This window comes from Somniosus microcephalus, chromosome 7 (assembly GCF_052327205.1).
Source record: "Somniosus microcephalus isolate GS21.2 chromosome 7, FLI_Smic_1.0, whole genome shotgun sequence".
NCBI lineage: Eukaryota > Metazoa > Chordata > Chondrichthyes > Squaliformes > Somniosidae > Somniosus > Somniosus microcephalus.
Window position 1 is genome coordinate 4,879,401 of NC_140993.1, and position 137,551 is coordinate 5,016,951.

Sequence of the window (137,551 nt, forward strand, 5' to 3'; positions counted from 1 at the left end):
GGGAGAGTGTGACAGGAAGAGTGTGACAGTGAGTATGACGGGGAGAGTGTGACAGGGAGAGTGTGACGGGGAGAGTGTGATGGGGAGTGTGTGACGGGGAGAGTGTGACGGGGAGAGTGTGACAGTGAGAGTGTGACAGTGAGTGTGACAGGGAGAGTGTGACAGTGAGAGTGACGGGGAGAGTGTGACAGGGAGAGTGTGACGGGGAGAGTGTGACGGGGAGAGTGTGACGGGGAGAGTGTGACAGGGAGAATGTGATGGGGAGAGTGTGACGGGGAGTGTGTGATGGGGAGAGTGTGATGGGGAGAGTGTGATGGGGAGTGGTGTGACAGTGAGAGTGACGGGGAGAGTGTGACAGGGAGAGTGTGGCAGGGAGAGTGTGACAGGGAGAGTGTGACGGGGAGAGTGTGATGGGGAGAGTGTGACGGGGAGAGTGTGACGGGGACAGTGTGACGGGGAGAGTGTGATGGGGGAGAGTGTGACGGGGAGAGTGTGATGGGGAGAGTGTGACGGGGAGAGTGTGACAGGGAGAGTGTGAAGGGGAGAGTGTGACGGGGAGAGTGTGACGGGGAGAGTGTGACGGTGAGAGTGTGACGGGGAGAGTGTGACGGGGAGAGTGTGAAGGGGAGAGTGTGACGGGGAGAGTGTGACGGGGAGAGTGTGACGGGGAGAGTGTGACGGGGAGAGTGTGACGGGGAGAGTGTGACGGGGAGATTGTGACATGGAGAGTGTGACGCGGAGAGTGTGACAGGGAGAGTGTGATGGGGAGAGTGTGACAGGGAGAGCGAGTGATGGGGAGAGTGTGACGGGGAGAGTGTGACAGGGAGAGTGTGACAGCGAGTGTGATGGGGAGAGTGTGACAGTGAGAGTGTGATAGTGAGCGTGACGGGGCAAGTATGACAGGGAGAGTGTGACAGTGAGTGTGATGGGGAGAGTGTGACGGAGAGAGTGTGACAGGGAGAGTGTGACGGGGAGAGTGTGACGGGGAGTGTGTGACAGTGAGAGTGACGGGGAGAGTGTGACAGGGAGAGTGTGACAGGGAGAGTGTGACAGGGAGAGTGTGACGGGGAGAGTGTGACGGGGAGAGTGTGACAGGGAGAGTGTGATGGGGAGAGTGTGACGGGGAGGGTGTGACGGGGAGAGTGTGACGGGGAGAGTGTGACAGGGAGAGTGTGACGGGGAGAGTGTGACGGTGAGATTGTGACATGGAGAGTGTGACGCAGAGAGTGTGACAGGGAGAGTGTGACAGCGAGTGTGATGGGGAGAGTGTGACAGTGAGAGTGTGACAGTGAATGTGACGGGAGAGAGTGTGACAGTGAGTGTGACGGGGAGAGTGTGACAGGGAGAGTGTGACAGTGAGTGCGCAGGGGAGAGTGTGACAGGGAGAGCGTGACAGGGAGAGCGTGACGGGGAGTGTGTGACGGGGAGAGTGTGACGGGGAGAGTGTGACGGGGAGAGTGTGACGGGGAGATAGTGACGGTGGTGAGTGTGATGGGGAGAGTGTGACGGGGAGTGTGTGACGGGGAGAGTGTGACGGGGAGAGTGTGACGGGGAGAGTGTGACGGGGGAGAGTGTGACGGGGAGTGTGTGACGGGGAGAGTGTGACGGGGAGAGTGTGACGGGGAGAGTGTGACGGGGAGAGTGTGACGGGGAGAGTGTGACGGGGGAGTGTGTGACGGGGAGAGTGTGACGGGGAGAGTGTGATGGGGAGAGTGTGACAGGGAGAGTGTGACAGGGAGAGTGTGATGGGAGAGTGTGACAGTGAGAGAGTGACGGGGAGAGTGTGACAGGGAGAGTGTGATGGGAGAGAGTGTGACGGGAAAGTGTGACGGGGAGGTGTGACAGGGAGAGCGTGACAGGGAGAGCATGACAGGGAGAGCGTGACAGGGAGAGCGTGATGGGGAGAGTGTGACAGTGAGAGTGTGACAGTGAGTGTGACGGGGAGAGTGTGACTGTGAGAGTGTGACAGTGAGTGTGACGGGGAGAGTGTGACTGTGAGAGTGTGACAGTGAGTGTGACGGGGAGAGTGTGAAAGGGAGAGAGTGTGACGGGGAGAGTGTGACAGGGAGAGCGTGATGGGGAGAGTGTGACAGGGAGAGCGTGACAGTGAGTGTGATGGGGAGAGTGTGACAGTGAGAGTGTGACAGTGAGTGTGACAGGGAGAGTGTGACAGTGAGAGTGACGGGGAGAGTGTGACAGGGAGAGTGTGACGGGGAGAGTGTGACGGGGAGAGTGTGACAGAGAGTGTGATGGGGAGAGTGTGATAGGGAGAGTGTGACGGGGAGAGTGTGACAGGGAGAGTGTGACGGGGAGAGTGTGACGGGGGAGTGTGACGGGCAGAGTGTGACAGTGAGTGTGACGGGGGAGAGTGTGACAGTGAGTGTGACGGGGAGAGTGTGACAGGGAGAGTGTGACGGGGAGAGTGTGACGGGGAGAGTGTGACAGGGAGAGTGTGACAGTGAGAGTGTGACAGTGAGTGTGACGGGGAAAGTGTGACAGGGAGAGTGTGACAGTGAGTGTGACGGGGAGAGTGTGATGGAGAGAGTGTGACAGGGAGAGTGTGACGGGGAGAGTGTGACGGGGAGTGTGTGACAGTGAGAGTGACGGGGAGAGTGTGACAGTGAGAGTGTGACAGGGAGAGTGTGACAGGGAGCGTGTGACGGGGAGAGTGTGACGGGGAGAGTGTGACAGGGAGAGTGTGACGGGGAGAGTGTGATAGGGAGAGTGTGACAGGAAGAGTGTGACAGGAAGAGTGTGACAGGGAGAGTGTGATGGGGAGAGTGTGACAGGGAGAGTGTGACGGGGAGAGTGTGACGGGGAGAGTGTGACGGGGAGAGTGTGACGGGGAGAGTGTGACGGGGAGAGTGTGACGGGGAGAGTGTGATGGGGAGAGTGTGACAGGGAGAGTGTGACGGGGAGAGTGTGATGGGGAGAGTGTGACGGGGAGAGTGTGACGGGGAGAGTGTGACCGGGAGAGTGTGACGGGGCGAGTGTGACGGGGAGAGTGTGACAGGGAGAGTGTGACAGTGAGAGTGTGACAGTGAGTGTGACGGGGAGAGTGTGACGGGGAGAGTGTGACGGGGAGAGTGTGACGGGGAGAGTGTGACAGGGAGAGTGTGACGGAGAGAGTGTGACGGGGAGAGTGTGACGGGGAGAGTGTGACGGGGAGAGTGTGATGGGGAAAGTGTGACAGGGAGAGTGTGACGGGGAGAGTGTGACAGGGAGAGTGTGACGGGGAGAGTGTGACGGGGAGATTGTGACATGGAGAGTGTGACGCGGAGAGTGTGACAGGGAGAGTGTGACGGGGAGAGTGTGACAGGGAGAGCGTGATGGGGAGAGTGTGACGGGGAGAGTGTGACAGGGAGAGTGTGACAGCGAGTGTGATGGGGAGAGTGTGACAGTGAGAGTGTGACAGTGAATGTGACGGGGAGAGTGTGACAGTGAGTGTGACGGGGAGCGTGTGACAGGGAGAGTGTGACAGTGAGTGTGCAGGGGAGAGTGTGACAGGGAGAGTGTGACGGGGAGAGTGTGACGGGGAGTGTGTGACGGGGAGAGTGTGATGGGGAGAGTGTGACAGTGAGAGTGTGACAGAGAGTGTGACGGGGAGTGTGTGACGGGGAGAGTGTGACGGGGAGAGTGTGACGGGGAGAGTGTGACAGGGAGAGTGTGACGGAGAGAGTGTGATGGGGAGAGTGTGACGGGGAGAGTGTGACGGGGAGAGTGTGATGGGGAAAGTGTGACAGGGAGAGTGTGACGGGGAGAGTGTGACAGGGAGAGCGTGATGGGGAGAGTGTGATGGGGAGATGTGACAGGGCGAGTGTGACAGTGAGTGTGATGGGGAGAGTGTGACAGTGAGAGTGTGACAGTGAGTGTGACGGGGAGAGTGTGACAGTGAGAGTGACGGGGAGAGTGTGACAGGGAGAGTGTGACGGGGAGAGTGTGACGGGGAGAGTGTGACAGTGAGTGTGACGGGGAGTGTGTGACAGGGAGAGTGTGACAGTGAGTGTGACAGGGAGAGTGTGACAGGGAGAGTGACGGGGAGAGTGTGACAGTGAGTGTGATGGGGAGAGTGTGACAGGGAGAGTGTGATGGGGAGAGTGTGACAGGGAGAGTGTGACAGGGAGAGTGTGATGGGGAAAGTGTGACAGTGAGTGTGACGGGGAGAGTGTGACAGGAAGAGTGTGACAGTGAGTATGACGGGGAGAGTGTGACAGGGAGAGCGTGACGGGGAGAGTGTGACGGGGAGTGTGTGACGGGGAGTGTGTGACGGGGAGAGTGTGACGGGGAGAGTGTGACAGTGAGCGTGACAGGGAGAGTGTGACAGTGAGAGTGACGGGGAGAGTGTGACAGGGAGAGTGTGACGGGGAGAGTGTGACGGGGAGAGTGTGATGGGGAGAGTGTGACAGGGAGAATGTGATGGGGAGAGTGTGACGGGGAGTGTGTGATGGGGAGAGTGTGATGGGGAGTGTGTGACAGTGAGAGTGACGGGGAGAGTGTGACAGGGAGAGTGTGGCAGGGAGAGTGTGACAGGGAGAGTGTGACGTGGAAAGTGTGATGGGGAGAGTGTGACGGGGAGAGTGTGACAGGGACAGTGTGACGGGGAGAGTGTGATGGGGAGAGTGTGACAGGGAGAGTGTGATGGGGAGAGTGTGACGGGGAGAGTGTGACAGGGAGAGTGTGAAGGGGAGAGTGTGACGGGGAGAGTGTGACGGGGAGAGTGTGACGGGGAGAGTGTGACGGGGAGAGTGTGAAGGGGAGAGTGTGACGGGGAGAGTGTGACGGGGAGAGTGTGACGGGGAGAGTGTGACGGGGAGATTGTGACATGGAGAGTGTGACGCGGAGAGTGTGACAGGGAGAGTGTGATGGGGAGAGTGTGACAGGGAGAGCGTGATGGGGAGAGTGTGACGGGGAGAGTGTGACAGGGAGAGTGTGACAGCGAGTGTGATGGGGAGAGTGTGACAGTGAGAGTGTGATAGTGAGCGTGACGGGGCAAGTATGACAGGGAGAGTGTGACAGTGAGTGTGATGGGGAGAGTGTGACGGAGAGAGTGTGACAGGGAGAGTGTGACGGGGAGAGTGTGACGGGGAGTGTGTGACAGTGAGAGTGACGGGGAGAGTGTGACAGGGAGAGTGTGACAGGGAGAGTGTGACGGGGAGAGTGTGACGGGGAGAGTGTGACGGGGAGAGTGTGATGGGGAGAGTGTGACGGGGAGGGTGTGACGGGGAGAGTGTGACGGGGAGAGTGTGACAGGGAGAGTGTGACGGGGAGAGTGTGACGGTGAGATTGTGACATGGAGAGTGTGACGCAGAGAGTGTGACAGGGAGAGTGTGACGGGGAGAGTGTGACAGGGAGAGCGTGATGGGGAGAGTGTGACGGGGAGAGTGTGACAGGGAGAGTGTGACAGCGAGTGTGATGGGGAGAGTGTGACAGTGAGAGTGTGACAGTGAATGTGACGGGGAGAGTGTGACAGTGAGTGTGACGGGGAGAGTGTGACAGGGAGAGTGTGACAGTGAGTGCGCAGGGGAGAGTGTGACAGGGAGAGCGTGACAGGGAGAGCGTGACGGGGAGTGTGTGACGGGGAGAGTGTGACGGGGAGAGTGTGACGGGGAGAGTGTGACGGGGAGATAGTGACGGGGTGAGTGTGACGGGGAGAGTGTGACGGGGAGTGTGTGACGGGGAGAGTGTGACGGGGAGAGTGTGACGGGGAGAGTGTGACGGGGAGAGTGTGACGGGGAGTGTGTGACGGGGAGAGTGTGACGGGGAGAGTGTGACGGGGAGAGTGTGACGGGGAGAGTGTGACGGGGTGAGTGTGACGGGGAGTGTGTGACGGGGAGAGTGTGACGGGGAGAGTGTGATGGGGAGAGTGTGACAGGGAGAGTGTGACAGGGAGAGTGTGATGGGGAGAGTGTGACAGAGAGAGTGACGGGGAGAGTGTGACGGGGAGAGTGTGACGGGGAGAGTGTGATGGGGAGAGTGTGACAGGGAGAGTGTGACAGGGAGAGTGTGATGGGGAGAGTGTGACAGTGAGAGTGACGGGGAGAGTGTGACAGGGAGAGTGTGATGGGGAGAGTGTGACGGGGAAAGTGTGACGGGGAGCGTGTGACAGGGAGAGCGTGACAGGGAGAGCATGACAGGGAGAGCGTGACAGGGAGAGCGTGATGGGGAGAGTGTGACAGTGAGAGTGTGACAGTGAGAGTGTGACAGTGAGTGTGACGGGGAGAGTGTGACTGTGAGAGTGTGACAGTGAGTGTGACAGGGAGAGTGTGACAGTGAGAGTGACGGGGAGAGTGTGACTGTGAGAGTGTTACAGTGAGTGTGACGGGGAGAGTGTGACTGTGAGAGTGTGACAGTGAGTGTGACGGGGAGAGTGTGAAAGGGAGAGTGTGACGGGGAGAGTGTGACAGGGAGAGTGTGACAGGGAGAGCGTGACAGGCAGAGCGTGATGGGGAGTGTGTGACAGGGAGAGCGTGACAGTGAGTGTGATGGGGAGAGTGTGACAGTGAGAGTGTGACAGTGAGTGTGACAGGGAGAGTGTGACAGTGAGAGTGACGGGGAGAGTGTGGCAGGGAGAGTGTGACGGGGAGAGTGTGACGGGGAGAGTGTGACAGAGAGTGTGACGGGGAGAGTGTGATAGGGAGAGTGTGACGGGGAGAGTGTGACAGGGAGAGTGTGACGGGGAGAGTGTGACAGTGAGTGTGACGGGGAGAGTGTGACAGTGAGTGTGACGGGGAGAGTGTGACAGTGAGTGTGATGGGGAGAGTGTGACGGGGAGAGTGTGACGGGGAGAGTGTGACAGGGAGAGTGTGACAGTGAGAGTGTGACAGTGAGTGTGACGGGGAAAGTGTGACAGGGAGAGTGTGACAGTGAGTGTGACGGGGAGAGTGTGACGGAGAGAGTGTGACAGGGAGAGTGTGACGGGGAGAGTGTGACGGGGAGTGTGTGACAGTGAGAGTGACGGGGAGAGTGTGACAGTGAGAGTGTGACAGGGAGAGTGTGACAGGGAGCGTGTGACGGGGAGAGTGTGACGGGGAGAGTGTGACAGGGAGAGTGTGACGGGGAGAGTGTGATAGGGAGAGTGTGACAGGAAGAGTGTGACAGGAAGAGTGTGACAGGGAGAGTGTGATGGGGAGAGTGTGACAGGGAGAGTGTGATGGGGAGAGTGTGACGGGGAGAGTGTGACGGGGAGAGTGTGACGGGGAGAGTGTGACGGGGAGAGTGTGACGGGGAGAGTGTGATGGGGAGAGTGTGACAGGGAGAGTGTGACGGGGAGAGTGTGATGGGGAGAGTGTGACGGGGAGAGTGTGACGGGGAGAGTGTGACCGGGAGAGTGTGACGGGGAGAGTGTGACGGGGAGAGTGTGACAGGGAGAGTGTGACAGTGAGAGTGTGACAGTGAGTGTGACGGGGAGAGTGTGACGGGGAGAGTGTGACGGGGAGAGTGTGACGGGGAGAGTGTGACAGGGAGAGTGTGACGGAGAGAGTGTGACGGGGAGAGTGTGACGGGGAGAGTGTGACGGGGAGAGTGTGATGGGGAAAGTGTGACAGGGAGAGTGTGACGGGGAGAGTGTGACAGGGAGAGCGTGATGGGGAGAGTGTGACGGGGAGATGTGACAGGGCGAGTGTGACAGTGAGTGTGATGGGGAGAGTGTGACAGTGAGAGTGTGACAGTGAGTGTGACGGGGAGAGTGTGACAGTGAGAGTGACGGGGAGAGTGTGACAGGGAGAGTGTGACGGGGAGAGTGTGACGGGGAGAGTGTGACAGTGAGTGTGACGGGGAGTGTGTGACAGGGAGAGTGTGACAGTGAGTGTGACAGGGAGAGTGTGACAGGGAGAGTGACGGGGAGAGTGTGACAGTGAGTGTGATGGGGAGAGTGTGACAGGGAGAGTGTGATGGGGAGAGTGTGACAGGGAGAGTGTGACAGGGAGAGTGTGATGGGGAAAGTGTGACAGTGAGTGTGACGGGGAGAGTGTGACAGGAAGAGTGTGACAGTGAGTATGACGGGGAGAGTGTGACAGGGAGAGTGTGACGGGGAGAGTGTGATGGGGAGTGTGTGACGGGGAGAGTGTGACGGGGAGAGTGTGACAGTGAGAGTGTGACAGTGAGTGTGACAGGGAGAGTGTGACAGTGAGAGTGACGGGGAGAGTGTGACAGGGAGAGTGTGACGGGGAGAGTGTGACGGGGAGAGTGTGACGGGGAGAGTGTGACAGGGAGAATGTGATGGGGAGAGTGTGACGGGGAGTGTGTGATGGGGAGAGTGTGATGGGGAGAGTGTGATGGGGAGTGTGTGACAGTGAGAGTGATGGGGAGAGTGTGACAGGGAGAGTGTGGCAGGGAGAGTGTGACAGGGAGAGTGTGACGGGGAGAGTGTGATGGGGAGAGTGTGACGGGGAGAGTGTGACAGGGACAGTGTGACGGGGAGAGTGTGATGGGGAGAGTGTGACAGGGAGAGTGTGACGGGGAGAGTGTGACGGGGAGAGTGTGACGGGGAGAGTGTGACGGGGAGAGTGTGACGGGGAGAGTGTGACGGGGAGAGTGTGACGGGGAGAGTGTGACAGGGAGAGTGTGACGGTGAGAGTGTGACGGGGAGAGTGTGAAGGGGAGAGTGTGACGGGGAGAGTGTGACGGGGAGAGTGTGACGGGGAGAGTGTGACGGGGAGAGTGTGATGGGGAGAGTGTGACGGGGAGAGTGTGACGGGGAGAGTGTGACAGTGAGTGTGACGGGGAGAGTGTGACAGGGAGATTCTGACAGTGAGTGTGACGGGGAGAGTGTGACAGGGAGAGTGTGACGGGGAGAGTGTGACGGGGAGCGTGTGACGGGGAGAGTGTGACAGGGAGAATGTGATGGGGAGAGTGTGACGGGGAGTGTGTGATGGGGAGAGTGTGACGGGGAGAGTGTGATGGGGAGTGTGTGACAGTGAGAGTGACGGGGAGAGTGTGACAGGGAGAGTGTGGCAGGGAGAGTGTGACAGGGAGAGTGTGACGGGGAGAGTGTGACGGGGAGAGTGTGACGGGGAGAGTGTGACAGGGAGAATGTGACAGGGAGAGTGTGATGGGGAGAGTGTGACAGTGAGAGTGATGGGGAGAGTATGACAGGGAGAGTGTGACGGGGAGAGTTTGACGGGGAGAGTGTGACGGGGAGAGTGTGACAGGGAGAGTGTGACAGGGAGAGTGTGACGGGGAGAGTGTGACAGGGAGAGTGTGACAGGGAGAGCATGACAGGGAGATTGTGACAGGGAGAGCGTGATGGGGAGAGTGTGACAGTGAGAGTGTGACAGTGAGTGTGACGGGGAGAGTGTGACTGTGAGAGTGTGACAGTGAGTGTGACGGGGAGAGTGTGACGGGGAGAGTGTGATAGGGAGAGTGTGACAGGAAGAGTGTGACAGGAAGAGTGTGACAGGGAGAGTGTGATGGGGAGAGTGTGACAGGGAGAGTGTGATGGGGAGAGGGTGACGGGGAGAGTGTGACGGGGAGAGTGTGATGGGGAGAGTGTGACGGGGAGAGTGTGACGGGGAGAGTGTGATGGGGAGAGTGTGACAGGGAGAGTGTGACGGGGAGAGTGTGACGGGGAGAGTGTGACGGGGAGAGTGTGACCGGGAGAGTGTGACGGGGAGAGTGTGACGGGGAGAGTGTGACGGGGAGAGTGTGACAGGGAGAGTGTGACAGTGAGAGTGTGACAGTGAGTGTGACGGGGAGAGTGTGACGGGGAGAGTGTGACGGGGAGAGTGTGACGGGGAGAGTGTGACAGGGAGAGTGTGACGGAGAGAGTGTGATGGGGAGAGTGTGACGGGGAGAGTGTGACGGGGAGAGTGTGATGGGGAAAGTGTGACAGGGAGAGTGTGACGGGGAGAGTGTGACAGGGAGATCGTGATGGGGAGAGTGTGACGGGGAGATGTGACAGGGCGAGTGTGACAGTGAGTGTGACGGGGAGAGTGTGACAGTGAGAGTGACGGGGAGAGTGTGACAGGGAGAGTGTGACGGGGAGAATGTGACGGGGAGAGTGTGACAGTGAGTGTGACGGGGAGTGTGTGACAGGGAGAGTGTGACAGCGAGTGTGACAGGGAGAGTGTGACAGGGAGAGTGACGGGGAGAGTGTGACAGTGAGTGTGATGGGGAGAGTGTGACAGGGAGAGTGTGATGGGGAGAGTGTGACAGGGAGAGTGTGACAGGGAGAGTGTGATGGGGAAAGTGTGACAGTGAGTGTGACGGGGAGAGTGTGACAGGAAGAGTGTGACAGTGAGTATGACGGGGAGAGTGTGACAGGGAGAGTGTGACGGGGAGAGTGTGATGGGGAGTGTGTGACGGGGAGAGTGTGACGGGGAGAGTGTGACAGTGAGAGTGTGACAGTGAGTGTGACAGGGAGAGTGTGACAGTGAGAGTGACGGGGAGAGTGTGACAGGGAGAGTGTGACGGGGAGAGTGTGACGGGGAGAGTGTGACGGGGAGAGTGTGACAGGGAGAATGTGATGGGGAGAGTGTGACGGGGAGTGTGTGATGGGGAGAGTGTGATGGGGAGAGTGTGATGGGGAGTGTGTGACAGTGAGAGTGACGGGGAGAGTGTGACAGGGAGAGTGTGGCAGGGAGAGTGTGACAGGGAGAGTGTGACGGGGAGAGTGTGATGGGGAGAGTGTGACGGGGAGAGTGTGACAGGGACAGTGTGACGGGGAGAGTGTGATGGGGAGAGTGTGACAGGGAGAGTGTGATGGGGAGAGTGTGACGGGGAGAGTGTGACAGGGAGAGTGTGACGGGGAGAGTGTGACAGGGAGAGTGTGACGGGGAGAGTGTGACAGGGAGAGTGTGACGGGGAGAGTGTGACGGGGAGATTGTGACATGGAGAGTGTGACGCGGAGAGTGTGACAGGGAGAGTGTGATGGGGAGAGTGTGACAGGGAGAGCGTGATGGGGAGAGTGTGACGGGGAGAGTGTGACAGGGAGAGTGTGACAGCGAGTGTGATGGGGAGAGTGTGACAGTGAGAGTGTGATAGTGAGCGTGACGGGGCAAGTATGACAGGGAGAGTGTGACAGTGAGTGTGATGGGGAGTGTGTGACGGAGAGAGTGTGACAGGGAGAGTGTGACGGGGAGAGTGTGACGGGGAGTGTGTGACAGTGAGAGTGACGGGGAGAGTGTGACAGGGAGAGTGTGACAGGGAGAGTGTGACGGGGAGAGTGTGACGGGGAGAGTGTGACGGGGAGAGTGTGACAGGGAGAGTGTGATGGGGAGAGTGTGACGGGGAGGGTGTGACGGGGAGAGTGTGACGGGGAGAGTGTGACAGGGAGAGTGTGACGGGGAGAGTGTGACGGTGAGATTGTGACATGGAGAGTGTGACGCAGAGAGTGTGACGGGGAGAGTGTGACAGGGAGAGTGTGACAGGGAGAGTGTGACGGGGAGAGTGTGACAGGGAGAGTGTGACAGGGAGAGCATGACAGGGAGATTGTGACAGGGAGAGCGTGATGGGGAGAGTGTGACAGTGAGAGTGTGACAGTGAGTGTGACGCGGAGAGTGTGACTGTGAGAGTGTGACAGTGAGTGTGACGGGGAGAGTGTGACGGGGAGAGTGTGATAGGGAGAGTGTGACAGGAAGAGTGTGACAGGAAGAGTGTGACAGGGAGAGTGTGATGGGGAGAGTGTGACAGGGAGAGTGTGATGGGGAGAGTGTGACGGGGAGAGTGTGACGGGGAGAGTGTGATGGGGAGAGTGTGACGGGGAGAGTGTGACGGGGAGAGTGTGATGGGGAGAGTGTGACAGGGAGAGTGTGACGGGGAGAGTGTGACGGGGAGAGTGTGACGGGGAGAGTGTGACCGGGAGAGTGTGACGGGGAGAGTGTGACGGGGAGAGTGTGACGGGGAGAGTGTGACAGGGAGAGTGTGACAGTGAGAGTGTGACAGTGAGTGTGACGGGGAGAGTGTGACGGGGAGAGTGTGACGGGGAGAGTGTGACGGGGAGAGTGTGACAGGGAGAGTGTGACGGAGAGAGTGTGATGGGGAGAGTGTGACGGGGAGAGTGTGACGGGGAGAGTGTGATGGGGAAAGTGTGACAGGGAGAGTGTGACGGGGAGAGTGTGACAGGGAGAGCGTGATGGGGAGTGTGTGACGGGGAGATGTGACAGGGCGAGTGTGACAATGAGTGTGATGGGGAGAGTGTGACAGTGAGAGTGTGACAGTGAGTGTGACGGGGAGAGTGTGACAGTGAGAGTGACGGGGAGAGTGTGACAGGGAGAGTGTGACGGGGAGAGTGTGACGGGGAGAGTGTGACAGTGAGTGTGACGGGGAGTGTGTGACAGGGAGTGTGACAGCGAGTGTGACAGGGAGAGTGTGACAGGGAGAGTGACGGGGAGAGTGTGACAGTGAGTGTGATGGGGAGAGTGTGACAGGGAGAGTGTGATGGGGAGAGTGTGACAGGGAGAGTGTGACAGGGAGAGTGTGATGGGGAAAGTGTGACAGTGAGTGTGACGGGGAGAGTGTGACAGGAAGAGTGTGACAGTGAGTATGACGGGGAGAGTGTGACAGGGAGAGTGTGACGGGGAGAGTGTGATGGGGAGTGTGTGACGGGGAGAGTGTGACGGGGAGAGTGTGACAGTGAGAGTGTGACAGTGAGTGTGACAGGGAGAGTGTGACAGTGAGAGTGACGGGGAGAGTGTGACAGGGAGAGTGTGACGGGGAGAGTGTGACGGGGAGAGTGTGACGGGGAGAGTGTGACAGGGAGAATGTGATGGGGAGAGTGTGACGGGGAGTGTGTGATGGGGAGAGTGTGATGGGGAGAGTGTGATGGGGAGTGTGTGACAGTGAGAGTGACGGGGAGAGTGTGACAGGGAGAGTGTGGCAGGGAGAGTGTGACAGGGAGAGTGTGACGGGGAGAGTGTGATGGGGAGAGTGTGACGGGGAGAGTGTGACAGGGACAGTGTGACGGGGAGATTGTGATGGGGAGAGTGTGACAGGGAGAGTGTGATGGGGAGAGTGTGACGGGGAGAGTGTGACAGGGAGAGTGTGAAGGGGAGAGTGTGACGGGGAGAGTGTGACAGGGAGAGTGTGACGGGGAGAGTGTGACGGGGAGAGTGTGACGGGGAGAGTGTGACGGGGAGAGTGTGAAGGGGAGAGTGTGACGGGGAGAGTGTGACGGGGAGAGTGTGACGGGGAGAGTGTGACGGGGAGAGTGTGACAGGGAGAGTGTGACGGGGAGAGTGTGACGGGGAGATTGTGACATGGAGAGTGTGACGCGGAGAGTGTGACAGGGAGAGTGTGATGGGGAGAGTGTGACAGGGAGAGCGTGATGGGGAGAGTGTGACGGGGAGAGTGTGACAGGGAGAGTGTGACAGCGAGTGTGATGGGGAGAGTGTGACAGTGAGAGTGTGATAGTGAGCGTGACGGGGCAAGTATGACAGGGAGAGTGTGACAGTGAGTGTGATGGGGAGAGTGTGACGGAGAGAGTGTGACAGGGAGAGTGTGACGGGGAGAGTGTGACGGGGAGTGTGTGACAGTGAGAGTGACGGGGAGAGTGTGACAGGGAGAGTGTGACAGGGAGAGTGTGACAGGGAGAGTGTGACGGGGAGAGTGTGACGGGGAGAGTGTGACAGGGAGAGTGTGATGGGGAGAGTGTGACGGGGAGGGTGTGACGGGGAGAGTGTGACGGGGAGAGTGTGACAGGGAGAGTGTGACGGGGAGAGTGTGACGGTGAGATTGTGACATGGAGAATGTGACGCAGAGAGTGTGACAGGGAGAGTGTGACGGGGAGAGTGTGACAGGGAGAGCGTGATGGGGAGAGTGTGACGGGGAGAGTGTGACAGGGAGAGTGTGACAGCGAGTGTGATGGGGAGAGTGTGACAGTGAGAGTGTGACAGTGAATGTGACGGGGAGAGTGTGACAGTGAGTGTGACGGGGAGAGTGTGACAGGGAGAGTGTGACAGTGAGTGCGCAGGGGAGAGTGTGACAGGGAGAGCGTGACAGGGAGAGCGTGACGGGGAGTGTGTGACGGGGAGAGTGTGACGGGGAGAGTGTGACGGGGAGAGTGTGACGGGGAGATAGTGACGGGGTGAGTGTGACGGGGAGAGTGTGACGGGGAGTGTGTGACGGGGAGAGTGTGACGGGGAGAGTGTGACGGGGAGAGTGTGACGGGGAGTGTGTGACGGGGAGAGTGTGACGGGGAGAGTGTGACGGGGAGAGTGTGACGGGGAGAGTGTGACGGGGAGTGTGTGACGGGGAGAGTGTGACGGGGAGAGTGTGATGGGGAGAGTGTGACAGGGAGAGTGTGACAGGGAGAGTGTGATGGGGAGAGTGTGACAGTGAGAGTGACGGGGAGAGTGTGACAGGGAGAGTGTGATGGGGAGAGTGTGACGGGGAAAGTGTGACGGGGAGCGTGTGACAGGGAGAGCGTGACAGGGAGAGCATGACAGGGAGAGCGTGACAGGGAGAGCGTGATGGGGAGAGTGTGACAGTGAGAGTGTGACAGTGAGTGTGACGGGGAGAGTGTGACTGTGAGAGTGTGACAGTGAGTGTGACGGGGAGAGCGTGACAGGGAGAGCGTGATGGGGAGAGTGTGACAGTGAGAGTGTGACAGTGAGTGTGACAGGGAGAGTGTGACAGTGCGAGTGACGGGGAGAGTGTGACAGGGAGAGTGTGACGGGGAGAGTGTGACGGGGAGAGTGTGACAGAGAGTGTGACGGGGAGAGTGTGAGAGGGAGAGTGTGACGGGGAGAGTGTGACAGGGAGAGTGTGACGGGGAGAGTGTGACGGGGGAGTGTGACGGGGAGAGTGTGACAGTGAGTGTGACGGGGAGAGTGTGACAGTGAGTGTGACGGGGAGAGTGTGACACGGAGAGTGTGACGGGGAGAGTGTGACGGGGAGAGTGTGACAGGGAGAGTGTGACAGTGAGAGTGTGACAGTGAGTGTGACGGGGAAAGTGTGACAGGGAGAGTGTGACAGTGAGTGTGACGGGGAGAGTGTGACGGAGAGAGTGTGACAGGGAGAGTGTGACGGGGAGAGTGTGACGGGGAGTGTGTGACAGTGAGAGTGACGGGGAGAGTGTGACAGTGAGAGTGTGACAGGGAGAGTGTGACAGGGAGCGTGTGATGGGGAGAGTGTGACGGGGAGAGTGTGACAGGGAGAGTGTGACGGGGAGAGTGTGATAGGGAGAGTGTGACAGGAAGAGTGTGACAGGAAGAGTGTGACAGGGAGAGTGTGATGGGGAGAGTGTGACAGGGAGAGTGTGATGGGGAGAGTGTGACGGGGAGAGTGTGACGGGGAGAGTGTGACGGGGAGAGTGTGACGGGGAGAGTGTGACGGGGAGAGTGTGATGGGGAGAGTGTGACAGGGAGTGTGTGACGGGGAGAGTGTGATGGGGAGAGTGTGACGGGGAGAGTGTGACGGGGAGAGTGTGACCGGGAGAGTGTGACGGGGAGAGTGTGACGGGGAGAGTGTGACAGGGAGAGTGTGACAGTGAGAGTGTGACAGTGAGTGTGACGGGGAGAGTGTGACGGGGAGAGTGTGACGGGGAGAGTGTGACGGGGAGAGTGTGACAGGGAGAGTGTGACGGAGAGAGTGTGACGGGGAGAGTGTGACGGGGAGAGTGTGACGGGGAGAGTGTGATGGGGAAAGTGTGACAGGGAGAGTGTGACGGGGAGAGTGTGACAGGGAGAGCGTGATGGGGAGAGTGTGACGGGGAGATGTGACAGGGCGAGTGTGACAGTGAGTGTGATGGGGAGAGTGTGACAGTGAGAGTGTGACAGTGAGTGTGACGGGGAGAGTGTGACAGTGAGAGTGACGGGGAGAGTGTGACAGGGAGAGTGTGACGGGGAGAGTGTGACGGGGAGAGTGTGACAGTGAGTGTGATGGGGAGTGTGTGACAGGGAGAGTGTGACAGTGAGTGTGACAGGGAGAGTGTGACAGGGAGAGTGACGGGGAGAGTGTGACAGTGAGTGTGATGGGGAGAGTGTGACAGGGAGAGTGTGATGGGGAGAGTGTGACAGGGAGAGTGTGACAGGGAGAGTGTGATGGGGAAAGTGTGACAGTGAGTGTGACGGGGAGAGTGTGACAGGAAGAGTGTGACAGTGAGTATGACGGGGAGAGTGTGACAGGGAGAGTGTGACGGGGAGAGTGTGATGGGGAGTGTGTGACGGGGAGAGTGTGACGGGGAGAGTGTGACAGTGAGAGTGTGACAGTGAGTGTGACAGGGAGAGTGTGACAGTGAGAGTGACGGGGAGAGTGTGACAGGGAGAGTGTGACGGGGAGAGTGTGACGGGGAGAGTGTGACGGGGAGAGTGTGACAGGGAGAATGTGATGGGGAGAGTGTGACGGGGAGTGTGTGATGGGGAGAGTGTGATGGGGAGATTGTGATGGGGAGTGTGTGACAGTGAGAGTGACGGGGAGAGTGTGACAGGGAGAGTGTGGCAGGGAGAGTGTGACAGGGAGAGTGTGACGGGGAGAGTGTGATGGGGAGAGTGTGACGGGGAGAGTGTGACAGGGACAGTGTGACGGGGAGAGTGTGATGGGGAGAGTGTGACGGGGAGAGTGTGACGGGGAGAGTGTGACGGGGAGAGTGTGACGGGGAGAGTGTGACGGGGAGAGTGTGACGGGGAGAGTGTGACGGGGAGAGTGTGACGGGGAGAGTGTGACGGGGAGAGTGTGACAGGGAGAGTGTGACGGGGAGAGTGTGACGGGGAGAGTGTGAAGGGGAGAGTGTGACGGGGAGAGTGTGACGGGGAGAGTGTGACGGGGAGAGTGTGACGGGGAGAGTGTGATGGGGAGAGTGTGACGGGGAGAGTGTGACGGGGAGAGTGTGACAGTGAGTGTGACGGGGAGAGTGTGACAGGGAGATTCTGACAGTGAGTGTGACGGGGAGAGTGTGACAGGGAGAGTGTGACGGGGAGAGTGTGACGGGGAGCGTGTGACGGGGAGAGTGTGACAGGGAGAATGTGATGGGGAGAGTGTGACGGGGAGTGTGTGATGGGGAGAGTGTGACGGGGAGAGTGTGATGGGGAGTGTGTGACAGTGAGAGTGACGGGGAGAGTGTGACAGGGAGAGTGTGGCAGGGAGAGTGTGACAGGGAGAGTGTGACGGGGAGAGTGTGACGGGGAGAGTGTGACGGGGAGAGTGTGACAGGGAGAATGTGACAGGGAGAGTGTGATGGGGAGAGTGTGACAGTGAGAGTGATGGGGAGAGTATGACAGGGAGAGTGTGACGGGGAGAGTTTGACGGGGAGAGTGTGACGGGGAGAGTGTGACGGGGAGAGTGTGACAGGGAGAGCGTGATGGGGAGAGCGTGACAGGGAGAGCGTGACAGTGAGAGTGTGACAGTGAGTGTGACGGGGAGAGTGTGACTGTGAGAGTGTGACAGTGAGTGTGACGGGGAGAGTGTGACAGGGAGAGTGTGACGGGGAGAGTGTGACGTGGAGAGTGTGACGGGGAGAGTGTGACAGGGAGAGTGTGACGGGGAGAGTGTGACGGGGAGAGTGCGACAGGGAGAGTGTGACAGGGAGAGCATGACAGGGAGAGCGTGACAGGGAGAGCGTGACAGTGAGAGTGTGACAGTGAGTGTGACGGGGAGAGTGTGACTGTGAGAGTGTGACAGTGAGTGTGACGGGGAGAGTGTGACAGGGAGAGTGTGACGGGGAGAGTGTGGCAGGGAGAGTGTGACAGGGAGAGCGTGACAGGGAGAGCGTGATGGGGAGAGTGTGACAGGGAGAGCGTGACAGTGAGTGTGATGGGGAGAGTGTGACAGTGAGAGTGTGACAGGGAGAGTGTGACGGGGAGAGTGTGGCAGGGAGAGTGTGACAGGGAGAGTGTGACGGGGAGAGTGTGGCAGGGAGAGTGTGACAGGGAGAGTGTGACAGGGAGAGTGTGACAGGGAGAGCGTGACAGGGAGAGTGTGACGGGGAGAGTGTGGCAGGGAGAGTGTGACAGGGAGAGCGTGATGGGGAGAGTGTGACAGTGAGAGTGTGACAGTGAGTGTGACGGGGAGAGTGTGGCAGGGAGAGTGTGACGGGGAGAGTGTGACAGGGAGAGTGTGACGGGGAGAGTGTGGCAGGGAGAGTGTGACGGGGAGAGTGTGACAGGGAGAGCGTGATGGGGAGAGTGTGACAGGGAGAGCATGACAGTGAGCATCCTACTGTCATCCTACTGAACTCCACAAATAAACTCTAAAGCCTGCACATCTGCCAATGCACTTTATTATGGTTATATTTATGTTGATGTATTACAAGCCAAAAGTATGTTAAATGTTTAAATGTCTTAATCTAAATGTACACTCTCGGGAGCCGCAAGCCTACATTTCGTTGTACTGCACTTGTGCACTAACAATGACAATAAAAGTTGATTTGATTTGATTTGATTTGATTTGATTTTGATGACAGGGAGAGTGTGACAGTGAGCGTGATGGGGAGCGTGTGACAGTGAGTGTGACGGAGAGAGTGTGATGGGGAGAGTGTGACGGGTTGGATCTGACGGATTGGATCTGACGGTGTAACTCTAACTGTGAGCTGTCACTAACACGGCTCCTGTGAAACAGCTGGACCCGAAACGTCTGAAGAAGGATTTGCCGAAGGTGTTGAAACAGATGAAGCCTGAGGACCGGGTGTTGCTGGTGGGGACTTCAAGCCACCCGTTCGATGCTGAGCCCAAACCATTCTTCAAGGTGTACGATCGGATCATCCTGATTCCCCGAGCTGACTATTCTTCGCGGTACTGTGAGTTATACCTCCTTTCTAACCGTAGCTCTGTATCCCAGCAATGTTACCCAATCAGCACAGGACACATGAACTCTCCCTGTAGCTGGACTCGAATCCCTCCCTTATAATCGGTGCACTCGGAGCGTTGGCTCAAAGATCTCATTCCTGGGGGGTGCGAGATGATCCCCTGTAACCTGTCCCACGCTGTCCTGAAATTGAATCAGAGACTTGGGAGAGGACATTAAGGATTTTTGCCCCCCTGAATCCATTGGCTGTTTATCAGCTCATTATTGTACAGATAATCTTCAGATTTACTCATAGAATCATAGAATGATACAGCACAGAAGTAGGCCATTCAGCCCATCGTATAAAGAGCCATTCAATTAGTCCCACTCCGCTACTCTTTCCCCACAGCCCTGCAAATTTTCCCCTTCATGTATTTATCCAATTCCCTTTTGAAAGTTACTATTGAATCTGCTTCCACCGCCCTTTCAGGCAGCGCGTTCCAGATCACAACAACTCACTGAGTAAAATAATTTTTCCTCATCTCCCCTCTGGTTCTTTTGCCAATCACCTTAAATCTGTGTCCTCTGGAGACTGGGGACAGGATCTGGGACAAGAGACGGTGTCTGGGACGGGAGATGGGGTCTGGGATGGCAGACGGGGTCTGGGACGGGAGATGGGGTCTGGGACAGGAGACAAGGTCTGGGACGGGGAGACGGGGTCTGGGACGGCGTCTGGGACGAGAGACGGGGTCTGGGACGGGGAAACAGGGTCTGGGACGGGGAGACAGGGTCTAGGACGGGAGACGGGGTCGGGCGTTTGATCGACATATTCTGATGTAAAAACAGAACATGCTGGAGAAACTCAGCAGGTCAGGCAGCATCTGTGAAGAGAGAAACAGAGTTAACGTTTCAGGTCGATGACCCTTCGTCAGAACTGGAAAAAAAGCAGGAAATGGAACAGATTTTTAAGCAAGTGTAGGGGCTGGGAAAGGGGGGAGGGGATGAAAGAACGAAAGGGAAGGTCTGTGATAGGATAGAAGGCAGGAGAGGTTAAGAGACATTGAGAGATATTCAAGGCGAGAGGAGATGGTAATGGGACAGGTTCAGAAACAAAGGCTGGCTTGAGATGAAGGGTGAATTGCACTGGCAGAATGAAAGACAGCTGCCCTGTGGGAGGGAAGAAATAAAGACACAGACAAAATGTGTGGATGAAAAATATATGTGATAGGGGCCGAGGTTATAGTCTGAAATTGTTGAACTCGATGTTGAGTCCGGAAGGCTGTAATCGGAAGATGAGGTGCTGTTCCTTGAGCTTACGTTGAGCTACACTGGAACAATGCAAGAGGCCGCGGACGGTGAGGTCAGGGTGGGAATGGAGCGGTGAATTAAAGTGACAGGCGACCGGAAGCTCGGGGTCTCCGTTACGGACTGAACAGAGGTGTTCCGCAAAGCGGTCACCCAATCTGTGTTTGGTCTCCCCAATGTAGAGGAGACCACATCGTGAGCAGCGAATACAGTATACTGTAGGAATTGATGAATTCCTAACCAATAACTGAGATCGACACGAGAGCCATTAAACAGGTTTTAATATCGGAATTAACTAATTCTAACAACCAAGGAGATCAACACAAGAGAGCCATGAAACAGGTCTTTACTCAACGGAGGTGCCACGAGGACTGCCTGGGCAGCCCCATGGATTGCGACGTGACATCATCACGTGACGTGACGTCATTGCGTTTGCCCGCGTTTTCCCGCGCTCTTAAAGGGGCCACGCCCTGTACATGCAAACCCTATATACAAAACCCAGTAATGCCTAACACAATAGTACAGGTTTAGGCTGGTGTTAGAACATTGTTAAAGGGAATTATATACAATTAGCCAGAGTCATTCAGTGGTTCCGCCAAATGCACCCCGCCAGAATTCGCTTTAACAGACAAATGAAATGGTGAGTGGGTCTGACGAGCCTGTCAGAACGACTCCTGTAGTCTCGAGGCGGAGGCTGCTGGCCGGTTGGTGGTCTGGCGGGCAGTCGCACCTGGTCTGCCGTAACGACGATGGGCGGCCGAAAGGCGGAGCAGGCTGGGCAGACGCGGACCATGGCTCCGTAGATGTTGGTAGGAAGTCCCCTGTCAAACGAAACATCTGCGGGTATGCCGAAACGGGCGATGCAGGAGGAAATAAACGTGGGTCTTGTCAGGTTGGGGAATTCGCCGAGCAGGCGAGCGAACTCGTCAGGAGTCGGGAACGTACAAACGTTGCGTGCCGTAGTGTTACTGCAGTAACACGGAAAAGAAGTAACAGTTGCTGCGTTGATCAGCCGCCGGTTCAAGGGTGAGGCCGTGATCAGTGATGAACAGCAATTTGCCTGCGTGGCCGATCGCCATCGCGGCCGCGGGAGTTCGTTAGACCCGTTCCTCGTTGGTCGCAGTGTTAGGTGTTGTTGGTTTCTTTTGGGGGAAAACTGCCGGGAGGGCGGCAACGCTTCGCCTTCGCGCTTTGGGGGAATACTGCCGGGAGGGCGGCAACGCTTCGCCTTCGCGCCGCACTGCGCATGGTAGAAAACACAACCCAGCAGGATGACGAGCTGGGGCGGCGTCTGCGGGGGATGAGTCCTCGTGGCATCTCCGCTGGGGCGTGCTCCGATCTTGTGAGCCCGAAAACCTGCAGACCCGCACTCTGAGGGTGTCATACTTGCGTTCCGTTGGGGGGTTCTTGAGGGGACTGACGATCCGAGAGGCAGTAGAGCTGTCGAGTGCGGAGACCACATACAGGTACTGGGTCTGCGCCGCATCGATGTTCCTCTGGGCGAACGGGGCCTCGACCTGAATAAACCACGAAGGCGCTTGCTGCTCCCAGAACTGCGGTAGCTTTAGCGAAACGGCGTTTGCTTCCATGGCGTGCTTCTTTTGTGAAAGCGTTCACAAAAATCGGGGTCAGCAATGTAGGAATTGACGAATTCCTAACCAATAACTGAGATCGACACGAGAGCCATTAAACAGGTTTTAATATCAGAATTAACGAATTCTAACAACCAAGGAGATCGACACAAGAGAGCCATGAAACGGGTCTTTACTCAACGGAGGTGCCACGAGGACTGCCTGGGCAGCCCCATGGATTGTGACGTGACGTCATCACGTGACGTGACGTCATCGCGTTTGCCCGCGTTTTTCCGCACTCTTAAAGGGGCCACGCCCCATACATGCAAACTCTATATACAAAACCCAGTAATGCCTAACACAATAGTACAGGTTTAGGTTGGTGTTAGAACATCGTTAAAGGGAATTATATACAATTAGCCAGAGTCATTCAGTGGTTCTGCCACAATACTAGATTGCGAGAAGTACAAGTAAATCGCTGTTTCACCTAGAAGGGGTGTTTGGGGCCCTGGATAGTGGGAAGGGGGGAGGTCAAAGGGCATGTGTTGTATCTGATGGTTTGATTCTTGTTGCCAGTGATCTGGAAGCATCTGATTGAGAAAAATGGCGGAATCATCACCAGCGCCCTGGACCTGACGTCCTTGGCGAAGATTTCGGACGGGTACACACCGGGTAACCTGGTCCAGGTGGTGAAAGCTGTGCTCACTGAGCATCGAGTCCGTCAGCAGGCAAAGACACCCCTCACCGCAAACAACTTCATCAGAGGACTCAGCAAAGTCGAACCCATTTACGAGCAGGAGGAGGCTGCCTTCACGGTATGGGGGAGGGGCACGGGGGGAGGGAGAGAGAGACAGAGATAGGGACAGAGAGAGAGAGAGAGACAGAGAGAGAGATGACCTGTCAAAATTAAGATTAGTCCTGGGAGAAGGAGACAGACCATACCTTGGTGCCAAATATGTAACAACATGTCACAACCTGAGGACTGTTTAAAATTAATACTGAATGTACCCACTGATGTACAAAGACTGTTTAAATTAATATTGTTTAAAGTAATATTGTATGTACCCAACGAAGGTCAGAATTGTTTGACACCTACAGAATGTTGGAAAACTGTACTTTTTGTTATGTAAGCTTTGGCAATATGGTTCCCTGTAAACTTTCATGCCAATAAAGCATTTGAATTGAATTGAGAATTGAGAGAGACAGAGAGAGAGACAGAGAAACAGAGAGAGAGAGAGAAATAGAGAGAGAGAGAGAGAGAGACAGAGAGAAACAGAGAGAGAGACAGAGAGAGACAGAGAGAGAGAGAGAAACAGAGAGAGAGACAGAGAGAGACAGAGAGAGAGAAACAGAGAGAGAGAGAAACAGAGAGAGACAGAGAGAGAGAGAGAGACAGAGAGAGGCAGAGAGAGACAGAGAGAGACAGACAGAGAGAGAGAGAGACAGAGAAACAGAGAGAGTGAGGTATGGGGACCGCTAACACAACAAGAATTTGGAAAATGGGACAAACACCCAATTGAGATCCTACATGCAGAATTCGGTAAAAGTATCCTCCGGACTCAAAGGAAAACAGTAAACAATGCATGCAGGGCGGAACTAGGCCAATATCCATTAATAATCACTATCCAAAAAAGAGCCACCAAATTTTGGAATCACCTACAAATGAGCAGCCCTGAAATGCCAAGAGCTGACCATAAAGAAGAATACCCTCAGTCAACTAGTCCTGGGACTCAGTGAAGTAACTACTAACAATACTAACAATAACCAGCCCCAGGACAGTGACGGGGTAACACAAAGAATTCGACCCAACACAATCGCCGCTAAGCAAAAGGAAAAATATCTGACATATTGGGCAGAAACAACAAAAACCCAAAGCAAACTCAATTGCTACTTGGCCCTAAACAGACAATACAACATAGCTGATTACCTGACCATGGTAAAGGATAACAAACTGAGAAGAACCTTGACAAGGTACAGACTTAGCGAACATAGCCTAGCGATCGAAAAAGGCAGACACAGGCAGACCAGGCTGCCAAGAGAAGACAGGATATGCTCTCACTGCAGTCAGGGAGTAGTGGAGACAGAGATGCACTTCCTCACAGCCTGTGGAAAATATCAGGGCATCAGGGAGAATTTCTACCAAAAATTCTCACAAATATGCCCTGAATTCAGAAATCTGAATGACAACCAAAAACTCCCATTCCTACTGGGGGAGGAGAGAAGCTGTGTAACACTGGTGGCACACTATGTTACAGCTTGCCATGAACAGAGGGACAACCAGTAAACTAAGAAAAGAGTATATATAAACAATGCGAATGTATATTTATACACTCAGGGATATACCTGTTTATACACTGTATGAATAGAACTGCGTTTATGTGTTCAACCATAAATGTATTTTGATGCTTTGGCAACATAAGATGTACCTTATCATGCCAATAAAGCGATTTGAATTTGAAAAAAAAAAAAAAATTTGAATTGAGAGAGACAGTGAGAGAGACAGAGAGAGAGAGAGACAGAGAGAGAGAAACAGAGAGAGAAACAGAGAGACAGAGAGAGAGAGACAGAGAGGGAGAGAGAGAGCGAGAAACAGAGAGAGAGACAGAGAGAGGCAGAGAGAGAGAGAGAGAGAGACAGAGAAACAGAGAGAGAGAGAAACAGAGAGAGAGAGACAGAGAGAGAGAGAGAAAAACAGAGAGAGACAGAGAGACAGAGAGAGAGAGAGAGAAACAGAGAAACAGAGAGAAAGAGAGAGAGAAACAGAGAGGCAGAGAGAGACAGAGAGGCAGAGAGAGACAGAGAGAGAGAGACAGAGAAACAGAGACAGAGAGAGAGAATTGTTTGACACCTACAGAATGTTGGAAAACTGTACTTTTTGTTATGTAAGCTTTGGCAATATGGTTCCCTGTAAACTTTCATGCCAATAAAGCATTTGAATTGAATTGAATTGATTGAGAAACAGAGAGAGACAGAGAGAGAAACAGAGAGAGAGACAGAGAGAGGCAGAGAGAGACAGAGAGAGAGACAGACAGAGAGAGAGACAGAGAAACAGAGAGAGAGAGAGACAGAGAGAGAGACAGAGAGAGAGAGACAGAGAGAGAGAGAGAAAAACAGAGAGAGACAGAGAGAGAGAGACAGAGACAGAGAGGAAGAGAGAGAGAGAGAGAGTGAGGCGGCGGGTGTGTTAGGGTGGCTGAAGGCACGGCCGCCAATGGTGGGACGATAGAAATCAGGGGTGTTAAATCTGTGAGTTATCTAGTTAATTAAGACACAGACTAATTAATAACAATCAAAAACAGGTCTTTACTGGTTGGAGGTAGGGACTATTCTGAATACAAGATTACTGCACAGTGCTTATATACCGGTGTGTTCACCCCCGGTATTACGTCTACAGCAGCCTGAGAAAGTAGTACATCTCTTAAGGTGGAACAGGCTTAAGCTCTCTTAAGGTGGAACAGGTTACATACACAACACTCCTCCCTTCTTAGCTTTATAGTCATCCCCCCCATTTAACATAACTTAATAGCATATATACATATATAACTTCATGTTTAACGTAACATATCACAGATTCAGTCTCTGCGGAAAACAGTTCACAGATTCAATCTCTGTGGTGTAGTCGGTTCACGTTACTCATTCAATAGTCCTTTCATGGATTTAACAGCTTGAACTTCCGAACTGATTTGGCTCCGTTCGGAGGGACCACGTGTGTGATCTGGTAGAGGTGATAATGGTTCAGATGGGTCATCTTCTGTTTTTCCTTTTCCTTTTCTGCTTCTTGGAGACTCTCTGGGCTCCATTGTCAGCTGCCACAGCTGCCAGCTGCATGCGCAGTTCCTCCTTCTCTTCCTCCTTTTTTTGTAGTAGAGCCACCTTCTCCCGATGTTCCGTAGACTTTCGGTGCTCCTCCATGATTTCTGTATGGTGGGAGTCGAAGTTACAAGTTGGGCAGGACAGGACATAGTAATATTCGGAGTCGTCCGACAGGTCAGCGAGAGGGTCGTCTATTTCCTCCATACCCAGCTGGACGTTAGCCAGCTCTTGTTCCAAATCCAGACATCTTTCCTGAAGAGACTTCTTCATGTGTACCTCTGCCTCCAGCTTTTTCTGGGCTTTCAGCAAGTCGTTTACTAGTGACCTCATTTGTGATTTTAATACTTCAACTTCCTTTGGAGATTGATTGATCGGACTATGCAATCCCTCTACCGGAGCAGCTGTTTCAGCGGTCTGTTGTTCTACATTGACGTGAGTCAGCGTACTTTTGGCATCCAATGGCTGCTCTGTTGCAGTCGTTTCAGTCTGTGTCGTCACATCAGCCATCTCAATGACTTTTGAGAGCTCCGAACCCTTTTCCTTTGAAGATCGCAGCTCGTGTTCAAGTTTTCCCCATTTCAGAGTCTTGTCCCTCAGCATATGAAGGAGTTGGCTGACCGTTAACTCTTCTGACACCAGATTATGGCACGCACCTTCAGAACCTGAATCAGCTTTGATTCGTTCGGCCTCCTCGCGCAGATGGTTGGTGTGCTCCTGCTCCATTTTCTCCATCAGTTGCTTCTGTTGCCTTTCCAGATTCTCCCACTCTGTAACAAAGAACTTTTTTATTTCATTCATCTCTTGCTCAAAACGGCGAATCATTTGTTCTAATTGCTGTTGTAGTTTGAAATGGAGTTGAGTTCGAGCCCAGTGTCCCTCAAAAATGTGCATATCAGTAGACTTGACAGACTCAGAATTCTCTGTTAAACTATGTTGTTGTTGCTCAGTGGAATTCTGTGCTGAAACTTTGTCTTTTGCACATGGGTTGGTCTTACCATCATCAGTTCTAGAGTCTGGGCTGATTATCTGCACCGAGTTCTCACTCTTTATGGCTTTTAGCGAATGCCAGTCCATATTTATGTTTCTAAACCACTCCCGGCCTAGTAGTGGTGGACCTCCCTCCGGTAGCACATATAAGTCCATTATTTGACTTCCTTCGCCCTTGTTGGCCACTGCAACCTTTATTGTCCCGATGGGGTACACTCTCTGCCCCGTGTAGGTTGTCAATATAATCTCCGTATCCTGTAGGGGAATATGTTGGAATAACCTTCTGTAATCTTTCTTATTCATGACCGACAATGCCGATCCAGTGTCCAATTCCATTTTTACTTGGACTCCTTCTATCTGAAGAGTAACCCAAATTGTCTGGAGGTCTGCGCCCTTACCAACGTTGAAATCACAGAAATCACAGAAACCCCACAGTGCAGATAGAGGCCATTTCGGCCCATCGAGCCTGCACCGACACATATCCCACCCGATCCCCGTAACCCCGACACCAACACATATCCCACCCTATCCCCGTAACCCCACGTATTTAATCCCCCTAACACTAAGGGTCAATTTATCATAGCCAATCAACCTAACCCGCACATCTTTGGACTGTGGGAGGAAACCGGAGCACCCGGAGGAAACCCACGCAAACACGGGGAGAATGTGCAAACTCCACACAGACAGTCACCCGAGGCCGGATTCGAACCCGGGTCCCTGGCGCTGTGAGGCAACAGTGCTAACCACTATGCCACCGTGCATTGAGTACCCTTGCATTGAGTACCCTTAAGCTAGCCAGTTCAATACTGCTTAAGCCAGCCAGTTCATTACTGCTAGCGTCTGAATTGGACTCCTGTTCGGCCACCTTGTGTACTTTTGCGTATTTTCCTTGCGGTGACTTCTTGTTGCTGGTCTTCTTCCCTGACCTGCATACTCTAGCTATATGTCCAAGCCTACCACAAGTTCTACATTCTTGGTTTTTAAACCAACACTGGTTCTGATCATGCGTTGTCTTTCCACAACGATAACATTTGCCAGAACTCACACCCAATTTGTGTGCACTGAGCTCCGGTGACCGTAGCTGCATTACTGCCGTGCCTCTCGCTGCGGCTTCGTGTGCTGCTGCCATAGTGACCGCCTTCTCAAGCGTCAGCTCATTCTCCTCGAGCAGTCGCTTTTGTGTATCCTGTTTAAATAAACCACACACAAATTTGTCTCGTAGTGCATCTGTCAGTCCCGTTCCAAACTGGCAATATTTCGCTAATTTACGCAATTCCAGCAAATATTCAGCATTGCTTTCATGCTGTAGCTGCCTTCTGTCATAAAATTTAAATCGTTCCGCTAGCATCAGCGGCGTGGGGTTTAGATGATCTTTCAGGACAGTAACAATCTCATCGAACGTCTTATCCGTCAGTCCATCTGGTGATAACAGGTGTTTCAATTGCCCGTATGTCTTCGCACCCATTAAATTTAATAATGTTAGTGCTTTATCAGCCTCACGAATTTTATTGGCCTTACAATAATTTTTAACTCGTTCAACATATATGGCCCAATCTTCGATGTCACTATCAAAGTTGCTAATATTCCCGTGTTTAGGCATTGTAGTACTTTATCAGATTTGCAATTTCTCAGATTTTTTTTTTTTTTACTGCTATCCAAGATGGCGGCTTCCCGCTCTTGCCGTCGTCCTCCGCCCACAAAATGGCGGTTTTCCCGTGCTTGGCGGTCTTCACCCGTCCCCCGACGCCGTCTCCCTTCAGCCCCCGAGTGCGGCCGTTATCTTCGCCGCGATCGCCCGAGTGCGGCCCTTATCCGGAGATGCGATCGCTCTCGCGGCTCTGGGCCCTTATCAGGAGATGCGATCGCTCTGTTGAAACGCCTCCCGCTCGAAGCGGCTCTCGCGCCCTATTCCTCCGGCTCCCCCAGCCCCGTTTGTGCGGCCAACGCGGTCGACTGCCTGTCGCGTCGCTGCCCGGCTCAGACAACGGCTTACCCACCACCAAGCTGGAGAAGAAGCTGACGGTCGCCGATGGAGGCTCCGAGGTCAGGATGTCTTCCAGTGGGGTGGAGAGGGTGGAAACCTCTCTGCAACGTCCTGGCTGTGGACGAAGCTGCCGTGGAGTGACTGCCGCAGGGTCCGAATCAGACTCGTCGCCAGTGTTAAATCTGTGAGTTATCTAGTTAATTAAGACACAGACTAATTAATAACAATCAAAAACAAGTCTTTACTGGTTGGAGGTAGGGACTATTCTGAATACAAGATTACTGCACAGTGCTTATATACCGGTGTGTTCACCCCCGGTATTACGTCTACAGCAGCCTGAGAAAGTAGTACATCTCTTAAGGTGGAACAGGCTTAAGCTCTCTTAAGGTGGAACAGGTTACATACACAACAAGGGGGATGCTCAAGAGGCCAGAATTAGAGGAGCGCAGAAATCTCGGGGGGTTGAGGGGCTGAAGGAGGTTACCGAGATAGGGAGGGGTGAGGCCATGGAGGGATTTAAAAACAAGGATGAGAATTTTATAATCGAGGTGTTGCTGGGTCGGGAGCCAATGTAGGTCAGCGAGCACCGGGGGTGATGGGTGAGCGGGACTTGGTGTGAGTTAGGACACGTGCGGCCGAGTTTTAAATGTTGGTGGTCGGAATCTCAGCACGGGGTCAAATACCAATCTGAGGTTGCGAACAGTCTGATTCAGCCTCAGACAGTTTCCAGGGAGAGGGATGGAGGCGGTTGTTAAATCTCAAGAGTGTATAACCTTGCTTGTATAACAATTGAAAGAGTACGCAGGAGACAGAGTTCAGTTCACAGCCAACACTTCCAGAGGAATCTCTTCACTTCATGCACTGTATTTCCCATAGTGCATTGCACATCACAACTACAGTAAGCTATATGGGACAATTCAAATACAACATTCAAAATACACAACATCTCCGCCCCTCTTACATTAGATGTCCCAATAGAACCACAACATTTTTAAAACACAATAACCTGGGAGTGAGGGTAGACTTCCTCCAACCATGGCTATACCCATGGGGATTATTCTGCCCCAGATAAAGGGTAAGCCTCTGAACTATAAGTTCAAACGTATAGGGGCCCGCCGCTCTCTGGTAGGATACCAGCGGTCAACCTGGCTCTCCAGTTCATTGTCTCTCACAGGTCATGTCACCACAGGTGTAGGCGGCTGAGGTGCCTGTATACAGGTCTCCCTTGCTGATGAGATAAGGGCTGAAGCGGCTGCTTCCTCAGAAGGTGAGCCTCTCGGTGTAGAAGGCGGATGACCCACAGCGTCACCCAATGGCAGATAATCTGCTGTTGGTGGTTCAGTGGGTGTTGCTGCACTTCGTAGCAGCTGATCGGTGTGTCTCTTCCAGACAATGCCCTCGGGTGTCTGCACAGTGTAGGATACTGGACCAGTCTGTGCAATGACAGTAGCAGGAACCCACTTAGGTCCACCACTGTAGTTCCGTGCCAACACATGTTCACCTGGACTGAAGACTCTGTCTTTGGAGCGTTGTTCACGTCGCTTGATCTGCTTGTCCTGCTGATACTGTACCACGTCTTTCACCTTTGGCGGTTTCAGCAGGTCGAGGTTGGTTTGTAGCTCTCTTTTGAGCAGTAGAGTGGCAGGTGATGCTTTTGTGGTCGCATGTGGTGTGTTCCTGTAACTCAACAGGAAACTATTCAGGCGCCGATGAAGCGTTCCCTGGCCTTGCGATGCCTTTAGAGAGTGTTTCATGGTCTGAACCTCTCAACTAGACCATTGGTCGCAGGGTGGTATGGTGTAGCCCTGATATGTTGTACGCCATTCACCTGCAGGAATGTAGCCATTTCTTGTGACACCCACTGTGGACCGTTGTCTGAGACAAGTTGCATCGGAGATCCAAATCAGCTGAACACCTCACCTAACTTCTCGATGGTCTTCTCAACAGTGGTGGACCTCATTATAACAACCTCTGGCCACTTACTGTGCGCGTCAACAGCCACCAGGAACATTCTCTCCTCGAATGGACCTGCAAAGTCTACATGAATGCGGTGCCATGCTTCCTCCGGAAAGTCCCAGGGGTGAAGAGGTGCAAGCTGTGGCACATTACGAACTCTCTGACATGAGGAACAGGTTTTAGCTTTGTCCTCGATCTGTCCATCCATACCCGGCCACCGGAAGTAGCTCCTCGCTATTTCTTTCATACAAACCATTCCGCAGTGTCCGGAGTGTAGTTGCTGTAACACTGATTTCCGTAGCGATGGTGGAATAACCACTCTCCTCCCCCACAGCAAACATCCAGACTGCACCGACAGTTCGTTTCTCCTTAAGAGATATGGGCCTAGAAATTCGGTATAGCCGCGTTTGGGCGCTAGTCCTGGCGATGTTTGACAAGACCTCATTGCAGACATTGGTGGATGGGGTTAGGGCCCACAGGGAGGTCCTCTTCCCTAGGTCAGGGAGGAAGAGGCCTCCCAAAGAGACCAGGGCCACTTGGATGGAGGTGGCTGCAGAGGTGAACTCTCAGGGAGTCACCCGAAGGACCTGGATCCAGTGCAGGAAGCACTTCCATGACCTTCACCGTACAGGAAAAGTAAGTATGAAGTTCCCATCACCCTCAACCTGATCCCCATTGCCTTTCCCCAACAACACTCAGCTTCAGCAATCTCTTCCTCCACATCCCACTTCACAGTCACATCCAGGCACCCTTATCCATTCCCTCTCTCGCTATGCTCACATTCACATAACTATTCCACCATGCAGCCCTCACACTGCCTCTCACTCTGATGCTTGGAACACAACTGACAACACACAGGGAGGGCCCTTGGTCTTTGTCTCCTTCTAAGTATCTATGCTATGCAATCTTTACACTCACTCCCGCACTCTCACTCAAACTCCACTTGTCTCCCTCATTGCAGGAAAAGAGAGCTCACAATAGACGAGAGTGTGCAAGGACTGGAGGAGGACCACCCTCAATCGCCCACCTGAGCCCCTGAGGAAGCTGTGATGGAGATTGCTGGGGCTGACGTGCCTGTGGAAGCTGGGGCAGGAGAGACAGGAGCAAGCCCGCGATCTGGTGACAGAATAGTTTCCCATCTCTCTCATTGACATAGCATGAGTTGCTGATATGATTCTGAAGCTACATCATTTGGACTTATGAGCATCTGCCAAATCCAATGTGCAAGTAGCCTTGGCATCAGATTGCTAACTCTTTCCTTTACTCCCCCACAGGACCATCTGGAGCCCCCGTCCCCACTGTGGAGGAGGAAGAGGCTGTGCAGCCAGACTCCTCAGAGGAAGCTCCAACCTCTGAGGGCGCAGCGTCAGCAGAAGTAAGCACACCCAGCACCAGTGCAGACACTCACACCTCGGGGGGACCTTCGGGACATAGAGTAGTGTTGTCACCTGGTGTTTCACAGCTCACAAGTGAGCATCAGCAGATTCTGGAGACAGGGACAGCAGTGGAGAGTCCTCGTCGGAGGGCGCAGGCCTCTGCCAGCTCAGCTCAGCTGCATGTCGACCCTATGCCTCTGGGTCCATCCGCAAGAGAGGAGGTGATGGATCTCCATGCACAGATGCAGGAGTCTCTGGCAGGTTTTGTCTCCAGGGTCGCTGCGAGTGTGGAGCGAATGGAGGAGTCCATGGCGAGCATGAGCACAGCCTTATTGCAGTCATTGGCACTTGAAAGCATCACCACGGAAAGGATGGCTACCTCCGTGGTAAGGCTGGCTACCGCCGAGGAGAGGAGGGCTGCGGCCGAGGAGAGGAGGGCTGCGTCCGAGGAGAGGAGGGCTGCAGCCGAGAAGAGGAGGGCTACGGCCATGGAGGAGCTTAGTTGCCAGGTTATCGATAACATGGTGAGTGCTCAGAATAGAATGACATCTCTTGAGGAGCGATGGGCATCTATTGAGCACCGAAACCAGACCTTCATGGAGATCCCTCTGAGCAGGACTTCTAGTGCAGATACGGGTCCCCATGGCCCCCCCTGATGTGCAGCAATGTGCTCTCCAGCCACTTGCAGGCACTGAGGGGGAGCTGACCCATGAGAGGGAGGTTGTTGGCACACCTCAAGGAAGTGGGGGCTCCTCTCCACGCGCTCTCACTTCCATGCCACTTCAGAGCCCTCGGTCAGAGCCCTGCCGGAGTCCACACCCAAGTGAGATAAGAGTCTCAACCCCTGCACAGCCGCAGGAGCAGCAGACTGCTGGCGAGCCCTCACAGGCTCGCCACCCCAGAGGACGCCCGCCAAAGGTGTCGAGACAGGAGCAGCAGCAAAGTGAGCAAGGGGCCTCCACATCTGCTGAAGCCACACGGGGACCACTACGTAGGAACACGCGTAAGAGAAAAATAAATCACAAGGGTAGTCACTTGGGTGAGAAGTCTTGTATATAGTTTTAATGCCATCACTTTGTTGTACATAAAAAATCTGGTGGCAACTGCTGGAGTTGTGGCGTCTGTCATTTGGCAAATGGGGATTTCACATTGAGGCCTTAGGAATACTTGCAGATGTCAGCAAGCTGGTCCAATAGGTTGAAATGCGCAGAGATGGGCCACTGTCCATGGTCAGTTAAGAAGCAGCGAGGCTACAGTGTTTGAGGTACCAGGCTACGCAAATCTGCCCAGGATGAGTGCGTTCCTTGCATTCCGCCCAGCAATGTTCTCGCGCACTGGTGCCGCTGATTGACGGCCCTCTGCAGGATGCTCGGTTCCGTCCTCCTCCTCTCCTCCTCATTCGAGGTGGCTCTGTGAGGAGCCTCTTGGTCCTGCGGAATCGGCAAGCCACGACGCTGTGCCATGTTGTGAAGCACACAGCATACCACAACAATTTTGGAGACCCTGGCTGATGAGTACTGTAAGGCTCCACCTGATCTATCGAGGCATCTGAAGCGCATCTTTAGCAATCCGATGGCTTGCTCGATAATGCATCTGGTGGAAATGTGGCTGGAGTTGTAGCGCTCCTCAGCTTCGCTGGCTGGTCTCCTCACCGGCGCCATTAGCCAAGTCCTCAGGGGATATCTCTTGTCTCCAAGTAGCCATCCCTGAAGTTCGTTTCGCGGGCTGAATAGCGGAGGCACAGTAGACTGGCGCAGTATGAGGGAGTCATGGCAGCTGCCAGGGTACTTGGCACAAACATGCAAAATCTCCTTCTTGTGGTCACACGCCAGCTGAACGTTAAGGGAGTGGAAGCCCTTGCGGTTGACAAAAACTCCTGGATTGCGATGGGGTGCCCTAAGGGCCACATGTGTGCAGTCAATGATGTCCTGCACCCTTGGAAAGTCTGCCAGCTGAGCTAATCCACGCGCTCGCGCCCTCACACTTGCGCGATCCCGGGTGAAATGGATGTGATTGTGTGCAAGGGCAAAGAGGCCATCGGTGACCTGTTTGATGCAAGTGTGTGCGGCCACCTGGGAGATTCCGCTGATGTCTGCTGCTGATTCCTGGAAGGAGCCTGAGGCATAAAAGTTGAGTGCGGTGGTGACTTTGATGGCCACTGGTAAGGAGTGTCAACCTAGTGCTCTGGGCTCCAGGTCTTGCTGTAGCATTGCGCAGATGTCAGTCACTACCTCTCGCAAAAGTCGGAGCCGCCTTTGGCACTGCTGCTCAGTCATGTTGCGGTAGCTCACCCTGTGTCTGTAGACCCTGTTTGGGGGGTATCTCCTGCGCCAACAGCCTTCCAAGCACTGGCCCCTTCTGACCTGTGCTGCCTCAGGTGGCTGAGCCGCAGCCTGTCGCTCCTGCTGGTGCTGCTGTTGCTGGTGCTGCTGCTGCTGGTGCTGCTGTTGCTGGTGCTGCTGGTGCTGCTGTTGCTGGTGCTGCTGCTGCTCGTGCTGCTGTTGCTGGTGCTGCTGCTGCTGGTGCTGCTGTTGCTGGTGCTGCTGCTGCTGGTGCTGCTGTTGCTGGTGCTGCTGCTGCTGGGGCTGCTGCTGCTGGGGCTGCTGCTGCTGGGGCTGCTGTTGTTGCTGGATCTGCTCCAGCCTCCTCTGCTGTTGGAGATCCTCTAATGCCAAGAAGGGAAGGAACAAAAGGCCTCCCATGCTTCTGGCAGATGCCTCCGTTGAGGAGGTGCTGAGTTAGGGTGGTGAGAGGGGCTTCCCAGGAGCTCACACTGGAGAAGTGTGTGAGGCTCCAACCTTCCACAGCTGTGCCTAAGCCTTCAACAAGCTGCCCCAAGCCATCAGCAACAAGGTCCTGCAGCCTACCAACACTGGCTGATTAAATCTCTTCATTCCTGATTGACCTGCAGCTGAAAGCAAGCAAGCCGACATTGTTCACGCCAGGTTTCATCAGCGGTGTTCCCACCAAGCGTGTTTTACGTGGGGAAAGGCTGAAAATTCCAAGGGCCCCTGAAAATAGGATTAAACATGCCAATTATTGGTCATTAGGCTCCCGCCGACCATTCCCGCCTGCGGCGGGCAGGACTGATTCGGGTCGTGCTGAAACACGGGGGCGAAAGTTGGGCGGGGCGGGGAATCGGGCGGGGGGGTCGCGACCCCCTATTTCTGCGATTTTCAGCCCCTGCCCGCCTGAAACCCCGCCCGACGGCTCCAGGAAAATCGGGGCCAATGGCTTCGGTCTTCCCAATATTTTGTTGGAGGAAATTGCTGTTCATCCAGAACCAGATTTCAGACAAGTTGGACTGGATGTCACAAATTCTCTCTGTCCCTCTCTCTACCTCTCTCACTCTCTGTCTCTTTCTCTCTGTCTCTCTGTCTCTGTCTCTCTGTCTCTCTCTCTCTCTGTCTCTCTCTCTCTCTGTCTGTCTCTCTCTCTCTGTCTCTCTCTCTCTCTGGCTCTCTCTACCTCTCTCACTCTCTGTCTCTCTCTCTCTCTGTCTCTCTGTCTCTGTCTCTCTGTCTCTCTGTCTCTCTCTCTCTCTGTCTCTCTCTCTCTGTCTGTCTCTCTCTCTCTGTCTCTCTCTCTCTCTGGCTCTCTCTACCTCTCTCACTCTCTGTCTCTCTCTCTCTGTCTCTCTGTCTCTGTCTCTCTCTCTCTCTCTCTCTCTGTCTCTCTCTCTCTGTCTCTCTCTCTCTCTGGCTCTCTCTACCTCTCTCACTCTCTGTCTCTCTCTCTCTGTCTCTCTGTCTCTCTCTCTCTGTCACTCTGTCTCAATTCAATTCAATTCAATTCAAATGCTTTATTGGCATGAAAGTTTACAGGGAACCATATTGCCAAAGCTTACATAACAAAAAGTACAGGTTTCCAACATTCTGTAGGTGTCAAACGTTTTTGACCCTCGTTGGGTACAGACAGTATTAATTTAAATAGTCGTTGACCGTCGTTGGGTGCATTCAGTATTAATTTAAAACAGTCGTTGGGTACATTCGGTATTGATTTAAACATTTTTAGCGTATATATGCTATGGGTGTGCTCGTTAGTCACTCAATGCTCCTCAGGTTGTGACATGTTGTTACATATTGGGCACCAAGATATGGTCTGTCTCCCTCCCCCAGGACTATTCTTAATTTTGACAGGTCATCCAATTCTTTGAAATCTGGGGTTGTAAGGCTGAGCTTGTCAAAATATATGTTTCTTGTCTCGTTGAATTTTTCGCATTTTAGGAGGAAGTGCACCTCTGTCTCAACCTCGCCGGCCAGACAGTGATCACATATTCTATTTTCTTTAGGTTGCCAGGATTTCTTGTATCTTCCTTTTTCAATTGCCAGTTGGTGGTCGCTTAGTCTGTATCTGGTGAGGGTCTGTCTCTGTTTTGTGTCTCTGATGGTCGAGAGATAGTCTGCCAGTTTATATCTCTCTCTCTCTCTCTGTCTCTCTCTGTCTCTCTCTCTCTCTCTCTGTCTCTCTCTCTCTGTCTCTCTCTCTCTCTCTCTCTGTCTCTCTCTCTCTCTCTCTCTGTCTCTCTCTCTCTCTGTCTCTCTCTCTCTCTCTCTGTCTCTCTCTCTGTCTCTCTCTCTCTCTGTCTCTCTCTCTCTCAAATTCAAATTCAAATTGCTTTATTGGCATGACAAGGTACATCTTATGTTGCCAAAGCACCGAAAAAACATTTATGGTTGAACACATAAACGCAGATCTATCCATGCAGTGTATAAACAGATATATCCCTGTGTGTATAAATATACACTCATAATTTGCATAGAATCTTTTCTTAGGTTTAGTGGTTGTCCTGTGGCGTACCGATCACAGAAAGGACACAATCCGCTTTTCGGTCCGTAGACTATAAATCAGGTGTCATGCCTTTAAGAAGGATCACACCTTTAAGAAACTCGATCTGCAACATAGTTAAGCCCAGAGCGGGGGAGGAGCAGTCGAAGCTGTGGACTGATGAAAGGCAGTCGGACTTGGTGTAGTCTCTGACGCCATTTTTGTGTTCAACATGTGGTCTCAACAATTAAACCTTTTCTGTTGAACCTCTCCGAGTTCAGTATATTTTGTTAGGAGTACGTAGACTCCTACATTGGTGACCCCGACGCTCAGGACGACTCCTAAGCGTAACCATGGCTGACACAAACGCAGTTTCTGTGAAGCTGCCGGAGTTCTGGGAGAGCCTAGCCACTGCCTGGTTCCTTCAAGCCGAATCGCAATTCCGACTCCGCGGCATCACCGCCGACGCAACGATGTACGACTACCTCCTCGCCTCCCTAGGCAGCTCCACAATCACGAAAGTCTGGACAACACTACAAAACCCTTCGGAGGAAGGCAAGTACGCACATCTCAAGGCCGCGCTCCTTAAAAAATTCACAGCCTCCCAATTCGTGCGCAACAGCCACCTCCTCGACCTCCCGGGCCTCGGTGACTCCATGCCGTCAGACTTGCTCTCACACATGCTTGCTCTGACCGACGAGAAACCGCCCGGCTCCCTCTTCCGCACGCTGTTTATCCGCCAACTACCTCCCAGCATCCGCCCGGCGATCGTGGCGTCCAGCCTCACGGACTTCGAGGACCTGGCCGACGAAGCCGATAAGCTCCTGTCCGCCGGCTCCAACCATGCCGTCACCCCCGACCTGGCCTCCGCAGCGTCAGCGCGTGCTCCACCCTCTATCGCGCGGCCACACAGCTCGGCCACGAGGCCCCCCAGGCCCCCACGTCCCCCAAGCCCTCCGACCCAGGGCTACTGCTACTTCCATACCCGGTTCGGCGCACGGGCACGCCGCTGCAGCCATCCCTGCACGTTTCCAACCACCCCCACACCGGCCTACACGATGGCCATGGGGCAAGCAGGTGCGCTGCTGTACGTTACGGACAGCGCCTCTGGACGCCGTTTCCTATGCGACACGGGCGCGCAGCGCAGCATCATCCCCACGTCCGCCCTCGAGATCCAGCGAGGCGGCCGCGGCCCTGCGCTGGCTGCTGCCAACGGCACTGACATCCGGACGTACGGCACCCATACCGTCACCATCGACCTCGCAGGCCACCGCTACCACTGAGAGTTTATCACCGCCAAGGTGCTCTCCCTGCTCCTCGGTGCGGATTTCCTGTGCGCCCACAGCCTGTTGGTCAACATGCCTCGGCGCCGCCTCGTGGACATGAACACCATGTCACCTATCCCGGGCGCCATTGCCCCCCCCAACCCGCCGAAATGGCGTGCGTTGTGTATGTAACCTGTTCCACCTTAAGAGAGCTTAAGCCTGTTCCACCTTAAGAGATGTACTACTTTCTCAGGCTGCTGTAGACGTAATACCGGGGGTGAACACACCGGTATATAAGCACTGTGCAGTAATCTTGTATTCAGTATAGTCCCTACCTCCAACCAGTAAAGACCTGTTTTTATTGTTACTCATTAGTCTGTGTCTTAATTAACTAAATAATTCACAGACTTAACACTGGCGACGAGTCAGGTTCTTACCCTGCGGCAGTTATTCCACGGCGGTTGAAGAGAGGTTTCAAACCTCACCACCCCACTGGAAGCAACAGGCATTAGGACCCTGAAGCCTCCATCAGCTTGTGAACCGGAGTAGAAGACAGGACTGGGGAAGAGAGAGGTACAGGGCGATAGCGATCGGCAGATAAGGGCCGGGCCGCTTTGAAGTGAGGGGCGCAGCCGGGCCATCGATCGCAAGCACTGATAAGGGCCGGGCCGCTTTCAAGTGCGAGGCGCAGCCGGGCCATCAATCGCATCCGCTGATAAGGGCCACACTCGGGCGATCGCGGCGAAGATAAGGGCCGCACTCGGGGGCTGAAGGGAGACGGCGTCGGGGGACGGGTGAAGACCGCTAAGCGCGGGAAAACCGCCATTTTGTGGGTGGAGGACAACGGCAAGAGCGGGAAGCCGCCATCTTTGATAACAAGTAAAGAAAATAAAATCTGAGAAATTGCAAATCTACAATGCCTAAACACAGGAATATTAGCACCTTTGATAGTGACCTCGAAGATTGGGCCATATATGTTGAAAGAGTAAAAAATTATTGTAAGGCCAATAAAATTCGTGACCAAGATAAAGCTCTAACATTATTAAATTTAATGGGTGCGAAGACATACGGGCAATTGAAACACCTGTTATCACCAGATGAACCGGCGGATAAGACGTTCGATGAGATTGTTACTGTCCTGAAAGATCATCTAAACCCCACGCCGCTGATGCTAGCGGAACGATTTAAATTTTATGACAGAAGGCAGCTACAGCATGAAAGCAATGCTGAATATTTGCTGGAATTGCGTAAATTAGCGAAATATTGCCAGTTTGGAACGGGACTGACAGATGCACTACGAGACAAATTTGTGTGTGGTTTATTTAAACAGGATACACAAAAGCGACTGCTCGAGGAGAATGAGCTGACGCTTGAGAAGGCGGTCACTATGGCAGCAGCACACGAAGCCGCAGCGAGAGGCACGGCAGTAATGCAGCTACGGTCACCGGAGCTCAGTGCACACAAATTGGGTGTGAGTTCTGTTAAATGTTATCATTGTGGAAAGACAACGCATGATCAGAACCAGTGTTGGTTTAAAAACCAAGAATGCAGAACATGTGGTAAGCTTGGACATATAGCTAGAGTATGCAGGTCAGGGAAGAAGACCAGCAACAAGAAGTCACCGCAAGGGAAATACGCAAAGGTACACAAGGTGACCGAACAGGAGTCCGATTCAGACGCTAGCAGTAATGAACTGGCTGGCTTAAGCAGTATTGAACTGGCTAGCTTAAGGGTACTCAACGTTGGTAAGGGTGCAGACCTCCAGACAATTTGGGTTACTCTTCAGATAGAAGGAGTCCAAGTAAAAATGGAATTGGACACTGGATCGGCATTGTCGGTCATGAATAAGAAAGATTACAGAAGGTTATTCCAACATATTCCCCTACAGGATACGGAGATTATATTGACAACCTACACGGGGCAGAGAGTGTACCCCATCGGGACAATAAAGGTTGCAGTGGCCAACAAGGGCGAAGGAAGTCAAATAATGGACTTATATGTGCTACCGGAGGGAGGTCCACCACTACTAGGCCGGGAGTGGTTTAGAAACATAAATATGGACTGGCATTCGCTAAAAGCCATAAAGAGTGAGAACTCGGTGCAGATAATCAGCCCAGACTCTAGAACTGATGATGGTAAGGCCAACCCATGTGCAAAAGACAAAGTTTCAGCACAGAATTCCACTGAGCAACAACAACATAGTTTAACAGAGAATTCTGAGTCTGTCAAGTCTACTGATATGCACATTTTTGAGGGACACTGGGCTCGAACTCAACTCCATTTCAAACTACAACAGCAATTAGAACAAATGATTCGCCGTTTTGAGCAAGAGATGAATGAAATAAAAAAGTTCTTTGTTACAGAGTGGGAGAATCTGGAAAGGCAACAGAAGCAACTGATGGAGAAAATGGAGCAGGAGCACACCAACCATCTGCGCGAGGAGGCCGAACGAATCAAAGCTGATTCAGGTTCTGAAGGTGCGTGCCATAATCTGGTGTCAGAAGAGTTAACGGTCAGCCAACTCCTTCATATGCTGAGGGACAAGACTCTGAAATGGGAAAAACTTGAACACGAGCTGCGATCTTCAAAGGAAAAGGGTTCGGAGCTCTCAAAAGTCATTGAGATGGCTGATGTGACGACACAGACTGAAACGACTGCAACAGAGCAGCCATTGGATGCCAAAAGTACGCTGACTCACGTCAATGTAGAACAACAGACCGCTGAAACAGCTGCTCCGGTAGAGGGATTGCATAGTCCGATCAATCAATCTCCAAAGGAAGTTGAAGTATTAAAATCACAAATGAGGTCACTAGTAAACGACTTGCTGAAAGCCCAGAAAAAGCTGGATGCAGAGGTACACATGAAGAAGTCTCTTCAGGAAAGATGTCTGGATTTGGAACAAGAGCTGGCTAACGTCCAGCTGGGTATGGAGGAAATAGACGACCCTCTCACTGGTCTAGCTCAGGACGACACCGAATATTACTATGACCTGGTGGACGACACCGAATATTATGATGTCCTGTCCTGCCCAGCTTGTAACTTCGACTCCCAAAGTGCAGAAATCATGGAGGAGCACCAAATGTCTACGGAACATCGGGAGAAGCTGGCTCTACGACGGAAACAGGAGGAAGAGAAGGAGGAACTGCGCATGCAGCTGGCAGCTGTGGCAGCTGACAATGGAGCCCAGAGAGTCTCCAAGAAGCAGAAAAGGAAAAGGAAAAACAGAAGATGACCCATCTGAACCATTATCACCTCTACCAGATCACACACGTGGTCCCTCCGAACGGAGCCAAATCAGTTCGGAAGTTCAAGCTGTTAAATCCATGAAAGGACTATTGAATGAGTAACGTGAACCGACTACACCACAGAGATTGAATCTGTGAACTGTTTTCCGCAGAGACTGAATCTGTGATATGTTACGTTAAACATGAAGTTATATATGTATATATGTTATTACGTTATGTTAAATGGGGGGATGACTATAAAGCTAAGAAGGGAGGAGTGTTGTGTATGTAACCTGTTCCACCTTAAGAGAGCTTAAGCCTGTTCCACCTTAAGAGATGTACTACTTTCTCAGGCTGCTGTAGACGTAATACCGGGGGTGAACACACCGGTATATAAGCACTGTGCAGTAATCTTGTATTCAGTATAGTCCCTACCTCCAACCAGTAAAGACCTGTTTTTATTGTTACTCATTAGTCTGTGTCTTAATTAACTAAATAATTCACAGACTTAACAGCGTGGCAGTGCCGCGCCCGCTCAACGGACGACTACTCAGCACTCCTGGCTGAGTTCCCAGCCCTCACCAACCCGACCTTCTCCACGAAAGTTGCTAAGCACGGGGTAGAACACTTCATCCCCACCACAGGCTCAACGGTGTATGCCCATGCCCGCAGGCTGGACCCGGCCAAGCTGGAGATCGCGCAGGCCGAGTTCACCACAATGGAACAGCTCGGCATCATCCGCCGCTCCAACAGCCCCTGGGCCTCCCCACTCCACATCGTCACCAAACCTGACGGGGGATGGCGCCCCTGCGGGGACTACCGGCGCCTAAACAACGCCACCACGCCGGATCGGTACCCCATACCGCACATTCAAGACTTCTCGGCTAGACTGGCCGGCCGCTCAGTCTTCTCCAAAGTCGACCTGGTGCGCGGTTACCATCAGGTGCCAGTCCACCCCACGGACGTTCCCAAGACGGCCATAATCACCCCTTTTGGACTATTCGAGTTCCTCCGAATGCCCTGCGGCCTCAAAAACACGGCCCAGGCCTTCCAGCGGCTCATGGACTCGGTCCTCCGGGACCTGAAGTTCCTCTTTGTTTACCTGGATGACATCCTGGTAGCTAGTTCCTCCAAGCAGGAACACATCGAGCACCTCCGCACCCTGTTCCAGCGGCTCAGTGAGCATGGGCTCATCATCAGCCCAGCCAAGTGCCAATTCGGCCTCAGCAGGATCGAATTCCTCGGCCACCACATCACGCAGGACGGAGCCATTCCCCTGCCCGCCAAGGTGCAAGCCGTCCAGCAGTTCCCCCGGCCTACCACCATCAAAGGCCTCCAGGAGTTCTTGGGGATGATCAACTTTTACAACCGCTTCATTCCCGGGGCGGCCTCCCTCATGCGGCCCCTATACGAAGCCCTCCAGGGTAAGAAAGACAGAATGGCGATCGAGTGGTCGGCGGACATGTTGATCGCTTTCGACTCGACCAAAAAGGCGCTCGCCGACGCCACCATGCTCGCTCACCCACAGCCCAACGCCAGGGTGGCCCTCACCACGGACGCCTCCGACCACGAGGTCGGCGCCGTGTACGAACAGTGGGTCGACGGGGCCTGGCAACCGCTGGCCTTTTTCAGCCGCCAACTGCGCCCCCCGGAGGCCAAATACAGCGCCTTTGACCGCGAGCTCCTCGCACTGTACCTGGCAGTCCGCCATTTTAGATTTCTTCTGGAGGGCCGCCCCTTCACCGCGTTTGTCGACCACAAACCCCTGACATTCGCGATGGCAAAATCTGCGGACCCGTGGTCAGCCAGGCAACAACGCCAGCTCGCCGCGGTGTCCGAATTCACCACGGACATCTGGCACGTCTCTGGTCGAGACAACGTGGTGGCCGACTGCCTATCCCGCCCCGCCGTCCACGGCGCCCACCTGGCAGTGGACTATGCTCAACTGGCAGCGGAGCAACGCACCGACCCCGATCTGCTCTCCGTGCCCACAACCCTCCCAGGGCTGCGACTGACCGACATCGCCTGCGGCCCGTCCGCCATCACAGTCAAATGCGACACCTCCTTGGCGCAACCCTGCCCCGTAGTCCCAGCGAAAACGGGTGTTCGACATCGTCCACGGCCTCTCACACCCCGGCACCCACGCGTCCATTAGACTGGTGGCCAACCGATTTGTCTGGCGCGGCCTGCGAAAAGATGTGCGCATCTGGTCCAGATCCTGCATAGCTTGCCAGCATGCCAAAATCCACCAGCACGTCAAAGCCCCACTCGAGGAGTTCACCGTGCCAGAAAGAAGGTTTGACCACGTCCACATCGACCTCGTCGGCCCCCTGCCGCCATCACAAGGTCACACGCACCTGCTGACAATCGTGGGCCGTACCACCCGCTGGCCCGAGGCCATTCCACTGACGTCCACCACCACCGCCGACATCGCGAGGGCGTTCATCGGGACCTGGGCCACTCGGTTCGGCGTCCCCTCCGACATGACGTCGGATAGAGGCCCGCAGTTCACCTCTGATCTGTGGGCCGCCATCGCCCGAAACCTCAGGGTGGCCGTTCACCGCACCACGGCTTACCACCCCCAAGCCAACAGACTGTGCGAGCGATTCCACAGGTCCATGAAGGTGTCCCTCCGCGCCAGCCTCGAGGACGAGGCTTGGATCGACCGCCTCCCGTGGGTGCTACTTGGCCTACGCTCCGCGGTCAAGGAAGACCTGCAAGCCTCGGCGGCGGAACTCGTGTGCGGCCAGCCGCTGCGCGTACCAGGAGAGTTTCTGCCCACCGCCACGACCCCCTGGTCGGCTGACCAGCAACGCCGTGCTTTCGCCAATCGAGCACAACAGTTCGCTCCGGTACCCACCGGCCGGCATGGCGAACCAGCAACCCGCGTACCACCTAGCCTGCACATGGCCAAATTTGTTTTCATGCGCCATGACGCCCACCGAGGACCTCTACGGCCCCCATACGACGGACCCTACAAGGTACTCCAGACGGGGAACAAGTTCTTCCTCCTCCAAGTGGGCGGCAGAACTGACAAGGTGTCGGTCGACCGGCTCAAGCTGGCGCACCTAGAGCCCGACGAACCCGTTCAAGTGGGCCAACCCCCACCGCGGGGCAGACCGCCTAAGAGCCCGACGCGTCCGACCGCCCCGCTCCCGACACCAACTGCCAAGAGCCGTTCCAGCCATGCCATCAAGCCGCCATGCCGGTTCGTACACTCCCTACTAGCGGATTCTGGGGGGAGTTGTGTGGCGTACCGATCACAGAAAGGACACAATCCGCTTTTCGGTCCGTAGACTATAAATCAGGCGTCATGCCTTTAAGAAGGATCACACCTTTAAGAAACTCGATCTGCAACATAGTTAAGCCCAGAGCGGGGGAGGAGCAGTCGAAGCTGTGGACTGATGAAAGGCAGTCGGACTTGGTGTAGTCTCTGACGCCATTTTTGTGTTCAACATGTGGTCTCAACAATTAAACCTTTTCTGTTGAACCTCTCCGAGCTCAGTATATTTTGTTAGGAGTGCGTAGACTCCTACAGTCCCTCTGTTTATGGCAAGCTGTAACATAGTTTGCTGCTAAGGTTACGCAATTTCTCTGTTCCCTTAATAGGTATGGGAGTTTTTGGTCTTCATTCAAATTTTTGAATTCAGGGCATATTTTTATGAATTTTGGGTAGAAATTCCCCCTTATGTCCTGATAGTTTCCACAAGCTGTGAGGAAGTGCATCTCTGTCTCCACCATTCCCTGACTGCAGTGAGAGCATATCCTGTCCTCTCTTGGCAGACAGGTCTGTCTGTGTCTGCCTTTTTCGATGGCGAGGCTATGCTCACTAAGTCTGTACATAGTCAAGGTTTTTCTTAATTTGCTATCTTTTACTGTGTTCAGTTATTCAGCCATGGTGTATTGTCTGTTTAGGGCCAAGTAGCAATCGAGTTTGTTTTGGGTTTTTGTTGTTTCTGTCCAATAGGTCAGATATTTTTCCTTTTGTTTAGTGACAATTGTATTGGGTCGAATTCTTTGTGCTACGATGTCACTGTCCTGGAGCTGGTTATTATTATTCGTGTTGGAAGTTACTTCACTGAATCCCAGGACTAGTTGACTGAGGGTATTCTTCTCTATGATCCTCTCTTGGCATTTCAGGGCTTCGTAATGATAGCAGTGGGGGTTGCTCATTTTTAGGTGTTTCCAAAATTTGATGGCTCTTTTTTGGATATTAATTAGTAGTGGATATTGGCCGAGTTCTGCCCTGCATGCATTGTTTGCGGTTTTCCTCTGAGTCCGGAGGATACTTTTACAGAATTCTGCATGTAGGATCTCAATTGGGTGTTTGTCCCATTTTGCAAATTCTTGTTGTGTTAGTGGACCCCACACCTCACTGCCATAGAGTGCAATTGGTTCAATTACTGATTTAAAAATTTTGAGCCTAATGCCAATTGGGATTTCTATTTGGATTGACTTTTTAATGGCATAGAAAGCCCTTCTTGCTTTCTCTTTCAGTTCATTCACAGCCAGATGAAAATTTCCCGTAGAACTGATTTTTAAGCCTAAGCATGTGTAGTTAGTGGTTTGTTCAATTTTAGTTGTTCCTAGTGTGAAATTTGTTCTGTGTCCCTGATGTCTGGATCTTTGCTGGAACACCAGAACTTTGGTTTTTTTGGGGTTTATTGTCAGGGCCCAGGTCTGACAGAACGACTCTAGCAGATCCAGGTTCCGCTGTAGACCCTCCTCAGTTGGTGAGAGCAGAACCAGGTCATCTGCATAGAGGAGGAATTTAACCTTGGAGTCATATAGGGCGAGGCCAGGTGCTGTAGACTGTTCCAGTAGTTTTGCCAATTCATTTCTCTCTCTCTGTCTCTGTCTCTCTCTCTCTCTGTCTCTCTCTCTCTCTCTCTCTCTCTGTCACTAACTCTCTGTCTGTGTTACTCCTTCAGAACTGGGCTGCTAAGACCCCACTGGCAAGGAAAGCTACAAAGGCCAGGAAGGAAAAGGAGGCTTTGGAAAATGCTGAGAAAGAGGCTGCGAATAAGAATAAGAATAAGAAGAAGTAACAGACTCGGGAATTCGGACTGAATTCTTGGAACCTTCTGTAACAATTCAACTGGAGGAATGACAGATTCAGAAATAAAGAGTTTGCAGGATATTTGTGATTGAACTCAAACTCCCTCCCATCCACATCTCAGCCCAAGTCCCCAGTCCCCAGACTCCAGTCCCCGGCTCCCAGACTCCAGACTCCAGTCCCCAGCTCCCAGACTCCAGACTCCAGTCCCCGGCTCCCAGTCCCCAGACTCCAGTCCCCAGCTCCCAGACCCCAGATTCCAGTCCCCGGCTCCCAGACTCCAGACTCCAGTCCCCGGCTCCCAGACTCCAGACTCCAGTCTCCGGCTCCCAGACTCCAGATTCCAGTCCCCGGCTCCCAGACTCCAGACTCCAGTCCCCGGCTCCTAGACCCCAGACTCCCGTCCCCGGCTCCCAGACTCCAGACTCCAGACTCCAGTCCCCGGCTCCCAGACTCCAGACTCCAGTCCCCGGCTCCCAGACTCCAGACTCCAGTCCCCGGCTCCCAGACTCCAGACTCCAGTCCCCGGCTCCCAGTCTCCAGACTCCAGTCCCCGGCTCCCAGACTCCAGACTCCAGTCCCCGGCTCCCAGACTCCAGACTCCAGTCCCCAGCTCCCAGACTCCAGTCCCCGGCTCCCAGTCTCCAGACTCCAGTCCCCAGCTCCCAGACTCCAGACTCCAGTCCCCGGCTCCCAGACTCCAGACTCCAGTCCCCAGCTCCCAGACTCCAGACTCCAGTCCCCAGCTCCCAGTCTCCAGACTCCAGTCCCCGGCTCCCAGACTCCAGACTCCAATCCCCAGCTCCCAGACTCCAGTCCCCGGCTCCCAGACTCCAGACTCCAGACTCCAGTCCCCAGACTCCAGTCCCCAGCTCCCAGACTCCAGACTCCAGTCCCCGGCTCCCAGACTCCAGACTCCAGTCCCCGGCTCCCAGACTCCAGACTCCAGTCCCCGGCTCCCAGACTCCAGACTCCAGACTCCAGACTCCAGTCCCCAGACTCCAGACTCCAGTCCCCAGACTCCAGTCCCCTTCTCCCAGACTCCAGACTCCATTCTCCGGCTCCCAGACTCCAGGCTCCAGACTCCAGTCCCCAGACTCCAGTCCCCAGACTCCAGTCCCCGGCTCCCAGACTCCAGACTCCAGACTCCAGTCCCCAGTCCCCAGACTCCAGTCCCCGGCTCCCAGACTCCAGACTCCAGTCCCCAGACTCCAGTCCCCAGACTCCAGTCCCCGGCTCCCAGACTCCAGGCTCCAGACTCCAGTCCCCAGTCCCCAGACTCCAGTCCCCGGCTCCCAGACTCCGGACTCCAGACTCCAGACTCCAGTCCCCAGACTCCAGTCCCCGGCTCCCAGACTCCAGTCCCCAGTCCCCAGACTCCAGTCCCCGGCTCCCAGACTCCAGACTCCAGTCTCCAGTCCCCAGACTCCATACTCCAGTCCCTGGCTCCCAGACTCCAGTCTCCAGTCATAAGAACATAAGAAATAGGAGCAGGAGTCGGCCATTCAGCCCCTCGAGCCTGCTCCGCCATTCAGTGAGATCATGGCTGACCTTCGACCTCATCTCCACTTTCAATGCAAATGTAACCTCACTATTTAAGAAAGGAGGGAGAGAAAAAACGGAACTACAGACCAGTTAGCCTGACCTCAGTCGTCGGGAAAACGCTAGAATCTATTATTAGGGATGTGGTAACAAGGCACTTAGAAAATAACAATAGAATTAGGCTGAGACAACACGGGTTTATGAACGGGAAATCATGTTTGACAAACTGTTACAGATTTTTGAGGTTGTAACGAGCAGGGTAGATAAGGGGAAACCAGTGGATGTGGTGTATTTGCATTCGATAAGGTGCCACACAAGAGGTTATTAAACAAAATTAGGGCTCATGGGATTAGGCGTAATATACTAGCATGGATTGAGGATTGGTTAACAGACAGAAAACAGAGAGCAGGAATAAACGGGCCATTTTCCGGTAGGCAGGCTGTAACTAGTGGAGTACCGCAAGGATCAGTGCTTGGGCCTCAGTGGAGAGTATTCCATCAGACTCCTGACTTGTGCCTTGTAGATGGTGGAAAGGCTTTGGGGAGTCAGGAGGTGAGACACTCGCCACAGAATACCCAGCCTCTGACCTGCTCTTGTTGCCACAGTATTTATGTGGCTGGTCCAGTTAAGTTTCTGGTCAATGGTGACCCCAGGATGTTGATGATGGGGGTTTCGGTGATGGTAATGCCGTTGAATGTCAAGGGGCGGTGGTTAGACTCTCACTTGTTGGAAATAGTCATTGCCTGGCACTTGTGTGGCATGAATGTTACCTGCCACTTATCAGCCCAAGCCTGAGTGTCGTCCAGGTCTTGTTGCATGCGGGCATGGACTGCTTCATTATCTGAGGAGTTGTGAATGGCACTGAACACTGTGCAGTCATCAGCGAACATCCCCATTTCTGACCTTATGTTGGAGGGAAGGTCATTGATGAAGCAGCTGAAGATGGTTGGGCCTAGGACACTGCGCTGCGGAACTCCTGCAGCGATGTCCTGGGGCTGTGATGATTGACCTTCAACCACCACAAGCATCTTCCTTTGTGCTAGGTATGACTCCAGCCAGTGGAGCGTTTTCCCCCTGATTCCCATTGACTTCAGTTTTACTAGGACTCCTTGATGCCACACTCGGTTAAATGCTGCCTTGATGTCAAGGGCAGTCACTCTCACCTCACCTCTGAAATTCAGCTCCTTTGTTCATGTTTGGACTGAGGCTGTAATGACGTCGGGAGCCGAGTGGTCTTGGCGGAACTCAAACTGGGCATCAGTGAGCAGGTTATTGGTGAGTAAGTGCCGCTTGATAGCACTGTCGATGACACCTTCCATCACTTTGCTGATGATTGAGTGTAGACTGATGGAGCGGTAATTGGCCGGGTTGGATTTGTCCTGCTTTTTGTGACAGGACATACCTGGGCAGTTTTCCACATTGTCGGATAGATGCCAGTGTTGTAGCTGTACTGGAACAGCTTGGCTAGAGGCGCGGCTAGTTCTGGAGCACAAGTCTTCAGCACGACAGCCGGGATGTTGTCGGGGCCCACAGCCTTTGCTTATCCAGTGCACTCAGCCATTTCTTGATATCACGTGGAGTGAATCGGATTGCCTGAAGACTGGTTTCTGTGATGGTGGGGACCTCAGGAGTAGGCTGATATGGATCATCCACTTGGCACTTCTGGCTGAAGTTGATTGCAAACGCTTCAGCCTTGTCTTTTGCACTCACGTGTTGGACTCCACCATCATTGAGGATGGGGGTATTCTTGGAGCCTCCTCCTCCCATTAGTTGTTAAATGGTCCACCACCATTCACGACTGGATATGGCAAGACTGCAAAGCTTTGACCTGATCCGTTGATTGTGGGATCACTTAGTCCTGTCTATAGCATGCCGCTTCTGGCACCTCATTTTTAGGTATGCCTGGTGCTGCTCCTGGCATACTCTTCTACACTCCTCATTGAACCAGGGTTGGTCCCCTGGCTTGGTGGTAATGGTGGAGTGAGGGGTATGCTGGGCCATGAGGTTACAGATTGTGGTGGAATACATTTCTGCTGCTGCTGATGGCCCACAGTGCCTCATGGATGCCCAGCTGCTAGATCTGTTCTGAATCTATCTCATTTAGCACAGTGGTAGTGCCACACAACACAATGGAGGGTGTTCTTAGTGTGAAGATGGGACTTCATCTCCACAATGACTGTGTGGTGGTCACTACTACCAATGCTGTCATAGATTGGTGAGGATGAGGTCAAGTAGATTTTTCCCTCGTGTTGGTTCCCTCACCACTTGTCGCTGGCCCAGACTGGCAGTTATGTCTTTCAGGACTCGGCCAGCTCGGTCAGTAGTGGTGCTACCGAACCACTCTTGGTGATGGACATTCAAGGTTCTAAATTGGGGGAAGGCCGATTTTATTATGATAAGGCAGGTTCTGGCCAAAGTGGACTGGGATCAGCTACTTGTAGGAAAATCCACATCAGAGCAGTGGGAGTCATTCAGAAAGGAAATAGAGTACAGCGCCAACATGTTCCCGTAAAGGTCAAGGGTGGGACTAACAAGTCCAGGGAACCCTGGATGTCAAGGGATATACAAGAATGGATTAGGAAATAAAGGGAAACTTTTGGCAGATACAGAGGACTAAAAACAGTGGAAGCCCTAGAGGAGTATAGAAAGTGCAGGGGGGTACTTAAAAAATGAAATTAAGAGAGCGAAGAGGGGGCATGAAAAAACACTGATGGGCAAAATAAACGAAAATCCCAAGGTGTTTTATAAGTATAATAAGGGCAAGAGGATAACCAGGGAAAGAGTAGGGCCCATTAGGGACCAAAGTGGCAATCTGTGTGTAGAGCAGGAAGATGTAGGTAAGGTTTTAAATGAATATTTTGCATCTGTGTTCACTATGGAGAAGGACAACGTTGGCATAGAAATCAGGCAGGGGGATTGTGATATACTTGAACAAATTAGCATTGAGAGGGAGGAGGTACTCGTGGCTTTAGCGGGCTTAAAAGTGGATAAATACTTTGTCAGGGGGAGATCATGTCTAACCAATTTGATTGAATTTTTCGAGGGGGTGACTAGGTGTGTGGATGAGGGTAGTGCAGTTGACATAGCCTACATGGACTTCAGTAAGGCTTTTGACAAAGTCCCGCATGGGAGCCTGGACAAGAAGGTAAGAGCCCATGGGATCCAGGGCAATTTGGCACATTGGATCCAAAATTGGCTTAGTGACAGGATGCAGAGGGTGATGGTCGAAGGTTGTTTTTGTGACTGGAAGCCTGTGTCCAGTGGTGTACCGCAGGGATCGATGCTGGGTTCTTTGCTGTTTGTAGTGTACATTACTAATTTAGATATGAATGTAGGAGGTATGATCAGTAAGTTCGCAGATGACATGAAAATTGGTGGAGTGGTAAATAGCGAGGAGGGAAGCCTCAGGCTACAGGATGATATAGACGGGTTGTTCAGATGGGCAGAACAGTGACAAATGGAATTTAACCCTGAAAAGTGAGGTGATGCATTTTGGGAGGACTAACAAGGCAAGGGAATTCACAATGAATGGTAGGACCCTAGGAAGGACAGAGGATCAGAGGGACCTTGGTGTGCATGTACATAGATCCCTGAAGGCAGCAGGACAGGTAGATAAGGTGGTAAAAAAAGGCATATGGGATACTTGCCTTCATTAGCCGAGGCATAGAATGTAAGAGCAGGGAGGTTATGATGGAGCTGTACAAAACACTAGTTAGGCCACAGCTGGAATACTGTGTGCAGTTCTGGTCGCCACACCATAGGAAGGATGTGATTGCATTGGAGAGGGTGCAGAGGAGATTCACCAGGATGTTACCTGGGCTGGAGCGCTTCAGCTATGAAGAGAGACTGGACAGGCTGGGGTTGTTTTCCTTAGAGCAGAGAAGGCTGAGGGGGGACCTGATTGAAGTGTACAAAATTATGAGGGGCATAGATAGGGTAGATAGAAAGGAACATTTCCCCTTAGTAGAGGAGTCAATAACCAGGGGCATAGTTTCAAGGTAAGGGGCAGGAGGTTTAAAGGGGATTTGAGGAAAAACTTTTTCTCCCAGAAGGTGGTTGGAATCTGAAACTCACTGCCTGAAAGGGTGGTAGAGGCAGGAACCCTCACAACATTCAAGAAGCATTTAGATGAGCACTTGAAATGCCATAGCATACAAGGCTACGGACCAAGTGCTGGAAAATGGGATTAGAATAGATAGGGCTTGATGGCCAGCGCAGACATGATGGGCCAAAGGGCCTCTTTCTGTGCTGTATAACTCTATGACTCTATGACTCTATAAGTCCCCCACCCAGAGTACATTCTGTGCCCTTGTATTCTCAGTGCTTCCTCCAAGTGGTGTTCAACATGGAGGAATACTGATTCATCAGCTGAGGGAGGGCGGTAGGTGGTAATCAGCAGGAGGTTTCCTTGCCCATGCTTGACCTGAAGCCATGAGACTTCATGGGGTCCAGAGTCAATGTTGAGGACTCCCAGGGCCACTCCTTCCCGACTGTATATATAGTAATCTGGGATGTAATGCTTAAGTTATCCACCAGATGGAGCCAAATATTAAGGGTTCCCATTCACCAGTTTTTAAGGTAATGGGTCATGTACTCAATGTCCTGGTACACCAGTTTATACGGTAATGTGGCATTGCATTATGGGTATGACTCAGAGGTGAATCCTCCATCTTGCCATCGTGCAGTAAGAATTGTGTGTCTTGCCTGCAGCCTGTGAGAGATGTTTCTCTCCTACACTGGGTAAATAAACAGTTGGGTTTTGTTCCTAATATCTCGCTTCTCTCAGCTTCTGACCTTACCACTCGGATATCACATATTGGCGACGAGGATAAACAGATCACATCTTGAAGAAGAAGAAACAAAAAAAGAGCACTGAATAGAGGATCATGGCTGCTATGGTAGGAAAGATCTCTGCTTTTGATGTTCAGACGCAGACCTGGGATGAATACTGTGAGTTGCTGATGCATTTCTTTGAAGCAAATGATATAAATGATGTCGGAAAAAGGAGAGCTATTTTGCTCACTTCCGTGGGAAGTCAGACATATAGTTTAATGAGAAACTTATGCAGTCCTGAAAAGCCTGGAGACAGATCATTTGCTAATTTAGTGGCCTTGCTGAAGGACCATTTCAATCCCAGACCGAGTGAGATTGTACAGCGTTTCAAATTTAATTCACGGAACAGAAAACCGGGAGAGACTGTATTGGATTATGTAGCGGTGTTGCGAAAATTGGCACACGATTGCAATTACGGGAACAACCTGAAAGACATGCTGAGAGATAGGCTAGTTTGTGGGATAATGGATGATCGAATGCAGCGGAGATTATTGTCCGAGACTGGGCTTACGTATGAAAAAGCATTGGAACTTGCTCAAGCCATAGAGACAGCGAACCGAGATGTGAAAGAAATACAAGGTTCAGACTGGGCTACTACAAAGCAAGTTGCAGGTCAGGTTATTATGCACAAGTTAAACCTGTGTCAGATACCACGACGTGAGCATGTAAAGGCATGTTATAGATGCCATGGTGATCACCTGCCGAGGGAATGCAGGTTTCTGGAGGAAAAGTGCCACAAGTGTGGGAAAAAAGGACACATAAAACGTGCATGCAGGGCAAAAGCAATCGTGGGGGAATATAAACCAAAAGGAGGAGGAAAGCAAAACCTAGGAAGAGAAGTGAAAAAACAGGGAGCACATCACATCAGTGGAGAAGCTGAGAAAGAAGACGACAGGTTCATAATGCATAGTATGCTAGAGAACATTCCAAAAGTGGATCCTATCACTTTGCAACTGCCAGTAAATGACTCTAAGGTCAACTTTGAAGTGGATACAGGATGCGGCATAACCATAATGAACAGGGAGGAGTACTCAAAATTGTGGAACCGTGCAAAAGTTCCAGAGTTAAAGTCTTGCTCTATGCAGCTTAAAACATATACCGGTGAACGAGTGGCGACATTGGGTACAGCTACTGTAACTGTGCAACACAGGGACACCGTGGAACAGCTACCTGTAGTTGTAGTATCGGGTTCCGGACCAAACCTGTTAGGTCGGGGCTGGATACAAGAACTTAAATTAGATTGGGGAGCAATAAATCAAATAGAGGGAGGCAAACAATTGTCTTTGCAAGAAGTGTTGATTGAACATGAGAACGTGTTCAAGGAAGAACTTGGCACATTTAATGGCCCCCCAGCTAAGATTTATGTCGACAAGGAGGCACTGCCAAGGTTTTTTAAACAACGACCTGTGCCGTATGCCATGAAGCCAAAGGTAGAGGCTGAGCTTGACCGTCTTTTGAGAGAGAACATTCTGGAACCCGTGAAATGTTCAAAATGGGCAGCTCCCATTGTACCTGTTTTAAAACCGGACAATTCGGCAAGACTCTGTGGAGATTATAAATTGACAGTAAATAGGGTGTCTAAACTAGAACAGTATCCGATTCCCAAAACACATGATCTCTTTGCGAACCTGGCTGGAGGGAAGAAATTCACAAAGCTGGATATGAGTCATGCATACTTGCAGATTACACTAGATGAGGAATCCAAGAAGTATGTAACCATAAATACACACAAGGGTTTGTTTACCTATAACCGCTTACCATTCGGTGTCTCATCTAGTCCAGCTATTTTCCAGAGGACTATCGAGGGTGTACTGCAAGGGATCCCACATGTTTCAATCTATCTAGATGACATTCTGGTGACGGGAAGAACCAACCAGGAGCATCTGAGCACTCTGAGAGAGGTACTACAAAGATTGGATAAGGCTGGGTTACGGCTCAAGAGGAGTAAGTGCACCTTCCTGGGGAATGAGGCCGTGTTCCTGGGACACAGAGTGGACGCCACCGGGCTCCATCCAATCAAGGAGAAGGTACAAGCACTGCAGGATGCCCCTGCTCCTACCAATGTGACGGAGTTAAAAGCTTACCTGGGACTGCTAAACTATTATAACAGGTTTTTACCAAACTTGTCAACAGTGTTAGCACCTCTTCACAAACTTCTGTGCAAGAAGACACAGTGGCAGTGGGAAGAGGAACAGAGGGTTTCATTTGAACAGTCCAAGAAACTGATGCTGTCCTCGGATGTGCTGGTTTACTACAATGCGGAGAAAGACATCATTCTCTCTTGTGATGCTTCACCTTATGGGGTGGGGGCGGTTCTTTCACACAGCTTGGAAGATGGAACAGAAAGACCAATAGGGTTTATGTCTCGAACTCTGACACCAGCGGAAAAAACTATTCCCAGTTAGATAAAGAGGTGTTAGCGGTAATGTTTGGGTTACAGAGGTTTCACAAGTACATATATGGCAGGAAATTCACCATATGCACCGATCATAAACCTCTTCTATCTCTTTTTAATGAAATGAAAGCAGTACCACAGATGGTGTCACCCCGGATCCAGAGGTGGGCAGTGACGTTGAGGGCATATGAGTATGTCATCGTTTACAAGGCGGGCAAGTACCATGGGAACGCAGATGCCTTGAGCCGTCTTCCACTGCCAGGCACACCTATCCATGCAGCTCCAGAGGACAGAGTTTTGATGTTGGAGGACACGGACACGGCAATTGTGACCGCTGAACAAGTAAGGACTTGGACCGGTAAAGATCCAGTACTGTTTAGAGTCCGAGAATATGTGATGAGGGGTTGGCCACAGCATCCGGAAGGGACTGATTTCACACCTTACAGTGTCAGGAAGACAGAGCTGAGTGTGCAGGATGGTTGTGTGTTGTGGGGAGCACGAGTGATTATTCCACAGCCAGCACGACAGTCTATCCTAGGGCAACTACATCAGTGTCATCCTAGAGTTTCGCGTATGAAAGCCTTGGCACGGAGTTACTTGTGGTGGCCAAAGCTGGATGAGGAGATAGAAAATCTAGTCAAGACATGCAGCACTTGTCAAGTACACAGGAAGGCACCAGCAGCGGCTCCTCGCCACCCCTGGGAGTGGCCGGATAAACCATGGAGAAGATTACATGTAGATTATGCGGGTCCATTCATGGGAAAGATGTTCCTCATAATCATGGATGCCCATTCCAAATGGATGGATGTTTATCCTGTAAATTCTGCTTCATCTACTGTTACTATAGACTGCCTGTGTAGGAGTTTTAGTAATCAAGGGCTACCGGAGATCGTAGTAAGTGACAATGCCACGTGTTTTGTGAGTACAGAAACAAAAGAGTTCATGAGAAACAATGGCATAGTGCACGTGACCTCAGCTCCATATCATCCGTCTTCAAATGGACTTGCGGAGCGAGCCGTACAAACATTTAAGGAGATGATGAAAAAAGTGCGGGAGTTTGGCAACCAAGGTGTCACGAGTTCTGTTTAGCTACAGAATAACACCTCAACCTACCACAGGACTCTCTCCTGCTGAGCTGTTGTTAGGACGTCGACTACGCTCCACTCTTGACCTGGTTCACCCAGACCTAAAAAGGAAGGTGGAAAACTGACAAATCAAACAAAAGGAGAACCATGTCAGAAGGACAAAGAGCCGCAGTTTTGGAGAAGGAGATGCGGTCCTTACCAGGAATTTCTGGTAGAGCTGTCCAATTAGTCCCACTCACCCCAGCTCTTTCCCCACAGCCCTGCAAACCTCTCCTTTACACATTGATTCACATGCAAACAGAAGTTATACTGATGGTACCGAGTCTCTCTCATCATACTCGGTATTGTGGGTGTTTTGCCTACTGCAGAATAAAGCAGTTTAGGAACTGAACCACACGTCACCTTGGCTCATGTTAACTTGGTGAGGTCAGGGTTAATTTATAGCACAGTCTGTTACTGTTGTAAACAAGATTCCTGGGCTGGTTCCTGAGTTACAGAAATAGCTGCTGATATCTAGGGTGAGGCCAGTTGCTGGGATCAGCAGACAGTCACTGAGCTCACCCCGTGCTGGGACCCATCAGGCCCTGAAATCTGTAACATTGTTCCGAGGTCAGTGTGTTGAGGGGACAGGAGCGGAGCCCGGCATTAGGGTCTTGCTGTGCCTGGATTGCGATGTCTGGCCACACCTTTGTATTCAGCTCCATGGCACTGCGTTCACTGGAGTTGGAGCGAGAGGCAGTGGAGAGAGAGAAACTGCACAAGAAGTGGCAGAGCCACTGTGTGAACCTGGGGCGAAGGGGTGAGGAGCCAGAGATGCAGAGAAAGAGGAGGGGACTCCATCGTCCCTTGCTGTGTGAGGACCGGCTGATTCACAACGCCTTGTACACGGGAGACACCGAGAGGGTACGGCGGTTTTTCACCAGGGACACGGCTGTAGACTTGGTGATCGAGGCAACGGGCGACGAGCTGCAATGGACATCCCAGAAGCTCGGTGAGTGGCCAAGGCTGCGGTTGGGGGGGTTCACGGGAAAGGTCAAACAAAAGCTTGAGGGCGCCCGTCGACGGGTGCCTGAGGGAGTCACTGCGACCATCTCCTCACCCCCACCCTCACATTCGGGGATAAAGAAAGAAAAACTCACATTTCTCCAGCATCTTTCACAACCTCAGGATGTTCCAAAGCGCTTTACAGCCATTGAAGCACTTTTGAAGTGTAGTCACTGTTGTAATGTAGGAAACGCGGCAGCCAATTAGCACACAGCAAGATCCCACAAACAGCAATGTGATAATGACCAGATCATCTGTTTTTAGTGATGTTATTTGAGGGATAAATATTGGCCAAGGACACTAGCGAGAAATCCCCTTCTCTTCTGTGAATAGTGCCATGGGATCTTTTATATCCACCTGAGAGAGCAGACGGGGTTTTGGTTTAACGTCTCATCCGACAGTGCGATGCTCCCTCAGTACCGCCCCTCCGACAGTGCGACACTCACTCAGTACTGCCCCTCCGACAGTGCAGCACTCCCTCAGTACTGCCCCTCCGAATGCAGCACTCCCTCAGTACTGCCCCTCTGACAGTGCGGCGCTCCCTCAGTACTGCCCCTCCGACAGTGCAGCACTCCCTCAGTACTGCCCCTCCGACAGTGCAGCGCTCCCTCAGTACTGCTCCTCCGACAGTGCAGCACTCCCTCAGTACTGCCCCTCCAACACTGCAGTGCTCCCTCAGTACTGCCCCTCTGACAGTGCGACACTCACTCAGTACTGCCCCTCCGACAGTACAGCAATCCCTCAGTACTGCCCCTCCGACAGTGCAGCACTCCCTCAGTACTGCCCCTCCGACAGTGCAGCACTCCCTCAGTACTGCCCCTCCGACAGTGCGACACTCACTCAGTACTGCCCCTCCGACAGTGCAGCACTCCCTCAGTACTGCCCCTCCGACAGTGCAGCACTCCCTCAGTACTGCCCCTCTGACGGTGCGGCGCTCCCTCAGTGCTGGCCCTCTGACAGTGCGGCGCTCCCTCAGTACTGCCCCTCCGACAGTGCAGCACTCCCTCAGTACTGCCCCTCCAACAGTGCAGCACTCCCTCCGTACTGTCCCTCCGACACTGCGCTCCCTCAGTACTGCTCCTCCGACAGTGCAGTGCTCCCTCAGTACTGCCCCTCCGACAGTGCGGCACTCCCTCAGTACTGCCCCTCCGACAGTGCAGTGCTCCCTCAGTACTGGCCCTCCGACAGTGCGGCGCTCCCTCAGTACTGCCCCTCCGACAGTGCAGCGTGCCATCAGTGCTGCCCCTCCGACAGTGCAGCACTCCCTCAGTACTGGCCCTCCGACAGTGCGGCGCTCCCTCAGTACTGCCCCTCCGACAGTGCAGTGCTCCCTCAGTACTGGCCCTCCGACAGTGCGGCGCTCCCTCATTACTGCCCCTCCGACAGTGCAGCGTGCCATCAGTGCTGCCCCTCCGACAGTGCAGCACTCCCTCAGTACTGCCCCTCCGACAGTGCAGCACTCCCTCAGTGCTGGCCCTCCGACAGTGCGGCGCTCCGGATGGACAGTACTGAGGGAGCGGATTGAAGGGTCAGCGGCTACTTGGCTGCAGAATTGACTAAGGGACAGAAAGCAGAGAGTAGTGGTGAACGGTTGTTTTTCAGACTGGAGGGAAGTGTACAGCGGTGTCCCCAGGGGTTGGTATTAGGACCACTTTTCTTTTTGATTTATATTAATGACCTGGACATGTGTATACAGGGCATCATTTCAGAGTTTGTAGGTGAAATGGAACTCGGAAATGTAGTAAACAATGAGGTGGATAGTAACAGACTTCAGGAGGACACAGACTGACTGGTGAAATGGGCAGACACATGGCAGATGAAATTTAATGCAGAGAAGTGTGAAGTGATGCATCTTGGTAAGCCTGAGCTGGAGTATTGTGTACAATTCTGGGCACCACACTTTAGGAAGGATGTCAAGACCTGGGAGAGGGTGCAGAGGAGATTGACCAGAATGGTACCAGGGATGAGGGTCTTCAGTGATGTGGAGAGACTGGAGAAGCTGGGGTTGTTCTCCTTAGAGCAGAGAAGGTTAAGGGGAGATTTAATAGAGGTGCTCAAAATCATGAAGGGTTTTGATGGAGTAATTAAGGAGAAACTGTTCCCAGTGACCGGAGGGTCGGTAACCAGAGGACACAGATTGGCTAAAGAACCAAATGGGAGATGAGGAGAATTTTTTTACGCAGCGAGTTGTTGTGATCTGGAATGCACTGCCTGAAAGGGCGGTGGAAGCAGATTCAATAATAACTTTCAAAGGGGAATTGGATAAATACTTGAAGGGGAAATGGGGAAAGAGCGGGGGTGTGGGACTAATTGGAGAGCTCTTTCAAAGAGCTGGCACAGGCACGATGGGCCGAATGGCTTCCTTCAGTGCTGTATCATTCTATGATTCTCTGATTCTGTGCTTTGAGTGAGTCAGAGTGACATTGATGAATTTTGTTAAAACAAATCTTCTAGAAGCATCTAATCGCCCCCAGTGCTCTGAGCGGAGGTGAATCTCCCAGACAGCGGACTGGAAACTAAAACTCCAGCTTGTCTATGGGCCAGCGGGAGTCACGAGTGAGGCAGGAGCAGAAAATAGAGTCAGATGGGACTGGGCGAGGGGCTGATCACACTGAGCTCCGACTCACAGCCCGAGCAGACACACTGACCACACTGAGCTCCGACTCACGGCCCGAGGGGCTCGGAGTCATGCCGGGAACAGCCAGAGCAACGAACCTCTCCTGTGAAAGCTCCAGCCCCGTTTAAGCAGCGACATTACCGGATGTGTGAATAATGTCAAATGTTATTGTGACCTCGAAAGCGGAGGGGCCCGCCTGGGAATTTTGGCAGGCTCTGTTGCTAGGAGACGAGGAGGCGATGGTCCTTCTGCTCACTGACCCTGAACAAGGTCACCTCCACCCCAATATTATCTTTGAGACCAGCGATGTGGAGCAGTGGAAGAACTATAGATACAACATCCGGGCACTGAGTACGTGAGTTGTGCAGGGGGCTGTGGGGGTTGGGGGCTGGGGGGGGACGGGGAGCAGGGGCTGGGGGGGCTTGGACGACATGGGCTGGGGGGAGGGGGGGCAGGGGCTCGGGGGGAGGCTGTGGGGGACGGGGACGGGGGCTCAGGGGGGCGGGGGGACAGTGGGGACTGGGGGTCTGAGGGGGACGGGGTGCGGGGGGGTGGGGGCTCGGGGGGATGGGGGCTCAGGGTGCGGGGGGAACGGGGAATTGGGGGCAAGGGGCTCGAGAGATGGGATTGAGAATGAGAATTTCCTGCCTGAAATACAGGCTGGAAGTAGGGCTCGGGCCTGGACGACAGGCCTCAGCCAACGAGAAAGGTTTCTGCCTACCAGCAATGCCCCAGTTTGGGGGGCCGGGGGCTGGGGGGCCGGGCGATCGCCTCTCTCTGTGAGAGAGATTGTGCATTGAAGGTAAAACTGCAAGGCATTAGAAATTGGAAGAGCACAACAGCTGGTAAATATAAACTGCAAAGCACGTGTCTGCTGTGATCTAAATGTGAGTTCAATGGTCACACATGGGAGAAGGGTGGGTTAAACCATTAGTCATGTGAAAGGGGGGGTTTGTTTCCACAGCAATAATCAGATGTAGTAAAGATTGAACTGGACTCGGGCCAAGCAGAGACACAGGCCTGAGGGGCTTGTACCGCCTACTGCTGGGCAGTCAGTGGTTCCAAGGGACACTGACCAGTGGAGTTACATTTATATAGCGCCATTCACAACACCTTGAGTAAATAAATTTGTCTTTTTTCAATCTAAGGTAGGGTAGTGGGTTCAACTAAGAAGTTTAGTGAGTCGTCTATTAAATAAAGACATGGCAGGGCAGCTCAGTCCCGTGGAATGCAGCTCCTGTGCCATGTGGGAACTCCAGGACGCTTCCCGTGTCCTGGACAACCACATGTGCAGGAAGTGTCGTCAGCTGGAGGAGCTCGTGCTCCGGGTTTTGGAGTTTGAGCAGCAGCTGGCGTCACTGCGGTGCATCCGTGAGGCTGAGAGCTTCGTGGATAACACGTTTCAGGAAGTGGGCACCCCGCAGATAGAGTGTGCAGGCAGAAAGGGAATGGGTGACCACTAGACAGACCAGGAGGACAAGGCAGGTAGTGCAGGAGTCTCCCGAGTGCATCTCGCTCTCTAACCAGTAGATGAGGGCGATGGTTCCTCTGGGGAGTACGGCCAGAGCCAAGTCCACGGCACCACGGGTGGCTCAGCTGTACGGAGGGGGGGGGGAGGAGGAGGAAGATCACAAGAACATAAGACGTAGGAGCAGGAGTCGGCCATTCGGCCCCTCGAGCCTGCTCCGCCATTCAATGAGATCATGGCTGATCTGATCTTGGCCTCAACTCCACTTCCCTGCCCATTCCCCGTTACCCTCGACTCCCTTATCGTTCAAAAATCTGTCTATCTCCACCTTAAATATACTCAATGACCCAGCCTCCACGGCTCTCTGGGGCAGAGAATTCCACAGATTCACGACCCTCTGAGAGAAGAAATTCCTCCTCATTTCCGATTTAAAAGGGTGCCCCCTTATTCTGAAATTATGCCCCCTAGTTCTAGATTCCCTGACGAGGGGAAACATCCTCTCTGCATCTACCCTGCCAAGCCCCTTCAGAATCTTATATGTTTCATTGAATATATTCAAGGCGGAGATAGACAGATATTTGAGCAACAGGGGAGTCGAGGGTTATGGGGAGTGAGCTGAAAGTGGAGTTGAGGCCAAAATCAGATCAGCCATGATCTCATTAAATGGTGGAGCAGGCTCGAGGGGCCGAATGGCCTGCTCTTGCTCCTATTTCTTATGTTCTTATATATAGAGGGTACAGAATTCTTAAAATGCGTTATAGAATCATAGAATGGTTACAGCAAATAAGGAGGCCATTCGGCCCGTCGAGCCCGTGCCGGCTCTCTGCAAGAGCACTTCAGCTAGTCCCACTGCCCCGCCCTTTCCCCGGAGCCCTGCAATTTTTTTTCCTTCAGGTACTTATCCAATTCCCTTTTGAAAGCCGTGATTGAATCTGCCTCCACCACCCTTTCAGGCAGTGAATTCCAGATCCGAACCACTCGCTGCGTAAAAAAGTTTTTCCTCATGTCGCCTTTGGTTCTTTTGCGAATCACCTTAAATCTGTGTCCTCTGGTTCCCAAGGGGAACAGTTTCTCTCTATCTACACTGTCCAGACCCCTCATGAATCTTACTACCCGTTAACTATTTATATGCCTATAGAAGACTTTTGGATTCCTCTTTATGTTCGCTGCCAATCTATTCTCATACTCTCTCTTTGCCCCTCTTATTTCCTTTTTTACTTCCACTCTGGACTTTCTCTATTCAGCCTGGTTCTCACTTGTATTCTCAACCTGACATCTGTCATACGCCCCCTTTTTCTGCTTTATCTTGCTCTCTATCATCCAGGGAGCCCTGGCTTTGGTTGCCCTACCTTTCCCCCTTGTGGGAATGTACCTCGACTGTACCCGAACCATCTCCTCTTTAAAGGCAGCCCATTGTTCGATTACAGTTTTGCCTGCCAATCTTTGATTCCAATTTACCCGGGCCAGGTCCGCTCTCAACCCACTGAAATTGGCCTTCCTTCAATTAAGTATTTTTACTCTAGATTGCTCCTTGTCCTTTTCCATAGCTAATCTAAAACTTATGATACTATGATCACTGTTCCCTAAATGTTCCCCTACTGACACTTGCTCCACTTGACCCACCTCATTCCCCAGACCCAGATCCAGCAATGCCTCCTTCCTCGTTGGGCTGGAAACATACTGATCAAGAAAGTTCTCCTGAACACACTTCAGGAATTCTTCCCCTCTCAGCCCTTTACACTATTACTATCCCAGTCTATATTAGGGTAGTTGAAGTCCCCCATTATCACTATTCTATAGTTCTTGCACCTCTCGGTAATTTCCCTGCAAATTCACTCCTCGATATCCTTCCCACTAGTTGGTGGTCTATAGAATACACCTAGTAGTGTAATGGCACCTCTATTATTTCTTAACTCTAGCCATATAGATTCTGTCCTTGACCCCGCCAGGACATCCTCGCTCTTCAGCACTGTAATATTCTCCTTAACCAATACTGCCACCCCACCTCCTTTCTTTTAGAACATAAGAACATAAGAAATAGGAGCAGGAGTAGGCCAATCGGCCCCTCGAGCCTGCGCCGCCATTCAATAAGATCATGGCTGATCTGATCCTAACCGCCAATCCACTATCACAGAACCATCTCCTGAATCTAACAGAATTAGACACACGAAATAGGAGCAGGATCAGGCTACACGGCCCCTGGGCCCACTCCGCCACCCACAGGGCCATGTCCGATCCGAACCTAGACTCATGTCCAAATTCCTGCCCGCTCCCCGTAACCCTTAATTCCCTTTACTTCTAGGAAACTGTCTATTTCTGTTTTAAATTTATGTAATGATGTAGCTTCTACAGCTTTTTGGGGCAGCATATTCCATGGACCTACCACCCTCTGAGTGAAGTAATTCCTCCTCATCTCAGTTTTGAAAGGGCAGCCCTTATTCTAAGACTATGCCCCCTAGTTCTAGTTTCACCCATCATCGGGAACATCCTCCCCGCATCCACCCGATCCATCCACCCGATCTTCCCTATCTTTCCTGAACACCTTATAACCAGGAATATTTAAAACCCAATCCTGCCCTTTTTTGAGCCAGGTCTCCGTTATCGCCACAACATCATATTCCCACGTGGCTATTTGCGCCTGCAGCTCATCAAACTTATTTACCACACTTCGTGCATTCACACACAAGCACTGTAAACCTCTCTTAGAGCTTCTTGTGTTCTCTCTTAGTCTGACCCCACCTAATACTGCACTATTTCTTACTCTAGTGCTATCTGTCTCTCCCAGTCCTTTGTGCACCTTGTTTCTCCCTTCTAATGCTACATCCTGGTGCCCATCCCCAGCCAAATTAATTTAAACTCTCCCCAACAGCACTAGCAAACCTCCCCTCGCAAGGATATTGGTCCCGGCTCTGTTGAGGTGCAACCTGTCTGGCCTGTAAAGGTCCCACCTCCCCCAGAACCAGTCCCAATGCCCCAGGAATCTAAAGCCCTCCCTCCTGCACCACCTCTCCAGCCACGCATTCATCTACTCTATCCTCCTATTTCTATACTCACTAGCTCATGGCACCGGGAGTAATCCGGAGACTACTACCTTTGACGTCCTGTTTATTAATCTCTCTCCTAGCTCCCTAAACACTGCCTGCAGGACCTCATCCTTCTTTCTGCCTATGTCATTGGTACCGATATGGACAACGACCTCTGGCTGTTCACCCTCCCCCCTCAGAAAGCCTGTCAGTTCTCCTAACTATCGAATCCCCGACCGCTATTGCTTTCCTGATATTCCTCCTCCTCCTCCCCCCCCCCCCGTACAGCTGAGCCACCTGTGGTGCCGTGGACTTGGCTCTGGCTGTACTCCCCAGAGGAACCATCGCCCTCACCAGTATTCAATAGTTAGAGAGCGAGATGCACTCGGGGGACTCCTCCACTACCTGCCTGGTCCTCCTGGTCTGTCTGATGGTCACCCATTCCCTCTCTGCCTGCACACTCTTACACTGCGGGGTGACCATCTCCTGAAACCTGCTATCCACGTAGCTCAGCCTCACAGATGCACCGCAGTGACGCCAGCTCTGATACCTGGAGCGCGAGCTCCTGCAGCTGACAACAGTTCCTGCACATGTGGTTGTCCAGGACACGGGAAGCATCCTGGAGTTCCCACATGGCACAAGATGTGCATTCCACGGGACTGAGGTGCCCTGCCATGCCTCTACTTAATAGACTATTGACTAACTCAACAGAAATAAACACAAGACTTAAAAAAGAACAATTTGTTATTTTCTCTTCAGCTGTTCCCCTTGTGCTGACGTCACTTACCTCACTTCCTGACGCTCACACTCCCTCTGGTCTTTCGGTCCTACCTTTATCCCCAGTCGCTCCTCTCGTTCTCTCCTCCTTCCTCCTCTGCTCTGAATTTTCACCCTCTCCAAATTCCCAATTTAGCACTCTGTCTAGACACACTCTGTCTAGACACACTCTGTCTAGACACATGCTGCAGCCCACTTCATGGGAACTTTTTTAGCCAGCACATAGCAAGCCCAACAAGAGAGGGGGCAGTTCTGGACTTAGTTTTAGGGAATGAAGCTGGCCAGGTAGAAGGGGTATCAGTGGGGGAGCATTTTGGTGGAAGTGATCATAATTCAGTTAAATTTAGCGTAGTTATGGAAAAGGACAAAGAAAGACCAGGAGTAAAAGTTCTCGATTGCAAAAGGCCAATTTTACTAAGCTGAGATTTGATTTAGCAAAAGTGGACTGGAAACAGCTATTTGAAGGTAAATCAGTGTCAGAGCAGTGGCACCTTTCTGCCCACCAGACCAGTCCATTGATATTTTCCTGCAATCTGCAGCTTTCTTCTTCATTATCAACCACACGGCCAATGTTTGTATCATCTGAAAACTTCTTAATCATACTTCCTACAATCAAGTCCAAATCATTGATATATACCACAAAAAGCAAAGGACCAAGTACTGAGCCCTTCAGAACCCCACTGGAAACAGCCTTCCAGTCACAAAACATCCGTCGACCATTACCATAGAAACATAGAAGATAGGAGCAGGAGTAGGCCATTCGGCCCTTCGAGCCTGCTCCGCCATTCAATGAGATCATGGCTGATCATCCAAATTCAGTACCCGGTCCCTGCCTTCTCCCCATATCCCTTGATCCCTTTAGCCTTAAGAAATATATCCAACTCTTTCTTGAATATACTTAATGAACTGGCCTCCACCGCCCTCTGTGGCAGAGAATTCCACAGGTTCACCACTCTCTGGGTGAAGAAATTCCTCCTCATTTCAGTCCTAAATGGCTTACCCCTTATCCTTAGACTATGACCCCTGGTTCTGGACTCCCCGGCCATCAGAAACATCCTTCCTGCATCTAGTCTGTCCAGGCCTGACAGAATTTTATAGGTTTCAATGAGATCCCCTCTCAATCTTCTAAACTCCAGTGAGTATAAGCCCAATCGACACAATCTCTCCTCATACATCATTCCTGCCATCCCAGGTATCAGCCTGGTGAATCTTCGCTGCACTCCCTCCATGGCAAGAACATCCTTCCTCAGGTTTCCTGCCTCTGAGCCAATCTTGGATCTAACTTGCCACTTTGCCTTGGATCCCATGGGCTTTTACTTTCATGACCAGTCTGCCAGGCGAGACCTTGCTAAAATCCATATAGACTACATCAAACGCACTACCCTCATTGACCCTCCTTGTTACCTCCTCAAAAATTCAATCAAGTTAGTCAGACACGACCTTCCCATAACAAATCCATGCTGACTGTCCCTGATTAATCCGTGTCTTTCTAAATGAAGATTTATCCTGTTCCTTGGAATTTTTTCCAATAATTTTCCCACCACCGAGGTTAGGCTGACTGGCCTGTAATTATTCGGTCTATCACTTTCTCCCTTTTTAAACAAGGGTACCACATTAGCAGTCCTCCAGTCCTCCGGCACCACACCTGTAGCCAGAGAGGATTGGAAAATGATGGTCAGAGCCTCTGCTATTTCCTCTTTTGCTTCGCTTAACTGCCTGGGATACATTTCATCCGGGCCTGGGGATTTATCCATTTTCAAAGATGCTAAACCCCTTAATACTTCCTCTCTCACTATGTTTATTTCATCTAATATTTCACACACCTCCCAGATTGCAATTTCTGCATCGTCCCTCTCTTTTGTGAAAACAGACGCAAAGTATTCATTAAGAACCCTACCCATGTCTTCCACTTCCACACATAGATTACCATTATGGTCCCTAATAGGCCCGACTCTTACTTTAGTTATCCTCTTGCTCTTAATGTATTTATAAAACATCTTTGGGTTTTCCTTGATTTTACTTGCCAATATTTTTTCATGCCCTCTCTTTGCTTTCCTAATTTCCTTTTTGTTGTGTATTTTGAATGTGTATTAGAATTGTCCCACATGGGATACCGTAGCGGTGATTTGCAATGCACTATGGGAAATGTAGTGCATTGTGTGAAGAAGCACATTGTAAATAAAATGGCCGTTAACTAAACTCTCCACCCTGGAGTCCTTCTTAATTGTTATATAGATAAGGGTATAAAACCCCTTGAGACACAGCAAAACTGGCGACGAGGACGACGGACTTGCGCATCACTTTGCACTGGAATCGGCGATGTTTAAAGTAAAAAGTTCCTGACTTTTCTTAATGGCGCGCCCGCAGTTTAGTGCTGATGCAATCGCCTCGTAAAGGTGGCAGTTCGTGTGTTACACAAATAAGAAGGGGGAGAGTAACGATACAGTGAAACGAAGTGGCGGAAAAGGACTGTAAAAATTTTAAAATTTTTTAAATGGCTATGCTAACCGGAGCGTTTGGACCATTTGATGAACCGGCGGAGCAATGGGGTGCTTATACAGAGCGTTTCGGATTTTTCGTGACTGCAAATGGCATTAAAGATGACGTGAAAGTGGCGACGTTCCTGAGTGTGATCGGAGCAAAAACATTTGGCTTGTTACGGAGTTTGATGCACCCGGATAAGCCCGGTGCTAAGACATATGATCAGATTGTGAAAGTTTTGGAAACACATTTCGCACCCAAGCCGCTGCTGATTGCCGAGAGGTTCAGGTTTCACAAATGAAACCAAGGGGGGGGGGGGTGAGTCCATAGCCGATTATGTTGCAGTGCTAAAGAAGCTAACTGAGCATTGTGAGTTTGGTGAAACTCTAAATGACACTGTCCGTGATAGGTTTGTGTGTGGATTAAGATGTGAAGCAACACAGAAGCGCTTGCTCACGACTGACAAACTGACGCTTAAATCAGCAGTGGAGCTCGCTGTGTCTATGGAGTTAGCAGCTAAAGATGCACAGCTGTTGGGGGCTGCAACAAGAGTGCACAGGGTAGCAGCTACACCGGATAAGCATGCAAGGGGCGCCAGAGTGTGTTACAGATGTGGAAGGTCAGGTCATCAGCCATCTGACTGCTGGTGTAAAGACCTGACCTGTCGGAAATGTGAAAAGAAAGGACACATTGAACGTGTGTGTAAAGGGCAAAGCAAACAATCCTACACAGAGACACACAAAAACAAACAAGGAAACACATCCAACTGGTGTTCTAAAAAGAAAAACCTACACATGGTGAAACAAGAACAGGAAGACAGTGACACAGACTCTGATGGGGAGCTGAATCTCCATGTGTTAACGGTGAATGGAGGCTCATCAGGCTATGGAGTCACTCCACTACTAGAGGGAATACCGGTCAAAATGGAGCTGGATACGGGGGCCGCTGTCTCCTTGATTTCAGTGAAGCTATTCAAAGAAAAACTGAACCACCTATCACTGACGCCGACCAAGCTCATCTTAAAGACCAACACTGGGGAAACAGTCCCAATGCTGGGTAAGACGGAGGTCAAGGTGGAGCTTAATGGACAAACCGTGATGCTGCCAGTTTACGTGGTCAAGGGTGACTATCCATCCCTGATGGGCAGGCCATGGATGGAGAAAATTCATCTGGATTGGAAAAAAGTGAATGCAGTGTCAGTCGAAGAGGCGGGGCTAGTGGCAGTGTTGACAAAGCATACGGCTGTCTTTGACAGAGAATTGGGGAGTATGAAGGGGATTACGGTCAAACTCAAGGTGAAGCCTGACAGCCAGCCACGATTCCTGAAGGCCAGGAACGTTCCCTATGCCCTCAGACCAAAGGTGGAGGCTGACCTGGAGTGTCTGGTCAAGATAGGGGTCCTGGTGCCGGTTTCGCACAGTGAGTGGGCCACGCTCGTGGTATCAGTGATGAAGCGTGATGGCGCGGTTCGCTTATGTGGAGATTTCAAAGTAACAGTGAATCCTGTGCTCTCAGCTGAATAGTAACCCCTCCCCATCATTGAAGATCTTTTCACGGGTCTAGCAGGTGGTCAGAAGTTTAGCAAGATTGATCTATGCCAAGCCTACTTGCAGATGCACGCAGAAGAGGACTCACAGAAGTACCTCACCATCACCACCCACAAGGGCCTCTACAGGTACTGCCACCGACCCTTTGGTATAACGTCAGCACCAGCATTGTTTCAGCGGGCTATGGACCAGATCTTAAGCGGCATCCCAGGGGTACAATGTTATCTCGACGATATCCTTGTCACAGGAAAGGACGACAACGAGCATCTGCAGAACCTGACGAAGACACTGGGAAGACTTGAAGAATATGGCTTACGCGTTCGCAAGGACAAATGCGAATTTTTCAAGCCATCAGTGGAGTACCTAGGCCATGTCATCGACGCGGACGGCCTACACACAGCACCGTCGAAAGTGAAAGCCATTGCCGACGCTCCTGCACCTACAAATATCGGCCAGCTGCGGTCATTCTTAGGTCTCCTGAACTATTACGGAAAGTTTATTCCACAGCTGGCATCACTGTTGAAGCCATTACATGAGTTGCTGTGTCAGGGCAAGGCCTGGGCGTGGACGAAGGAGTACGAAGCTGCATTCAAGAAAGCCAAAGCAGCTTTGACTGACCCCAGAGTGTTGACGCACTTTGACCCGTCGTTGCAGATTCAGCTGGCCTGTGATGCGTCGCCTTATGGCGTCGGCGCGGTCGTGTCCCACATCTTTCCCTCAGGCAAAGAGAAGCCGATTGCATTCGCGTCAAGGTCCCTGAGCAAGGCGGAGGTGAAATACCCGCAGATCGAAAAAGAGGCTTTGGGCATCATCTTTGGAATCAAAAAGTTCCATCACTACTTGTTCGGAAGGAAATTCACCTTGCTGACGGATCATCGTCCTCTGACATCGATCTTTGGTCCACACACAGGAATACCCTCCCTGGCAGCGTGCAGGATGCAGCGCTGGGCGCTGATGTTAAGCGCTCACAATTACAACATCAAATACCGGAGGTCAGCAGCACATGGCAATGCGGACGGATTGTCAAAACTTCCGCTGCCTGTGCCCTCTGAAGGCTGTGAGCAGAAGATTTTCTACTTTGACATGGTGAGCAATGCCCCTGTCACAGCCCGGCACGTCAAGAAAGAGACCAGAGTGGACCCTACGCTATCCAAGGTGCTGGATCGGGTGATGCGAGGAGACGGATCACGGGTGTCAGACGCACCACCTGAGCTCCTACCTTACCTGTCAAGAGGGAAGGAGTTGTCTGTCACGTCAGGATGCCTCCTTTGGGGCATGCGAGTGATCATACCACCAAAGCTGCGGAAACATGTCCTCAACGAGCTGCACTCAGGACATTGTGGTATTGTCCGGATGAAGGAGCTGGCACGAAGCTACTTCTGGTGGCCCGGTCTGGATCATGAAATTGAAGTTGAAGCGAAATCATGCCCATCATGCGAGACAACCAGGGATACGCCAAGAGCAGCGCCACTGCATCCATGGGAATGGCCGGCGACACCATGGCAACGGATCCATCTGGACTTCGCGGGACCAGTGGAAGGAGCGATGTTCCTGGTCGCGGTGGACTCCCATTCCAAATGGCCGGAGGTTGCAGTAATGTCCACTACTACTACGGAGAAAACCATCGAGACTCTGGGAGAGATGTTCAGGCGATTTGGTCTGCCGGAGCAGATCGTAACTGACAATGGAACACAGTTTACATCCCAGGAGATGGAGGAGTTCCTCAAGAGCAATGGAATCCAGCACACGTTCTCCGCGCCTTATCATCCATCCACGAATGGATTAGCGGAGAGATTTGTCAGAATGCTGAAATGAGTGTTGAAAGCTGCAAGAAGTGATGCTCCTCTAAAGCAGCACCTGAATGCTTTCTTGCTGAAATACCGAAACACGCCTCATGCTACAACTGGAGCATCTCCTGCTTACCTACTCATGGGAAGGCAGCTACGGACACGCCTTGGCCTGCTGAGGCCAATGTCCACAGAAGCAGTGGTGCACACCAATCAGCAGGATCAAGTCAGCAGACGAGCTCAGAGGTCCAAAGAACGACACTTTGTGGTGGGGGGCAAAGTCCTCGTGCGTAACTACACCACCCCGGAGCGGTGGGTCCCGGCTACGGTCATTCAAAAGACGGGCCCCGTTTCATACCGAATCCGCACCAGAGACGACCGAACATGGAGACAGCATGTAGACCAGTTACTGCCAAGACAGTCGCCACAGGTAACCCAAGAAACAGAGGATCAAGGACCTGCTGGGGGCTCCAGCAGGGACTGGTCGTCCGACCCTGAGACGGTGGCACCATCCACTCTTGTGCCATCGAGGGAGGAAGCCACGCCTGCAGGGTCACGGGAGAGCCAGCCAGAGCCTGCTCCTGAGACTAGGCGTTACCCCCAAAGAGAAAGGCAGCCTCCAGAGCGCCTTAGTTACAGTTAGTGCTAACCTGTGTGCATGGGGCAGAATAATCCCCAGGGTTAGCGGAATGTAGAGGCAGTCTACCCTCTCTTCCAAAGTTATAGTCATTTTCAGTTATTCTGTTTTGTGGACATTCTATTTTAAGGGGGAGGAATATGTTGTGTATTTTGAATGTGTATTAGAATTGTCCCACATGGGATACCATAGTGGTGATTTGCAATGCACTATGGGAAATGTGGTGCATTGTGTGAAGAAGCACATTGTGAATAAAATGGCCGTTAACTAAACTCTCCATCCCGGAGTCCTTCTTAATTGTTATATAGATAAGGGTATAAAACCCCTTGAGACACAACACTTTTTAATTTCACCCCTGCACTTTCTATACTCCTCTAGGGTTTCTGTAGTATTGAGCCCTTGGTACCTGTCATAAGCTTCCCTTTTTCTCTTTATCCTACCCTGTGTGCCCTTTGACATCCAGGGAGCTCTAGATTTCTTAGTCTCACCCTTTTTCTTTAAGGGAACATACTTGCTCTGAACCCTCACTATCTCCTCCTTGAATGCCTCCCACTGCTCTGACACTGATTTACCTTCAAGTTTCTGTCTCCAGTCCACTTTGGCTAAATCACCTCTCAGTTTAGTAAAATTAGCTTTTCCCCAATTGAGAACTTTTATTCCTGGTCTGTCCTTGTTCTTTTCCATAACTACCCTAAATCTAACTGAATTATGATCACTACCACCGATATGCTCTCTCACCGATACCCCTTCCACCTGCCCAGCTTCATTCCCTGAAACTAGGTCCAGAACCGCTCCCTCTCTTGTTGGGCTAGCTACGTACTGGCTAAAAAAGTTCTCCTGAATGCATTTTAAGAATTCTGCTCCCTCTATACCTTTCACACTAATTTTATCCCAGTTAATATTAGGGAAGTTGAAATCCCCGACTATTACTGCCCTGTTTTTGTACGTCTCAGAAATTTGCCTACATATTTGCTCTTCTCTCTCCCTCTGACTGTTTGGGGTCTGTAGTTCACTCCCAGCAGTGTGATCGCCCCTTTTTTGTTTTTCAGTTCAACCCATATGGTCTCATTTGATGATTCTTCTAAGATAGAAACATAGAAGATAGGAGCATGAGTCGGCCATTCGGCCCCTCGAGCCTGCTCCACCATTCAATGAGATCATGGCTGATCATCCAAATTCAGTACCCGGTCCCTGCTTTCTCCCCATACCCCTTGATCCCGTTAGCCTTAAGAAATATATCCAACTCCTTCTTGAATATATTTAATGTATTGGCCTCTACTGCCTTCTGTGGTAGAGAATTCCACAGGTTCACCACTCTCTGGGTGAAGAAATTCCTCCTCATTTCTGTCCTAAATGGCTTACCCCTTAGCATTAGACTGTGACCCCTGATTCTGTACTCCCCGACCATCGGAAACATCCTTCCTGCATCTAGTCTGTCCAGTCCTGTCAGAATTTTATAAGTTTCAATGAGATCCCCTCTCATTCTTCTAAACTCCAGCGAGTACAAGCCCAATCGACCCAATCTCTCCTCATACGTCATTCCTGCCATCCCAGGTATCAGCCTGGTGAATCTTCGCTGAACTCCTTCCATGGCAAGAACATCCTTCCTCAGATAAGGTGACCAAAACTGCACACAATGCTCAAGGTGTGGTCTCACCAAGGCCCTGTATAACTGCAGCAAGACATCCTTGTTCTTGTACTCGAACCCTCTCGCTACGAAGGCCAACATACCATTTGCCTTCTTAACTGCCTGCTGCACCTGCATGCTTTCCTTCAGCGACTGGTGCACAAGGACACCCAGGTCTCGTTGCACTTCCCCTTCTCCCAATCTATTGCCATTCAGATAATAATCTGCCTTCCTGTTTTTGCCACCAAAGTGGATAACCTCACATTTATCCACATTATATTGCATCTGCCATGCTTTTGCCCAATCACCCAACCTGTCCAAATCATCCTGGAGTTTCTCGGCATCCTCCTCACAGCACACACGCCCACCCAGCTTTGTGTCATCTGCAAATTTGGAGATATTACATCTAGTTCCCTTGTCTAGATCATTAATATATATGGGCCCAGAAATTCAGGTCTCCACGGGTGAGTACGCACGGGGTACTCACCCGTAGGCCCGATGGAAATGCCGGTTTCCTGCATGCATTGCGCATGCGCGGGAAACCGGCACTTCCGTTCCTCTGAACGAAGGGGTTCAGAGGTCGAACGTGTGCGTGGGGGAGGCTGCGCGTGCGCATCAAACTTTTTTTTTTACAGGTTTCTCCGGGAACGTAAGCCTGCAGAATTTAGAAATGTAAAAAGCAGGCGTAAGGCTTGCTTTTTACAAGGTAAGTCATAGAGTCATAGAGTCATAGAGTAATACAGCACGGATAGAGGCCCTTCGGCCCATCGTGTCCGCGCCGGCCATCAAGCCCTGTCTAATCTAATCCCATATTCCAGCATTTGGCCCGTAGCCTTGTATGCTATGGCATTTCAAGTGCACATCCAAATGCTTCTTAAATGTTGTGAGGGTTTCTGCCTCCACAACCCTTTCAGGCAGTGAGTTCCAGACTCCAACCACCCTCTGGGTGAAAAAGTTCTTTCTCAAATCCCCTCTAAACCTCCCGCCCTTTACCTTGAATCTATGCCCCCTGGTTATTGACCCCTCTACTAAGGGAAAAAGCTCCTCAGCATCCATCCTATCTATGCCCCTCATAATTTTGTACACCTCAATCATGTCCCCCCTCAGCCTCCTCAGCTCCAAGGAAAACAAACCCAACCTGCCCAGTCTCTCTTCATAGCTGAAGCGCTCCAGCCCTGGTAACATCCTGGTGAACCTCCTCTGCACCCTCTCTAACGCGATCACATCCTTCCTGTAGTGTGGCGACCAGAACTGCACACAATATTCCAGCTGTGGCCTAACCAGTGTTTTATACAGCTCCATCATAACCTCCTTGCTCTTATATTCAATGCCTCGGCTAATGAAGGCAAGTATCCCATATGCCTTTTTTACCTCCTTATCCACCTGTTCCGCCGCCTTCAGGGATCTGTGTACTTGCACACCCAGATCCCTCTGACCCTCCGTCTTGCCTAGGGTCTTTCCATTCATTGTGTATTCCTTTGCCTTGTTAGTCCCCCCAAAGTGCATCACCTCGCACTTTTCCGGGTTAAATTCCATTTGCCACTGTTCCGCCCATCTGACCAACCCATCTATATCGTCCTGCAGACTGAGGCTACCCTCCTCGCTATTCACCACCCTACCAATTTTTGTATCATCCGCGAACTTACTGATCATACCCTTTACATTCATATCCAAGTCATTAATGTAGACCACAAACAGCAAGGGACCCAGCACCGATCCCTGTGGTACCCCACTGGCCACAGGCTTCCAGTCACAAAAACAACCTTCGACCATCACCCTCTGCCTTCTGCCACTAAGCCAGTTTTGTATCCAATGTGCCAAGGCACCCTGGATTCCATGGGCTCTTACCTTCTTGACCAGTCTCCTGTGCGGGACTTTATCGAAGGCCTTACTGAAATCCATGTATACCACATCCACTGCGTTACCCTCATCCACACACCTAGTCACCCCCTCAAAAAATTCAATCAAATTAGTCAGACATGATCTTCCCTTGACAAAGCCATGTTGACTATCCCTGATTAATCCTTGCCTCTCCAAGTGGAGACAAATTTTGTCCCTCAGGATTTTTTCCAATAATTTTCCTACCACTGATGTTAGGCTCACTGGCCTGTAGTTCCCCGGTTTTTCCCTACTACCCTTCTTGAATAATGGTACTACATTAGCGGTTCTCCAGTCCTCTGGCACATCCCCTGTGGCCAGAGAGGTCCTGAATATATGTGTTAGAGCCCCCGCAATCTCCTCCTTTGCCTCACACAGCAGCCTGGGATACATTTCATCCGGGCCTGGGGATTTATCCATTTTTAGGCCAGCTAAAACCGCCAATACCTCCTCCCGCTCGATGTTAATATGTTCGAGCATATCACAGTCCCCCCGCCCTATTTCTATGTCTACATCGTCCTTCTCCATAGTGAAAACAGATGCAAAAAATTCATTTAGAACCCCTCCTACATCTTCCGGCTCCACACACAGATTGCCACTTTTGTCCCTAATGGGCCCTATTTTTTCCCTAGTTATCCTCTTACCCTTAATATACTTGTGGTAAACCACTGTTATAGTTATCACTGTATATTGTTCTCACTGTTCTCACTGTCACATCACTACACGAGGTCGCCTCTTGTCGCACTGTTATACCTGGGCTGACCACCTCCGACTCCGCCCATTACCTGCCCAGGTATAAAGGTAGCTGACTGGCTAGTATTCCTCCCTGTTGGATCGGATCACCCACGAGGGTGGGCTCTGTTATTTAGCCAATAAAAACCTTCAGTTACGTTCTTAACTCGTCGCCTTTTATTGGACTAATTGATAGGCATATCAATTTTATTGGCTAAATTTTAAAGATGTCTGATAATGAACAGCAACAGCAAGGAGCTCACCCAGCAGCACAGCAACAGCAGCCTCCAGACAACGGGCCACACCAGCCGGCTTGGCTGCAAGCCTTGAAACCACCATACCTGGATCTAAACCCACAGGCACCAAACTCAGCCAACGACTTCAAACACTGGCTGGACTGCTTCGAATCGTACCTGGAGGAAGCCGTCGTCCCTCAGAGATCCAAACTAAGAGTCCTGAAAGCCCAAGCGAGCCCGAGAGTATATACACTCATCCAGGACATGACTACGTACGACGACGCCATCAACCTACTGAAACAGCAGTACCGGAGCCCGGTAAACTACATGTACACTAGGCATCTCTTAAGATCTCGCCAGCAACAGCCAGGAGAATCGATAGCTGAATTTTCACGAGCGCTGAGACAACTCGGCAGGAACTGTGACTTTAAAGCGGTGACGGCTACTGCGAACATGGAAGACAATGTCCGCGACGCCTTGGTGAGAGGCCTACGTTCCGACTACACACGGCAAAGACTGCTTGAAGCTAAGGACATAGACCTGGACAAGGCCGAAGCCCTCGCCCTCACCCTAGAGGCCACCCAGCAAGACCAGGAAGCGTTTGCCAGGTACTATTCGTGACCCTGGGACTCGGGCCCGACCCCCACCCCACCACCCTTCACAGCGCTGCCCCCGGGACCTACCTCAGCATCTGCATCACGGATCCGACCGGGCCCGCTAGCCCCGGTACCGGCCCCGACATCAGGCAACCCCGATCGGGCCGCTGGCTGCTTCTTTTGCGGCCAGCAGAAGCATCCGAGGTCGCGCTGCCCAGCCAAAAACTCGACCTGCAAAACCTGCCTCAAGAAAGGCCACTTCTCCAAGGCCTGCAGAAGCAAATCCTCAGAAGCCAGCAGTGCCTCATGCGAACCCTGGGGGCGGCCATCTTTGTGCGGGGCAGCCGAAGCCTGCAGAGCCTCATGGGAAAACCAGGGGCGGCCATCTTTGTGCGGGGCAGCCGAAGCCTGCAGAGCCTCATGGGAACAGCAGGGGCGGCCATCTTTGTGCGGGGCAAACGATTTAAACAGAGCCTCATGTGAACTACGGGGGCCGCCATCTTCGCCGCCATCTTGTCATGACAACGACGCGCTCATCTACACCCTAGCTTCCGTGACCCTGGATCAAGCCCGCCCGCACCACCTGGCCAGCTCAATGATGGACATCAAAGTCAACGGCCACGCCACGACCTGCCTGTTCGACAGCGGAAGCACGGAGAGCTTCATCCACCCAGACACGGTGAGCCACTACTCCCTCCCCGTCCTGCCAACGCGCAGCCGCATCTCGATGGCATCGAGGTCGCACGCCACAGACATCAGCGGCTACTGTGTCGTGACATTGTCGGTTAAAGGGACAGAGTATAAAAATTTTAAACTCCTCGTACTCCCCCAGCTGTGCGCTGCCGTCATACTAGGGCTGGACTTCCAATCCCACCTCCAAAGTGTAACCCTAGCATACGGTGGACCCCTCCCCCCACTCACAGTCGACAACCAGCGAAAGTTAAACCGCCCACCGCGTAACACCTGCAGCCTATCCACCCTCAAGGTACCGCCACCTTCCCTGTTCGCTAACCTCACCCCCGACTGCAAACCTGTCGCTACTAAGAGCAGGCGGTACAGCGCTGGGGACAGAGCCTTCATTAGCTCTGAGGTGCAGCGACTCCTGAAAGAGGGCATTATTGAGGGGAGCAGCAGCCCCTGGCGTGCCCAGGTGGTGGTAGTCAAGACCGGCGACAAAAATCGCCTGGTTATCGACTACAGCCAGACCATAAACAGATACACCCAGCTGGACGCATACCCCCTCCCCCGCATATCGGACATGGTCAATGAGATTGCACAATACCGCGTATTCTCGACCATCGACCTCAAGTCGGCCTACCACCAACTCCCCATCAGCCCGGAGGACAGCCAGTACACCGCCTTCGAGGCGAATGGCCGCCTCTACCAATTCCTTAGGGTCCCCTTTGGTGTCACCAACGGGGTCTCGGTTTTCCAACGGGAGATGGACCGGATGGTTGACCAGAACGGACTACAGGCCACTTTCCCCTATCTCGATAACGTCACCATCTGCGGCCGCAACCGGCAGGACCATGACGTGAATCTGGAGAAATTCCTCCGTACGGCCCAACGGCTGAACCTCACCTACAATAAGGAGAAATGCGTGTTTAACACAGCGCGCCTTGCCATCCTTGGCTGTGTAGTAGAGAACGGAGTCATCGGCCCCGACCCCGAAAGAATTCGCCCCCTCATGGAGCTACCCCTCCCCCACTGTCCAAAAGCACTTAGGAGAACCCTGGGGCTTTTCGCCTACTATGCCCAATGGGTACCCAATTATGCGGACAAAGCCAGACCCCTCCTGAAAACCACATCCTTCCCCCTCACGGAAGAGGCGTGCGCGGCCTTCTCCCTCATTAAGGGAGACATAGCCAAGGCCACAATGCACGCAGTGGATGAGTCAATCCCCTTCCAAGTGGAGAGCGATGCATCCGACTTCGCCCTAGCCGCTACCCTTAACCAGGAGGGTAGGCCGGTAGCCTTCTTCTCAAGGACCCTACAGGGCCCCGAGACCCGACACTCGTCGGTCGAGAAGGAAGCCCAGGCAATTGTGGAGGCAGTACGGCGCTGGAGGCACTACTTGGCAGGCAAACGATTTACCCTCCTCACCGACCAACGCTCGGTTGCCTTCATGTTTAATAACAAGCTGAGGGGCAAGATCAAGAACGACAAAATCTTGAGGTGGAGAATCGAGCTTTCCACCTATGATTATGAGATCTTGTACCGGCCCGGTAAACTGAACGACCCCCCTGATGCTCTTTCACGCATTACATGCGCCAGCGCGCAAAGTGATAGACTTCAGGCCCTCCACAATGACCTCTGCCACCCCGGAGTCACCAGACTCTACCATTTCATTAAGGCCCGCAACCTGCCATACTCCATCGAGGAGGTCAGGACCATGACCAGGAACTGCCAGATCTGTGCTGAGTGCAAACCGCACTTCTATAAGCCGGACAGAGCAAGCCTGATCAAGGCCACCCGCCCCTTCGAGCGTCTGAGCATCGACTTCAAGGGGCCCCTACCGTCATCCGACCGTAATGTGTACTTCCTCAACATCGTTGATGAGTACTCCCGTTTCCCCTTTGCCTTCCCCTGCCCAGACATGACCAGTAACACGGTCATTAAATGCCTGAACAAACTCTTCGCCTTGTTCGGGTTCCCGAACTATATACATAGTGACCGGGGCGCCTCCTTCATGAGCGAGGAACTCCGTCAGTTCCTATTGGAGAGGGGTATTGCAGCAAGCAGGACCACCAGCTACAACCCCCGAGGGAACGGCCAGGTGGAAAGAGAGAACGCGACGGTATGGAAGGCCACCCTCTTAGCCTTAAAGTCTAAGGGCCTCCCAACCTCCCGCTGGCAAGAGGTCCTCCCGATTGCGCTGCACTCCATCCGGTCACTACTTTGCACTGCCATTAACACCACCCCCCATGCTCGAATGTTTGTCTTCCCCAGGAAGTCGACTACGGGAACCACCCTACCAACCTGGCTGACCTCTCCGGGACCCGTCTTGCTGCGAAAGCACGTGAGGGCCCATAAAACGGACCCCCTGGTCGAGAAGGTGAACCTCCTGCACGCCAACCCCCAGTACGCCTATGTGGCTTACCCAGACGGACGGGAGGACACTGTCTCCTTACGAGACCTCGCACCCTCACCCCCCCCTCCCAACCCCCCGAGTCCAGCCGAGGTAGACGGCATGCCGGAACCCCACGAGCCTTTGCCGACTACGCAGACACCAGCTTTAACACCGGATAATGTAACACCGCCGCTGCGACGATCGGAGAGGCTAACGAAGCCTCCGGACAGACTGACATACCAGAGCTGGTAATACACTTCACCCCGCCGGACTCTAATCTAAACAAGGGGTGAATGTGGTAAACCACTGTTATAGTTATCACTGTATATTGTTCTCACTGTTCTCACTGTCACATCACTACACGAGGTCGCCTCTTGTCGCACTGTTATACCTGGGCTGACCACCTCCGACTCCGCCCATTACCTGCCCAGGTATAAAGGTAGCTGACTGGCTAGTATTCCTCCCTGTTGGATCGGATCACCCACGAGGGTGGGCTCTGTTATTTAGCCAATAAAAACCTTCAGTTACGTTCTTAACTCGTCGCCTTTTATTGGACTAATTGATAGGCATATCAATACTTATAAAACATCTTCGGATTTTCCTTTATTTTGCTTGCCAGTGTTATTTCATGGCCCCTCCTTGATCTCCTAATTTCTTTTTTAAGTATCCCCCTGCACTTTTTGTACTCCTCTAGGGCTTCCTCCGTCTTTAGCCTTTTGTATCTACCAAAAGCCCTCCTTTTTTTCCTAATCCATTCTCGTATATCCCCTGACATCCAAGGTTCCCTGTGGTTTTTGGAACCACCCTTGACCTTTACGGGAACATGTTGCCATTGTATGATCTCAATCTCCCTTCTGAAAGCCTCCCATTGCTCCGATGCGGATTTTCCTACAAGTAGCTGATCCCAGTCCATTTTGGCCAGATCCTGCCTTATCCTATTAAAATCGGCCTTCCCCCAATTTAGAACCTTTATTTCCGGCCCATCCCTGTCCTTTTCCATGGCCACCTTAAATCTTACCATATTATGGTCACTATCACCAAAGTGCTCACCTACTAGCACTTTTTCCACTTGGCCGGCCACATTCCCTAGAATTAGGTCCAGTACCGCCCCCTCTCTTGTAGGACTTTCTACATGCTGGCTCAAAAAGCTCTCCTGGATGCACTTTAAGAATTCTACACCCTCTGAGCCTTTCACACTCTGACTATCCCAGTTAATATTGGGGAAGTTGAAATCCCCCATTATTATTACCCTATTATTTGCACATTTCTCTGAGATTTGCCTACATATCTGTTCCTCTATCTCCCCCTGACTGTTTGGAGGCCTATAGTACACTCCCAGCAAAGTGCTTGCCCCCTTTTTGTTTTTAAGCTCCACCCATATGGCCTCATTAGAGGACCCTGCTAATATATCATCCCTCCTTACTGCAGTAATTGACTCCTTAATTAATATTGCGACACCCCCTCCTCTTATACCTCCCCCTCTGTCTCGCCTGAAGATTCTGTACCCCGGAATATTGAGCTGCCAGTCTTGCCCTTCCCTCAACCATGTCTCCGTGATAGCAACAATATCATACTCCCATGTGTTTATCAACACCTTCAGTTCATCCACCTTATTCGCAAGACTCCTTGCATTAAAATAGATGCCATCCAGCCTTGCCCTTATATATTTGCCCTGTCTACCAAGCTGACTTGTTTTTTTCTCTATAATTGGCAGCACATCCCCCCCTATTTCAGCTCCCCTCTGTATCCCATCCCCCTGCCAAGTTAGTTTAAACCCCCCCCAACAGTGCTAGCAAACCTCCCCGCAAGGATATTTGTCCCGCTCTGGTTCAGGTGCAACCCGTCCGACTTGTACAAGTCCCACCTTTCCCAGAAGCAGGCCCAGTGATCCAGGAAAGTAAAACCCTCCCCCCTACACCAACTCTTTAGCCACGCATTCATCTGCTCTATCCTCCCATTCCTATACTTACTAGCACGTGGCACTGGGAGTAATCCAGAGATTACAACCTTTGAGGTCCTGCTCTTTAATCTGTTACCTAGCTCCCTAAATTCTTGATGCAGGACCTCATCCCTCTTTTTACCTATGTCGTTGGTACCAATGTGGACCACGACCATTGGCTGTTCACCCTCCCCCTCCAGAATGCCCTGCAGCCGCTCAGTGACATCCTTGACCCTGGCACCAGGGAGGCAACAAACCATCCTGGATTCACGTCTACGGCCACAGAAACGCCTATCTGTTCCCCTTACTATAGAATCCCCTACCACTATTGCTCTCCCACTCTTTTTCCCCCCTTCCTGGGCAGCAGGAGCACCCCCAGTGCCAGGAAGTTGGCTGCTGCTGCCTTCCCCTGGTGAGTCATCCCCCTCAACAGTATCCAAAGCGGTATACTTGTTTGAAAGGGGGATGCCCGCAGGGGTTCCCTGCACTACCTGCCTGCCTCTGTTGCTCCGCCTGATGGTCACCCCCTGTGCTGCCCTGCCCTGAGGCGTGAACAACTCGCTAAACGTGCTATCCACGAGCCTCTCAGCATCGCGCATGCTCCAAAATTCATCCACCTGCAGCTCGAGCGCCGCAATGCGGTCTGCAAGTAGCTGCAGCTGGATGCATTTCCCGCACACATGGTCGTCAGGGACACTGGCAGCTTCCCTGATTTCCCACATGGAGCAAGAGGAGCAGAACACGGGTCTGAGCTCTCCTCCCATGAATTACTCCTTTAATTAATTAAAAAATTTATTCAATACCCCAGTTACAGGTATACTCTAGGGCGCTTTATTTACCAACTGTCCCCACTACACCACAGAAATGTAACACCACAGAATTCAAGCTTGTATTGAAAAGAGAGAAATACTCACCAACCAATCACTTACCTGCTCCCTGGTGACGTCACACTTGGATTACTTTTTACCTCTCTCCTCTGCTGTTGATTTGGTGTGCCTCTGCCTTGGCGCCGGTTTTTATACTGGGCTCACCTCCGCTGCTGCTGCTCTCCCCCGAACTGGTCGGGCCTCTGCCTTGGCGCCGGTTTTTATACTGGGCTCACCTCCGCTGCTGCTGCTCTCCCCCGAACTGGTCGGGCCTCTGCCTTGGCGCCGGTTTTTATACTGGGCTCACCTCCGCTGCTGCTGCTCTCCCCCGAACTGGTCGGGCCTCTGCCTTGGCGCCGGTTTTTATACTGGGCTCACCTCCGCTGCTGCTGCTCTCCCCCGAACTGGTCGGGCCTCTGCCTTGGCGCCGGTTTTTATACTGGGCTCACCTCCGCTGCTGCTGCTCTCCCCCGAACTGGTCGGGCCTCTGCCTTGGCGCCGGTTTTTATACCGGGCTCACCTCCGCTGCTGCTGCTCTCCCCCGAACTGGTCGGGCCTCTGCCTTGGCGCCGGTTTTTATACCGGGCTCACCTCCGCTGCTGCTGCTCTCCCCCGAACTGGTCGGGCCTCTGCCTTGGCGCCGGTTTTTATACCGGGCTCACCTCCGCTGCTGCTGCTCTCCCCCGAACTGGTCGGGCCTCTGCCTTGGCGCCGGTTTTTATACCGGGCTCACCTCCGCTGCTGCTGCTCTCCCCCGAACTGGTCGGGCCTCTGCCTTGGCGCCGGTTTTTATACCGGGCTCACCTCCGCTGCTGCTGCTCTCCCCCGAACTGGTCGGGCCTCTGCCTTGGCGCCGGTTTTTATACCGGGCTCACCTCCGCTGCTGCTGCTCTCCCCCGAACTGGTCGGGCCTCTGCCTTGGCGCCGGTTTTTATACCGGGCTCACCTCCGCTGCTGCTGCTCTCCCCCGAACTGGTCGGGCCTCTGCCTTGGCGCCGGTTTTTATACCGGGCTCACCTCCGCTGCTGCTGCTCTCCCCCGAACTGGTCGGGCCTCTGCCTTGGCGCCGGTTTTTATACCGGGCTCACCTCCGCTGCTGCTGCTCTCCCCCGAACTGGTCGGGCCTCTGCCTTGGCGCCGGTTTTTATACCGGGCTCACCTCCGCTGCTGCTGCTCTCCCCCGAACTGCTAAGTGGTGAATTAATTAAAATTAAAACATTTTTTCCACAGCTTTATTATTTTTAAATACGTTAAAGCAAGGTAAGTTTATTTTTAGCCACGTTAGAATATAAAATTATTTTTTTCAAAAATTTAAATTATTGTTTAAAATAGTTATTTAATGTAATTGATAGTTTATTTAAAAAATGTGATTTTTTAAAAAATTTATTTGAAGGTTTAGTGCTATTTTGGGGCCGTAGTATTTATAAGTCTTGACAGCACTTCCTGTCAGGCTTCTGAATGGTACATTCCCTGCTCCGATTGGCTGCCCGTGGCCCACGTGATCCCAGGGGACGCAGATGCAATATAATGTTGGAAAGTGTGAGGTTATGCACTTTGACAGAAAAAATCAAAGAGCAAGTTATTATCTAAATGGAGAGAAATTGCAAAGTGCTACAGTACAAAGGGATCTGGGGGTCCTGGTGCATGAAACACAAAAAGTTAGTATGCAGGTGCAGCAGGTGATCAGGAAGGCCAATGGAATCTTGGCTTTTATTGCAAGGGGGATGGAGTATAAAAACAGGGAAGTCTTGCTGCAGTTATACAGGGTACTGGTGAGGCCACACCTGGAATACTGCGTGCAGTTTTGGTTTCCATATTTAAGAAAGGATATACTTGCTCTCGAGGCGGTTCAGAGAAGGTTCACTCGGTTGATTCCAGAGATGAGGGGGTTGACATATGAGGAAAGGTTGAGTAGGTTGGGACTCTACTCAATGGAGTTCAGAAGAATGAGAGGCGATCTTATCGAAACATATAAGATTGTGAGGGGGCTTGATCGGGTGGATGCGGTGAGGATGTTTCCACTGATGGGTGAGACTAGAACTAGGGGGCATAATCTAAGAATAAGGGGCTGCCCTTTCAAAACTGAGATGAGGAGAAACTTCTTCACTCAGAGGGTAGTAAATCTATGGAATTTGCTACCCCAGAGAGCTGTGGAAGCTGCAACATTAAATAAATTTAAAATGGAGATAGACATTTTCCTAGCAGATAAGGGAATTAGGGGTTACGGGAAGAGGGCAGGGAAGTGGACGTGAGTCTAGGTTCGGATCAGCCGTGATCTTATTGAATGGCGGAGCAGGCCCGAGGGGCCGTATGGCCTACTCCTGCTCCTATTTCTTATGTTCTTATGTTCTTATGAACTAACTACACCCCTGGGATAGGCAAGCACTGCGCGCCGGCAGCTGGACCAGGCCCCGGATCGGAATTCCACGGGCCCTACAGCTCAACGGCCGGCGAGCAAGGTAAGTGCAGATCGGGGGCTTGCACCCGCAGGAAGCCCTCGACCCGAATTTCTGGGCCATTGTGAATAGCTGGGGTCCTAGGACCGATCCCTGCGGTACCCCACTAGTCACTGCCTGCCACTCGGAAAAAGACCTGTTTATTCCAACTCTTTGCTTTCTGTCTGCCAACCAGTTCTCTATCCAAGTCAATACCTTGCCCCCAATCCCATGTGCCTTAATTTTGCACGCTAATCTCTTATGCGGGACCTTATCGAAAGCCTTCTGAAAGTTCAAATACACCACATCCACTGGTTCTCCCTTATCTATTTTACCAGTTACATCCTCAAAAAATTCCAGTAGATTAGTCGAGCACGATTTACCTTTTGTAAACCCATGTTGACTTTGTCCTCCCTCCTCACAACTGTAATTGTTTCTTTAATCAATACTCCGACCCCCCCTCCATTTTTATCCCCCCTCTATCTCGTCTGAAAACCCTGTAACCAGGAACGTTGAGCTGCCAGTCCTGCCCTCCTTTCAGTCATGTCTCAGTAATAGCTTTAATATCATACTCCCACGTGCCTATCTGTGCCCTCAGCTTTATTCCCTAGACTCCTTGCGTTGAAGTATATACCATTTAGCACTGCCAAACTCCCTTGTTGTCTATTTTATAGCCTTTGCGTCTAAAAGGAGGTAAGAGAGGTAGAGAGGCAGAGAGGTTTAGGCAGGGAATTCCAGAGCTTAGGGCCCAGGCAGCTGAAGGCACGGCCGCCAATGGTTGAGTGATTATAATCAGGGATGCTCAAGAGGGCAGAATTAGAGGAGCGCAGATATCTCAGAGGGTTGTAGGGCTGGAGGAGATTACAGAGATAGGGAGGGGCGAGGCCATGGAGGGATTTGAAAACAAGGATGAAAATTTTGAAAAGACGCAAAGGCTATAAAATAGACAACAAGGGAGTTTGGCAGTGCTAAATGGTATATACTTCAATGTAAGGAGTCTAGGGAATAAAGCTGAGGGCACAGATAAGCACGTGGGAGTATGATATTAAAGCTATTACTGAGACATGACTGAAAGAAGGGCAGGACTGGCAGCTCAACGTTCCTGGTTACAGGGTTTTCAGACGAGATAGAGGGGGGATAAAAATGGAGGGGGGGTCGGAGTATTGATTAAAGAAACAATTACAGTTGTGAGGAGGGAGGACAAAGTCAACATGGATTTACAAAAGGTAAATCGTGCTCGACTAATCTACTGGAATTTTTAACCGGGAGCCAATGTAGGTCAGCGAGCACAGGGGTGTGTATATGTCCTACGTACAGTTTGGGGTACACAGTCTGTGGTGTGTATATGTCCTACGTACAGTTTGGGGTACACAGTCTGTGGTGTGTATATGTCCTACGTACAGTTTGGGGTACACAGTCTGTGGTGTGTATATGTCCTACGTACAGTTTGGGGTACACAGTCTGTGGTGTGTATATGTCCTACATACAGTTTGGGGTACACAGTCTGTGGTGTGTATATGTCCTACGTACAGTTTGGGGTACACAGTCTGTGGTGTGTATATGTCCTACGTACAGTTTGGGGTACACAGTCTGTGGTGTGTATATGTCCTACGTACAGTTTGGGGTACACAGTCTGTGGTGTGTATATGTCCTACATACAGTTTGGGGTACACAGTCTGTGGTGTGTATATGTCCTACGTACAGTTTGGGGTACACAGTCTGTGGTGTGTATGTGTCCTACGTACAGTTTGGGGTACACAGTCTGTGGTGTGTATATGTCCTACGTACAGTTTGGGGTACACAGTCTGTGGGAAGGAATTGATTGAGAAAGAGATCATTTTGGTAAAGTGTTGACCGGGATACAAGTTCCTGCACTAGCAATTAGATGTTCAGCACGAGGCCAGACATGGCACTGAGTGAGACTGACACCGCAATGCAGCAGCCCTTACCCACTACAAATAAACAGCCTGTTGCTTCTTCTTCCTGCAGGGATCTGGTCCCTCTGTTACAAACAGGAGTTCACCACCCCACTGCAGATCACATCCAGCCGGGGCTATGTCAACTGTCTCAAGCACCTGCTGACTTGCGGAGCGGAGGTAGACTTCGCACCAGGGGGGAAGACTGCGATGCATGAGGCGTGTGAAAATGCGCAGGCGGAATGTGTGCGGCTGCTCCTGTCCTATGGGGCAAATCCAAACGCCTTCTCCGAGGATGGTTACACCCCACTCCACCTCTGCTCATCTCCAGAATCCTTGCAGTAAGCTTTCTCTGCGAGAGGTGATAAACTCCAGTACAGGGAAGGCGAGTTGGGAAGATTATCCTTTGGGAGTCTTTCAAGAGCAGAAGAAAGTTTGGAACAAGAAAAGCTTTCCTTTGGGCCAATCAAACCCTTTCCATTGGGCCAATCAAACCCTTTCCATTGAGCCAATCAAACCCTTTCCTTTGGGCCAATCAAACCCTTTCCATTGGGCCAATCAAACCCTTTCCATTGAGCCAATCAAACCCTTTCCTTTGGACCAATCAAACCCTTTCCTTTGGGCCAATCAAACCCTTTCCATTGGGCCAATCAAACCCTTTCCATTGAGCCAATCAAACCCTTTCCTTTGGACCAATCAAACCCTTTCCATTGGGCCAATCAAACCCTTTCCATTGAGCCAATCAAACCCTTTCCTTTGGACCAATCAAACCCTTTCCATTGGGCCAATCAATCCCTTTCCATTGGGCCAATCAAACCCTTTCCATTGGGCCAATCAAACCCTTTCCATTGGGCCAATCAAACCCTTTCCATTGGGCCAATCAAACCCTTTCCATTGGGCCAATCAAACCCTTTCCATTGGGCCAATCAAACCCTTTCCATTGGGCCAATCAAACCACTTCCTTTGGACCAATCAAACCGACTCCTTCAGCAGTTCATGCTGGACTTCTTCAGCCATGGGCCCCTCTCCTGCCAGGAAACATCTAACCTCTCCTAACTCCAATGATGCGTTGATCGCCTGTTCTCCGCAGGTATTGGTTCAGAGTGTTTTGTAGTATCTTCATTCCACTGCTCTTTGTGTCAGAGGCAAACTTTCATCTCCTAGACCCTTTCAGACTTCCTTCCCCATCAAGTCCTCACGGCGCCCAAAGACCATCTTAAAATGAAGGTGCCATGGCTGCTGCCTAATAATGGGTCTTCATTGACATGATCCTATTTGGATGGTCAAGAACACAGAGAAGGTAAGGCAGGAGGACTCCTCCCACAGCCAGGAGTTGAGCAAGGCAAAGACATGGAGGCAGAGGAGATTCCTGTAGAACCAGCTCGTAGGCAGTTAAGAGCCGAACGGCTGATGCTCGCTGTTAACACCTTCAGCGAAGTGCCCCGTCCACCCAATCCTCACCACACACCCACCACACATGGACCAAATGAATCCTCACCAACACTGGCCTCTGCACCAACTCACCACCCATGGATCGCATTTCTCTCCTGCCACCACCTGATTTTACAGGGAGGCGCTGTGGCTCGTGAAGGGCGTGGGAATTAATGCTGGGTCCGTCGAGTCATCGGGACGCCTGCTATCTGAAACAGGTTCCACAACCCTGGCATTCTGCGGCCAGCTGGCCAGGGGGAAAGTGATGAGGTTGTTTCCCCTGTGAACAGGGCAGCAATCGCCTGCTTGATACGTCTGCTCACTGCAGATTGATTGAAGCTGCTGATGTCCCCTGTGCATCTTGGGATGAGCCAATCACACAATAGCCCAGCGACAGACACCAGCCGTGCCGACCCTGTGCTGGAGCTCAGACTCCAGCTAACGGCACGATTCTGCCATTGCCTCCCCGGTGAAGTGCAGCCGGCAAAAGCAGTTTCCTGCCAATGTCTTTCTCTTTGATACGGCTGCATGGTAGGACCAGGCTATGACCTGCCTCTGGTGCTGTCTGACCTCTCGGCCTCCTTTCGTCCTCTTTATCCTGCAAGTAACATAAAAATAGAAGAATCACCAATGAAATGCCCAGTTCCAAAATGCTTAATTGTACAAACTGCAAGTCTGGCAGAAAAATACCTTTTTTTAAAAACTGTTGTGTTTGGTGAGCTGTGATTAGCTGTTGTGTTTGGTGAGCTGTGATTGGCTGTTGTGTTTGGTGAGCTGTGATTAGCTGTTGTGTTTGGTGAGCTGTGATTGGCTGTTGTGTTTGCTGAGCTGTGATTGGCTGTTGTGTTTGCTGAGCTGTGATTGGCTGTTGTGTTTGCTGAGCTTTGATTTGCTGTTGTGTTTGGTGAGCTGTGATTGGCTGTTGTGTTTGATGAGCTGTGATTAGCTGTTGTGTTTGCTGAGCTGTGATTGGCTGTTGTGTTTGGTGAGCTGTGATTGACTGTTGTGTTTGCTGAGCTGTGATTGGCTGTTGTGTTTGCTGAGCTGTGATTGGCTGTTGTGTTTGATGAGCTGTGATTGGCTGTTGTGTTTGATGAGCTGTGATTGGCTGTTGTGTTTGCTGAGCTGTGATTGGCTGTTGTGTTTGATGAGCTGTGATTGGCTGTTGTGTTTGGTGAGCTGTGATTGGCTGTTGTGTTTGCTGAGCTGTGATTGGCTGTTGTGTTTGCTGAGCTTTGATTTGCTGTTGTGTTTGGTGAGCTGTGATTGGCTGTTGTGTTTGATGAGCTGTGATTGGCTGTTGTGTTTGGTGAGCTGTGATTGGCTGTTGTGTTTGGTGAGCTGTGATTGGCTGTGGTAGGATGAGTTTGATGAGCTGTGATTGGCTGCGGTTGTGTAACTGCAGCTGTTGTTGACAGATGTGCGAAGCATTTATTGGAGTTTGGTGGCCACGTTAACAGTCGGACAGAGGACAAGGATGACACAGCCCTTCACATCGCAGCCAGGTTCGGCCTGGAGGAGCACGTGGACTTGTACCTTGGCTATGGAGCTTCCATCAACAGGATGAATGACTGTGGTCAGTCCCCACTGCACTGTGTGTGTGCACAGTCCCACAGCAAGGAGGATGTGGAGAGATATTACCGGGTATGCAAGCAGCTGATAGAGAAGGGAGCCAGTGTGATGGCGCTGGATGAGGAGAAGCAGTCTGCGCTGCACCTGGCCTGTCGCACAGCCAACTACAGGGTGGTGGATCTGCTCCTCCACAAGGGCATCGACGTTAACCGCATGGACTACGGTGGGAATGCACCCATGCACAAGGCATTGCAGGCCGTAGCTTACAAACTAGAGCATGAACCCGAACGCACTGTCCGATCCCTCTTAAACTACGGATCAATCCGCATCTGGCCAGGTGCTATTCCGAAGGTGAGATAAACACCCCATTTGAATAAAAACTTTAACTAATTGAATTAGTTCAGGCTATTAATAAGTAAATAAATGAAGAAGACTCGAGATGGCAGGGCAGGCTGTGTGTCGGGGCTGTAGTATGTGGGAGTCTGTGGACAGCGAGACTGTCCCGGATTCCCACATCTGCAGGGAATGTCTCTGGCTCACAGTCATTGAGCTGGAGTGTGAGTTAGAGACACTCCGAAACATAAGGCAGGGGGGTGGATTTCTGGACAGTTTTATCCAGAATACAGTCACACCCCAGAGGAAAGCGCAGGCTCAGGAAGGGGAGGGTGTGACTGTAGGGAGACGTCTAGCGGAGAGGTTGAGAAGGAGGTCCCGTAGACACTGGTCCCGTCCAACAGGTACGATGTGCTCGCTACCTGTGAGGACAAGGAGAAAGACTGCGGGGAGGACAGACACAATGCAGACCAAGGCTGTCCGGGGGTGTGGTGTGGTGGGGGGGGGGGGGGAAGCAGAATAGAAGTGTGGTAGTAATAGGGGACTCTATAATTAGGGGGATAGATAACGCCCTCTGTAGCCATGAACGAGAATCCCGAAGGGTGTGTTGCCTACCTGGTGCCAGGGTAAGGGATATCTCGAGGCGGCTGGAGAGGAATTTGGAAAGGGAGGGGGTAAATCCAGTTGTCATGGTCCATGTCAGAACAAACGACATAGGTAGGAGCAGGGAGGAGATCCTGCTCAGGGAGTATCAGGAGCTGGGAGTGAAATGAAAAAGCATGACCTCGAGGGTAATAATCTCTGGATTATTTCCCAAACCACGGACAAATTGGCAAAGAAGCAGTCAGATCAGGAGAATTAACATGTGGCTAAAGTGCTGGTCTAGGAAAGAGGGGTTCCTTTTCATGGGACAGGGAGGAGCTGTACCGATGGGGCGGGACAGGATGGGACCAGTGTCCTAGCGGAAAGGGTAAATAGAGAGGTGGCAAAGGCTTTAAACTAGTAAGAACAGGGAGGGATGTAAAGAAATGAAACAAGCCTAAATATAAACAAAACATGAAAGGAGAGCATAGGAAAGAGTAAAGTAAGGGGGGGACATTGATAGCCAGGGAATAAATAGAGTTATAGAACAGCAGTTTAAAAAGATGGTTAACAATAAACTGAGAGGAACTGCTAGTAAAAATGAGTTAAACTGTCTGTACAGCAATGCACACAGTGTCTGTAATAAAACGGAAACTGGAAGCAATCGTGCGTTGGAAGGAACCAGACATAATAGGGATTACTGAGACATGGCTACAGAAAAATCAGGACTGGGAATTAAACATTGCCAGGTATAACAGATTTAGAAAAGATCGGGAGGGAAAAAGGGGAGTTGGAGTAGCTGTACTTATTAGGGATAATATAATGGCAGTAGAAAAAAGTGACGCAGCTATCAGCAAGACAAAAATAGAATCCATATGGATAGAGATAAAAGATAATAAAGGATCAATCACACTAATAGGCGTAGTCTGCAGACCACCTAATAGTGGAGGTGGAGGAAGAGATATGCAAACAAATTAGGGAAATGAGTAAAAAACATAGAATGATAACCATGGGAGATTCCAACTACCCTGATATTAATTGGTCAGAAGAGGTAGGTAAAGGGGATGAGGAAATGGAGTTCCTACAATGTGTACAGGACTCCTCTCTAACCCAATATGTAAAAAGCCCAGCAAGGGAGGATTTGCTATTGGACCTAGTAATGGGGAATGAACCAGAGCAGATAAGAGAAGTAAAAGTAGGGGACCATCTAGGCAATAGTGACCATAATATAATACACTTTAAGATGATAATTGAGAAGGACATAAGTGATGAAAACCAGGATAATACATTGGAGAAAGCTGATTTTGAGGGGCTGAAAATAGAACTTGCGAAAATAAAATGGACAACAATATTAGCAAACAACAATGTAGAACAGCAATGGGAAACATTTAAAACGGTGTTCAACAGAGTCCAGGAAAAATTTATTCCGCTGAAAGGAAAGAACAAACTAAACAATAATGAGACTCCATGGAGGAATAAAGACATAAAGGAATAATTGAGGGTAAGGAAAGAAGCATACATTAAGTACATAGACAGCAGGGGAGTCATAGAGTCATAGAGACATAATGGCACAGAAGGAGGCCATTCGGCCCATCAAGTCCGTGCTGGCTCTCTGTAGTGTAATCCAGTCAGTCCCATTCCCCCGCTCTATCCCCGTAGCCCTACAAGTTTATTTCCCTCAAGTGCCTATCCAGTCTCCCCTTGAAAACATTGAGTGTCTCCGCTTCCACCACTTCCGTCGGCAGCGAGTTCCGGGTCCTCACCACTCGCTGCGTAAGAAAGTTTTTCCTCACATCCCCCCTGTATCTCTTGCCCAGAACCTTAAATCTGTGACCCCTAGTCCTTGTACCATCAACTAGTGGGAACAGCCTTTCCCCATCTAGCCTATCCAAACCCGTCTAATTAGAACATAAGAAATAGGAGCAGGAGTAGGCCAATCGGCCCCTCGAGCCTGCTCCGCCATTCAATAAGATCATGGCTGATCTGATCATGGCTAACCGCCAATCCACTATCACAGAACCATCTCCTGGATCTAACAGAATTAGACACACGAAATAGGAGCAGGATCAGGCTACACGGCCCCTGGGCCCGCTCCGCTACCCACAGGGCCATGACCGATCCGAACCTAGACTCATGTCCAAATTCCTGCCCGCTCCCCGTAACCCTTAATTCCCTTTACTTCTAGGAAACTGTCTATTTCTGTTTTAAATTTATGTAATGATGTAGCTTCTACAGCTTTTTGGGGCAGCATATTCCATGGACCTACCACCCTCTGAGTGAAGTAGTTCCTCTTCATCTCAGTTTTGAAAATTCTTGTACACCTCTATCAAATCACCCCGCAACCTCCTTCGCTCTAATGAAAACAAATCCAGCTTCTCCAACCTGTCCTTGTAGCTAAGATCCCCCATCCCCGGAACAATTCTGATAAATCTCCTCTGCACCCTCTCAAGGGTCTTCACATCCTTCCTAAAGTGTGGTGACCAGAACTGGACGCAATACTCCGGTTGTGGCCTAACCAGTACTTTATAAAGGTTCAGCATAACTTCTCTACTTTTGTACTCAATACCTCTATTTATGAAGCCCAAGATCCCATATGCTTTGTTAACCACTCTCTCAATATGTCCTGCCACCTCAGGGACCTGTGCACATCAACTCCCAGGTCCCTCTGTCCCTGCACACTCTTTAAAACTGTGCCATTAAGTGTATATTGCCTCTCCCTGTTCCTTCTGCCAAAATGCATCACCTCACACTTCTCTATATTAAATTTCATCTGCCACTTGTCTGCCCATTCTGCTAGCCTTTCTATGTCCTGTTGCAGTCGATTGATATCATCCGGACTGTTTGCCACACCCCCAAGTTTGGTGTCATCGGTAAATTTTGAAATTCTACTCTGTATTCCAATATCCAGGTCATTTATATATATCAAAAAAAGCAGTGGCCCCAGCACTGACCCTTGGGGAACACCACTGTCTACCATCCTCCAGTCTGAAAAACAGCCATTTGCCACAACTCGCTGTTTTCTATTTTTAAGCCAATTCCTTATCCAAGCTGCCACTGACCCACCTATTCCATGAGCCTCAATTTTGTTAACCAGCCTTCTATGTGGTATGTCAAACGCCTTCTTAAAATCCATGTAGACAACATCCATTGCATTCCCTTCATCGATCCTCCCTGTTACTTCATCAAAAAATTCAATTAGATTAGTCAAACACGATCTGCCTTTTACAAATCCATGTTGGCTCTCCTTAATTAGCTTAAACCTCTCCAAGTGCCCATTAATTTTTTCTTTGATTATTGTTTCTAAAACTTTACCCACCACTGATGTTAAACTGACCGGCCTGTAGTTACTAGGATTGTCCTTAAACCCTTTCTTGAATAATGGTGTCACATTTACCACTTTCCAATCCTCAGGCACCTCCTCCGCATCTAGGGAAGATTGGAAAATTATGGCAAGCCCTTCCGCTATCTCCTCCCCCAATTCCCTTAGCAATCTGGAATGCAAGCCATCTGCACCAGGCAACTTATCCACTCTAAGCATCCCCATGTCTAGGGAATTATAGGCCAGTCGGCTTAACATCGGTGGTAGGAAAAATATTGGAATCCATACTAAAGGAGAAAATAAAAGAACATCTAGAAACCAAAAATATAATAATGAATAGTCAGCATGGATGCCAAAAGGGAAAGTCTTGCTTGACCAACCTCATTGAATTTTTTGAAGAGGTAACAGAGAGAGTAGACAAGGGTAATGCAGTAGATGTAATTTATCTACATTTTCAAAAGAACTTTGATAATAGACTAATGAATAACGTCAAAGAATGTGGAGTCAGGGGACAAGTAGCAGAATGGATTGCTGGCTTCAAGACAGAATACAGAGAACAGGGGTAAAGGGTAACTATTCACAGTGGCAGAAGGTGGGAAGTGGTGTTCCACAAGACTGTTGTTCACAATTTATATTAAGGATTTAGGCTTTGGAATCAAAAACACAATTTCTAAATTTGCGGATGCACCAAATTGGGGGGGATAGTCAATACTGAGAAGGACTGCAACAAATTACAGAAGGACATTAATTAACTTGAAGAATGGGCATATAATTAGCAAATGAAGTTCAACACAGATAAATGGAATGTCACCCATTACTTGGAAAAGACGAATCTAAGTGGGGTAGAAGAACAAAGGGATCTCGAGATCATTGAAGGTGGCAGGACAGGTTGAGAAAGCGGTTAAAAAAGCATACAGGATCCTGGGCTTCATAAATAGAGGCACAGAGTACAAAAGCAAGGAAGTTATGATGAACCTTTATAAAACACTGGTTCGGCCTCAACTGGAGTATTGTGTCCAATTCTGGGCACCGCACTTTAGGAAGGCCTTAGAGAGGGTGCAGAAAAGATTTACGAGAATGATTCCAGGGATGAGGGACTTCAGTTACATGGATAGACTGAAGAAGCTGGGGTTGTTCTCCTTGGAGCAGAGAAGGTTGAGAGGAGGTTTGATAGAGGTGTTCAAAATCATGAGGGGTCTAGACAGAGTAGATAAAGAGAAACTGTTCCCATTGGTGGAAGGGTCGAGAACCAGAGGACACAGATTTAAGGTGATTGACAAAAGAACCAAAGGCGACATGAGGAAAAACTTTTTTACGCAGCGAGTGGTTAGGATCTGGAATTCACTGCCTGAAAGGGTGGTGGAGGCAGATTCAATCATGGCTTTCAAAAGGGAGTTGGATAAGTACCTGAAGGAAAAAAAATTGCAGGCAATGGGGAAAGGGCGGGGGAGTGGGACTAGCTGAAGTGCTCTCGCAGAGAGCCGGCACGGGCTTGACGGGCCGAATGGCCTCCTTCTGTGCTGTAACCATTCTATGATTCAAGAAAATACACAAATCACTGAAAGTAGCGACACAGGTTAACAAGCCCATAAAAAAGCAAACCAGGTTTATTTCTAGAGAGATTGAATTGAAAAGTAGGGAAGTTATGCTAAACTTGTATCGAACCTTGGTTAGACCACACTTAGAGTATTGCATACAGTTGTGGTCGCCATATTGGCCCAGTAATTCCGTTCCAAACACGTGAGTACAGTCGGGGTACTCACGCGTCTGGCCGGAGGAAATGCCCGTGTTCAGCATGCACCGCACATGTGGGGAAAACCGGCATTTCCTGTCCTCTGAACGAAGGGGTTCAGAGGCACAGCGCGTGCGACTGCACAGGCAGCGCGTGCGCAGTGAACGTCGTCGATTTCATTCATGGATTCAGTGAGGTTAAGTCCTTACAACTTACACATGAAAAAAGCATGTGTAAAGTTGCTCCAGAGGCTGCGGAGGAAGATATATTTTATCGTGGAGCTTCTGAAAGGCAATATTTTTGTTTGGGAAAGGGAGGAAAGTTATTTTAAGAAATGATGAGGTAAGTTTTAAAGTTTAATTTTTTTTTTTTTAAACGGGTTTTCAATACTGTAGGTAGAAGGAGCAATTGTGGCTGTGTGAATTGAATTTGCTGTGTTTATTAAATGTGAAAATGACTGTTCTAAAATGAGTAATGTAACATTTCCAACATTTTTAAGAAAGAAACTTTTCATCAGTAATATATGCTTTTAAGTAATTATGTATGTATGTCCGTATATATTCCTTTACGTATATGTATATATTCCTTTACTTGTGTATGAATGTATGTATTTAATTATGATTTTCCAATAAGTTACTTTCTCTGAAAGTCATAATTAAATACATACATTCATACACATAAGTAAAGGAATATATACATACATATACGCAAAGGAATGTATACAGACATACATACATAATTACTTAAGAATATATTACTGATGAAAAGTTTCTTTCTTAAAAATGTTGGAGTCATTTTCACATTTAATAAACACAGCAAATTCAATTCACACAGCCACAATTGCTCCTTCTACCTACAGTACTGAAAACCCATATTAAAAAACAAAAATAAACTTTAAAACTTACCTCAGCATTTCTTAAAATAACTTTCCTCCCTTTCCCAAACAAAAATATTGCCTTTCAGAAGCTCCACGATAAAATATATCTTCCTCCGCAGCCTCTGGAGCAACTGTACTCATGCTTTTTTCATGTGTAAGTTGTAAGGACTTAACCTCACTGAAAGCATGAATGAAAGCGGCGAATTTTACTGCGCACGCGCTGCCTGTGCAGTCGCACGCGTTCTGCCTCTGAACCCCTTCGTTCAGAGGACAGGAAATGCCGGTTTTCCCCGCATGCGCTGTGCATGCTGAAAACCGGCATTTCCTCCGGCCAGACGCGTGAGTACCCCGACCGTACTCACGCGTTTGGAACGGAATTACTGGGCCAACATTTTACATGTCAATAAAATGAAAAATTTAACAATTGCACGATTTGCCCCCTCGCATCTGCGACTGAGGGTCCAAGGAGGTGCATTGCGCAAGAGGTCATCGTCGTACGTATCCTCACACTGTTCCCTTTCGGGAACTGTATGAAGTGGTGGAAGGATTTCTGGCCACGTTAACGCTCCTTCCGTGACCATAACCATCTTCATACCAGCCATTAGGGTGGTTAGTCCTATGGCGTGAGGGTTTTACGGGCTCCCACAACCCATCTGAGGGGGGGGGGCCACCCACACCCGCGGACGCAAGTATCCCGCTGGATGTCCACCCAGAATTTATAGTTGGAGCTCCAACTCCACTTGCCGGGACTGTCTGGAGCGGTGTTCGAAACCCTACTCCTTCTGGCCCAGCGGCGGGGATGCTTACCGCTACGCAAAAGGCCCACTCCGCGCAAAAGGTGACACCCATACGTTTCCTGCGCCTTTTCCCTCCCCGTGACTGGAGCCCTATGCTGCCACTTGAAAGACCAAGCTATCATCTGTCCTTTTTGCAGTGCCTTTGACTTCTCATTACCAATGATGAGCAGGCGCTGCGCCTCCACCTCATTGAGGAGATTGCTGAGGTCATCATCAGTTCAATTGTGAGTTCTTTTAATGCCGTGAATTGTGCTCATTCCAGCCATTTCACGTTGCTAATCGGATTGGGCCTTTGGCGTAGCGGTAGGATCCCCGCCGCTGGGCCAGACGGGGTAGGGTTTCGAACCCCGCTCCAGACAGTCCCGGCAAGTGGAGTCGGAGCTCCGGCTCTAAATTCTGGGTTGACATCCAGTGGGATATTTGCGTCCGTGGGTGTGGGTGGCCCCCCCTCCTTGTATAGCTTGTGGGAGCCCGTAAAACCCTCCCGCCATAGGACTAAGCACCCTAATGGCTGGTTCAAAGATGGTTACGGTCACGGAATGAGCGTTAATCACGGCCATAAATCCTTCCACCACTTCATACAGTTCCCCAAAGGGAACAGTGTGAAGACACGTATGACGACGACGTTGCTAAATAAATAAATGGAATGAAAAAATTTCTTTCAGGGCTTTTAAAAGTCTTTAAATTGCTTTAATTCTGTTTAAAACTACTTCAGATTCTTCAAAATAATGTAAACATTTTTAAAAGTTTATAAAAGTTACCAAAAGCTTCATAAAAATACCAAAAACCTATTTGAAATGCTGCTCTGCATGTAAAAATGCTTTTCAGCTTGTGAGAAACATTGGGGGCGTGTCCTATTAAAGTGAGACCTCAAGGGGCGTGTCTCAGTGGCACAGCGCGCTCCAGGCTTCGCGCTGGCTGCACTCCTGGGCGGCGTGACGTCAGACGCTGCCCGGGATTCTTCTGTTTCAAAAAGGAATTCCAGGCGTCCCTGGAGGCGAACGGCAGGCGCGTCGGGTAAGTGCAGATCGGGGGCTTGCACGCGCGGCAAGCCCCCGACCCGAATTTCTGCCCCAATATAAAAAGGGTATAGAGGCACTGGAGAGGGTGCAGAGAAGATTCACAAGGATGATACCAGAAATGCGAGGGTATACATATCAGGAAAGGATGAACAGGCTGGGTCTTTGTTCGCTTGAAAAGAGAAGGCTGAGGGGTGACCTAATAGAGGGCTTTAAAATGATGAAAGGTTTTGATAGAGTGGATACAGAGAGAATGTTTCCACTTGTGGGGAAGAGCAAAACTAGAGGCCATCAATATAAGATAGTCACCAAGAAATCCAATAGGGAATTCAGGAGAAACTTCTTTACCCAGAGAGTGGTGAGAATGTGGAACTCGCTGCCACAGGGAGTGGTTGAGGTGAATAGTATCGATGCATTTAAGGGGAGGCTGGATCAACATATGAGGGAGAAGGGAATAGAGGGTTATACTGATAGAGTTAGATGGGGAAAGATGGGAGGAGGCTCGAGTGGAGCATAAATGCCGAGTGGCCTGTTTCTGTGCCGTATATCCCATGTAATCCTATGTAAAACCCCGGAGTGAGTGGTCAGTGTATGTCTATAGTGACTGACGTGTGTTGGGTGTATGTGTGTACACATGTGCACATGAATGTCTGTGTTTCTGTGAGTATGTATTAGTTGTGGGCAAATTAACCAGAGGGGGAGATGAGGAGACATGTTTTTACGCAGCGAGTTGTTGTGATCTGGAATGCGCTGCCTGAAAGGGCAGTGGAAGCAGATTCAACAGTAACTTTCGAAAGGGAATTTGATAAATACTTGAAAAGTAAAAATTTGCAGGGCTGTGGGGAAAGAGCAGGGGGGGAGTGGGACTAACTGGAGAGCTCTTTCAAGGAGCCGGCACAGGCACGGTGGGCCGAATGGCCTCCTGTGCTGTATCATTCTCTGATTCTACTCAGACCCTGGGTCTCTTGCAGATTCATCTGTTGCTATTTCAGTCACATTCATGGATGTGTGTTGCCCATTTTCCATCCGATGTGCTGTTTGTAATAAACTGCCTCCCATTGTTCTGCCCACTCTCATGTCTCCTTCACCTCACTCTGCAATTTCTGAGCTGCCTCCTTGGATTCCATCTCCCAGTTTGAGAAAGTCCATGAGAGGGAGATAGGGCGGTCCCTTAAAACACAATAATTCAGTATGAGGACGTGACAGGGTCACAGGCACACACATGCTGACCACTTATTTTACACACACACACGCACTTAATTCTCTGTAAAGGTTTCCCCAGCACCGACGCTAGGCCGACTGGCCTGTAGTTGCCGGGTTTAACCCTCTTGCCATTGTTAAACAGGGTGTAACATGTGCAATCCTCCAGTTCTCTGGCACCACCCTCATATCTAAGGAGGATTGGCTGATTGTGGCCAGAGCCTCTGCAATGTCCACCCTTACTTCCTAGGATGCATCCCATCCGGACCGGGTGACTTTTCTGCTTTGAGTGTGGCCAACCTTTTAAGTTCCTCGGGGGGAGAATTCGGTTGCTTTGTGCCTCCCATTACTGCCCCGAGGGCAGATGCCGGGCGGCCATTTTTTTTGGGCTGCCTGACATCACCTGCCCCTCTGGCCTCCTCCTGCGGGGTGCCGGCTGCGATCGGTCAGCCCGGCACTCCTCTTCAGTGCCGGGATCTTTTGCCGGCACCCTGCTCCCTGGTAGCCCAGCAGGGCCCCGGTGCACGCTGCTAGGCCCCTCCCCTTTAATCAGAGGCAGGAGGCCTGCAGTTCCGCGGCGCTACGTGCCAACACGGGTGGCGCTGCTGCACGTCGCGCCGCGATATTCAATGGCAGCATCCCAAGAGGGAGGGGGAGCACTTCCAGTAGCACCCCGCCTCCTGCTGGGGGCGCTACCATTCAGTTTCGGGCACGGGGGCGCTAACTTTTTCAGGGCACTAAAAGTAGCACCCGGCGAAATTATCGCCCCAAAGGAGGCATGAGCCAATTTTACCTCCCCTCCTCTTTATCTATTTTTATCCTATCCAATTTCTCTACTGCCACCTCCTTTTATTAATGGATAAACTCAACAGTGAACATCTTCAACCAACACAGAGCAGCATTCAACAAAACCAAGTGTACATTGAACAACACGGAGCCAGGAAGGAGGGTACAAATCAGAGGAGGTCACGATCAAACTAGACACACCTTGAGCACTGTGTCCAGTTCTGGTCAGACCCACCTTGAGCATTGTGTCCAGTTCTGGTCAGACCCACCTTGAGCACTGTGTCCAGTTCTGGTCAGACCCACCTTGAGCTCTGTGTCCAGTTCTGGTCAGACCCACCTTGAGCTCTGTGTCCAGTTCTGGTCAGACCCAACTTGAGCACTGTGTCCAGTTCTGGTCAGACCCACCTTGAGCTCTGTGTCCAGTTCTGGTCAGACCCACCTTGAGCTCTGTGTCCAGTTCTGGTCAGACCCACCTTGAGCACTGTGTCCAGTTCTGGTCAGACCCACCTTGAGCACTGTGTCCAGTTCTGGTCAGACCCACCTTGAGCACTGTGTCCAGTTCTGGTCAGACCCACCTTGAGCACCATGTCCAGTTCTGGTCAGACCCACCTTGAGCACTGTGTCCAGTTCTGGTCTGACCCACCTTGAGCACTGTGTCCAGTTCTGGTCAGTCCCACCTTGAGCATTGTGTCCAGTTCTGGTCAGTCCCACCTTGAGCACTGTGTCCAGTTCTGGTCAGACCCACCTTGAGCACTGTGCCCAGTTCTGGTCAGACCCACCTTGAGCACTGTGTCCAGTTCTGGTCAGACCCACCTTGAGCACTGTGTCCAGTTCTGGTCAGACCCACCTTGAGCACTGTGTCCAGTTCTGGTCAGACCCACCTTGAGCACTGTGTCCAGTTCTGGTCAGACCCACCTTGAGCACTGTGTTCAGTTCTGGTCAGACCCACCTTGAGCACTGTGTCCAGTTCTGGTCAGACCCACCTTGAGCACTGTGCCCAGTTCTGGTCAGACCCACCTTGAGCACTGTGTCCAGTTCTGGTCAGACCCACCTTGAGCACTGTGTCCAGTTCTGGTCAGACCCACCTTGAGCACTGTGTCCAGTTCTGGTCAGACCCACCTTGAGCACTGTGTCCAGTTCTGGTCAGACCCACCTTGAGCACTGTGTCCAGTTCTGGTCAGACCCACCTTGAGCACTGTGTCCAGTTCTGGTCAGACCCACCTTGAGCACTGTGTCCAGTTCTGGTCAGACCCACCTTGAGCACTGTGTCCAGTTCTGGTCAGACCCACCTTGAGCACCGTGTCCAGTTTTGGTCAGACCCACCTTGAGCACTGGGTCCAGTTCTGGTCAGACCCACCTTGAGCAATGTGTCCAGTTCTGGTCAGACCCACCTTGAGCACTGTGTCCAGTTCTGGTCACTGAGACACAAGGGAGCGCTGGAGGCAGAGCAGAGAGAAGCCATGACACTGATCCCCAGGGTCAGGGTCTGAGTTATGGGGAGAGACAGGAGAGACCTGGGCTATTCAACCTGGAAAGGAGGCGTCTGAGAGCTGATCCTCATTTTACTTCAACTCGGACCTCACAATCCTTTATAATCAGCAAAGAGCAGACTGATTCATCCCTTACTGTGGGTGGTATGAATCCCAAGCCTTGGAGGGGAAAGGCACTCCTCGGTCCTAGTGTCGTCGAAATGCACAGTGTGACAGTGGAGTCAGATCTGAGGTGGATCAGAGGTAGACTGCTCCTCGTACTCCTCCCTGATACTGGACTGGCAATGGACCAGAGGTGGACTGCTCCTCGCGCTCCTCCCTGATACTGGACTGGTGGTGGATCAGAGTTAGACGGCTCCTCGAGCTCCAGCCTGATACTGGGCTGGCAATGGACCAGAGGTAGACTGCTCCTCGCACTCCTGGGCTGGTGGTGGATCAGAGGTAGACTGCTCCTCGCACTCCTGGGCTGGCGGTGGATCAGAGGTAGACTGCTCCTCGCGCTCCTGGGCTGGCGGTGAGACGGAGGCTGTGATTCCAGCCCATCGGGGTGCGTTACCCGGCTACCAGTGTGCCTCGCTTCAGGGAGATGTGGGTAAAGCTCCTCATTACTCCCTCATTAACATCTGCAAATGAATTGATGGAGGAGTTAGTTCCAGCAGCAGTTTCTACACCGAGAGAAATCTCCAACGAGTAACATCCTTAGCGTCCTGCTGCTCACACGCACTGAACCCGTTCCCTTTCTGGCAGCAGGATTGATATCATTACATCGAAGGACAGCTGGAGACTCGGAGAGTGTCAGTTTCTCAGATAGTCTCACCGATACCGGTACCCGGGTCACTCCTGCACTGCTCCTGGTGTCGGTGGTGGGACTGGAGTTCGCTCCAATGAGTTGTGATGTTGGAATTTATTTCTTTGAGTCTCTCATCAACCAGGGCAGGTCGGGAGTTCAAATCCCTCCATGGCTAGTTATGAAACTGAATTCAGAAAACCTGTCGACTGGAAACAGAGAAAGTGACGCTGAAAGCTGCCAGATTGTGGTAAAAACCCAACTGGGTCACTGATGTCCTTCAGGGAAGGGAACCTGCCGCCCCTACCCGGCCTGGGCTACACGTGACTCCTGTCCCACACCAACACAGTTGACAGCAAACGGATAAACAATCGCTAGGAGAGGGCCCACCGCCACCGGCACAGTGTCACTCGGGATGGGCAATAAAGGCCAGCCTTGCCAGAGACACACATCCCCACAATGAATTTATTTTTAATGTATTGATTCCCCTCATGTGCTTAATGTTTAAGGGTGACTGTGAATTAAGAGCAGGAACCATAAAAAGCCATTCACCATATCTGTCTACCACCTTCTCCCCATTTCCCCAACCCCACCTACTCACCTTCTCACTATATCCCTCAAGCACTTCACTCTCTGATTCTGAGGGGGTTTGACAGGGTAGATGCTGAGAGGTTGGTTCCCTTGGCTGGAGTATCTAGAACCAGGGGTCACAGTCTCAGAATAAGGGGTCGGCCATTTAAGATCGAGATGAGGAGGAATTTCTTCACTCAGAGGGTGGTGAATCTTTGGAATTCTCTGCTCCAGAGGGCTGTGGAGGCTGAGTCTTTGAGTATATTCAAGGCTGAGATCGATAGATTTTTGTACTCTAGGGGAATCAAGGGATATGGAGATCGGAGGGGAAAGTGGAGTTGAGGTCGATGATCAGCCGTGATCTCATTGAATGGTGGAGCAGGCTCGAGGGGATCGAATGGCCGACTCCTGCTCCTAATTCGAATGTTCTTATTTTCCTCATTGTGCTCCCCCTCCCTCTCTCTCCCCCTCCCTCTATATTCCCGACACTGACTGTGTTCCCGACACTGACTGTGTTCTCGACACTGATTGTGTTCCCGACACTGACTGTGTTCTCGACACTGATTGTGTTCCCGACACTGACTGTGTTCTCGACACTGACCGTATTCCGCCTGACACTTTTCTGTTTTTCCCCAGGTGCTGAGATATTGCTCACAGTCCCCACGTACAATTGAGGCTCTCATCAATGTTTACGATCGGCTCAAAGTGACGGATGCGTGGACGGAGGCCGTGCCCCAGAAGGTGCTCCAGGTACATTCTGTAGACAGAGCTTGAAAAAGATTGAACAGAAAACCATGCTGATCAAATAGTGGCTATGTGATGCCAAGCTTGCCTTTTAGCGAGCTGGAGAGCGAGGGCTGGTGCTGGAGCTTGGGATGTGGAGCTTGGGGGCCCTGCATTTAAAGAGAATGATATCTGCGGTCACTGAATGATGACCACTAGCGCCAGCAACAACAACAACCACTTCCAATTATCATGGTCAAACCTCCCAAGGTGCTTCACAGGAGCGATTATCAAACAACATTTTCTTATGTTCTTACACCGAGCCACATAAGGAGATATTTGGACAGATGACCAAATGCTTGGTCAAAGAGGCAGGTTTTAAGGGTAGAGAGGCAGAGAGGTTTAGGGAGGGAATACCAGAGCTTAGGGCCCAGGCAGCTGAAGGCACGGCCATCGATGGTGGAGCGATTAAAATCAGTGATGCTCAACAGGTCAGAATTGGAGGAGCGCAGAGATCTCGGGCGGTCAAATGGCTGGAGGAGATTACAGAGATAGGGAGGGGCGAGACCATGGAGGGATTTGAAAACAAGGATGAGAATTTTAAAATTGAGGCGTTGCTGGACCGGGAGCCAATGTAGGTCAGTGAGCACAGGGGTGATGGGTGAACGGGACTGGGTGCGAGTTAGGACACGGGGCAGCGAGCACAAGGGTGATGGGTGAACGGGACTGGGTGTGAGTTAGGACACGGGGCAGTGAGCACAGAGGGTGATGGGTGAACGGGACTGGGTGTGAGTTAGGACACGGGGCAGTGAGCACAGGGGGTGATGGGTGAACGGGACCGGGTGTGAGTTAGGACACGGGGCAGTGAGCACAGGGGGTGAAGGGTGAACGGGACTGGGTGTGAGTTAGGACACGGGGCAGTGAGCACAGGGGGTGATGGGTGAACGGGACTGGGTGTGAGTTAGGACACGGGGCAGTGAGCACAGGGGGTGATGGGTGCACGGGACTGGGTGTGAGTTAGGACACGGGGCAGTGAGCACAGTGGGTGATGGGTGAACGGGACTGGGTGTGAGTTAGGACACGGGGCAGTGAGCACAGGGGTGATGGGTGAACGGGACTTGGTGTGAGTTAGGACACGGGGCAGTGAGCACAGGGGGTGATGGGTGAACGGGACTGGGTGTGAGTTAGGACACGGGGCAGTGAGCACAGGGGGTGATGGGTGAACGGGACTTGGTGCGAGTTAGGACACGGGGCAGTGAGCACAGGGGGCGATGGTTGAACGGGACTGGGTGCGAGTTAGGACACGGGGCAGTGAGCACAGGGGGTGATGGTTGAACGGGACTTGGTGTGAATTAGGACACGGGCAGCCGAGTTTTGGATGTCTTCAAGTTTATGGGGGGTAGAATGTGGGAGGCCAGGAGTGTGTTGGAATAGTCAAGTCTAGAGGTAACAAAGTATGAGGGTTTTAGCAGCGGATGAGCTGAGGCTGGGGCAGAGACAGGCGATGTTACGGAGGTACAAATTGGCGGTCTTGGTGATGGAAAGGATATGTGGTTGGAAGATCAACTCAAGGTCAAGTAGGACGCTGAGGTTGCGAACAGTCTGGTTTAGTCTGTGGCAGTGGCCAGGGAGCGGGATGGATTTGGTGGCTGGGGATCTACCCTATCGAAACCCTTTGTCATTTTAAACACCTCGATCAGATCACGCCTCAGCCTGTTATACTCAAGGAATACAAGTCTAGTCTGTGCAACCTGTCCCATAATTGAACCCTTTCAGCCCCGGTATCACTCTGGTGAATCGGCGCTGCTCCCCCTCCGAGGCCGATATATCCTTCCTGAGGGGCGGGGCCCGGGACTGAACCCAGTCACTCCAGGTGGGATAGCAAAATACTGTGGATGCTGGAAATCCGAAATAACAACAGGAAACGCTGTTTTCTAGGACTGGCGTTGAACTGGTATTACTTGTTTGTTGAAGAAGTTTCGTGTTCTGGTTAAAAGTAGTTTACTTGAAGTCTTAAGTGATTTTTTTTTTAATATGGTTGTGGGACTTTGTATATTGTGGTGTTATTTAGTGTTAAATCACAAATTTAACAACCCTCTGGGTGAAGAAATTTCCCCTCAAATCCCCTCTAAACCTTCCACCAATTACTTTAAATCTGTGCCCCCTGGTTTTCGACCCCTCTGCTAAGGGAAATAGGTCCTTTCTATCCACTCTATCTGGGCCCCTCATAATTTTATACACCTCAATAAGGTCTCCCCTCAGCCTCCTCTGTTCCAAGGAAAACAACCGCAGCGTATCCAGTCTTTCCTCATAGCTAAGATTCTCTACTCCCAGAAACATCCTTACACCCTTTTTTGAACAAGGGTGTAACATTTGCAATTCTCCAGTCCTCTGGCACCACCCCATATCTAAGGAGGATTGGAATATTATGGCCAGTACCTCCCCAATTTCCACCTTTACTTCCCTCAGCATCCTAGGATGCATCCCATCCGGTCCTGGTGACTTATCTACTTTAAGTACAGCCAGCCTTTCTAGTACCTCCTGCTTATCAATTCTTATCCCATCCAATATCTCAACTACCTCTTCTTTCACTATGACTTTGGCAGCATCCTCTTCTTTGGTGAAAACAGATGCAAAGTATTCACTTAGTACCTCAGCCATACCCTCTGCCTCCATGCGTAGTTCTCCATTTTGGTCCCTAATTGGCCCCACCCCTCCTCTTCCTACCTGTTTACTATTTATATGCCTGTAGAAGACTTTTGGATTCCCTTTTATGTTTGCTGCCAATCTATTCTCATACTCTCTCTTTGCCCCTCTTATTTTCTTTTTCACTTCCCTTCTGAACTTTCTCTATTCAGCCTTGTTCTCACTTGTGTTCTCAACCTCAACCAATCTGTCATATGCCCCCATTTTCTGCTTCATCTCACTCTCTATCTCTTTCATCATCCAGGGAGCTCTGACTTTGGTTGCCCTACCTTTCCCCCTCGTGGGAATTTACCTCAACTGTACCGGAACCATCTCCTCTTTAAAACTGACTGTAAAAGCTTTTATAGATATGTGAAGAGAAAAAGATTGGTGAAGTCAAGCGTAGGTCCCTTGCAGTCAGAATCAGGGGAATTTATAATGGGGAACAAAGAAATGGCAGACCAATTAAATACATACTTTGGTTCTGTCTTCACAAAGGAGGACACAAATAACCTCCCAGAGATGTCGGGGAACATAGGGTCTGATGACAGGGAGGAACTGATGGAAATCAGTATTTGTAGGGAAATGGTGTTAGGGAAATTGATGGGATTGAGGGCTGATAAATCCCCAGGGCCTGATAATCTACACCCTAGGGTACTTAAGGAAGTGGCCCTAGAAATAGTAGATGCATTGCGGGTCATCTTCCAAAATTCGATAGACTCTGGAACAGTACCCGTGGATTGGCGGGTAGCTAATGTTGCCCCACTGTTCAAAAAGGGTGGTAGAGAGAAAACGGGGAATTACAGACCGGTAAGCCTGACATCGGTAGTGAGGAAAATGCTAGAGTCCATTATAAAGGATGTAATAGCAGAACACTTGGAAAAAAGTGACCGGATCGGACAAAGTCAACATGGATTTACAAAAGGTAAATCGTGCTTGACTAATCTACTGGAATTTTTTGAGGATGTAACTGGTAAAATAGATAAGGGAGAACCAGTGGATGTGGTGTATTTGGATTTTCAAAAGGCTTTCGATAAGGTCCCGCATAAGAGATTAGCATGTAAAGTTAAGGCACATGGGATTGGGGGCAAGGTATTGACTTGGATAGAGAACTGGTTGGCAGACAGAAAGCAAAGAGTTGGAATAAACGGGTCTTTTTCCGAGTGGCAGGCAGTGACTAGTGGGGTACCGCAGGGATCAGTCCTTGGACACCAGCTATTCACAATATATATTAATGATCTGGATGAGGGAACTAGATGTAATGGCCCAGAAATTCGGGTCCCAACGCGTGAGTACGCACGGGGTACCCACGCGTGCACCCGATGGAAGTGCCGGTTTCTTGCATGCATTACGCATGCGCGGGAAACCGGCACTTCCGATCCTCTGAACGAAGGGGTTCAGAGGTCGAACGCGTGCATGCGGGAGTCTGCGCCTGCGCGCTGAACTTATGTTTTTTTTACAGGTTTTTCCGTGAGGGTAAGTCTTTAGATTTTAGAAATGTAAAAACCAGGCGTAAGGACTGCATTTTAAAAGGTAAGTGGTCAATTAATTAAAATTAAAACATTTTTTCCACAGGTTTATTATTTGTAAATACTTTAAAGTAAGGTAAGTTTATTTTTAGCCCTGTTTTTTTATAAAATTATTTTTTTCAAAAATTTAAATTATTGTTTAAAATAGTTATTTAATGTAATTTATAGTTTATTTAAAAAGTGTGATTTTTTTAAAATTTATTTGAAGGTTAACTACTGTTTTGGGGGCCGGAGTATTCATACGTTTTGACAGGTCTTTCTGTCAATCTTATGAATGGGCTTTTCCCTCCTCCGATTGGCTGCCCGTGGCTCACGTGATCCCAGGGGACGCATCGCACTAACTATGCCCCTGGGACACGCAAGCACAGCGCACCGCCCTCTGGGCCAGGCCCCGGAGAGGAATTCTACACAGGCCCAGAGCTCAATTGCCGGCGCGCTAGGTAAGTGCAGGTCGGGGGCTTGCACCCGCGGGAAGCCCCCGACCCGAATTTCTGGGCCATTAATATCTCCAAGTTTGCAGACGACACAAAGCTGGGTGGGCGTGTGTGCTGTGAGGAGGATACCGAGAAATTACAGGATGATTTGGACAGGTTGGGTGATTGGGCAGAAGCATGGCAGATGCAGTATAACGTGGATAAATGTGAGGTTATTCACTTTGGTGTCAAAAACAGGAAGGCAAATTATTATCTGAATGGCAATAGGTTGGGAGAAGGGGAAGTGCAACGAGACCTGGGCATCCTTGTGCACCAGTCGCTGAAAGTAATCATGCAGGTGTAGCAGGCGGTTAAAGAAGGCAAATGGTATGTTGGCCTTCGTATCGAGAGGGTTTGAGTACAGGAACAAGGATGTCTTGCTGCAGTTGTACAGGGCCTGGGTGAGACCACATCTTGAGTATTGTGTGCAGTTTTGGTCACCTTTTCTGAGGAAGGATGTTCTTGCCATGGAAGGAGTGCAGCGAAGATTCACCAGGCTGATAGCTGGGATGGCAGGAATGACATATGAGGAGAGATTGGGTCGATTGGGCTTGTACTCGCTGGAGTTTAGAAGAATGAGAGGGGACCTCATCGAAACTTATAAAATTCTAACAGGACTAGACAGACTAGATGCCGGAACGATGTTCCTGATGGTCGGCGAGTCCAGAACCAGGGGCGTCAGTTCGCAGGTTATTGCTGAGTAAGTGCCACTTGATAGCACTGTCGACAAAACCTTCCATCACTTTGCTGATGATTGAGAGTAGACTGATGGGACAGTAATTGGCCGGGTTGGATTTGTCCTGCTTTTTGTAGACAGGACATACTTGGGCAATTTTCCACATTGCCGGGTAGATGCCAGTGTTGTAGCTGTACTGGAGCAGCTTGGCTAGGGGCGCAGCTAGTTCTGGAGCACAAGTCTTCAGTACTATTGCCGCAATGTTGTCAGGGCCCATAGCCTTTGCAGTATCCAGTGTCTTCAGCCGTTTCTTGACATCACGTGGAGTGAATTGAATGGGCTGAAGACTGGCATCTGTGATGCTGGGGACCTCAGGAGGAGGCCGAGATGGTTCATCCACTCGGCACTTCTGGCTGAAGAGAGTTGCAAATGCTTCAGCCTTGTCTTTTGCACTCACGTGCTGGGCTCCACCATCATTGAGGCCAATTACCGTCCCATCAGTCTACTCTCAATCATTAGCAAAGTGATGGAAGGTGTCGTCGACAGTGCTATCAAGCGGCACTTACTCAGCAATAACCTGCTAACTGACGCCCAGTTTGGGTTCCGCCAGGGCCACTCAGCTCCTGACCTCATTACAGCCTTGGTCCAAACATGGACAAAAGAGCTGAACTCAAGAGGTGAGGTGAGAGTGACTGCCCTTGACATCAAGGCAGCATTTGATCGAGTGTGGCATCAAGGAGCCCTAGCAAAACTGAAGTCAATGGGAATCAAGGGGAAAACTCTCCATTGGTTGGAATCATACCTAGCACAAAGGAAGTTGGCTGTGGTTGTTGGAGGTCATTCATCTCAATCACATTTCATCACTGCAGAGTTCCTCAGGGCAGTGTCCTAGGCCCCACCATCTTCAGCTGTTTCATCAATGACCTTCCCTCCATCATAAGGTCAGAAGTGGGGATGTTCGCTGATGATTGCACACTGTTCAGCACCATTCGAGACTCGTCAAGTACTGACGCAGTCTGTGTCCATATGCAGCAAGAACTGGACAACATTCAGACTTGGGCTGACAAGTGGCAAGTAACATTCGCACCACACAAGTGCCAGGCAATGACCATCTCCAACAAGCGAGACTCTAACCATCTCCCCTTGACATTCAATGGCATTACCATTGCTGAATCCCCCACTATCAACATCCTGGGGGTTACCATTGATCAGAAACTGAACTGGACCAGCCATATAAATACTGTGGCTACAAGAGCAGGCCAGAGGCTGGGAATTCTGTGGCGAGTGTCTCACCTCCTGACTCCCCAAAGCCTTTCCACCATCTACAAGGCACAAGTCAGGAGTGTGATGGAATACTCTCCACTTGCCTGGATGAGTGCAGCTCCAACAACACTCAAGAAGCTCGACACCATTCAGGATAAAGCAGCCCGCTTGATTGGCACTCCATCCACCACCTTCAACATTCACTCCCTCCACCACCGGCGCACTGTGGCTGCAGTGTGTACCATCTACAAGATGCACTGCAGCAACTCGCCAAAGCTCCTTCAACAGCACCTTCCAAACCCGCGACCTCTACCACTTAGAAGGACAAGGGCAGCAGACGCATGGGAACATCACCACCTACAAGTTCCCCTCCAAGCCACACACCATCCTGACTTGGACCTGTATCACCGTTCCTTCACTGTCGCTGGGCCAAAATCCTGGAACTCCCTTCCTAACAGCATTGTGGGTGTACCTACACCATATGGACTGCAGCGGTTCAAGAAGGCGGCTCACCACCATCTTCTCAAGGGCAATTAGGGATGGGCACTAAATGCAGGCCCAGCCAGCGATGCCCACATCCCATCAATGAATTAAAAAAAAGAACCAGGGGTCACAGTCTAAGGATAAGGGGTAAGCCATTTAGGACAGAGATGAGGAGGAATTTCTTCACCCAGAGAGTGGTGAACCTGTGGAATTCTCTACCACAGAAGGCAGTGGAGGCCAATTCATTAAATATATTCAAGAAAGGGTTGGATATATTTCTTAAGACTAAAGGGATCAAGGGATATGGGGAGAAAGCAGGGACCGGGTACTGAATTTGGATGATCAGCCATGATCTCATTGAATGGCGGAACAGGCTCGAGGGGCCGAATGGCCGACTCCTGCTCCTATCTTCTATGTTTCTAAAGGCAGCCCATTGTTCCATTACAGTTTTGTCTGCCAGTCTTTGATTCCAATTTACCCGGGCCAGATCTGCTCTCAACCCACTGAAATTTGCCTTCCTCCAATTAAGTATTTTTACTCTAGATTGCTACCTGTCCTTTTCAGGATCCACAGGTTCATCACCCTCTGAGTGAAGGGCCGAATGGCCGACTCCTGCTCCTATTTTTCTATGTTTCTATGTTCTGTTTCCATAGCTAATCTAAACTTTATGATACAATGATAACTTTTACCTAAATGTTCCCCTACTGACACTTGCTCCACTTGACTCGAATTAACAGATTGTGTAAAGAAATTTCTTCTAAATTCTTTATTTAGAGTGTGGTGAGAATGTGGAACATTCTGGGAATAGAGATACCTGGGCCAGGGTGGGAGTCGAGGGACGGGGGGAGAGTGGGAGAAGGTAGTTAGAGTGGGAGGAGTACGTGTGGAGTGTAAACCCCGGCACAGGCAGGGTTGGGGCCGATTGGCCTGTTTCTGTGCTGAAGAATCTGTGTCATTCAATGTCATTCTTGTTGCAGGAACACCAGGATTTCTATGAGTCCCTGTTCGCACTGTCCCAGACACCACGTTCTCTCCAGCACTTGGCACGGTGTGCGATACGCAGCCACTTCGAGGGGCACTGCCAGGATGTAGTCCCCGACCTCCCACTGCCCACCTTTCTCAAAGACTATCTGTTGCTGCGGTTCCAGGACTACGTCAATTAGGGAGATGAGCTGCCGAGCCAGCAACCCACCGTCAATGGAGGCCAGAGTGACCGGTCCACTCCCGGGGAAAGCGTGCACCCCCACCCGGGCAAACCCTGCACCCAACCCCCGGGCAAACCCTGCACCCAACCCCCGGGCAAACCCTGCAACCACCCCCGGGCAAACCCTGCACCCAACCCCCGGGCAAACCCTGCACCCCCACCCGGGCAAACCCTGCACCCCCACCCCAGACACCCACCCAGGCAAACCCTGCACCCCCCACCCCAGACACCCACCCGGGCAAACCCTGCACCCCCACCCCAGACACCCACCCAGGCAAACCCTGCACCCCCCACCCCAGACACCCACCCGGGCAAACCCTGCACCCCCACCCAGGCAAACCCTGCACCCAACCCCCGGGCAAACCCTGCAACCACCCCCGGGCATACCCTGCAACCACCCCCGGGCAAACCCTGCACCCGACCCCCATCACCGAGCAAACCCTGCACTCACCCCCGGGCAAACCCTGCACCCAACCCGGGCAAACCCTGCACCCCCACCCCAGACACCCACCCAGGCAAACCCTGCACCCCCCACCCCAGACACCCACCCAGGCAAACCCTGCACCCCAACCCGGGCAAATCCTGCACCCCCACCTGGGCAAACCCTGCACCCACCCCCGGGCAAACCCTAGTTTTGGACTCCACCACAAGTGGAATCATCTCCTCTGCATCTACCCTATCGAACCCCTTCATAATTTTAAAGACCTCTATCAGGTCAGTCCTCAGTCTTCTCTCTTCTAGAGAAAGGAGCCCCAGCCTGTTCATCCATTCCTGATAGTTGGAACCTCGCAGTTCTCGTATCACCCTTGTAAATATTTTTTTTCACCCTCTCCAGTGCCTGTAGATACTTTTTATAATGTGGCGATCAGACCTGTTCACAGTGCTCCCAGTGTGGTCTAACCAAGGTTCGATACAAGTTTAACATCACTTCTCTGCTTTTCAATTCTGTCCCTCTGGAAATGAACCCAGTGCTTTGTTGGCTTTTTTTATGGCCTTATTAACCTGTGTCGCTACTTTTAGTGATCTGTGGATCTGTACCCCCGGATCCCTCGGCTCCTCTACCCTGTTTAGACTCTTATTTTCCAAGGAGTAGGTGGCCTCCTTATTCTTCCTACCAAAATGTACCATCTGGGTATATGTCTGAAACCCCACATCCACAATGGGACACGAACCCCGGGAACACTCCGCTCCGACCTGCTCATTACTGCAGGGATAACTCCTGTCCATGCACCTGCTGCCACTTCCCATTCACATATATCGCCGTTCCTTCATCGTCGCTGGATCAAAATCCCACCCCAGAGGCACTGTGGGAGGACCTTCACCACACGGACTGCAGCGGTTCAAGAAGGCAGCTCACCACCACCTTCTCGAGGGCAATTAGAGACGGGCAATAAATGGTGGCCAGGAGTTCCAGATTTACAGGTTCTCAGCTCGAACAGTGGCTTCTACACAAGCTTATTGATGGAAGAGTTTTGCTGTTTGCTTTATTGGTATTGGTTGCTATCGTTTGTTCAAAGTGTTTTATTTAAAGACTTTATCACTGATTGTTTAACATGAAAAATCCAAAAATAAAACAACGAAAGACTTGCATTTATATAGCACCTTTCACAACCTCAGGACATCCCAAAGGGATTCACAGCCAATGAAGTACATTTGAAATGACGTCACTCATGTCATGCAGCAAACACGGCAGTCAATTTGTGCACAGCAAGCTCCCACAAACAGCAAATATACAAAACTCCAGATAATCTGCTGCTGGTTGATGGACAACAGGATATTGGGGGATCTGTTACATGCACCTAAGAACATAAGAACATAAGAAATAGGAGCAGGAGTAGGCCAATCGGCCCCTCGAGCCTGCCCCACCATTCAATAAGATCATGGCTGATCTGATCCTAACCTCAAATCTTCTATCACTCTGCATCCACCCGAACCCATGTGATCTCCCGGGAGAGGCGAAAAACCAGATAAAAGACCCCATGGCCAATTTGGGAGAAAAAAATCTGGGAAATTCCTCTCCGACCCATCTAGGCGATCAAAACTCTTCCAGGAGATCACTCTGTCCCTATATTTTCTACAGTACTTACCTTCTGTAAAGGCGATCTCCACCCCAGCCAGGAACAGGAATAAAACCATCTCCTGAAATCTAACACAGAATTAGAACACAGTAGGAGCAGAACCAGGCTACACGGCCCCTGGGCCCACTCCACTACCCACAGGGCCATGACCATTCCGAACCTAGACTCATGTCCAATTTCCTGCCCGCTCCCCGTAACCCTTAATTCCCTTTACTTCTAGGAAACTATCTATTTCTGTTTTAAATTTATTTAATGATGTAGCTTCCACAGCTTTCTGGGGCAGCAAATTCCACAAACCTACCACCCTCTGAGTGAAGAAGTTTCTCCTCATCTCAGTTTTGAAAGAGCAGCCCCTTATTTTAAGATTATGCCCCCTAGTTCTAGTTTCACCCATCATTGGGAACATCCTCACCGCATCCACCCGATCAAGCCCCTTCACAATCTTATATGTTTCAATAAGATCGCCTCTCATTCTTCTGAACTCCAATGAGTAGAGTCCCAATCTACTCAACCTCTCCTCATATGTCCACCCCCTCATCCCCGGGATTAACCGAGTGAACCTTCTTTGTACTGACTCGAAAGCAAGTATGTCTTTTCTTAAGTATGGACACCAAAACTGTATGCAGTATCCCAGGTGCGGTCTCACCAATACCTTGTACAACTGCAGCAATACCTCCCTGTTTTTATATTCCATCCCCCTAGCAATAAAAGCCAACATTCCATTGGCCTTCTTGATCACTTGCTGCACCTGCATACTAACTTTTTGAGTTTCGTGCACCAGGACCCCCAGATCCCTTTGTACTTCAGTACTTTCCAGTTTCTTGCCATTAGGATAATAACTTGCTCTATGATTTTTCCTGCCAAAGTGCATAACCTCACACTTTCCAGTATTGTATTCCATCTGCCAAATCTCTGCCCACTTACTTAGCCTGTCTATGTCCCTTTGCAGGTTTTTTATGTCCTCCTCACTCACTACTTTCCGTCCCATCTTTGTATCATCTGCAAACTTTGATATGTTACACTCGGTCCCCTCCTCCAAATCGTTAATATAGATTGTAAAGAGTTGGGGACCCAGCACTGACCCCTGCGGAACACCACTAGTTACTGGTTGCCAATCTGAGAACGAACCATTTATCCCAACTCTCTGCTTTCTGTTAGAGAGCCAATCCTCCACCCACGCCAGAATATTACCCCCAATCCCGTGATTTTCTATCTTGAGCAATAATCTTTTGTGTGGCACCTTGTCAAATGCCTTTTGGATGTCTAAATACACTACGTCCACTGGTTCTCCTTTATCCACCCTCTATGTTACTTCCTCAAAGAACTCAAGCAAATTTGTCAAACATGACTTCCCCTTCATGAAACCATGCTGAGTTTGTCCTATTAAATTATGTTTATCCAAATGTCCCGTTACTGTCTCCTTAATAATGGACTCTAACATTTTACCAACCACAGATGTTAGGCTAACAGGTCTATAGTTTCCAGCCTTCTGCCTACTACCCTTTTTAAATAAGGGTGTTACATTAGCAGTTTTCCAATCTGCCGGGACCTTTGCTGAGTCCAGGGAGTTTTGGAAAATTATTACCAATGCATCCACAATCCCTACCGCCACTTCCCTCAAGACCCTAGGATGCAAGCCATCAGGTCCAGGGGACTTATCCGCCTTGAGTCCCATTATTTTACCAAGTACCACTTCCTTAGTGATTTTAATCGTATTTAGTTCCTCCCCACCTAGAGCCCCCTGTTTGTCCAGTGTTGGGATATTCTTAGTGTCTTCTACTGTAAAGACTGATACAAAATAATTGTTCAGTGTTTTTGCCATCTCCATGTTTCCCACCATTAATTTCCCGGTCTCATCCTCTAAGGGACCAACATTTACTTTAGCCACCCTTTTTCTTGTTATATAACTATAGAAACTTTTGCTCTCTGTTTTTATATTTTTTGCTAATTTACTTTCATAATCTATCTTCCCTTTCTTAATCAATCTTTTAGTTATTTTTTGCTGTCTTTTAAAGACTTCCCAATCTTCCATCCTCCCACTAGATTTGGCTACCTTATGTGCCCTTGCTTTTAGTCGGATACTATCCTTAATTACTTTACTTAGCCACGGATGGCTATCTTTTCTTTTACACCCTTTTTTCCTCGGTGGAATATATATTTTTTGGAAGTTGTAAAATAACTCCTTAAATGTACACCACTGATCATGTACCATCTTACCCTTTAATCTATTTTCCCAGTCCATTCTAATCAATTCCGCTCTCATACCTTCATAGTCTCCTTTATTCAAGCTCAGCACGCTTGTTTGAGATCCAACCTTCTCACCCTCTAATTGAATATGGAATTCAACCATGTTATGGTCACTCATTACAAGGGGATCCTTTACTAGGACATTTTTAATTAACCCTGTCTCATTACACAGGACCAAATCTAAGGTTGCTTGCCCCCTGGTTGGTTCAGTTACATACTGCTCAAGAAACCCATCCCTAATACACTCAATGAACTCATCCTCAAGGCTGCTCTGCCCAATTTGATTTGTCCAGTTAATATGATAATTAAAATCCCCCATAATTATAGCTGTTCCCTTATTACAAGCCTCAACTATTTCCTGATTAATACTCCATCCAACAGAGTTGCAACTGTTCGGAGGCATATAGACTACACTCACTAGTGTTTTTTTCCCCTTATTATTCCTTATCTCCACCCAAACTGTTTCACTATCCTGCTCCTTTGACCCAATATCATTTCTCTATTATAGTGATTCCTTCCTTTATTAACATTGCCACCCCACCTCCTCCCTCTTCCTGCCTGTCCTTCCTGATTGTTAAATAACCTGGTATGTTTAATTCCCAGTCGTGGTCACCCTGCAGCCATGTTTCTGTAATGGCCACAAGATCATACCCATATGTCGTTATTTGTGCCGTTAACTCATTCATTTTGTTACGAATGCTACGTACATTCAGATAAAGAACTTTCAAATATGTTTTGTAACACTTAGTTCCTGTTTTTTCCCTTTTTAGTACTTTACTTTTTACTCCATACCTTCTGTCCCTTCCTGACACGTTCTGTTTTTAATTCCCCCACTGCTACCTGACAGCATAGACAGGGCCTCGGTTCAACATCTCACCTGAACGATGCATGCCTTGAACCCAAGACTTTCGGACTCAGAGGGCAACTGAGGAAAGCTAAGTGACTTAATCCGTGTGTTTGCACAGTCTGCCTGAGGTCTCTGCAACAGTACCAAACATAACTGTCAGTTTAGCTCAGGGGGTAGCACTCACGCATCTGAGTCAGAGACTGTAGCTTCACGTCCCACTGAAGGGACTTGAGCCCATAATCCAGACACAAACTCCTTGTGCAGTACTGAGGGAGCGCTGCACTGTCGGAGGGGGCAGTACTGAGGGAGCGCCGCACTGTCAGAGGGGCAGTACTGAGGGAGCACTGCACTGTCAGAGGGGGCAGTACTGAGGGAGCGCCGCACTGTCGGAGGGGCAGTACTGAGGGAGCGCTGCACTGTCAGAGGGGGCAGTACTGAGGGAGCGCCGCACTGTCGGAGGGGCAGTACTGAGGGAGCGCCGCACTGTCGGAGGGGCTGTACTGAGGGAGCGCTGCACTGTCGGAGGGGCACTACTGAGGGAGCGCTGCACTGTCGGAGGGGCACTACTGAGGGAGCGCCGCACTGTCGGAGGGGCAGTACTGAGGAAACGCACTGGCGGAGGGTCAGTACTGAGGGAGCGCTGCACTGTCGGAGGGGCAGTACTGAGGGAGCGCTGCACTGTCAGAGGGGGCAGTACTGAGGGAGCGCTGCACTGTCAGAGGGGGCAGTACTGAGGGAGCGCCGCACTGTCGGAGGGGCAGTACTGAGGGAGCGCCGCACTGTCGGAGGGGCAGTACTGAGGGAGCGCCGCACTGTCGGAGGGGCAGTACTGAGGAAACGCACTGGCGGAGGGTCAGTACTGAGGGAGCGCTGCACTGTCGGAGGGGCAGTACTGAGGGAGTGCTGCACTGTCGGAGGGGCTCTACTGAGGGAGATCTGCACTGTCGGAGGGGCTGTACTGAGGGAGCGCTGCACTGTCGGAGGGGCACTACTGAGGGAGCGCCGCACTGTCAGAGGGGCAGTACTGAGGGAGTGCTGCACTGTCAGAGGGGCAGTACTGAGGGAACGCTGCACTGTCGGAGGGGCAGTACTGACGCATGCAGGAGGACACTTCATGGATCTTCACAGCAAGGCTGGGGGGAAATGGCTGGATGAGAGAACAATGCCATTAACAACCCTGAAGAACTGAATCAAATATGGGAGCAGAAGACAGAACAATGTAAAAACACAAGGACAACACAGCCTAGAATAGGAGGGAGAATCAATATAATAGACTATAGCACAGGAGAGAGAATCAATATAATAGACTATAGTACAGGAGAGAATCAATATAATAGACTATAGCACAGGAGAGAATCAATATAATAGACTATAGTACAGGAGAGAATCAATATAATAGAATATAGCACAGGAGAGAATCAATATAATAGACTATAGTACAGGAGAGAGAATCAATATAATAGACTATAGCACAGGAGAGAGAATCAATATAATAGACTATAGCACAGGAGAGAATCAATATAATAGACTATAGCACAGGAGAGAATCAATATAATAGACTATAGTACAGGAGAGAGAATCAATATAATAGACTATAGTACAGGAGAGAATCAATATAATAGACTATAGCACAGGAGAGAATCAATATAATAGACTATAGTACAGGAGAGAGAATCAATATAATAGACTATAGTACAGGAGAGAATCAATATAATAGACTATAGTACAGGAGAGAGAATCAATATAATAGACTATAGTACAGGAGAGAGAATCAATATAATAGACTATAGTACAGGAGAGAATCAATATAATAGACTATAGTACAGGAGAGAATCAATATAATAGACTATAGTACAGGAGAGAATCAATATAATAGACTATAGTACAGGAGAGAATCAATATAATAGACTATAGCACAGGAGAGAATCAATATAATAGACTATAGCACAGGGGAGAGAATCAATATAATAGACTATAGTACAGGAGAGAATCAATATATTAGACTATAGTACAGGAGAGAATCAATATAATAGACTATAGTACAGGAGAGAATCAATATAATAGACTATAGTACAGGAGAGAATAAATATAATGTGGCAGAACCACTGAATGACTCTGGCTTACTGTATATAATTCTCTTTAACAATGTTCTAACACCAGCCTAAACCTGTACCATTGTGTTAGGCATTACTGTGTTTTGTATATAGAGTTTGCAAGTACGGGGCGTGGCCCCTTTAAGAACACGGGAAAATGCGGGCAAATGCGATGACATCACGTCGCAAACCACGGGGCTGCCCAGGCAGTCCTCGTGGCATCTCCATTGAGTAAAGACCTGTTTAATTGTTCTCTTGTGTCGATCTCTGTTATTCGTTGGAATTCGTTAATTCCTACATTGGTGACCCCGTTTTTGTGAAGAGCACAGCATGGAAGCAAACGCCATTTCGCTAAAGCTACCGCAGTTCTGGGAGCAGCAAGCGCCCTCGTGGTTTATTCAGGTCGAGGCCCAGCTCGCCCTGAGGAACACCGATGCGGATCAGACCAAGTACCTTTACGTGGTCTCCGCACTCGACAGCTCTACCGCCTCTCGGATCGTCAGCCTCCTCGAAAACCCCCCAACGGAGCGCAAGTATGAAACCCTCAAAGCGCGGTTACTGCAGGTTTTCGGGCTCACAAAATCAGAGCGCGCCCGTCGATTACTCGCTATGCCCAGGCTCGGGGACTCCAAGCCTTCAGAGTTGATGAGCCAAATGCTCACACTCCTGGGCTCAGAACGGGAATGTTTCCTATTCCGCGAGATTATCCTCAGCCAACTGCCTGAACAGGTACAAGCTGCCCTGGCCAGATCTGAAATTGAAGACTGCACAAGACTGACAAAATTTTCGCTGTAACTCGGCAGTACTGCGCTGCCACGAGGCACCCATCCCCTGCAGACGCCGCCCCAGCTCGTCAGCCTGCTGGGCTGTGTTTCTACCACGTGCAGTTTGGCGCGAAGGCGAAGCGTTGCCGCCCTCCCTGCAGTTTTCCCCCCAAAAAAACAACAACTGACACTGCGACCACCGAGGAACGGGTCTAACGGGCACCCCACGGCCGCGATGGCAATCAGCAACGCGGGAAAATTGCTGTTCATCACTGATACTCTCTCCGGTCGTCGTTTTCTGTGCGACACCGGAGCGCAGTGCAGCATTTTACCCGCGTCCGCCCTCGATGGAATCACGGACCCGCCCTTCAAGCGGCCAATGGCGGCACAATTCGAACCTTCGGCAGACGGCGAGTGGAGTTGTGCCTCGGGGGGCAACGTTTTCACTGGGAGTTTGTTACGGCCAAAGTTTCCCAGCCCCTCCTCGGCGTGGATTTCCTGTGCGCCAACAGCCTCCTGGTCGACGTTCGGAACCGGCGGCTGATCAACGCAGCAACTTTTAATTCTCTTACCGCAGTAACACTACGTCACGCACCGTCTCCTGTGTGTTCCCGACTCCTGACGAGTTCGCTTGCCTGCTCAGCGAATTCCCCGACCTGACAAGACCCACGTTCTCCTCCACAGCCACGAAACATGGTGTGGAACACCACATCACCACCTACGGCCCCCCCCGGCCTACGCGCGGGCCCGGCGTCTGGAACCTGGCAAGCTGGCGGTCGCAAAGGTGGAGTTCGCAACCATGGAACAGTTAGGGATTATTCACCGGTCGAATAGTCCTTGGTCTTCACCCCTCCATATCGTCCCGAAGCCTGGCGGCGGATGGCGGCCATGCGGCGACTATCGACGCCTCAACGGCGCCACCACTCCTGATCGGTACCCGATCCCCCACATCCAGGATTTCTCTGTCCATTTGGCAGGGAACACCGTGTTCTCAAAAGTTGACCTCGTCCGGGGCTACCACCAGGTCCCAGTTCATCCAGAAGACGTCCAGATGACCGCAGTCATCACCCCATTCGGCATCTTCGAGTTTTTACAAATGCCGTTTGGGTTAAAGAACGCCGCCCATGCTTTCCAACGCCTGATGGACTCCGTGCTGCGGGACCTCAAGTTCCTCTTCATCTACCTGGATGATATTCTAATTGCCAGTCCTACTAAGGAAGAATATACCTGTCACCTACGCACCCTTTTTCGACGCCTCAGCCAACACAGCCTGATTATCAACCCGGCCAAGTGTCAGTTTGGCCTGCACCAAATTGACTTCCTGGGGCATCGCATCACCTCAGAGGGAGCGGTTCCTTTACCTTCGAAAGTAGAGGCGGTGACATCCTTTCCACGCCCGCAGAACATAAAGGCCCTGCAGGAATTCCTAGGCATGGTAAACTTTTACCATTGTTTCGTGCCGAAGGCGGCACTACTCATGCAGCCCCTGTAAGAGGCCCTCAAGGGCAAGACTGGCAAGAACCCGGTAGACTGTACGGATGACATGGCCCGAGCGTTCGCCAACACCAAAAGCGCCTTAGCCAACGCGACTATGCTGGCGCACCCGCTGCCAGGAGCCACCATCGCCCTCACCACCGAAGCGTCGGACAACGCGATCGCTGCCGTGCAACAGCAGTGGGTGAACGGGACGTGGCAGCTGTTGGCATTCTTCAGCCATCAACTACAGCAGAACGAGAGAGCATATAGCACGTTCGACCGGGAGTTGCTCGCCCTTTTTCTGGCCATCCGCCATTTTCGCTTCCTACTGGAAGGACGTCCTTTCACCGCCTTTGTGGACCATAAGCCGCTGACCTTTGCAATGGCCAAGATCGCCGAACCGTGGTCAGCCCGACAGCAGCGTCAACTGACCTGCATATCCGAATTCACCACGGATATACAGCACGTGGCCGGTAAGGACAACCTGGTGGCAGACTGCCTCTCCCGCGCGATCGTCAATACGGTTCATTTGGGCATCGACTACGCCCTCATGGCAGCGGACCAAGCCTCAGACCCGGAAGTCCAAGCTTACAGAACGGCCATCACTGGCCTCCAGTTGACCGACATCAAGTTCCATTCGGCAGGTACCACGCTGTTGTGTGACGTCACCGTATCGGATCCTTGCCCTGTCTTGCCGGTCGTCTGGCGCCGCAAAGTGTTCGACGCCATACATGGGTTGTCACACCCAGGAATGAAGGCCTCTCAGAAACTGATGTCCGCGAAATTTGTATGGCATGGCATGCATAAAGATGTCCGCGACTGGGCCAACACCTGCGTGGTCTGCCAAAAGGCTAAGGTACAGCGCCACATCAAAGCTCTGTTGGCCACCTTCACAGTTCCGGAGCAACGTTTTGACCATATCAATGTGGACCTGGTAGGACCACTCCCACCCTCCCATGGTTTTTCACACATCCTGACCATGGTTGACCGCACCACCAGATGGCCGGAGGCGGTCCCCCCGTCATCTACTACTTCGGCGGACGTGGCCAGGGCGCTCATTTACTCCTGGATCGCCCGTTTCGTAGCGCCCGCAGATATTTCATCGGACAGGGGACCGCAGTTTTCCTCCGAACTCTGGAATGCAGTGGCCCAAGGACTCGGTTTCACATTACACCGCACCACAGCCTACCACCCACAGGCGAATGGCCTCTGCGAACACTTCCACCGGTCAATGAAAGCCGCCCTGAGGGCCAGCCTCCAGGACGCTGGATGGGCAGACAAGCTACCGTGGGTCCTGTTGGGCCTTCGCACAGCCCCCAAAGAAGACCTTCACTCTTCATCAGCGGAGCTTGTTTATGGTCAGCCGCTGCGAGTCCCAGGGGACTTCCTACCAACATCGACGGAGCCCTGGTCTGCATCTGTCCAGCTTGCTAGTCACCAAGAGGCGGACAGATGTTTCGCAGCGGTGCCCACTTCGCACCACGGGCTGCAGAGGTCACACGTTCCCACGGAGCTTCACAAGGCTGAATACGTTTTTATTCGCCATGACGCACATCGGGATCTGCTCAACGCCCCATATACCGGTCCCTTCCGCGTGTTGGAAGCAGGGGACAAAACCTTCACTGTAGATGTCGGTGGTAAACCGGACCACATTTCGGTCGACCACTTAAAGCCAGCATATTTAGACCTCGACCGCCCCGTCGAGACAGCACAACCGCCGAGACGGGGTCGGCCACCCATCGTCGTTACGGCAGACCAAGTGCGACCGCCCGCCAGACCGCCGGCCACCCTGCACCCTCCACCTCGAGAGTACAGGAGTCATTCTGACAGGCTCGTCAGACCCCCTCACCGTTTGACTTTGTCCGTTAAAGCGAATTCTGGGGGGGGCGCATGTGGCAGAACCACTGAATGACTCTGGCTCACTGTATATAATTCTCTTTAACGATGTTCTAACACCAGCCTAAACCTGTACCATTGTGTTAGGCATTACTGTGTTTTGTATATAGAGTTTGCATGTACGGGGCGTGGCCCCTTTAAGAGCGCGGGAATATGCGGGCAAACGCGATGACGTCACGTTGCAAACCACGGGGCTGCCCAGGCAGTCCTCGTGGCATCACCATTGAGTAAAGACCTGTTTAATTGTTCTCTTGTGTCGATCTCCGTTATTCATTGGAATTCGTTAATTCCAACAATAATACATTATAGTACAGGAGAAATGCAACATAATACACTATAGTACAGGAGAGAATCAATATAATAGACCACAGCACAGGAGAGAGATTCATTATAAAAGACTATAGTACAGGAGAGAATCAATATAATCGACTATAGTACAGGAGAGAATCAATATAATAGACTATAGTACAGGAGAGAATCAATATAATAGACTATAGTACAGAAGAGAGAATCAATATAACAGACTATAGTACAGGAGAGAATCAATATAATAGACTATAGTACAGGAGAGAGAATCAATATAATAGACTATAGTACAGGAGAGAATCAATATAATAGACTATAGTACAGGAGAGAATCAATATAATAGACTATAGTACAGGAGAGAGAATCAATATAATAGACTATAGTACAGGAGAGAGAATCAATATAATAGACTATAGTACAGGAGAGAATCAATATAATAGACTATAGTACAGGAGAGAATCAATATAATAGACTATAGTACAGGAGAGAGAATCAATATAATAGACTATAGCACAGGAGAGAATCAATATAATAGACTATAGTACAGGAGAGAGAATCAATATAATAGACTATAGCACAGGAGAGAATCAATATAATAGACTATAGTACAGGAGAGAATCAATATAATAGACTACAGTACAGGAGAATCAATATAATAGACTATAGTACAGGAGAGAATCAATATAATAGACTATAGTACAGGAGAGAATCAATATAATAGACTATAGTACAGGAGAGAATCAATATAATAGACTATAGTACAGGAGAGAATCAATATAATAGACTATAGTACAGGAGAGAATCAATATAATAGACTACAGTACAGGAGAGAGAATCAATATAATAGAGTATAGTACAGGAGAGAATCAATATAATAGACTATAGTACAGGAGAGAGAATCAATATAATAGACTATAGCACAGGAGAGAATCAATATAATAGACTATAGTACAGGAGAGAATCAATATAATAGACTATAGTACAGGAGAGAATCAATATAATAGACTATAGTACAGGAGAGAGAATCAATATAATAGACTATAGTACAGGAGAGAGGATCAATATAATAGACTATAGTACAGGAGAGAATCAATATAATAGACTATAGTACAGGAGAGAGAATCAATATAATAGACTATAGCACAGGAGAGAGAATCAATATAATAGACTATAGTACAGGAGAGAATCAATATAATAGACTAGAGTACAGGAGAGAATCAAAATAATAGACTATAGTACAGGAGAGAATCAATATAATAGACTATAGCACAGGAGAGAGAATCAATATAATAGACTATAGTACAGGAGAGAATCAATATAATAGACTATAGTACAGGAGAGAATCAATATAATAGACTATAGTACAGGAGAGAATCAATATAATAGACTATAGCACAGGAGAGAGAATCAATATAATAGACTATAGTACAGGAGAGAATCAATATAATAGACTATAGTACAGGAGAGAGAATCAATATAATAGACTATAGTACAGGAGAGAGAATCAATATAATAGACTATAGTACAGGAGAGAATCAATATAATAGACTATAGTACAGGAGAGAATCAATATAATAGACTATAGTACAGGAGAGAGAATCAATATAATAGACTATAGTACAGGAGAGAGAATCAATATAATAGACTATAGCACAGGAGAGAATCAATATAATAGACTATAGTACAGGAGAGAGAATCAATATAATAGACTATAGTACAGGAGAGAATCAATATAATCGACTATAGCACAGGAGAGAGAATCAATATAATAGACTATAGTACAGGAGAGAATCAATATAATAGACTATAGTACAGGAGAGAATCAATATAATAGACTATAGTACAGGAGAGAATCAATATAATAGACTATAGTACAGGAGAGAATCAATATAATAGACTATAGCACAGGAGTGAATCAATATAATAGACTATAGTACAGGAGAGAGAATCAATATAATAGACTATAGTACAGGAGAGAATCAATATAATAGACTATAGTACAGGAGAGAGAATCAATATAATAGACTATAGCACAGGAGAGAATCAATATAATAGACTATAGTACAGGAGAGAATCAATATAATAGACGATAGTACAGGAGAGAATCAATATAATAGACTATAGTACAGGAGAGAGAATCAATATAATAGACTATAGTACAGGAGAGAGAATCAATATAATAGACTATAGTACAGGAGAGAATCAATATAATAGACTATAGTACAGGAGAGAATCAATATAATAGACTATAGCACAGGAGAGAATCAATATAATAGACTATAGTACAGGAGAGAATCAATATAATAGACTATAGCACAGGAGAGAATCAATATAATAGAGCATAGTACAGGAGAGAATCAATATAATAGACTATAGTACAGGAGAGAGAATCAATATAATAGACTATAGTACAGGAGAGAATCAATATAATAGATTAAAGTACAGGAGAGAATCAATATAACAGACTATAGTACAGGAGAGAATCAATATAATAGACGATAGCACAGGAGAGAATCAATATAATAGACTATAGTACAGGAGAGAATCAATATAATAGACTATAGTACAGGAGAGAATCAATATAATCGACTATAGCACAGGAGAGAGAATCAATATAATAGACTATAGTACAGGAGAGAATCAATATAATAGACTATAGTACAGGAGAGAATCAATATAATAGACTATAGTACAGGAGAGAATCAATATAATAGACTATAGTACAGGAGAGAGAATCAATATAATAGACTATAGTACAGGAGAGAGAATCAATATAATAGACTATAGTACAGGAGAGAATCAATATAATAGACTATAGTACAGGAGAGAGAATCAATATAATAGACTATAGTACAGGAGAGAGAATCAATATAATAGACTATAGTACAGGAGAGAATCAATATAATAGACTATAGTACAGGAGAGAGAATCAATATAATAGACTATAGTACAGGAGAGAGAATCAATATAATAGACTATAGTACAGGAGAGAATCAATATAATAGACTATAGTACAGGAGAGAATCAATATAATAGACTATAGCACAGGAGAGAATCAATATAATAGACTATAGTACAGGAGAGAATCAATATAATAGACTATAGCACAGGAGAGAATCAATATAATAGACCATAGTACAGGAGAGAATCAATATCATAGACTATAGTACAGGAGAGAATCAATATAATAGACTATAGTACAGGAGAGAGAATCAATATAATAGACTATAGTACAGGAGAGAATCAATATAATAGACTATAGTACAGGAGAGAATCAATATAATAGACTATAGCACAGGAGAGAGAATCAATATAATAGACTATAGTACAGGAGAGAATCAATATAATAGACTATAGTACAGGAGAGAGAATCAATATAATAGACTATAGTACAGGAGAGAGAATCAATATAATAGACTATAGTACAGGAGAGAATCAATATAATAGACTATAGCACAGGAGAGAGAATCAATATAATAGACTATAGTACAGGAGAGAATCAATATAATAGACTATAGCACAGGAGAGAATCAATATAATAGACTTTAGTACAGGAGAGAATCAATATAATAGACTATAGCACAGGAGAGAGAATCAATATAATAGACTATAGTACAGGAGAGAATCAATATAATAGACTATAGTACAGGAGAGAGAATCAATATAATAGACTATAGTACAGGAGAGAGAATCAATATAATAGACTATAGTACAGGAGAGAATCAATATAATAGACTATAGTACAGGAGAGAGAATCAATATAATAGACTATAGTACAGGAGAGAATCAATATAATAGATTATAGTACAGGAGAGAATCAATATAACAGACTATAGTACAGGAGAGAATCAATATAATAGACGATAGCACAGGAGAGAATCAATATAATAGACTATAGTACAGGAGAGAATCAATATAATAGACTATAGTACAGGAGAGAGAATCAATATAATAGACTATAGTACAGGAGAGAATCAATATAATAGACTAGAGTACAGGAGAGAATCAAAATAATAGACTATAGTACAGGAGAGAATCAATATAATAGACTATAGCACAGGAGAGAGAATCAATATAATAGACTATAGTACAGGAGAGAATCAATATAATAGACTATAGTACAGGAGAGAATCAATATAATAGACTATAGTACAGGAGAGAATCAATATAATAGACTATAGCACAGGAGAGAGAATCAATATAATAGACTATAGTACAGGAGAGAATCAATATAATAGACTATAGTACAGGAGAGAGAATCAATATAATAGACTATAGTACAGGAGAGAGAATCAATATAATAGACTATAGTACAGGAGAGAATCAATATAATAGACTATAGTACAGGAGAGAATCAATATAATAGACTATAGTACAGGAGAGAGAATCAATATAATAGACTATAGTACAGGAGAGAGAATCAATATAATAGACTATAGCACAGGAGAGAATCAATATAATAGACTATAGTACAGGAGAGAGAATCAATATAATAGACTATAGTACAGGAGAGAATCAATATAATCGACTATAGCACAGGAGAGAGAATCAATATAATAGACTATAGTACAGGAGAGAATCAATATAATAGACTATAGTACAGGAGAGAATCAATATAATAGACTATAGTACAGGAGAGAATCAATATAATAGACTATAGTACAGGAGAGAATCAATATAATAGACTATAGCACAGGAGCGAATCAATATAATAGACTATAGTACAGGAGAGAGAATCAATATAATAGACTATAGTACAGGAGAGAATCAATATAATAGACTATAGTACAGGAGAGAGAATCAATATAATAGACTATAGCACAGGAGAGAATCAATATAATAGACTATAGTACAGGAGAGAATCAATATAATAGACGATAGTACAGGAGAGAATCAATATAATAGACTATAGTACAGGAGAGAGAATCAATATAATAGACTATAGTACAGGAGAGAGAATCAATATAATAGACTATAGTACAGGAGAGAATCAATATAATAGACTATAGTACAGGAGAGAATCAATATAATAGACTATAGCACAGGAGATAATCAATATAATAGACTATAGTACAGGAGAGAATCAATATAATAGACTATAGCACAGGAGAGAATCAATATAATAGAGCATAGTACAGGAGAGAATCAATATAATAGACTATAGTACAGGAGAGAGAATCAATATAATAGACTATAGTACAGGAGAGAATCAATATAATAGATTAAAGTACAGGAGAGAATCAATATAACAGACTATAGTACAGGAGAGAATCAATATAATAGACGATAGCACAGGAGAGAATCAATATAATAGACTATAGTACAGGAGAGAATCAATATAATAGACTATAGTACAGGAGAGAATCAATATAATCGACTATAGCACAGGAGAGAGAATCAATATAATAGACTATAGTACAGGAGAGAATCAATATAATAGACTATAGTACAGGAGAGAATCAATATAATAGACTATAGTACAGGAGAGAATCAATATAATAGACTATAGTACAGGAGAGAGAATCAATATAATAGACTATAGTACAGGAGAGAGAATCAATATAATAGACTATAGTACAGGAGAGAATCAATATAATAGACTATAGTACAGGAGAGAGAATCAATATAATAGACTATAGTACAGGAGAGAGAATCAATATAATAGACTATAGTACAGGAGAGAATCAATATAATAGACTATAGTACAGGAGAGAGAATCAATATAATAGATGATAGTACAGGAGAGATAATCAATATAATAGACTATAGTACAGGAGAGAATCAATATAATAGACTATAGTACAGGAGAGAATCAATATAATAGACTATAGCACAGGAGAGAATCAATATAATAGACTATAGTACAGGAGAGAATCAATATAATAGACTATAGCACAGGAGAGAATCAATATAATAGACCATAGTACAGGAGAGAATCAATATCATAGACTATAGTACAGGAGAGAATCAATATAATAGACTATAGTACAGGAGAGAGAATCAATATAATAGACTATAGTACAGGAGAGAATCAATATAATAGACTATAGTACAGGAGAGAATCAATATAATAGACTATAGCACAGGAGAGAGAATCAATATAATAGACTATAGTACAGGAGAGAATCAATATAATAGACTATAGTACAGGAGAGAGAATCAATATAATAGACTATAGTACAGGAGAGAGAATCAATATAATAGACTATAGTACAGGAGAGAATCAATATAATAGACTATAGCACAGGAGAGAGAATCAATATAATAGACTATAGTACAGGAGAGAATCAATATAATAGACTATAGCACAGGAGAGAATCAATATAATAGACTTTAGTACAGGAGAGAATCAATATAATAGACTATAGCACAGGAGAGAGAATCAATATAATAGACTATAGTACAGGAGAGAATCAATATAATAGACTATAGTACAGGAGAGAGAATCAATATAATAGACTATAGTACAGGAGAGAGAATCAATATAATAGACTATAGTACAGGAGAGAATCAATATAATAGACTATAGTACAGGAGAGAGAATCAATATAATAGACTATAGTACAGGAGAGAATCAATATAATAGATTATAGTACAGGAGAGAATCAATATAACAGACTATAGTACAGGAGAGAATCAATATAATAGACGATAGCACAGGAGAGAATCAATATAATAGACTATAGTACAGGAGAGAATCAATATAATAGACTATAGTACAGGAGAGAATCAATATAATCGACTATAGCACAGGAGAGAGAATCAATATAATAGACTATAGTACAGGAGAGAATCAATATAATAGACTATAGTACAGGAGAGAATCAATATAATAGACTATAGTACAGGAGAGAATCAATATAATAGACTATAGTACAGGAGAGAGAATCAATATAATAGACTATAGTACAGGAGAGAGAATCAATATAATAGACTATAGTACAGGAGAGAATCAATATAATAGACTATAGTACAGGAGAGAGAATCAATATAATAGACTATAGTACAGGAGAGAGAATCAATATAATAGACTATAGTACAGGAGAGAATCAATATAATAGACTATAGTACAGGAGAGAGAATCAATATAATAGACTATAGTACAGGAGAGAGAATCAATATAATAGACTATAGTACAGGAGAGAATCAATATAATAGACTATAGTACAGGAGAGAATCAATATAATAGACTATAGCACAGGAGAGAATCAATATAATAGACTATAGTACAGGAGAGAATCAATATAATAGACTATAGCACAGGAGAGAATCAATATAATAGACCATAGTACAGGAGAGAATCAATATCATAGACTATAGTACAGGAGAGAATCAATATAATAGACTATAGTACAGGAGAGAGAATCAATATAATAGACTATAGTACAGGAGAGAATCAATATAATAGACTATAGTACAGGAGAGAATCAATATAATAGACTATAGCACAGGGAGAGAATCAATATAATAGACTATAGTACAGGAGAGAATCAATATAATAGACTATAGCACAGGAGAGAGAATCAATATAATAGACTATAGTACAGGAGAGAATCAATATAATAGACTATAGTACAGGAGAGAATCAATATAATAGACTATAGTACAGGAGAGAATCAATATAATAGACTATAGCACAGGAGAGAGAATCAATATAATAGACAAAATACAGGAGAGAATCAATATAATAGACTATAGTACAGGAGAGAGAATCAATATAATAGACTATAGTACAGGAGAGAGAATCAATATAATAGACTATAGTACAGGAGAGAATCAATATAATAGACTATAGTACAGGAGAGAATCAATATAATAGACTATAGTACAGGAGAGAATCAATATAATAGACTATAGTACAGGAGAGAATCAATATAATAGACTATAGTACAGGAGAGAGAATCAATATAATAGACTATAGTACAGGAGAGAGAATCAATATAATAGACTATAGTACAGGAGAGAATCAATATAATAGACTATAGTACAGGAGAGAATCAATATAATAGACTATAGTACAGGAGAGAATCAATATAATAGACTATAGTACAGGAGAGAATCAATATAATAGACTATAGTACAGGAGAGAATCAATATAACAGACTATAGTACAGGAGAGAATCAATATAATAGACGATAGCACAGGAGAGAATCAATATAATAGACTATAGTACAGGAGAGAATCAATATAATAGACTATAGTACAGGAGAGAATCAATATAATCGACTATAGCACAGGAGAGAGAATCAATATAATAGACTATAGTACAGGAGAGAATCAATATAATAGACTATAGTACAGGAGAGAATCAATATAATAGACTATAGTACAGGAGAGAATCAATATAATAGACTATAGTACAGGAGAGAGAATCAATATAATAGACTATAGTACAGGAGAGAGAATCAATATAATAGACTATAGTACAGGAGAGAATCAATATAATAGACTATAGTACAGGAGAGAGAATCAATATAATAGACTATAGTACAGGAGAGAGAATCAATATAATAGACTATAGTACAGGAGAGAATCAATATAATAGACTATAGTACAGGAGAGAGAATCAATATAATAGACTATAGTACAGGAGAGAGAATCAATATAATAGACTATAGTACAGGAGAGAATCAATATAATAGACTATAGTACAGGAGAGAATCAATATAATAGACTATAGCACAGGAGAGAATCAATATAATAGACTATAGTACAGGAGAGAATCAATATAATAGACTATAGCACAGGAGAGAATCAATATAATAGACCATAATACAGGAGAGAATCAATATCATAGACTATAGTACAGGAGAGAATCAATATAATAGACTATAGTACAGGAGAGAGAATCAATATAATAGACTATAGTACAGGAGAGAATCAATATAATAGACTATAGTACAGGAGAGAATCAATATAATAGACTATAGCACAGGAGAGAGAATCAATATAATAGACTATAGTACAGGAGAGAATCAATATAATAGACTATAGTACAGGAGAGAGAATCAATATAATAGACTATAGTACAGGAGAGAGAATCAATATAATAGACTATAGTACAGGAGAGAATCAATATAATAGACTATAGCACAGGAGAGAGAATCAATATAATAGACTATAGTACAGGAGAGAATCAATATAATAGACTATAGCACAGGAGAGAATCAATATAATAGACTTTAGTACAGGAGAGAATCAATATAATAGACTATAGCACAGGAGAGAGAATCAATATAATAGACTATAGTACAGGAGAGAATCAATATAATAGACTATAGTACAGGAGAGAGAATCAATATAATAGACTATAGTACAGGAGAGAGAATCAATATAATAGACTATAGTACAGGAGAGAATCAATATAATAGACTATAGTACAGGAGAGAGAATCAATATAATAGACTATAGTACAGGAGAGAATCAATATAATAGATTATAGTACAGGAGAGAATCAATATAACAGACTATAGTACAGGAGAGAATCAATATAATAGACGATAGCACAGGAGAGAATCAATATAATAGACTATAGTACAGGAGAGAATCAATATAATAGACTATAGTACAGGAGAGAGAATCAATATAATAGACTATAGTACAGGAGAGAATCAATATAATAGACTAGAGTACAGGAGAGAATCAAAATAATAGACTATAGTACAGGAGAGAATCAATATAATAGACTATAGCACAGGAGAGAGAATCAATATAATAGACTATAGTACAGGAGAGAATCAATATAATAGACTATAGTACAGGAGAGAATCAATATAATAGACTATAGTACAGGAGAGAATCAATATAATAGACTATAGCACAGGAGAGAGAATCAATATAATAGACTATAGTACAGGAGAGAATCAATATAATAGACTATAGTACAGGAGAGAGAATCAATATAATAGACTATAGTACAGGAGAGAGAATCAATATAATAGACTATAGTACAGGAGAGAATCAATATAATAGACTATAGTACAGGAGAGAATCAATATAATAGACTATAGTACAGGAGAGAGAATCAATATAATAGACTATAGTACAGGAGAGAGAATCAATATAATAGACTATAGCACAGGAGAGAATCAATATAATAGACTATAGTACAGGAGAGAGAATCAATATAATAGACTATAGTACAGGAGAGAATCAATATAATCGACTATAGCACAGGAGAGAGAATCAATATAATAGACTATAGTACAGGAGAGAATCAATATAATAGACTATAGTACAGGAGAGAATCAATATAATAGACTATAGTACAGGAGAGAATCAATATAATAGACTATAGTACAGGAGAGAATCAATATAATAGACTATAGCACAGGAGTGAATCAATATAATAGACTATAGTACAGGAGAGAGAATCAATATAATAGACTATAGTACAGGAGAGAATCAATATAATAGACTATAGTACAGGAGAGAGAATCAATATAATAGACTATAGCACAGGAGAGAATCAATATAATAGACTATAGTACAGGAGAGAATCAATATAATAGACGATAGTACAGGAGAGAATCAATATAATAGACTATAGTACAGGAGAGAGAATCAATATAATAGACTATAGTACAGGAGAGAGAATCAATATAATAGACTATAGTACAGGAGAGAATCAATATAATAGACTATAGTACAGGAGAGAATCAATATAATAGACTATAGCACAGGAGAGAATCAATATAATAGACTATAGTACAGGAGAGAATCAATATAATAGACTATAGCACAGGAGAGAATCAATATAATAGAGCATAGTACAGGAGAGAATCAATATAATAGACTATAGTACAGGAGAGAGAATCAATATAATAGACTATAGTACAGGAGAGAATCAATATAATAGATTAAAGTACAGGAGAGAATCAATATAACAGACTATAGTACAGGAGAGAATCAATATAATAGACGATAGCACAGGAGAGAATCAATATAATAGACTATAGTACAGGAGAGAATCAATATAATAGACTATAGTACAGGAGAGAATCAATATAATCGACTATAGCACAGGAGAGAGAATCAATATAATAGACTATAGTACAGGAGAGAATCAATATAATAGACTATAGTACAGGAGAGAATCAATATAATAGACTATAGTACAGGAGGGAATCAATATAATAGACTATAGTACAGGAGAGAGAATCAATATAATAGACTATAGTACAGGAGAGAGAATCAATATAATAGACTATAGTACAGGAGAGAATCAATATAATAGACTATAGTACAGGAGAGAGAATCAATATAATAGACTATAGTACAGGAGAGAGAATCAATATAATAGACTATAGTACAGGAGAGAATCAATATAATAGACTATAGTACAGGAGAGAGAATCAATATAATAGACTATAGTACAGGAGAGAGAATCAATATAATAGACTATAGTACAGGAGAGAATCAATATAATAGACTATAGTACAGGAGAGAATCAATATAATAGACTATAGCACAGGAGAGAATCAATATAATAGACTATAGTACAGGAGAGAATCAATATAATAGACTATAGCACAGGAGAGAATCAATATAATAGACCATAGTACAGGAGAGAATCAATATCATAGACTATAGTACAGGAGAGAATCAATATAATAGACTATAGTACAGGAGAGAGAATCAATATAATAGACTATAGTACAGGAGAGAATCAATATAATAGACTATAGTACAGGAGAGAATCAATATAATAGACTATAGCACAGGAGAGAGAATCAATATAATAGACTATAGTACAGGAGAGAATCAATATAATAGACTATAGTACAGGAGAGAGAATCAATATAATAGACTATAGTACAGGAGAGAGAATCAATATAATAGACTATAGTACAGGAGAGAATCAATATAATAGACTATAGCACAGGAGAGAGAATCAATATAATAGACTATAGTACAGGAGAGAATCAATATAATAGACTATAGCACAGGAGAGAATCAATATAATAGACTTTAGTACAGGAGAGAATCAATATAATAGACTATAGCACAGGAGAGAGAATCAATATAATAGACTATAGTACAGGAGAGAATCAATATAATAGACTATAGTACAGGAGAGAGAATCAATATAATAGACTATAGTACAGGAGAGAGAATCAATATAATAGACTATAGTACAGGAGAGAATCAATATAATAGACTATAGTACAGGAGAGAGAATCAATATAATAGACTATAGTACAGGAGAGAATCAATATAATAGATTATAGTACAGGAGAGAATCAATATAACTGACTATAGTACAGGAGAGAATCAATATAATAGACGATAGCACAGGAGAGAATCAATATAATAGACTATAGTACAGGAGAGAATCAATATAATAGACTATAGTACAGGAGAGAATCAATATAATCGACTATAGCACAGGAGAGAGAATCAATATAATAGACTATAGTACAGGAGAGAATCAATATAATAGACTATAGTACAGGAGAGAATCAATATAATAGACTATAGTACAGGAGAGAATCAATATAATAGACTATAGTACAGGAGAGAGAATCAATATAATAGACTATAGTACAGGAGAGAGAATCAATATAATAGACTATAGTACAGGAGAGAATCAATATAATAGACTATAGTACAGGAGAGAGAATCAATATAATAGACTATAGTACAGGAGAGAGAATCAATATAATAGACTATAGTACAGGAGAGAATCAATATAATAGACTATAGCACAGGAGAGAGAATCAATATAATAGACTATAGTACAGGAGAGAATCAATATAATAGACTATAGCACAGGAGAGAATCAATATAATAGACTTTAGTACAGGAGAGAATCAATATAATAGACTATAGCACAGGAGAGAGAATCAATATAATAGACTATAGTACAGGAGAGAATCAATATAATAGACTATAGTACAGGAGAGAGAATCAATATAATAGACTATAGTACAGGAGAGAGAATCAATATAATAGACTATAGTACAGGAGAGAATCAATATAATAGACTATAGTACAGGAGAGAGAATCAATATAATAGACTATAGTACAGGAGAGAATCAATATAATAGATTATAGTACAGGAGAGAATCAATATAACAGACTATAGTACAGGAGAGAATCAATATAATAGACGATAGCACAGGAGAGAATCAATATAATAGACTATAGTACAGGAGAGAATCAATATAATAGACTATAGTACAGGAGAGAGAATCAATATAATAGACTATAGTACAGGAGAGAATCAATATAATAGACTAGAGTACAGGAGAGAATCAAAATAATAGACTATAGTACAGGAGAGAATCAATATAATAGACTATAGCACAGGAGAGAGAATCAATATAATAGACTATAGTACAGGAGAGAATCAATATAATAGACTATAGTACAGGAGAGAATCAATATAATAGACTATAGTACAGGAGAGAATCAATATAATAGACTATAGCACAGGAGAGAGAATCAATATAATAGACTATAGTACAGGAGAGAATCAATATAATAGACTATAGTACAGGAGAGAGAATCAATATAATAGACTATAGTACAGGAGAGAGAATCAATATAATAGACTATAGTACAGGAGAGAATCAATATAATAGACTATAGTACAGGAGAGAATCAATATAATAGACTATAGTACAGGAGAGAGAATCAATATAATAGACTATAGTACAGGAGAGAGAATCAATATAATAGACTATAGCACAGGAGAGAATCAATATAATAGACTATAGTACAGGAGAGAGAATCAATATAATAGACTATAGTACAGGAGAGAATCAATATAATCGACTATAGCACAGGAGAGAGAATCAATATAATAGACTATAGTACAG

The 137,551-nt window shown here is 49.2% G+C and overlaps 2 protein-coding genes across 8 annotated transcripts in view; both read left to right on the forward strand.

Moving 5' to 3' along the window:
- Nucleotides 1-46,032, forward strand: part of LOC147114470 (dynein regulatory complex subunit 11-like) — a 283,097-nt gene extending 237,065 nt beyond the window's left edge. For all 3 annotated transcript variants that reach the window (XM_085992162.1, XM_085992163.1, XM_085992164.1), the window contains one exon: nucleotides 45,834-46,032. In XM_085992162.1, coding sequence (XP_085848288.1) covers nucleotides 45,834-45,950 — 117 coding nt within the window. In that variant the 3' untranslated portion in view covers nucleotides 45,951-46,032. The remainder of the gene's footprint in view (nucleotides 1-45,833) is intronic.
- A 10,298-nt stretch (nucleotides 46,033-56,330) lies between these two features.
- Nucleotides 56,331-113,610, forward strand: asb10 (ankyrin repeat and SOCS box containing 10). Of its 5 annotated transcripts, none has more exons than XM_085992169.1 (6): nucleotides 56,331-56,801; nucleotides 59,643-59,825; nucleotides 86,563-86,830; nucleotides 89,339-89,843; nucleotides 103,621-103,734; nucleotides 111,794-113,610. In XM_085992169.1, the coding sequence occupies exons 1-6, from the start codon at nucleotides 56,486-56,488 to the stop codon at nucleotides 111,977-111,979; spliced, it is 1,572 nt and encodes a 523-aa protein (XP_085848295.1). In that variant the 5' UTR covers nucleotides 56,331-56,485; the 3' UTR covers nucleotides 111,980-113,610. The 5 variants fall into 5 exon arrangements, 3 of the variants coding, with proteins under 3 accessions (XP_085848295.1, XP_085848293.1, XP_085848294.1); XR_015078944.1 differs by lacking the exon at nucleotides 59,643-59,825 and having other exon boundaries at nucleotides 56,332-56,804; nucleotides 111,794-112,477; nucleotides 112,536-113,610; XR_015078945.1 differs by lacking the exon at nucleotides 59,643-59,825 and having other exon boundaries at nucleotides 56,332-56,804; nucleotides 111,794-112,354; nucleotides 112,573-113,610.
- Nucleotides 113,611-137,551: the final 23,941 nt, after the last annotated feature.

Bases quoted from the DNA above. Each gene is read 5' to 3' on its own strand.
- asb10 (XM_085992169.1), top strand. From the start codon at position 56,486: ATGTCTGGCCACACCTTTGTATTCAGCTCCATGGCACTGCGTTCACTG. The intron at 59,826-86,562 runs GTACGTGAGTTG...TTCTTCCTGCAG, and splicing joins ATACAACATCCGGGCACTGA to GGATCTGGTCCCTCTGTTAC. The intron at 89,844-103,620 runs GTGAGATAAACA...GTTTTTCCCCAG, and splicing joins GGCCAGGTGCTATTCCGAAG to GTGCTGAGATATTGCTCACA.